The following is a 144,179-nucleotide window of genomic DNA, read 5'->3' on the forward strand; positions in this document are numbered from 1 at the left end:
CATGTCTAAAGGGCTGAGACGCCACAGAACAACAGTAGACAGTTTTAACGCTCCTGGTCCATTCATATGAAGGTGAAATAATTGTGTCTGTTGTTCAGCCTACAGACGTGGCTGCTCCTGGGCCGCCCCCCCAGGATGAGACGTCTACAGACGTGGCTACTCCTGGTCCGGCCCCCCAGTATGAGACGTCTACAGACGTGGCTACTCCTGGTCCGGCCCCCCAGGATGAGACGTCTACAGACGTGGCTACTCCTGGTCCGGCCCTCCAGTATGAGACGTCTACATACAGGTATGTAGGGCCTGTCACAATTATACTATATATTGATAATGGGACGATATCATATTGTGACAATAATATAAGAAGAAAAGCCAAAACATTTTTTTTTTATAAATTTGCCGATCTTCAAGCTCACCACACACCTTGAAGTGACTGTTGTGAGCTTACAGATCAGCTATGTTTGCTCTTTTTGAAAGTATAGAAGAAAAGGCAACACTTATGTCATACAGTATCATGATATGATATTACAATACCCCAAAACCTAGACGATAGTCTCATATAACAGTATTGATTTTATATGGAGATATTGTCCAGCCCTACAGCAACGGGCTGCAGGATAGATAGAAGGATTCATCTAAGATTGTTAGGACTTCAAAATATTAGGATAAGAAGGCCTTCTGTGAAGGCAGACACGTTTGTTTACTATTCTCTATTAAAGGTGCTGTAAATGATATTGAAGTGTTAAATAGCTCTATATTCCTATTGCAATCATTGCTATAGTGTTTGTTCAGTAACAGGCGTCTCCCGTCTCTCTTTAGAAAAACAGAAAATACATTTTCAGGTTGGGATACCAATTGTACCCAATGAGGAGAGAGAACTCATACAGGATACATAAGTGAAATTAATAAGTGATGAAACAAATAAATTGGAATTGTAAATCGAAGCTGATGAAATTGGTGACCCACCTGAAAATGGAGTGACAGGAGACCTCTGTTACTGAACAAACACTATAGTAATTACTATCAGAATATAGAGCTTTAATGTTTTTCCCCAAAACGTTTTGTTTTAAGAAAAGAATATCACTTAACCATCTTTAAAGGTAAAAGCCACTATTGTTGGAGTACCCACATAGACAGCTAAACTACCAGCCAGTGTTTTATTTAAAGTGTCTGTTTTCAATTAATTTCAGAGGGATTAAAATGATATGATGCAATAATTTTAGTACCCATTTTAACCATCCCAAGACTGTCAAAAACAAATATGTGCATTGTGTAACTATTCCTGAAATAGCCTAACTACAGTACTATACAGTATATCGTCTCTGTCGGGTGGAAACCTCATATGTGTTATGGGAACAATATAAAACATGAGATTTACACATAGGTGACAAAGGGTGTAGGATAGGCCTACTTTGGGAGCTGGTAACACAGTTTGAAGAAGTGAGATGGTATTTCACAAAGCAGTTAGAAAGTTGGCCAGATGATTGTGAAAAAGATTATCATGGTAATACTGTAAACTTGTGAAAACTTGAATTTTGGCCTTATGATTATGATATAGTAATGTTTGAAGATTATTGCTAATACACATTTCAGAAAATATTTTATAACACATTTATCTAGCTAACTTTATAATTCTGCGATGTTGAAACACATATTGCTTAAATGTTGTCATTTCAATCTATTGCAAAAAAATAATAATAATAATAATTGTACAGTTTGCAGTAGTTGTGTAATGTTGCAACATTTAATTTAGGCAGTAGAGTGCCCCAGATACGAAAACATTTGTTGTAATGTCCCTTTCCAGCTCAGCCCCTAATATAAGCGTCTTTGCCGCTCACCGCAGTTCTACAGAAACGCCACCGGTGGAGGACTCAGAAGATGAGGATGTGCGATATTACAAGGATCAGTTGGCGCACTACGCTCGGCGGATGTACATCCCTACCAAACCCCAGCAGTGAACAGTTGCTCCTGTTTAACAACACCAACTCTAGCGTTCTTATGGTGTGAGCATTCGGCGAAAATAGCCGATCTACAAGTTCACAATGCGCCACGCGTTGCGAGCTTGTAGATCTGCTATTTTCGGTGAAGATATTTTGGCACTTTGCACTTGTTTAACGATATTAATCGTTTTGTTGCACTGGAAAGTGCAATTTACATTATTTGTTACTACCTCAAAACTGTAAAGTACTGTATTAAGGTTGTGTCTATAATGCACAATAAGTGCATTCATAATGCATTATAACAATCTTTATAAATGTTTATAATTATGTGCTAGTATTATAAACAGTGCTAGTCATGATGCATTATATGTTAAGCTGAACAGCACATTATAACTAGTCAGTTATAAAGTTTCTTATTTTTAAGTTATGCATAATGCATAATTATAAACATTTATAATCAGTTTTATGAAGCCTTATAAGGGCATTATAATGCACTATAAATGTATTTGTATGCATATACAGTGTTACCGGCATATTGTTGTTGTGGTGTTGCGTTGTCTAGCGTTCTTATTCTGGTGTGAGCATTCAGCGAAAATAGCCAATCTATAAGCTCACAACGCGCCACGCGTTGCGAGCTTGTAGATCGGCTATTCTCGGTGAAGATATTTTGGTTTGCTTTTGTTTAACGATATTAATCGTTTGGTGCACTTGAAAGTGACATCTATATTTGGCTTTTATATTTTTTTAATAATAAAAGCAAAAGCTTTTCCCATTTATTTGTGTTTTGCATCTTTACAGCTTTCATCTATACCTGTTAAAATATGCTGGGCTTATGGACTTTACACACCAGGAGCGTGACGAATAAAAACAATGCCCGAAAAATAGGCCAAATGTATATCAATTTAGGGGTCCTTGGCACGAAAAAGGTTGAAAACCACTGTTCTAAATGGCAGTGGTTCACAAACTTTTTAGCTCAAGAGTCTTGGGTCCCGGCTCCCGGGGAGACATCAAATTTCTCTTTTGGGGTCTCGTCTTGAGTCAAGACCCAGGCTCCCGTGGAGACATCAAATTTCTCTTTTGGGTCTTGAATCCCAAGACTCAAGACCCAAAAGAGAAATTTGATGTCTCCCCGGGAGCCAGGGTCTTGACTCGAAACCCAAAAGAGAAATTTTATGTCTCCCCGCCAATATTGATTCAATGTTGGCATTTCAATCATTAAATTCAACCATAATACAATGGTGATTTAATGACACCTTTTCAACATTTAAATCAATAAAGTAAAGGATATGATTGCTATTAACTACCCTAATGAACATAATGTAAAGCAGGCTAAAATAATTATGTCAACAAGGCAGGTACATTAGCTGGTATTATTATTATTATTATTATTATTAAATATTGATGTTATTAAATAAACACGCTGATGTAAATACATTTGTTTACAAAAGGCAAAAGTCACGTGACTATCAAGCGTTTTGGTCTCATGTTGCCATGACACCTGCTGGCTGAAAAAAGTCAATGCAGGGCTTTATAAACGGCACTGACAACATAATTATTCATGGCATATTTTTATTGATGTAGTATAATGTGACATTTGCTCAATTAATGATTTAAAAATAATAATAGTATTCTGTATTTTTTGTGATATGGTGTAGTGTAGTAGGCTACAGTGGTTCTCAAAGGACCCCCAAATTAATGTATTTGGCCGTGGACCTCCATACTGTCAATGAGAGCCAGAGGTCATGGGTTCAAAGCCAGCCAGGACCTTCCCTCTGGAGTTTGTTTTGGAGAGTAACATCCAGAAGAACAGTTGAAGCAGATTGAACACTGTCTTGAAACTCAATGTGCTCGGTCGCTCTCTGAGTTATAACACTGTCTATGTGAGCCTGAGGTCGGGGATCAAATCCAGCTAAGAGGGTTCCCCCAGAAGCATATTTAGCAGATTGAAATCCAATCCTTCAAAGACTAACTGACTATTATTTTAATTGTGGTGAAAACAGGAACAATTGGGGTCGTTAAGGTGTCAACCAGTGTGTAACTTGCTTTTTTTCTTTTGTTTTACATTAACCACTTGAACCCTAACATTCCTATTCTGTGGGGAACATAAGCAGAAAATAGCAGATCTACAAGCTCACAATGCGGGTTTGGTCAAGAGGGGAAAACCAAGTACAGACAAAAGTCAAGTTTACTTATTATAGAGGGTTTATTCATTAATATGAATCCAACATATTAAAGGTAGGGTAAGTGATATTTTTTGGTTAAAACAAAAAGTATTTTGTTAAAAGGTTAAAATACTATATTCTGATAGTAATCATTGCTATAGAGTGTTTTTTTAGTAACAGATGTCTCCCTGTCTCTCCAGCTCTTTAATAAACAGAAAATACATTTTTCGGTAGGTGTCAAAATCTCAGCCAATCAGGAGAAAGTACCCATTTTTAAGCTTAATTTGTATAGTGTTCCAGTTCCAATTTTGCATGCTCATTTCTTAGTGTCATCACTTCCAATTTCACTTGTTTAATCTGTATCCTGATTGAGTTCTCTGTCCTGGTTGGATAAAATTGGAAATGAAACTGAAACTGAAACGAAAATGCATTTTCTGTTTAATAAAGAGGTGGAGAGACAAGGAGACTCCTAATACTGAACAAACACTCTATAGCAATGAGTACTATCAGAATATAGAGCTATTTAACAATTATTTTAGCCAACGCAAATCACTTACCCTACCTTTAATAGAAAAGTGAATGTGTAAACTAACAAACAAAAAACATACATTTTACACCACACTGATGATAGTGCTGTCAAACAAGTCTATGGAGCTATCTATACAAGTTTGATCTGTAACACAATTTATTCAATATGTAGTGGGGGTCCCTGCTTCATCTCTCCCAGCTAAGGGGTCCTTGGCCTGAAACACATTGAAGACCCCTGGGTTCGAGGGCGATAGACAGATTAAAGGACCACTTCAGCCATTTTCATATAATAGGTCCTCACTCATGCTCATAAAATGGCACTATAGTTCAGAAACCTGCCTACCACCAGTGACATAATCTGTGGGCAGTTTGGTCAATTCAAACAAGATTTCAAACTTAAAAAAATATATATATCTCTGCTATCGGGCAGAAACCAGCTAACTCCAAAATGTTCATTTTTCAGGAAATTAAAAAACAAAAGAAAAGGTGGAGTTAAGAGGTTTTGTCCAACATTGATAAAAATCTCCAAGCTCACAATGAGGTTGGAGGTCAAAAGGGTGTGGAGCCTGGAGCTAGCAAAACCAGCTAACTCCACCACCTTTTGGTGGAGTTGGCTGGTTTAGCAGACAGTTTGAGGATCCAATGGAGTTAGCTGGTTGTCAGAAGCGTTTTTTAATACTTTTCATTGGTTCAAATTTTTTTTAACCAACACACAGACGTAAAGGGTGTTCAATAGCACTCATTTATGAAAGAAAAAAAAAGCTGAACATTTAGTTAGCTGGTTTCTGCAGCGACGATACGCAATTAGCCTGGTTCCATTTTCCAGGAAGAGAAAGGCTGTAGTTTCTATTAACGTAGTGAGGAATCCCCATCTGTGATGTCACTGGAAGGCAGGTTTCTGACCTGTCCACAGCCCAACAATGAGACACAGAATGAGTAGACATAAATTATGCCATCTTATGAGCATTAGTAAGGACCCATTACTGTAAATGAAGATAAGGTTGAAAATGGTTGAAGTGATCATCCTTTAAGTAGAGGGGATTGGTTTCTCTGGTGGGGTTTTGGACCCTGTCTGTTGTGGTTGGCATTTGCTTTGGCCCATTGTGTTCTTGGGGGAAATTACATTTTTCAGAAACTTATTTCAAAATACATCGTATACACTATGCCGATAGAGGGTGCTGCTGTCACTAAATTGATTGCATTTCATTGTGACATGGCTTATAATTTTTATTAAAGAAATAGCCCTAATCCAAAAATAATTAGTAATAAAAATCATTTTAATATCATTAACATTATTGTGCCATTCCTCTCTATACCATTTAGCCGACCCTATCCCATTTAATATCATGCCTACAACATAATAAAGTCCTAGCTTTTGGCCCTTTACAAACTGAAATATCCTGTCAGTACCTTTCTTCTGAACTTGGCCTCATTTTGTTCCTTCCACTCGTCCTGCATTGAGCTCTGGTGGAGGATACTAGATGCATTTGAGGTTGAGCAACGTTTTCAGTAGGCTAGCTAGCCTGCCACTTAGTTCCCATTTTAAATGGTAAATTCCTCTGTTAATTTAACTCTGAGCGTACAAATAGTTTTGTACACTCAGGATTGGAGCCCTTTTCAAAATCTCAAAAGATACATCAAAACACATGCCACAGTAACATTTTATTAAAATGTAATAATTATGAGAAATCTAGATGGAACAAGGGACACAACCAACAGAATCAACATTCAAACCGTGACTGACAAGAGATTTTCATAAAGTGCCAAACACTCAAAATATACATGTATGTATCATACACATCACATAGAAAACTAGAATAGAATTTGAGAGACAAAACAAAACATTTGAAACCACATACAAAGAAAATCTATGACAATTAAATTCCACACTAAGATGATTATACCTAAATTATGTTCTGTTAAGAGGCATTGGATCAGTAGTAGTTAATCCGTGACTTGACCAACCGTTAGGAATCAAATTCACGAGTGCTTGTGTAGGCTGTGCAATATTAATCGTTTAAAAACATCAAAACGGACCCCTAACCAATACATTCTATTGCCACTCAGAAACCAGAATAATTTCTGATGAAGGCACATGAGGGGAGAACATTCTAAACAGTGCTTCATCCGACTCCTAAATATTACTTTATATGGAGACAAAATACAACAATGCCATCAATGGATTGCAGATTCTCAATGCGGAAAAGAAACTATAACACTTGTTCCAGTAGTGTTGCCCTCTGCCCAACATTTCAAGGCTTTGGATACAGTAACCTGCTTGTGAGCCCCAAAGCCTTATTCTCTCAGTTTGGATTTCCCCATGGATAAAAAGCTGTCTTTTCTAAGTATTTTCATAGCAGTTAAATCTAAGCATGCTCCCATAATCATTAAATCATGGCTGTTTCTTGACATAGTTCAGAACTAAAAATAACTTCTAATAAGATTTGAAGATCATTTTAAGTATATAAAAAAAGAAAAGCTATGTATAATCAATCAATCAGCTTTACTTCTGTAGCCTCAGGGTCCATTGAAAACATAAACACAATACATCAACAAACCAAAAAGAACACAACCAATAGAATCATAAGAGCATAGCAAATAATCTATTTGAGAAGTGTAAACATATAAGATGAATGAACCAGCCTGCTGGTTAGATTTTCACCAGTTACCTCCTTATCTCATTTGAAAATATGGGTCCTCACGTTTATTTTTCACACGAGTCTTCTTGTTGAGGGCATTGTTTTTTCTAACCTTGACTTTGGTGCTTGTTTTTTTGGGCACAAGAGTTTTAGTTTCAGCTGATTCCGGTTTTAGAGTCCCCTTTCCAGGATTAGGTGGATTGATGGTGGCCGCTTGTTTCTGCCCCACCCTCTGAGTTGTGGCTGTTGATTTCTGGTTGGACTTACCAGATGTGGCAGGCCCAGCGAGCAACCCGGGGACCCGCCCGGGAGCAGCGGTACTGCATGGAGAGACTTTGACTGCCCTGGCTGGGGCCTGTCCCTTGCCTTTGGATATGGCGGCCTTGCTCTTAGGGAGTGGGGAGGTGGATTTGGGCAGGGCTGTGAAGTTAGTCCTCTGCTGGTTTGGTGTGTCTCCACTAGGAGTTGGTGTAGCTCCTCTCGACATCGGTGTGGCTCCTCTGGGAGTTTTTGTGGCTCCTCTGGGAGTTGGTGTAGCTCCTCTAGATGTTGGCGTGGCTCCTCTGGGAGTTTTTGTGGCTCCTCTGGGAGTTGGTGTGGCTCCTCTAGATGTTGGTGTGGCTCCTCTGGGAGTTGGTGTGGCTCCTCTGGGAGTTGGTGTGGCTCCTCTGGGAGTTGGTGTAGCTCCTCTAGATGTTGGCGTGGCTCCTCTGGGAGTTTTTGTGGCTCCTCTGGGAGTTGGTGTGGCTCCTCTAGATGTTGGTGTGGCTCCTCTGGGAGTTGGTGTGGCTCCTCTGGGAGTTGGTGTGGCTCCTCTAGATGTTGATGTGGCTCCTCTGGGTGTTGGTGTGGCACCTCTAGATGTTGGTGTGGCACCTCTGGGAGCTGGTGTGGCTCCTCTGGGAGCTGGTGTGGTTCCTCTGGGAGTTGGTGTGGCTCCTCTGGACATTTGTGTGGCTCCTCTGGGAGTTGGTGTGGCTCCTCTGGGAGTTGGTGTGGCTCCTCTGGGAGCTGGTGTGGCTCCTCTGGGAGCTGGTGTGGTTCCTCTGGGAGCTGGTGTGGCTCCTCTGGACATTGGTGTAGCTCCTCTGGACATTGGTGTGGCTCCTCTGGGAGCTGGTGTGGTTCCTCTCGGAGCTGGTGTGGTTCCTCTCGGAGCTGGTGTGGCTCCTCTGGGAGGTTTGGCTGCCGTCCGCGTGGATAGACGTGTACGCCTGGCCGCTTCTAGACGGAGGCGCGAAGCCGGGGAACCAGGACGTCTGGCAGCTAGACGAGAGCGCTGGCTGGCACCCGTCAGCGGACGGCTGTCTTTTGGAGTGGGTACCCGTGCTGGGATGGTGGCAGGCAGAGGCACAGAGGTGGTGGTGGGACTGGAGGGTTTAGGACATTTACAGGATGGCTCAGGGCATACAGGGCTCCTGGGCTGCGAGGGAACACCTTGGGGCGAGGGCCTGAGTTTCAGTTTGGGGGTGGCCGAGGGCGTGGGCGTGGTCACCAAGAAAGGAGCTGGGGATGGAGTTAGGGCTCTACGCTGGATCTGCCCAGCCTGAGAGCTAGGGCTAGGGGACTGCTTTGAAGAGCAGCCAACAGGTGTGGAGGGTAGAGACGCAGAGGCTTTTGTGGAAAGGGGCAAAGGGAGCTGGGTGGGCTTCCTGGGTGAGGAGGGCATCATCTGGAGGTTCTTCTTTGGGGGAGCAGCTTTTCTGTGCAAAGTGGGTGTGCAGACTGGAGACGGGGTGTAGGATCGACACGTTTGCCCGGCTGCCGTCATAGGTGAGGGCATGCAGGCTGCGATGGACGAAGAGGAGGAAGAGGACGATGACGATGAAGATGAATCAGAGGAGATGAGGTTGTCGACAGCAGCGAGGGGGTCCATGTCAGGAGGCGGTGGTGGGGCTGCAGTGCTGTGGTGACCACCCACACCAGGAGGACCTTTCTGAAAAGCCAGGATCTTCTGTTCTAGCGTGGTGAACTGGAGCACACGCATGGGGTCATACTTGTGTAGGAAACCCTGCAGCGTGTCCCAGCCACCCCCTACACGCACCATCACATGCTTCCCATGTAGCATCTAGAGATGGACAGCAAAAGAGAGAATCTGTTAGAACAGGTAGAAATAGTTTTTCATTTTGACATCAAATGAATCCAAACATTTTGTGGCCCATTGCCCACAATTAGAGATAGTGGTAGACCATTTTCTTTTAAATGGAAAGCATTTTTTACTTAGCTCTTCAAAATCTAATGCGGGGAATTTTTATGTATATTTTTTACACTCCAGTAGATGTATTCCTTAGTCCAATAAGGCAAGGGAAGATGTAGGGGTGTGTAGCATTCCTTTTGGCCTACCTCTTTCTCCTGTTTTTATGATTAGGAGGAGTTATTAACTGTTGTCTTTTTTATATTGTTTTGAATCATAAAGGTGGTTTCTATATAGCTTATTTTATCATCAGCCCACCCTTAAAGGTAGGGTAAGTGATTTTCTTTGGTTAAAATAAGTGTTAAATAGCTCTATATTCTGATAGTACTCATTGCTATAGAGTGTTTGTTCAGTAAAATGAGTCTCCTTGTCTCTCCAGCTCATTATAAAACAGAAAATGCATTTTCGTTTCAGTTTCAGTTTCATTTCCAATTTTATCCAATCAGGATAGAGAACTCAATCAGGATATAGATTAAACAAGTGAAATTGGAAGTGATGACACTAAGAAATGAGCTGAAAAAATTGGAACTGGAACACTGGAAAAATGAAGCTTAAAAATGGGTACTTTCTCCTGATTGGCTGAGATTTTGACACCTACCGGAAAATGTATTTTCTGTTTATTAAAGAGCTGGAGAGACGGGGAGACTCCCGTTACTGAATAAACACTCTATAGCAATGATTACTATCAGAATATAGTGCTTTAACCTTTTAACAAAATACTTTTTGTTTTAACCCAAAAATATCACTTACCCTACCTTTAAGTCTCATACGTAAAATAAAACCTTTTTTGAGGCTGTATATTCTGGTTTCTGGTATTTTGGAGAGTTTGAGAGGGGAGTCCGACACTCATTTGCACCTCGATTCCCCATGTCTTGGGCCATAACAGTAACAACAGGCCCATCCCGCAACGTTTGGAAGCCAATTACAGCCAAACTGCATGGAATATATATACACTCCAGGGATCATGTGTACCATATTCGGTGAAGACTGTAAAAAAGAAAATGTAAAAAAGGGAAAAAAAAGAAACATGTTTCTGCAATGGTTAAGGTTTTTGAATTTGTAGCGCCCCCCTGTGGGTCAAAGTCAAATCACTTTTGGAAGCCAATTGTACATGTACATTGTACATTTATAATACATTTATGTAGTAATTGTTTGTGAGTGAAACTGTACTAGGGGTAGCAAATATTAGTCCACGACCTACAGTTCAAGACTTAGGCCTTTGAGTACTGGCAGTGTACACAAGATATTTTCCACTGATCGGTGTAACTTGGTGTAGTTTGCAAGATTAGCCGCGGAGACAGACAAACACACAGGGGCAAACGCAATCTGTGTGTCTCCATCCCAGCCATGTGGCCTGGATGGACCTACCTGCCAATAAAACACATTGTACACTAGACTTGAATGTGTATCTGCAAACTTGTGATTAAATCAAATCTATGCTGTATCTTATTGTGCTTCTGATAACACTAACATTTTACCTCAAGGAGTAATTGAATGAAAGTGTATGTAAAGTACATCACTCCATCGTCATACCTGCCTGAATACAGATAGCCACAGTGAATAACCTCAACAATGACGACCAAGAGCGCAAAATCCCTAAAGACTAAATAGACACGCCTGCTGCTGCTAAGTGGTGCCTTTTGGTGGAAGTGTCACATCTGTGCACCTCCAAGGGTTGGCCCAGGTGGACAGTGATGCAATTAATGATGTAATCTCTTGCTCAAGCACCAGCACAAATGTGGTCCGCTCCTATTGGCCAATGAGCTTACACGCGCTCAATCCAGTCAGTGCTCCGGGGAATTAAAAAAAGAACGGACACAGAAGGTCTCCAACACTCTCTGCCAGATCACATGCACAGTGTGCGTGTAGGTGTGTGTCATCGGTCTCTCTTTGGACATGGTAGATGCAAATGCAAGGGCTCCGGACTTCAGCTAACACGGTGAAGCGCACACACTTTTTAACTTCCATTGTGTGTGGGTTATGGACTGCAGATGCTGTAATCTAGACATACTTCTCACCAACCTTTGGCTCCTTTGGCAAAACGTGTAAATGTGGACTAAGAGAGTTGCCGTCCAAGAATGCATGCAGTTCTCACCCGAATGAACAGAGTCTTGTCCCCCAGTCTGTAGCGTCCTTCTGAAAGGTACTCGATGGACACTTTGTTGGAGCAGTTACAGGGAGGATCATCCATGCCCTGCTCCTGAAGGGGATGCAATAACAACAATATGAAAATAAGAAATATGGACATTGTTTATGCCATTAACATTTGCAGCAATAGAACAGCTGTCAGTCGAATTGAACTGGTGAACACAACCAGTAAAACTCATCTACAACAGATTCATACATGTTTTTATTTATATTGATTAGCATCTTTTATTGGCCCTGATAATGCATCTTAGACACCAGTCTTTTCCAAGAAGTGAAAATCCATTTGCTACTTCATTTAGAAAGACGAAAAGACAACATTCCCGGAAGAGTTGAGAGTCAGATGTTGCCGCTGGCATAGAAACTCAAAGAAACGGTTGTATGGACTAGACAGCAAGAGCATAAACAAGGTACAGACAACAATAATCAGCAAGCTAGTTCGTTTAATTCCCCTCATACATGTCCGGCACTTTATGTAGCTATGGCATGGCTGATTTTATACTGCTCAAAATAATTAATTATTATATTTGACATTTGCCATTATGGTAAAAAAAATGAAAATCGACATCAAGGCAATGAGAAAAACTATGGGTAGTCCAGGTCTGTACAGGCACAGAACAATGGGTATTCCTGATCTTTACAGGCACTGGAAAACCAGTGGCTCAACCGCTTTGCTCTGTAAAAGTAACTTGAGGTTGAGGCTTTTGAGCCATTTTTAAGCGCCCTTATGGCAGATGACGTCTGGTTTATGTAGCCTGTGGGTTTCATGTGCAACAGAAAAGTCACAGGACTCTAGTGGAGCATCATGTGGACACTCTTGGTGTGTCATATAGCCGTGGGGGAAAGCAAAGAGGCCGTCACAGCCGCTGCCTGACGCCATCTTGGCTCCAACTCAACTGGGTCGCACATGTTCTTCCTGTGTGATGAACATTATAATGAGAACTGCTGGAACAATTCCACATTTCAGCTCTCTGGTTAGCGGATTGTTATTAGATAAGAGCAGCTATTTAAAGCCCAGATAGACAAGATCACTCCACTGTTCCATAAATGATTCAATGTGGTACCTTTAGTCCTCATCAGATGAGCACCTGAGACACACAAACTTAAAAACAAAAAGCTTTTTCTCAAACAATATGTCTGGTAAGAGGGACATTTTTGGCTAAACAATAAACATCTTTGAGAAGGATGGATGAACAGGAAATACCCTCCCGTGAAAGTTGCATCGTAGTTGATAATCTATGTACAAATACAATTTTCCGAAAATCTCTTAGTTACACCAACATTGTTGTTGTGCAATAATTTTGTTCTTATTGGTCAAGATTATAAAGATCACAATGTTGATGTAGAGACAAGCCAAATGTAAACTGGCCACTGCCTTGCATCACCTCACAGGCAAATGGACATTTATATCTTTAAATACTTAACCTCTATGATTTTTACACAGATTATCAACTCTACATTGCAATGATGTCTTGTCTCTAGGGAACATACTGATGTGGCTCTCTAGCCTGTGGAAAACCAAACTGGTTCTTAGAAGGTCCGCAAATTGGACCAACTGTGAACCGGCACCAAAACCAGCCCAGCACCAAGAATGTGTCCAATAAACTTTAAATCTACCGCTTGACAGTGACACTGCCTTGGTGTCACTACCGTTCTTCGAGCACGTCGTTGCTTGCAGATGGGTAATTCAACTGAACGCCCTGTCACCACCTTTAATAGAGGAAAGCCTTCAGGATCACAACAAAAGTATCAGGATCACAACGATTGTTTTTAATACGCACCCCAGGTCGATAGAGGCCACCATGCTGGCAGCAGACGCTGAAGGTTTTGACGGCAGGAGGAGGCTCCTCGCTCATCAGCAAGGTCTCCTCCAGTTCAATCTCCTTCTCCAGCTTCACCAACACAGGAGGCTCCACTCCATACCTCAGGAAGGGGAAAACAATCAATTAATCGATTATTCGATCAAAAAAACCGATCGATCCAGCAGTTTGCAATTCGCTCAGGACACACAGATACTGTACACTCACACACACACCCACTAATAGTGGGCTAGCCTCTTGCAAAACCCCATAGTAAACATAAACCAATTAATCAATAGGGAAATGATCATTATTTGCAGTCCTAAGAAGTGTTTGAACCCAATCCTCACAAGGAGCAACTTACTTGGAAACGATTCGACCGATCTCCAACAGGCAAAGACACACCTGACGAGGATCCTTGTGCAGCACTGCAACAGATACACATTTGTAAATAACAGCACAAAATTAGCCAGATTATAGACTGTCAAGTAATGCAGGCAACAGCAGTGATCTTAAAAATCCTTGAGTTCCTCCTTTTATTGATCTGGTCTCCCTCAGGGAATCAAAATACACTGACTTTGGAATTACATTCATATTCTACAGCCATATTCTACAGCCGGAGACCGGAATCATTCAAGTCAAGATGAGACCAAACCAAGTTTTGCTCATCATTTAGCTCATCTCAAAATTGTACTTAAGTACAGTACTTGAGTAAATGTACTTAGTTACTTTACACCACTGTTTAAAGGTTGCATTGTATTGTGTTTGCTTAGATAACTGGGTATTTTGAGCATGTAATTTATTAAGAGGGGAACTTCGTAAGATCTTATTGTGAAAGCAGATTAAGGTTTCTGAGGATTTACTTTACTTCTGGGCAATTAGCAGGAGCAATAGGATGGCGAATGGAGTGCCACTGAAGTGCTACCTAATCCTTGTTAATTTATCCATTTGTAACTCAAGAGTGTACAAAAATGTAATCAAATAAGCTCTTACCAAGGCCTTCAGACTCAAACAGATATGTCTCCTCCACGCCTATTTGACGACACCAACCCAGGAAGTTGGCCGTGTTGTCACGGGCGAAGAATGAACCTGGCGAGGCCTGTCTCTTGCACGCCACCTTCTTCATGGGAAAAAGCTGTCAGAAGGAAAAAAATAAGAATTTGAAACAAGGATGTGCAATTATTATTCTGCCAATCGACTCTGGATCTCAAATTTCTTTCAGGACTGAATTTGACCAAAAGGTTGAATCTAGAGTTTTAGTCATCCCAGAGTTTGAACCCTCGGGTCTGATGAATGTTGGTGCTATTTCCGTCCGTGACACTCTGTTCCTGTATGGCTCACCTTGCTCAGCTGTGTGGGACAGCTCTCTGCAACCTTGCTCTGCAGGACTCCAATGAGCTGACAGAGCTTCACACCGTTGTCCAACTCCTCCATGAAGAACTCCACTCTCACCTCCTCTCCTGAGAACAAAAAATTAATATAAATAGGATATAACAAAATGTATGCAATCCATCTTCTATATTTGTATACAAACTGTGGGGAACTCAATAGAACACCAATAGGTCAAACTCAAGTTTGTTTCACAAAAGGGACAAAAATAAAACGTAACAATAACTGACAATTAATGTTCCACAAAGAGGGTATTACGAGTCAGACAACAGCATACACCCAAGGCCAGAACATTATCCGCCGGAAACGACCCTTCTACACCACCCGACACCTGTTCAACCTGTTCAAGTTCTTTTGAGCCAAAAGAAGTTTAGGGTCTCGGATATGTGCTTCAGGTCAAACACAGTCACCAGGCCTTGTTGAGTTCACAAAAACAATCTACATTCCCGAGGACTTGTTTCTAAAATAGTTCCATGTCTAACAAAAGAGCCCGTTTCCAGTCAGATTCGATTTCCTTGCTCCTGTCACTGCACCATTGTATTAAGAGGGACAATGCCCTTTAGTATAATAGGAGTGAGGTATATAATGGGAGATTTTTTCCCCTCTGTGGTCTGTCGAGGCCCAGTGGAAGTAGCTGTAGCAAATCCAATTTTATCGCAGACCGTGTCAATTGTGTATATGCCAATCGCTCTGCTAACCATGAAACTGCATGTATACGTATCATACAGTTGCAAAGAGTTCTATACTGTCATAGTCGACTCCCTGGCCTGTCCCAGTCTTCGCACACCTTGCAAAGAGGGACAAATACATACAGCGTGAAAACAACTACAACTGCTGACTGTTGGTGTCCTAATTTCATTGTCTTGTTGATGCCCTATTTTTCTGCTCCACTGACCAGTTTCCTCGCCTTCAGCAACAGCTTATTCTTTCAGGAAGCAAAGGCAAACTATTCCATTTGGAAAAAAATATATATAGGAGAAATGAGGCCTGGGCCGTAGCGTGACGGTCCATGCAGGCACCCTCGGCTGCAATGCCAGCCTGACAGCGTGTTGCGGGTTCGACTCCCGTTCCATGCGACCTTTGCTGCGTGTCACTCCCCCATCTCTCTCCCCCATTTCCTGTCAGCCTACTTTCCCTATCCCTCTCTAAATAAAAGGCATAAAAAGCCCCCTTTTAAAAAAAGAAAAGAAGAAGGAGAAGGAAAAATCGAAGAAGAAGAATTAAGAGGAATATAAAATGGAGGAGGAAGCAGATTAAATTAAGGAAGAAGTAGAAGAAACTAGTGAAGGAGGGCATAGACATATAAAGGTAGACGCCTCCTTCGGCTCTGAGGCATTGGTATCTCGGGCGCCATTTTCGCGTAGGCAAGCTTCCGCGTGTGTCACAGAAGGGGTCGTTCGGTAGGCCAATCAGAGGCAGGTGGGGGCGGGACAACTAGATTCTGACAAGTCTTAGAAAAGACGCACTGTGATTGGCCAGTATTCAACACGCTGTGAGCGCTGTGATTGGACAGTAGTCACTTTGAGTGTCCGTTTGCCTACGCGAAAATGGCGGCCGCGATACGAGTTGCTCCAACGAACTGCAGAGGCCAATGAGGTATCTAGGTTTCTATATCTATGGAGGAGGGGGAAGAAATGGACACAGAAAAAGAGGAAATGGTGGACAGAGAAGAAAGATGGAAGAAGAAATTGACAAATATCACACGGATGAGGAAGAATTAGAAATTGAGGAGGACAAAAAAGCAAAGCAATGGAAGAGGTCGACGACAAATAAGAATCAACTGTAAGCGGAGGTTTCCGGTGGTGCTCAGGCGGTCTTACCCAGCAAGCCGGTGAGCCAGATGGCCAGGTCCTCCTGCATGGGCACCAGGGTGGCCTCATGTCGTACGGCCAGCCACTGGTCATACTGGAAGACGTCAGCTAGGCCTGGGCCATGCCGCTGCACCAACGGGCTGCGAGGGCTTTTGAGGCTGAACGATGGTGCATCAAACTTCTCAGCGAAGCACACCTTTAAACAGAGGTCATGTAGGGACAGGGGGACATCAAAGGGAAGGGAGAAGGGGACAAATGAGCATGCGGTCAGGCAAGGCAAGTATTGGCAACTAATCTAATTTACAATTCCTTCAAGTGGTTAAGGGGGAGGGGAAAAGTACATCTGCTTCGAGTAAATACCCATTTTGTTGCTAGAACAGAATGGTTTGTTATCGTGCGTCTGTCAACGATGCACTGAAACCATCAAATCACACAACCAGTGCGGAATAACATGCATAGAATACCTTTTGGGAACATAACATAGTTAATGTTCTGAGGCCTGAATTTAGGCAAACATTTCCCAACTAAACACATTAAACAAGTCTTAACTACACCCTTGCATCACTTATGTGGGTTCCGCTGTTTACCATGCCTCAGTCTTGCGTTGTCACAAGACCAGAGGAATTCTGATGAACCCATCCAAGCAGAGCAGTCGACCCACAGAAGTCTGCATGCATACAGCTTTCACTTCCATGGGCCACTGGAGCTCGAAACACGCACAGCACACAGACACCGATACGCTGCAACAGCACTGACCCACAACCAGGCCAACTACCCATGAGAACTGGCTTACCCTATCCTAGACTACCCATCATGCAACTGAACATTCCTTTCATTTCTGCTTCGACTGTCAGTGTTCATTGGCAATTTCTCGTTCTATAGTTGATCATTGGCAATTTCTCGTTTTACAGTGGATTCTAGGACAAACGTAGAGAGAGAGACACAACCCACTCAAACAGCCAAACTCTTCTGCAAGACAATGTTTTTGGGACCGTGCGTGTCAGAGACAATTGCACATTGTCGTACGTACATGCCTTCTTGAATCGGTGTCTGGCACTGGTTCACAGGGCTTTGCTGAGGCTGGAGAGAGTGCCTGGAGCCAGCCTCTCATCCTGTACTCCTCCGTCCTCACTGATGTCCTATCACATCCATCTCGGCTGTCATAGCCCAGGACTTTCAACTCACACCCTTTCCCATCTCCAATGGTGAAACCCCAATTGTGATTACAAAGTTGTAATACTCTGTAGTAAGAAAAGCAAAATGAATGATATATTTGTCTATTCAATAGGCCTACTGAATTTGTTGACAAATGCAAATGTGCCATGTCCATGTGTAACTATAAGCTTGCCGTCTATAAGTAGTGTTATACAGATCTTATATGAATCTTTATTCTGTGATTATGGCATGCTTACTCCAAGTTTACACATAATAAAAGACAATGCTTGCCAACGAACTGCATTCACTAAACTGCAGCAGAGTCGCGGCAAGGGGCTTTTTACAGACATTACATAACTTCTCTTGATGAGAATCAGATTGTTGACATCTGTTTCTGAGTTGGTGTTGAGCGAGATCTTTTAATCCCCGCGCCCAACCGGATGTTGTTGCATTGTATGATAAAGAATCACAAGCAGCACATGGTGTCACTCTCTGAAGGGACTTATTAACGCTGCAAACAAGGCCAAGTGTTGTGTTGGTCTTGAATTAGACGCTTCCATTCTCTGCACAAAGAGGGCACATTCTATGGGGTCCACTGGTTGAACAGAGAAGCCGTTATAATATTCTTCCGCTCATGCTTAGAGTAGCATGGCAGACAGATTAGGCTACCTTCATTTGTGTGTGTGCGTGTCTGTGTGTGAGAGAGGGGTGTGAGAGAGGGAGTGCAAATTTTATTGCCTTGCTGTCCCCCCCCCCCCCCTCAAACTCCACCAACATCTCAGTCAGGGTGGTCTTAAAACAGATAGTGGGGACAGGGAACAAAGGACAGACATTGTCATCAATATCAGATGTCCAATAACACATCTTAGGCAAATCCAGAATGAAACACACAGCACACACCGAGTGTGTGGAGACAGAACCGAAACAGAGAAACAACATGTACAGACTACATGGCCTCTGATGATGTAAGAATAACATTTAGAGGCAACCCAGAGTAGATAGACTAAAGATTGCATTTGGAGTACTTCAAAGAGATTGACCCAACCAGCATGTGAGTCGATTCCCGATGTTCCCATCACCCCCCAACACACACACACACATTACATAACAGACTTCTAAAGGACAGAGTTGCCCACGGCAGTCTATGCAGCTCCATAACAGCATATCAACATATGTCTATCTGTCCTAACATCCAGTTAATTAGAAAATAAGGTAGCACAGCGTATTGTTTGGAAGTTACGTAAAATACATTGCACTGATTAGAATAGATTGCCATACCAGAGGGTATTATCCAACCTTGACACACACACACACACACACACACACACACACACACACACACACACACACACACACACACACACACACACGACCATGACTGTGAAATTAAAGCATATGTGCATTGCACTGCTGTTTAAAGTGACATTTCAAAGTAATTAGTGTCTTTCACCAGCTACCGGTATGTTCATGCTACTGTACGTGTCGTGATGAGATTAAAATGGTAAGACCGGACAGGCGACCGGATAGCAGCCGAATGGTTAGGACACATACCACATGGGTGCAGAATCAGTGTGTCCCCGGTTCGATTACCGGCCGGCCGGACTGTTTGTCGTGCGTCTTTCCCCTGCGCACTGCCTGTGTTTCCTGTTTCTCTCTTCACTGTACCTATCTATCGGCCCTATAAAAAAGGGCCAGACTGGCTAAACCCACTATTTTGGGATTTAGGACTGTGCAAGGGGCATTCCCATGCAAAAGTTGCTATTTTGGGACACCTGCCTTACTCGCAAAACACCTGCACTACACGTTAATTATGCATAGGTGTGGTTTGGGCGTTACAATAATAAAACCAATCACCATGCCAGATGCCATTGCCTTTAAGAGAAGACTGTGCAAGCCATTATCCCCAATGCAATCTTACGCTCTCCCTGTCTGCAGTGTTGCCAGGTCTGCTTATTATAAGCCACATTGGGCTTGTTTTTCTGTAAAGTTGCTTGTAAATAATGGTAGTTGCGGTTGTGAGCATGTAGATCGGCTATTTTCAAATAGCCAACATATATAAATATGCACATTGTTTAATGGCCGACATATATAGGTTTGAAGTGCTCATGTGGCCTATTATAGTCGCTTCTTTTGGGCTTGTTTTCATAGACCTGGTTGCTTATTCCTCTCGCAAATTCGGCCTCAAAATAGCGTTCAGGGACAGTGCCAGCTCCCTTATCCGTAATTCGCGGGTAGTGGGCAGCGGGTGCGGGTATAGCCTTGGCAAAAATAGGGCCCCATCTAAAATCAGTAGTTCGCAAACTTCGCACACTTACAAGATAAAAAAAATAAAATCTAAATAGCAGATGTACAAGCTCGCAGGGCGGCATGAAGTGTCTATCTGTATATCTGCTATTTTTGAATAGCTAAAGCAAAACTCTAAAATGACACAGATGCTTTCCCAGTTTTAATGGGAATGGGTTTTATGGCATAAAATGGCAAAGTATTTAAAAAAGAAAGCATTTCCAAACCCCTGGAAAAAACTGCCTACCCCAACATATCAAAGTGAAGAAATGTTTACATTGAAGCAAACTTCAGCTTGCCCCTCCCCCTGGTTTTTAAACCTTCCCATAGCACTTGCTCACCTCTGACCCTTTGGGAACACAGAGAAGGGGTCAGTGAGATTCCCAAGGTAGTTTTTGAGGGGCCACAGTGCACCATTTAGCTTCTATTCTTCTCTCACTTTTCTGTTTTTGCGCTTTCTGGTATTGTGGCCATGCTCCTTGGTTTTTAACAAGACATGGTAACAATTCCCACAAGTCATTTGAAGAATATGGAAGGACAGGTGTAGAAATGGTAAAATCCATAGTGACAAAGGTGTGGTGATGTCAAAGTATTATTTTGAGGAAAATACAGGTATTCCACTTCCACAATGATACTGATATATCTAAAACATTTACAGCTCTTGCATAATATAGCTGTAAATATTGCTTAAATTGCATAAAAAAGCAGAAATCATAATGCCATCCCACATGAATAATAGTAGTACTAGAAAAAAATTGCTATTGGTTGCATTGGCACCAATGGCACTAGACTAGGAAAAAAAAGAGAAAAAAAAAAAAAAAAAAACCACCCACAGCTGTTTACCAGTTGTTAGGCTGCAATGTTCAAAGAATGACAAGTTTGAAGAATCTGACTTTGCTCTACATGGAAATTATGAATTGAGCTTTATGCCTGCAATGGTAACTAATGAAACTAATGAAACAGCTGGATTGTGGAATTCATATGGATATCACTTAAATCCTCAGTTTGTCAGTCGCACTACGTGGCCTCCCCAATGCTAAGCAGTTTGTCCGTGAGGACCGTCACCCATTTCTGTGAACAAATGCCTGATACGTTCTCTGTTTGGAATATCCAACGTTCCTAGATGGTTGGATGCTGCCAGGATTTTCCAAGCCAGATGACAGAGAGATCAGTTTTACACAAGATGTTGCCACGTGACTACATTGTAACATGATACGTTTGTTGTGTTTCCCCTCGATTATGGACAGCTGAAATCGCTTTGCTGGGTGTGGAAGGGAAAGTGTTATGCATCCCCACCTCCGCCACCTCCTCCCCAAAAGAGAATAGAGAAAACACTCCTTACAGTGATGTTTGCTCCCTAGTAACAGAACAAAAACACAGAGATGGTGCTTTCTTCAGAACAGATGTGCTTATTGCAGATGCAGAGTGAGATATTGGATAGTTCAGTCAGTTATACTTTAGGGGATGGTCATTCTCCTACCTGAATGCCTGCCTGCACAGCCATGACTCCAATCACTGATGATTCACTTCTTCATTCTATAAACCAGAAAAGATGAGAACAGGCATGCAATCAGTTCATTGCGGTCATAATACACAGTTTATCAGAAACAGCATAACAAAAGGCATTCCAGAGGATTGTGGCAATTTACAGCAAGCTGGGGAAATATGCAGACTCTTATGACAACAAAATTGCCCATCGTATGGTATTTCTGCAAGATATTACTTGCGCAGTGGAAAGTGGCTGCTTGAGATATTTTTGCTGTACAAAACCAAGGTATGCTCCAAACCCAACCAGTAGATAGTACAGACACCAAGAAGGAAGGAAGCGCTTGAAATGTATTGTGAGAAAAGCCTGGGAATAACCCTGTGCTGACCTGTGTAAGTTGATAGAATAGTTTGAACTTCAGTCAGGAAATAATTATTTGTGGCAAGGACAAAGACAATCAATATAGAAATGGACGCATTTGGTCTTTCCAGCATTTTCAGCTTCCATCAAAGTCAGCCTTGCAAATACCAAAAGCCCATTTACAAATACTTTCAAGATAGTCGCATACCGAGGACTTTCAATGTCTAGGTCAGATTGCCAGGGTCTTCAGCGCCACAGCTGGCAGCACAGACACCTTCCATTGCTCTCTATAAATGGCATCGCTGATATTTTTCGGAATAGACAATGTCTTCATAAATAAAGCCTCAACTTTGTTGAGGCTTTATTAGGTAAATAGTGATAAACATTATGGCAGGCAGAAAACAAAGTTAGTCATACTCTTCTGCTAGTCCGATATGTAATCAAATTAGGTGACGTGGATTTAAATTCTGAAAGGAGGCTTGTTGTAACTACAACATTAACAGGGATTAAGACTACGGATAAGCAGCAGCATACATAGACAATCAGAATCCTGCTAATACCCACTGGGTGAAAGGTAATGAACACATTGTTTTCACTGGCTTGTACAGTGTTATTGGATGAGACTTTCTCACGAGGAAGTGATCGAGCTGACCTCTGAGAGCTCCATTCTCCCTCTCCAACACAGGATGTGGAGGATTACCCCAAATGCTGGTCTGTCCCCAAGGAGGTGTGCAAAGGGTGAAAGGCAGAGGAGATGGAGGGGGGGGGGATGCAATCACAAGCACATACATTCCTACTGATTGATCATTTGGCCAAAACAGCTGAGGCAACATCCCCCACAGAATCCACCAACACCCCCGGCCCCCCCAAGAACAAAACACACACATATGAAACACCCAAATGTCCCTTCCATCAATTATGATAAGAATCGAGATTAGGAAACTTCTGCGGCAATGTAACACAACTGTCATAATGCACCGAGCAAGCAAACAGAAAATATGTTGAGCGTCCCAATGCAGGTATCCTGCCATGGTCGCAAGTAGCATGCACAGCTGCTCAACAAAACGCACTGCCTGAGGGCGACAAAAATCCTGCAGCCAGTGAGCCCAAAAAAAAAAGGCAGCTTCAAGAGGACACGATGCGAGTCAGCGGCGCAATCCTTTGACATCAGCCAAGGACAGGACAGCAGATGATGACAGCAGTCTGAGAGCAGACTTACCTCAGGACACGAGCCCAGCGAAAAACGGGTCTGCTTCACCGAGCAAGGACACTGCGTAGAACTCTCGGCGTCAGTGTGAAAAGCACATCCTCCCCATCCCGCTACAGAGCACAAGCCACTAGCGCACAGAGACAACCCACGCACAGCCCTGACTCGGCAGCTGTGTCTGACTGGAGCGTGTGTGTGCGTCTCCAGAGTGAGGAGAGGAAGAGAGGGAGGGCCAGCAGTGAGAGAAATGACGGGAGGGGAGGGGAGGGAATGGATGGAGGTGGGGTGGGGGGGGGCAAGAGGAGAGAGCCATGACTAATGAAGTGGCTACGCTTGGCTTAGCTCTGCCCCCTCCCCAAACAATCCTGTCACGGCGGGACCCACTCACAAAGCTTCCATTGTTTTGTTAACCATGGCTCCACATCAACCCCCCCCCCCCCCCCCCCCCCACAAAGCCCCCCACCCCTCCTCCTGTGTCAATGAAGCAAAAACCCAACTGGCCCAGGGAATTCCCTGGGAAGAGCAGCATAACAGTCTCCGAAGGGATGAGATGGGATCGGGATGAGGGGGCAGTTAGGGGTCAAAGGGACTTCCTTTCCCAACTTCATCCACTGTAAGGGTTAGGTTAACCCAGACCCCCACACCGTTGTTCTTCCACAGTGATGACAAGGTTTGGGGTGGGACGCAGGAAGATTAGGCTGGCACGTCACATCATAATCAAGACTAGGACTTCTCCTAAACCAATTAGATCAATAGAAAACACATACGACAAACACAATATGGATTATCCAGTTCCACAATGCTGCAAACCTACAGATGGCTTTATGAATCAAGAGTAATGACATGATAAAAGCAAAGTCAATGTTCATCCAGACAAACATTTCAGCTCAAAGTTTGGCATCCAGGGCAATCCTGAAAGAATTTCCCCAAAGGTCAGCCTTGCCTCTTCAATGGCACCCCAACCACATCTGGAAAATCAAATGACATTTAGGGTTTCAGAAAACATGATACTGAATGGATTAAACGACTTCCTTTCAGCATGGAGGCGTTTGGGGTGGGTTGAATTCAGCAGCCAATAACAAAACTGTAGATGTTTGGCTCTACGATCCAGTTTCTCACATCTGGGGCCCTAGCAGCACAGGCCAAGAGCTTGACTCCCTGCCGGTTACAAAGGCGCGCACACATGCAACCAAATGTCAACCATGGAGGAGGGAGAAGCAACCGTAGTGTGTGTGTGTGTGTGTGTGTGTGTGTGTGTGTGTGTGTGTGTGTGTGTAATGCACATGCGTGAGTGTGCGGGAGGGAGGGGGGGTTCAAAGACAGTAATTGTTTTATACAGTACCACAGATTGATGGAAATGCGCAGTCCTTAGCAAAGGCCAGTGATTGACACTGTGACATGGGAACTACCACGCACATTCTCTGGCGGTCACTGGAAAACACTTGGACAATGCCCACTTCTTTGCTGTATGCCCTTCCATTTCTGCGGCCCTTTCCTTAGCCCCTTCCTACCATCTTGCAACATGGTCATTTTGAGGTCAAGGACAATAAACAGCCCAGTAGAGTGGGGCCAAGTCTTAAGATTATGCTCTTAAGACTTCATTTGGGCCAAACATGCAGTTGAGCCTCTTTGTGGATCAACCCATGTCGTTTTGTCAAACTCAGGAGTGCAATTATTAGCCAAGTTGTTACAACTCAAGAAGGACATTATTATTTTTGGCACGCCCCAGAAACCCAGGGTAGCATGAGTGTTGTTAACTACTTTCCAGGCATCCCCCAATTCTTGCACCCTTCTCCCTTTATTGACAGCGTCTCTTGATCTGCACCAGGCAAGATGCGAACAGCCTTTTTGCATGTAGTTGAAGCGCAAGGGGGCGGGGGGGCGGGTGGGTAGAGAGCCTGGCGACGCGAGCTATGTTAGTGCAGTGAGTGGCAGTTGGGGCAAACGCAGTCCCCACAACATCATTTACGATTCTGTGCCTATCGGTACATAACTCGGACGGCGCTTAGTCGACTAGCAGACCATCGGCCGGTCGTCGCGGGCACTCGCGCCTGGGGGCGCTCGGGCGTGACTCCTCGGCCTCAAGGTCTGCTGAGTCGGCGCGCCTCCGTCATGGTCCAAAATGCGAACAGGCTTTTTGCATGTAGTTTAAGCGCAAGGGGGCGGGGGCCGCGGGTGGTGGGTGGGGAGAGAGCCTGGCGACGCGAGCTATGTTAGTTAGTGCACTGAGTGGCAGTTGGGGCAAACGCAGTCCCCACAACATCATTTACGATTTTTCAAACAACCGCAGACTACTTTTTTCGCCGATAAAGTATAGTTTTGGACCATGACGGAGGCGCGCCGACTCAGCAGACCTTGAGGCCGAGGTGTCGCGCCCGAGCGCCTCCAGGCGCGAGTGCCCGCGACGACCGGCCGATGGTCTGCTAGTCGACTAAGCGCCGTTCAAGTTATGTACCGATAGGCACAGAATCGTAAATGATGTTGTGGGGACTGCGTTTTCCCCAACTGCCACTCAGTGCACTAACATAGCTCGCGTCGCCAGGCTCTCTCCCCACCCGCCACCCGCGGCCCCGCCCCCTTGCGCTTAAACTACATGCAAAAAGCCTGTTTGTGTCCAAAACTATACTTTATCGGCGAAAAAAAGTAGTCCGCGGTTGTTTGAAAAAGTTTTGTCCCAAGCGTGAGTCGACTCCCAGTGGTAATGGTTTTAGAGTCTAGTGATTAGCGAGGTGCGCCACTGAGGCCGGTGCTGAGATTGGGTATTCGGGCTGTATTAGAATGTGACGTCCTAACTCTTCTAATGTAGAGGAAAGAAGTCCCCGCCCGCACGCCCACCCGATAGGGGAAGCCTCGCCACGAAGGGGCGAGGCTTCCCAACTACATGCAAAAAGGCTGTTCGCAGGCAAGATGGGTCAGGGTGTATGCATCTGTATACTTTATTCATATTTGTTGAAGGTGTATTGTGATGTTGTTCTTCTGTACCTATTGTACTTCTTGTCCTCATCTGTAACTTGTACTGCTGTGTTGGCTCTGGCGCCTGAATGTCCCCCACGGGATCAATAAAGGTATCTACTATCTATCTATCTATCTATCTGAGGTTTGCACTCATCTGCTGACCTAAACTGCTCATAAAGAATAGGGTGTGGTTAAGAGCAGATGTAACCCATTCCTATATTCCTGACATAGTGGTGGATGTACGCAGAGACGAAACTAAACCCCGGAAAACAAAAGAACAAAAGAAAATACTCTATTTATTTTAGAACCCGATCTGCTTAGATTTGGACTGACTAACCTGTCTTTCTAGTACGTGGATATGTGTGAAGACATTTAAAAACAGACATGTTTTTTTTTTCTTCTTCTTTTTTTAAGGCTTCAATCATCTGGCTAGCAGGGGTGTTAAATACATAGCCTGCAAGGCAATTATGGTGTGTTAAGGCAATTCAAGAAAACTCAGCAGTAATTTTCATTGCTGCTTCTAAACACTGTCTGAGTTAAGCTGCATTAAATATAAAATCATACATTTAAATGGTGTCATAATTACATCAGGTTTACTCACTCCACGTAGCTTACATCTAAGCTTTGACCTGAAAACTATTACTGCCATTATATATAGGAGCCAAACAAAAATATTTTTTACTCTTATGTACCTGTACGCAAGACCTAACAATAGAGATCACTTTAAACCCTCATGACTCCTCACTCTACGGCAAAAAGATCCAACTTTCTGCCACGTAAAAGGCTCTGATTTTAAATGAGATGAGCTGCCTTTGTGAGATCAGGGGGGGGGGGGGTGCCTGTAGCCGGAGATAAACATAGAATATAGGGTATGGTGTGAGGGGAGGGACCGTCTGCCCAGACCCACGTGTGCTCCATGCAGGTCATCTCTCTGGTCCCAGCCACTAATCATTTAAGAGGATCAGAGCTATTCCAGACAGAGAACGTGTCCTACTACTACTCGGCACACCGTCATCACAACACAGGGCACGTGGCACATGTGCGGTGGTCCCGGGGGGCATAGAGGTACATCTGTGCACCCGTGCATAATGAAAAATAAATAAATAAAAACAGAGCAATTACATAATGCGTTAGACTTGAATATCTCTGCAAAGTCTAGAGAGGAGCTCTCAGTTTCTGCAATATGACATCATACCTATGTGACAGGAATTTTTTTTTTCTAGTTTCTTCTTCTAAAAAAACACACACACAAGCAATGGGCATGCAATATTGAACCTGTGTGTGTGTGTGTGTGTGTGTGCGTGTGTGCGTGCATGTGTGCGTGCGTGCGTGTGTGTGTGTGTCTAGTATCCCTGTGTAATATGGCTGTATGCCAGAACAGTGGGTCCTGGAGCATTGTTGGCACAACCGCTAACCTCTAGTCCAAAAAGGTTCCGCTCAACGCAGCTTTCCCCTGGAGAATACCAACTCCTCCTCCATTAAACTGCTCCTGCTGAGCCCTTTTGTGTCTGGACTTTAATTACCCCATCAGTGGAACGTTTCATTTGGTGCCTGGCCTCTCCCTTTCATTAGAGATTGGCCAGACTTTCTCGTCGTGTTGAGAGGAAATGTATTGACTAAAGAATAATGAAAAGTATTTCTGTAAACAGATCGGCTTGACGGCTCGAAGTGAAATCAACTTTCTTTTTTAAGGTTTAGGTGTGGGTAAATTATGACTTTGAAGCAAGTTACCCACATGAACCCTAATGTCTCTTTTCTGGGAATGTTAAAAAGAAAATAGCAGATCTACAGTATAAGCTCTTTGGTGATTTGGTGTAGAGGGAAAAGGGGGCCTAGTAGAGATCCCTGGGGGACCCTGGTCAATACCATGGTATATAGGGTTTAAGTGATTTAAGTGGTTAAACCCAGCATCCATCTCTTGCCGTCTGTCTTCAACCCCTCTGTGAGTCGTCGTCCCTTTGAGGTGAGATGGTGCTAGTAGAGTCGAGGGACTTACAGGCTTGATGGGTGTGTGAGCCACCTGCCAATCCCATTTTGATTTGTTATACTAATCCACACAGCCTACTACACGGCACTAGGCCAGCTCCGGGGTTTAGAAGCCCTTGCGTTGCGTGCTGCTGACTCAGGATCAGCTTCATCACCCCCCTTTCCCAACCCAAACAACTGCAACACTGACTCCAGACCAGTGTTCAAAAGGACAACTTCTGTTCTAATCACACTAGGCCAGTTGAAAACCACATGCCATGCATGAAGCACTTTCACTGTCATCATCTCCTTCAGTCATCATCGTGGAAAAGACTCAAAGACACAAATCTGCTACATAATATTTGCACTGAAAGTTTCCAGTAGTATGTCGTTGATGAGCACCTCAAAAAGGCAGCCAGTCTAAACAAATAATTCATGCCAATATAGGCAACAGGGAATTCTACCAAAATGCACGGGTTCAGTGGCGTACTGTAAATAGAATACACGTCAAATGTTCAAATAATGTTGAGATGTTTTTTGAAAGAATTCAGTTGGGTGGGGAAATAAAGTAGCGTCATATCTCCAGAACAGAGGTATGGCCGTCATTTAAAGCTGCAGCAGGCTTGGCAAGATTCCCACTCTTCAGAGGGACGCTGTTTCTGATGATCAAACACACACACACACACACACACACACACACACACACACACACACACACACACACACACCAGCCGATGGCAATGACAAATCAGCCCCTCAGGAAGTCAAGTGACAGCAACGTTTCCCAGACTAACGGTTTAAAATACTGCATTGGCATTACTATATGAATGGACCGTTATTTTTCAAAAGAGGCATTTGGCAAAGATGTTTCTGTAAAGTGTTGCTGCACTAGGGCAGCCTGGCTGTAAGTAAGTAGCCACGGTAACCAACGGTTCCCGAACCATGTGGCCCATAGGGCAGGAGCCTTTAGCCCGTCGCCAGTTTCTGTAGCGTAAGGCGGCTTGTGCTCATGTGATTTTACATTTGAATCTTCAATGCATGCTTCACAATCACTTAGAGCCTGTGGCTATGACAGTAGATGTCCAAGACAGATAACATATTGTATCTAACATTTCAATGTGTTTTTTTTTGCAGGGTGTAGGCTGCTCATTTCTACCAATCCAAGCTAAGTTGTTCTGCAACCGTTTCGGGTGGCTTCAAAATAAGAATTAAGTAAACAAGAAAAAGTGTGATCCTTTTAATTCTATTTTGAAGTAAACAAACATGTTGCCATGTAAACATGTCTTCATCAGGATCAGTTCAAAACCAGCCTTTACAGAAGGTCAATTAGGCCACCCTCTCCTGAGAGGTGAGGTCAAGGAGAGGGAAGAGGGGTCAATAGGTTTAGCCACATTACCTGGTCAGTATGTTAATCCTGGTAATAATGTGGGACAGACACGAAGACTAGGGAACCTTTCACCTTAATCAGCCTCACTAAGAGACTGTGAGAGAAGACAGGAGGTCTTTAATGGATAACAAGTAGCTTATTTCCTGCTGCAGGTTTGAACACAGGAACACATCCAAAAAGCGCCTCACTGAAGTGAAGAGGTAGACAGTTATTCACAAAGTCAGACAGAAATGAAAAAGTATAATATAGAAGACAACTTTACTTGTACCTTTTGTGCCCTCCTTTTTCGTGTCTATACCAAATCTCTTCTCCAAAAATAGCTGCTCTACAAGCTTACAATGCGTCGCATTGCAAATGCGTTGTGAATTTCTGCCATTGTGAATTGCTCACTTATTGGAAGGTTCGCGGGCATCCAAAATAGGGACGCTAGGGTTCATGTGGTTAAATAGTAAATAGTTAAAGAGTGCTTTTAAATGAATAACTTAAGGTAAACATGCTTGTCTAGAATGAAATGCGTGTGCACAGTGGAATTAGACATCTGTTGGGCCAGGCACAGCATTCCCTACATTAATTATGAATATTAAATGTAATATCCGACGACCTCTATGGACCGCTAAGGAGATCTATAAAGAATACAAAGTTACAAAAAAGCTGTGTGACTGTGCCAACACTTTTTACAATTCACTTTACAATGTGCATTACATTGACACAGTCACACACACACACCGACAGCAGAGGAAACCATGCAAGGCACCAATCTGCTCATTAGGAGGAGTCTTGCTCAAGGACACGTCAACACAGAGACAAGAGGAGCTGCAGAACCGTCTACCTCCTGAGCCACTGCCTGGTTAATAGAACACCCAAGTAACAGGTAAACTCAAAACTTGATAGATAGACAGATAATTAATACAGTACAATGACCACATTATCTTTCCATTAACACTAAAGGCTGTAAACAGGGCCAGTGCTCTCTCCAATCCAAGGCATAGGCCTAAATCCCTTCTGTCCTCCTGCTTATCCCTCGTTTCCCCTCCCACTTGGTCCCTTTCTGTAAGCTGTAGGCTACCCTAAATAAATGAGGGGTAATCCAAGATTTTCATTATGATTTCTATTGTATCCGCATGCAGTATCACAGTCCATATGGGCCCATGTGGAGCTTTGACCCAATAAGCACAGGCCTGTATCTTGTCAGTGGCGTCATGTGGGGTTTCTCTGCCGGAGATTCCTTCTGGGACTTTGGCAGCCCCCGAAATGCAGAGCTGGGTGCCAAAGATCACGCAGATGGAGATTATGAAGATGGAGGACTGGACTGCTTCTCATGCACGCGTACATTCATTCAGCCGTTGGCCACCATTCAAAAGGCTGGTAATGACGGCTTTGTATGAATCACTTGTCATTTTGTCAATGATCTGGTTAACTGATGACACCACCTAGGTAACACTTGCTATGCATGTCTATAATGCTTTATAAAAGGTACGTATAATGCATTATAATCTACTCATAACATTGTCTGAGTATAGTTATAACAACTTGTAATGCTTTACAACAATAATCATAACACATTATAAAGCATTTTATAATGACTTGAAGGTCAAGTATAAAAACTTTGTAATCGGCTTATACAGAACACTGTATAGTTACAGTTATATACACACTCTTAAGTACTCATAATGCAATCATAACGCCTTATAAAGCCTTTCATAATGACTTATAAAGGTCAAGTATCATAATACTTCACTACTGGTCACTCACAGACTTTTTCTCTTGGCCAGGATCATAGTTTTATTATGATTCTCATAGTTGTAATACATTATAGTGATTATGATGTATTATATAATTTATTATAATGCATTATATAATGCATTATAGTGTGATTATAAGTCACTTCAACCCATTAAAACCGGGAAAGCATCCGTGTCATTTTAGATTTTAGCGTTGGCTATTCCAAAATAGCAGATATACAAGCTCACATTGTACATCTGATATTTTAGATTTTTGGGGGGAAATTGTGAAAAAAAACTACTGATTTATAAGGCATTTGTAGAATCGGCCTCCGGTCTTAATGGGTTAAAGCAAGACTAGTATGTAACTTTCCTCTTCAACCCCGGATTTGAACCTGGTTTCCTGGACATTTTTACCATTGAGCCAATAGAGTCGGCCTGCTTGCTCAGGGGATACATTTGATATTGACCATCAGGTCAAAGTTTGTGTCAGATCCTGTGTCTAGGTGAGACATGACCTTTGACACAATCTAAATGTCTCAATAGAAGAGCAGGGAGACAAAATACAACCCCCCCAATTGTACAAGTTATATTGTATTAACATACTCTACCAAACAGATTGGACAAAATTAAGTTTTATTCATTCAAAAAGGTTACATAGTGAGGCTTTAACTGGCCATTGGGTGCTTTAAGTCAAATAAAACAAATAGCATTCAATGTATATAAGAACACCACAAAACATTTCTGTTTACCACTTCAGTAATGTATTTACTTTCCTTAAAGCACCCAATGACTACTTATAAATCACACTGTAGTGCATTATAACCGATTATAATACATTACAATATTATTATAATGTATTGCAACTATGGAAATTATAATACACTAACGATACTTGCAAAAACAAATGTCTATGAGTGTCCAGCAATTATGTAATATTATGATACTTGACCTTATAAGTCACAACAAAATTCTTTATAATGCGTTATGATTATTGTTAAACCTTTATGATGATTTATGAGCTATAATTATATAGTGTTATACGCAGATTATAATGCCTTGTAAGTATGTTTATAATGCATTATAGACATGGGATGCATAGCAAGTGTTATACTGTGTCATCTTATATCATATCTTATTTGGAATAAAACTGATATCCGAACTCCTACTTGTGGTGGAGACTGAAACCCAACGCTGTCAGTTATGAGGCTCATTATCAAGTGTAAAATCCTGGAGTGTTTCCATTGATAATCAATTGGGCCACTGGACTGAAATGTGTTCCTACTTTTACATAGTAATAATGACAATTATGAGCCACAGGGCGTGCCTGTGTCTCTGTAAAATTGGGTTGTGTTCTGCCAATTATGCCCATATCACTGGAGCATCTAATAACAGTGGAGCTCCACTTAACTGTTGACAAGAGCTCAAAGAAAGACTGTGTCCAATGTCTTGAGAAAAACAGGTCAACTCTGCCACCACCCTTAAGGAAAATTGGGACATGTAGTTGCACATTGTAATGCTGAACAAACACGTATGTCATTGTGCTATTTTCACGGTTACGGTTATCTTATGTCATCTTCTGCACCAACACCTGTACAGCTGGATGGTCCCTAAATATAAATAGGGATTATGACATGATCCAATCAACGAACCAAATCATCATCATCACCACATCAAACAATGAGAAGTCATCTTGTGCCAATAGCAAACTCAAACTTTTCTCAGACAGTTTATCTGATGCCATGCAAAAACATCCCCAGCCATAAATCTAGTGTTTGAAGTGTCCAGAGTTGGCTTAATGGTCATTCTTTCTCTGTTGTTGCCCACTCTGCAGGAAGCACCTGTTTAAAACTCCAGACATCTTTCTTCAGCAGGAAAAGAGGGATTTTTGCATTCAAAAGGGAATACATTTGTTCCACTTCTGCATTGTCTTGCACATTCTATTAACAGATTTGTGCGTGAGCTTAATCAACATAAAACCTGCAATTGAACGCTGTACTGCAGCAGTCGTTCAATAGTATGGATTTCCAGCTATGTGAATGTGAGCCTGAGCCAGTCAATGGGTGTTGATACCACTGTCCTAATACCTGTCAAACAAACACCACATGTATTGCACAGTGAGGATGTCCCTTTAAAGCCAGGCCTAGCACGAACATATAGGCTACCTGTCAATTGTGATTAGTGTGTTATGTAAGGCTCAAACATATTTAGACATTTAACAGCCCTACAGGGATCAGTGTTGCCATGTCGGTTTATTACAAGCAACTTTGGGCTTCTTTCTAATTGGTAGTTGTGTTTTTTTTGGGGCTTGTTTCTAAAGTGTAGTTGCTTAATATTTCAAATAAAAAACTGGTTTAAATTATTATTTAAACCAGTGGTTCTCAAATAAATATTTTCACGAAAGTGTTTTGTGCCAGGGAGCATTTGTATTGTTAGAATGTTTCAGAAATATTCCACATTTTATTGCAAGAGTTTTTGAAAATAGCAGATCTACAAGCCCACAACGCGTCGCATCACGACTCGTTGCAAGCTTGTAGATCGGCTATTTTCAAATAGCTAATGCATATAGGTTTAAAGTTCTCATGTGGCCTAAAATGCTTCTTTTGGACTTGTTTTCCTAGACCTGGTTGCTTATTTCTCACACAAAACATGGCAACACTGCCAGGGATGCATAGGGATTGGTTCTCAACCAGGAGTCCCCCACAGGGTCCTTCAGGGGGTTCCAGACGGTTCCCCAGCTAAATGATTGATAGTTTAGTTGTAAGAACCAAATGGACCCTTGGAGGCCTGTAACTTCTTTGTTTCCATTTGGTTCCATTTATACACTTACTTGATATGACTTTTAATTTCTGGAGTAGCCTATGGATCAAACTGGGGGTCCTCTTCGAAATAAAATAATAAAAAGGTTGAGAAAGAAGGCTACTGATCGAAATTAACCCCCCATATCAATAAAATAAATATTTTGGACAGGCATTGCAAATTATAATAAAATCACTCCCAGACCCATCCTATCCGTATCCCAATCCGTTCAAACTAACCAGTTGTTCAAACATAGTTTGCCATGGCAGCACGCCAGAAGCCACGCCACGCAAGACGCAAGCCTACTACTTTTGTTTTTTTCTGCGTCAAATTTCAAACCAACAACATGAGTGGCTACACCTCTAATGATACACAACTACCACCAAAGTTATTAAGACTTTCTCAATTCATACGCCGTCCGTATTAAAAATAGCTGCTTCCACGAGGCTTCATTCGTGGATTCGTTACAGAATCGGGACACACACACTCAGATGTAGCCATGGACCACACGACGGTCGTCTGTCACGACCGTCATGGATGAACTTCAACCTAGTGTTTGCACTTTCTCCCTTTTCGGCCCGTACATCTACATAAACGTTCAGATTTCAAATATAAACTGCTTACCCCATGGCCACGGATGTTGCAATTATGTACGGGTCTTCAGAAGTACCCGTATCTTCTATATTGTTCTATAAAAAGCATTTTAATCCGATTGGTGGCCATTTTCTCACAATGGATCAGAGTGCAATACACCTTCCAACCGATAGAGTCACATAGTTGAAAGCATATGGAGGAAATGTGGAGAATTGGCCACAAATCGGATTAAAATGCTTTGCATTAAACAATACGGAAGATACGGGTATTTCTGAGGGCCCGTACATAATGGCAACATCCGTGGCCATGGGGTTAGCACTTTACATTTCAAATCTGAACGTTTATGTAGGACGTACGGGCCAAAAAAGGAGAAAGTGCAAACACCATGTTGAAGTTCATCCATGTTTCAGGGCTAACACAGATACAAAGGTCATGATAACTTTTTCTGTTACGCAAAAGTTTGGAGAAAAGATTTTTAACTCACCACCATTGAGATAATAATGATTCCTGATGTGAAAGACTGTGGGCTATTTTTCTATGGACTCCTTTCCGTTGGCTGTCAAACATTACTCAGTCTTTCCTTAGATTCCAGGCGTCGATGCTTGCTCTGCGTGTGTGTGTGTGTGTGTGTCCGTCATCCAGTATATGGAATGCGATCATCATGTTGTGGATTTTGGGTTGCGCTGTTCGAAACAGCCAACCAGGACGCGCGTCGCCTGCAGTTCTCAATGAAACACCACGGGGGCGGGGACACAACTCCTGTCCCGCGGGAGCAGCACAGCAGGTGGGCGGATACAAAGACGAGTAGTACCTGAGTGGTGTCATTTGATCTGTTATCTTTTACTGTGACCACTACTACACCTGTTTGCTCATCTACAGCAGTGGTGGAAAAAGTACTGACGTTTTTTACTTTGTATAAATACTGCAGGTCTGCAGTGTAGAAATACTCTAAGTAAAAGTCTTAGTCCGGAATTCAAAATGTACTTGAGTAAAAGTCCAAAAGTATTGGTGTCAAAATGTCCTTAAAGTACCAAAAGTAGAAAGTACTCATTATGCAGAATGTCCCATTTCAAAATGTATACAAATCTTTTTTTAAATAGCAGATCTACAAGCTCACAAAAGCTTGTAGATCGTCTATTTTCAAATGGCCAAAATATATATAGGGCTGAAGTGGTTAATGTTTTGGTTTTGGTGATAATAATCTAAATCTACAAAGTAGTAATTCAACGTTTTTGTCGTTTTCATATAATTGTAGTGGAGTAAAAGTACAACATTATCCATTATAGTGGAGTAGAAGTAAAAGTACTGAAAATTGTAATAGTACAGTACTTGAGTACATGTATTTACTTTCCACCACTGCATCTTACTGACCATTACACTTGTTTGCTCATCTACAGGCAGCACGCAGTGGTTCTCAAACCTTCTAGACTATAGGCCACGGACCCCCATAGCTCTGAGAATGTATACAGATGGAACAAATTGGGTCCATTTGGTTCCATTCCTGTTTTCTCGGAGTTGCAGAACTGTAAGGGTCCATTTTGTTCCTAAATAACTTTTTTGAGAACCACTGTCCACTGATCTCCAGGATGCAACATTGTTTCCAATTGTTTTGTTCACTTCTTCGGCCTACTGGCTGTATTGAAGATGATGGCTGCATAAAGTTCAGACAGTTGACCTGACATAGCTGCTTATACAGCCACTGAGCCAAGATATTATATAACATATAGGCCTGTTTAAAATACCATGACAAAAATAAATGTAAACATCTTCTTTAATTTCTGGTTTAGAGCAGTAGCCTAGTCCAGAGTGAGCTTTCTCTTAAGTTTCAACCACACCCTTCCTATTGTGGAGTGAAACCACGTCAGCCTCCAGTCATTACTTTTTTGTTATAAATACTTCAGGAAACAGCCAACCTTACAGCTGCTAAGCAAGCCCTCCCTGCCAGATGACACAAAAAAGTCAACTGATATTGGATATCACACTGCTGTCCTGTGCTGTGAGACACATCTTTGATCACATAGTTACTGTGGCTAGTTATATTCAAATAATGTTTTCAATTACTTAAAGGACAACTTTGTTTTTTTACAACCAAGGTTTATATTTTAGGTTGTAATTAAAGTAAATAAAAGATGAGTGTTATTTTATTTTCATTTACTGCTTTCTATAGTTTTAGCAATTTTCGCGATATTTTTTACAGTGGGCGGGGGCATTCTGTCCGGTGGCTAAATATGCTTTTTTTACACAATAAAAAAGGTCCTGTGGTCTTTGATGGCCAGATGTGAGTTATTGGGGGCTAGAAGAGCTACTGTAAATAATAATAAAGAAAACGCCGGGTTATTGTGTAAAAAAATATATTTAGCCACCGGACAGAATGCCCCCGCCCACTGTAAAAAAGATCGCGAAAATTGCAAAAACTATAGAAAGCAGTAAATTAAAATATTTTAACACTCATCTTTTATTTACTTTAATTACAATCTAAAACATAAACCTTGGTTGTAAAAAAACAAAGTTGTCCTTTAACTGAAACTTAAAGGGATAGTTCACCCCCAAAATGACTTTTTTTCCTATCGATTAGTCACCCCATGTAGACTTGAATTCATGGGTATTTTTTGGCTTTTGTCGCGTTCCTAAGCCAATAATTTGATGACCGGCAGCGGTTCCGGTAGGAGACACAAAGTCTCCTTTGAGTCTCCTCCCGGGACCACTGCCGGACAGGTCCGATGGTCATCAAATTATTGGCTTGGGAATACAACAAAACAAAAGTATATAAAACAAATATCCATAAATTCAAGTCTCCATGGGGTGACTACGATTTTTTTGGGGTGAACTATCCCTTTAACAACACGAAGAATACCCCCAGAATCCCACCCACTCCCCAAGTGCTGTACAACTACACACAAAAGATATAATAAAATGAACTGCAACAAAATGGAGAGAAGACAATGATAACGTTTTAGACAAGAACATCACTTGTTAGGTAACATTGATTGATTGATTGATTGATTGATTGATTTAATACATTTATTAACATGCTTATTAACAGGTTGTACAGTCAAAGGGTATGCTAAAAGGATAACACAAAAAAACCCAGGGGCTTGTTTCCATTGTGGTCCTTTTCCCTTTCCCTTTCCCAAACAAGTGAGGTTGCAGGTCTGTAACAGCCTAACTTAGGTTAGATAGCTGCCTTTCCAAATTTAAAGACAGATTCTGCTATGTGATCTGGCCCACCAAACTACAGATCATAATAGAAAAATAGGTAGATAATATGTCTATTTTCTCACTTCACCCAAACAGGGCTTCATTGAGTCAAATTCAACTAGGGCAGAACAGAATACCTAGTATGATGGTACATATTACATATTAACATAAGAAAAATCATTAAATTAACTTTTGTGAATTTCATTATTATAATGGGAACAAGCTCTTGGGCATTTTTTGTGTGCATCGTTTTGACTGCTGTGTACATTTGTGCATGCATATGATCTGTGTCAATAAAACTGTAAATCAATCAAACAGGACAGTCCTGATTATTTAAATGACCCTCTAAATTATAACGAGACACCTTTTGAATCTTGAAACCTCTGTGTTTATGAGTTACCTATCCTCAGTATATGATTGTCTGACATCCCATCCCAATGTTCAGGGTTTCAGGACCCAAAACATCACAACATGTTATCTTTCAACAGTTATCTTTCACATCAATCTGGGAAACTGCATAATCTTGTTTCCAGGACTAAGAAGGCCTCTCATAAAATACCATGTAGGATTTTCACTCCAATCCTCCACATATATGTGAGATGACCTAATCGTCAGTCACACAAAGCCATTCTTTCAGGCCTAATGAAAATGGCTGTAGTCAAAAAGGAGGACTACTGTGAAGAACATCTTGTGTCTGTCTGCCCACCCCATGTTATGCATTTCCCCACCACTGCATAATCCACGTTAATAGGCCTACTGCACACAAACAGAGACCCTGTGAAGAGTGACACAAAGAGTTTGTCAAATACATCTGTCTCACCAGGTCAGCAATTCCGCCTCTGCTGATTGTAGCACAGAAATGAATGTTAATAGTTGGACACAGTGGAAGAAGGAATACATCAAAAGTTAAAAAGTGTTAGCTGACCCAGTCTATATAGCTAAGGAACAGTTTTTTATACATTAATCCGATGTTTACACTTGCAGGTTTACACTTACATATAGGCACAATTTTCATAACTTCAGGTTACAACAATAGTTTATGTTTAAAAGTGTTTCAAATGATCCCACACCTGGAAATCGTTCAACCTCATGTTTTGGTGACCCATCCTATATTGAAGTTGCTCCGATCCGCACCAAACTGGGCACAAACACTGTTCAGGGGTGTGCCATCAGAGTAGTCATACCAGGGGCCACGTTGGGGGCCCTTGGGGGCCACAGGCACACCGTTGCTCCAATCCTCACCAAACTTGGCACAAACACTGTTCAGGGATCTGCCATGAAAATATTCACACCCGAAATGTAAATTGCACTACAGCAGTGTTTAACACCTCAAATGGCCATAACTCGGTGACCATTGCTCTGATCAGCACAATATAGGCCTGAAAATCTAGTTTGTTTAAATGTGCGATCTGCATAGTCAGTAGGTTTGAACTAGTTCTAATATAGGCAGTAATGTTTTGAGCAAAAAATAAGAAAAGGCATTTTAACCATCCATATAGGAACAATGTGCAGCTCCAGGGGGCACAATTAGGGGTTAAGTGTCTTGCTCAAGGACACCTTTGACACAGAGGAGCAGGAGATAGAAACGTGGACCTTCTGGCTCCGAGAAGGTCGACCACACCGCTGCCCCTTAAAGCCACTGCTGCCCCTTGAAACTAATGCTGTCGCTTTAAACAGGGATGGGGGGCTTTTAAGATCATCCTAAACTCTATAATCTTTAAGTGCACCCGTATGCTTGCTTCTGAAGATTATGTGAGGAAAGGCTAAAACTGGAAGCATAAAGGTTATGGATGTAGGCTTGTGAATGGAAGGTCACCAGAAAAATCACCATGTGAACATTCAGGTAAATAAACATGGTTACACTTTCATTCAAAAAGTTAGCCTTATATTTACCCTAGAACTAGGTATTTTATCAATAAATAATAATAATAATGTATCTTATGTTGAGTTTCACAAACAGGATCTCTCTTATATTTCACAATCCAATCAATCGCCAGTGCTGGTCCCAAAGTAGCATAAAGTAGGAAGAATGAGTCCACAACTAGACTGACCCCAAACCTTGAAACATATCTGCCATCTACTGGTGCAAATAGGCATAATTGTTTGGCATATTTAATGTAAGGACATTACTCAATGAAAACTAAAAACAAATAATTACAAATTAACATTAATTTAATGTTCATTTGTAATTTAACATTATTAATTTACTTCTTATGAATTTACTTATGAACTATGAACTTATTTATGAACTATTTATAGAAGGCAGCTCTTGTCAAATTAGTATGTATCGACTATTTGACCTGTAAACTTGTGATGTGATTGGATGCATAATAATGACAAATCTATAGGGAACCTATCCACAAGTTTCCTAGGGCATTGTGGGCACCACTTCCTGTCGATTCAAATCGACAGGAAGTGATGCCCACAATGCCCTAGGAAACTTGTGGATAGGTTGGAAAGACTGGTGACGCGAGGTTAGTGGATAGGAGACAGATGTACTTTTAAGTATTTACTCAACTACAAATTAAGTATTAAGTTGGCAAGAACAGCCTCCTAGGCCCAGGGCCATAGGCTGCACATAGATACACTCACACACAAAAATATACCCAATGACAGTGGTGTAAAGTAACACTCAAGTACAATTTTGAGGTATTTTTTACTTTACTGGAGTATTTCCAATTTTCAGTACTTCAGAGAAAAATATTATACTTTTACTCCACTGCAATTATTTGAAAACTTTAGTTACTAGTTATACCATCTGAGCAGTGCCCCTGCTCTTGAACAGCTTGCTAAATGCATTGCCCAAAGGCACTTGGACAGTTAATGTTGAGGGAGAGAAGAAAACATGTTGTGCTGTGCACTAGATTTTCAAGCCTGGTTTGTTTATCTATTTTACTACTCCCCACCCCACTACCCATTCACCTGCCAACACGTACAACCACACATGTGTTGCCAAGTTTAGCAAAGATCTCGTTTAAGATATCACATCTGCTTGCACCTGCTCAGTGGTGGAAAGTAACTAAGTACATGTACTCAAGTACTGTACTTGATTTTGGGATACTTTTACTTTACTGGAGTATTTACAAATTTCTATACTTTAACTTCTACTCCACTACATCTCAGAGCCAAATATTGTACTTTTACTCCACTACAGTTATTTGAAAACTTTAGTTACTTTGTAGATTTTGATTATGATGATGCCACTACTTTTGTACCTTTACTCAAGTACATTTTGATTACCGACCATTTATTTGTACCAGAGTATTTCTACATTGCAGTATTGACACTTTTACTCAAGAACAAAAGGTGAGTACTTTTTCCACCACTGCACCTGCTTACTTTGCATGATGTAAATTGTATTCTTGCAGACTGTTGCAAAATCACCAGCTGTGGTCAACTCATCTAGACGTTAGGCCTGTTTGCCACAAGGGGGAGGTATTTTCCACAATATAAATCGACATCTCAACTTTGAAAAGGATACAGATGCCACCGACTTGGAAGCAATGGTGTAAAGTAACTAAGTACATTTACTCAAGTACTGTACTTAAGTACAATTTCGAGGTATTTTTTACTTCTACTCCACAACATCTCAGAGGCAGATATTATACTTTTTTACTCCACTACAATTATTTGAAAACTTAGTACATTAGAATTCCATTTTACTTGTAACAGAGTATTTCTACATTGCAGTATTGATACTTTTACTTAAGTAAAACATTTGAGTACTTTTTCCACCACTGCTTGGAAGACAAAAAATACGCAGGGAGGTGTAAAGGACGTTATATGCAATTAGCGTCCCGCTGAGATCTTTTGTCTTGGCGCCGACAGGCAGCTTGGCCACTGGCCCCGATTGCGCCATATGCTATGAAAGACCTGTCACATCAGATGAGCATCTAATGTGACATCATGACCGATTATATGCGATTACAGCTCACACAGGACGCATACCATTCATCATCTTGTAATTAGCACTAAATTGTAATATGGACGATGAATAGCCTACTCATGTAATTATACATACACGTAGCCTATATATATATATATATTATATATATGCTATACCTAATGTTCATGTTTCTGTCATTCACAATATTTCGTAGTATAATAAAGCATTGTCCGTTGTTACTCGTTTATGTAGGCCTAACATTTATAGATGGCTGTTTTGATTGATATGACTTAGATTAGGCTATTACATATTTAGGCTACACTGCAGGGTATAGGCTACACATTATGTAATGTGTGTCCTTGATTTAATATAGAATCATCATATCAGTTTAACACACATTAAAAGTGTCAAGTGTGTCACCTCCAGGGAAAACATTCTTAGTTTGCATTTGCTGACTCTGAGCACGTTGTAAAGATACAAGGTATGAAATGTAACAAATCGTATGAGATCAGATGTCTAGGTATTTTTATTTCATTGTGTAATGGAGGGAAGGAGAGGCTAGGTCAGTGTGCTTTTCTTCGTAGGTCAGTAGTACCGTCAGTTCCTTTAATCCTCGACATAAATTCATTCACCGCATTGTCGTAGCCTGTGTGTCACAGATTGTAGGCTTCTTTACAGCAGTGGTTCCCAATCTGTGGGTCGGGACCCCCAGGGGGTTCCCCACATGATGACAGTGAAGTGACAATTTAAGGACTTTTAAGACCTTTTTAATACCCAAGGTAGCATAAATAGCATTAATGCAATCAAACTATACTCTAAAATTGGTCAAACATTGGCCAAATCGTCAAATAATATAAGGAAGAGGCAAAAATTATGAAAATAGCCAATCTACAAGCTCACAACGCCTGAGCTTGTAGATCTGTCATTTGCATAACATTTATCTGTGGAACAGAGTCAAATATAAATAATGCCTCAACTCCTACAATTCCAAGTGCTTATAAAGGTGGGTGGTCCCCTGTTCAAATATGATTCGTTTGGGGGGTCGCGGCCTGAAAAGGTTGAGAACCACTGCTTTACAACATGAATTATAAATCAAATAGAAACTGGTCAATTGTCGTTGTGTGGTTTAACAAGTCGCCTCCCCTTCAAACGGATGGGTTCTCAAGAGTCAAAGGCTATGGCAAGTCGCCTAAAATGCCAAAAGATCAAACGTCTTTTAGTGTTAATGTGGTTGTAATGAATCGCGACTAACCTATGATATCATTAGCTATTAATGCAAGAATAATTAGTATCCATGGTGTGTGGTTACTCAAGAGGCAGGTGCATTTAACATGTTAACGGTTTAATAATATATTCCCTGCTCACTGCGGTTAGTTAAGCTTTATTTTAATTGTACTATTGTGATATCGACTTGCCAATCATGCTTTAGCTATTCCACCATATAGGCACACTTAAGTAGGCCTAATAAACAATAACATAGGCTACCGATTAGATAAAAGATGAAAGACGGCCTGCTAATCCTGTATAATTAGCGGCATTGCCGGCATATGGCTCTTCAACTATACATAAAATATGTCATGTTGATAAAAAAATGTTTGACTATTAACTAGGTCCATGTTAGTAGTAGTAGTTGTTGGTCATAAACTAAGCCATTTTTAAGTCACGGAAGTATTGGGCCAATTCACACGTCGTTACACACCTTTTCATGACAAAATCGACGCATTCGAAAATACATAATTTCGACGAAACTTTGTTCGATTTAAAATATGTAAATATGTCAAGAGCAAAAAAAGCGCCACACGACAAAATATCGTTAGCCGACTGCAACTAGCATTAGCCGGGGCAGCTAACTAACGAATAGGGCCTTAAAAGACAACGGGACAACCTGTTACAGGTACCAGCGTTGGCAAATACACCACAAATAATTAAACCGACTAATATTGGAAGCGTTATTGTCGAGTTTAGCTGATTAACTGGATACAAAACCGGCCCCGTTCGTGACTACTACGTTAGCTCTCCAGCTAGCATGCTAAGCTAACGAATTAGTGAGAGGTGTGCTCGAGCCTCTTCCTGACGAGTTAGCTTAGCATGCTAACGAGTGCTATGCTAAGCTAATGAGTTAGCGAGAGGCTAGAGCACAGGCTGTGCGCTCTAGCCTCTCGCTTACTCGTTAGCTTAGCATGGTAGCTGGACGGCGCAGCAGAATTGGGTTTAACGAGCGTGGTGGCGGAGTCCAAACGTCCGTCAGGCGAACTCAAGTGTGTCGCAGTTTCTTGGGGCGAGTTTTCCGCCCCACGGAGTTTGTCTGTCGGTCGGTTTTAAAAGTCTTAATCAAAAGACAAGTCTCTCCTTTTGTCGGTAACCCAGTGTCAATTCCTCAAAATGGGGTCTTGTTGCTGAACGTTACGTCTCCGCCATTTTGTGACAGGTTTCTTCATTGAGCAAAGGGGGTACGTGTAATGGTTGAATGTAACCCCCATCATCAACGAGATATCCGCCTGGCAGTTACACAGGGAAAGGGATCAGGAGGCATTTTTACCAACCGTCCTTCCCAGGAGTTTAAATAAACAAATAAAAGAAAAACCGTTTAAAAAAAAAGAAGTAGTCAGCTAGAGACACGAGCGTCTTAAATTGTGCTGGGTGTCATTACCCTGAGGGAATAACTCGTTTGTAACAACAAAGACAAGTGGCACTGGCTTACAAATGTAAAACTTGATACCGTAATTAAGCATTAATTAACCAATAAGCAGGTAGTAACAACAAACCCGAGAATCCAAATTAGTGTTATTATTATTATTAGTCTGTGACCACGCTGTGGATTTCCACATGTGTGTATGGAACAACCTGTCGGATAACATAACCAAACACTAATTACATTGGCAGAATTGGCTAAATTTAACTGGCAAACTAATCCCAGTCAAGGTCAGCACGGTATAAATAATATGCAATCTGGCTGTACCTGTAATGCTGTGCATTAAATAGACCTAATCTGCACACTTGTTTCATGAATCCATTTAAGAGTTACAAAAATGTATTCATTCAGAAATAATAATTTCTAAGGCCATGCATCATAAACCAGTGTTTTCCACATACATCTCCCAAAACATACTAGGTTGGTCACCTCTACCACAGGATTATAATAGAGTCGTGTCTCCAGTACAGCTGGAGACAAAAGCTAGTACATTATTTATGTGTTTATTTGGATTTTTGGGTGATCTATTTAAGACACGAGATCCCCTCCCCCCACGACCTATTCCATCATTGCCCTAACATTTTCGATGAACGTCGTTAAGTTGCAGATGAGCCCTAAAAAAGAAAACAGTGTCTATTGTTCCAATAAAGCGCTGTGGACGGCGCAGCGTCGCTGGGTGGACGTAGGGGGCGCTGTTGCACGCATGGCAGGTCGGACTCGCGGCCTTCAACATCTTTTTGTCTGAGAGAACTGGATCCCTCTGCCGCTCTACGGTGTGTGCGATATAACACACTGTCAAACCACTCCAAACGAATACAATCGCGACCAAAAGCATTAATTGAACATCTCCTACCATGGCATGTTTTAATTTGCCGGTGGAATCGCTCGTATTTGTGACTGTTCGCTAGAACTTAGTCCTTCCAAGGGTTGAATCGGCTTGCTTTTCTGTGTGCATCAGTCTTTATTAGCGAGCTGGCGCTCTTCTTGCTATCAGCTATTTCTTTAACTTTTTAAACACTCAGCTTCGCGAATGACTGAGCGCCGGCGGAGTATGGGATCCTTGGTGTCTTAGGAAGCGACTGAGTGGGGTTTTAACCGTTTTGCATGCAAAAACAATGGCAAATTCGACGGGAAAAAATCTACCAGATCAGCGAAGGAAAGGACAGGCTTTCCTGGACGAGCTGCGGCAATTTCACCAAAGCAGAGGGTGAGAACGGGGCGTTTTTATTCCCGTGAAATATAACTTTAATCCACCTTTGCACACAACTGGAAATGACATAAAGCTGTTATTTAGACATATGTGTATTTATTTCGTGTGTTATCTTTTCAGATCGCCGTTCAGGAAGATTCCTATCGTGGGTGGGAAAGAGCTGGATCTCAATGCTCTGTATATCAGAGTCGTTTCTTTAGGTGGATTTGCTAAGGTGAGTGGAACTAAAAGTGGGTTTTTCGCACACTCTACTCCCCGTGGAGTCTCCAGTGGACCCGCTCTGCAACTCTGTGTGACATCCCGGGGATGTGTGGGATGCATCATATTTATAAGAAACACGGGCTTTGGTGGTTGGCCTTGTGCTAGTTTTGCCCGTCTAATGCAATGTGGTTGCTTGTGTTGTGTACGGTTTGAATGTACAAGTCCGATCATCGCACCGCTTCGGAGTCTAGAGTGCAGTTGGAGCAACTCAAAATTAGCGGGCACGTATAACATCGATTATCAGCACACACTCAGGAAAACACGGCTCGCCGCGGGGGGCCACAGCGTTTTGTGTACATTTTGCCGATAGTTTTGGGGAAGCTTGCTTTTCGGCCATAGCCATCTTTTGGCTTCCATGGCTGATCACACAATGTAGGCCTCAACAGGCCCATGTTAGTGAATACAGTAAATGTACAAAATGACCCCAAGCCGAGACAGGTCGCTGCAACCCAAAGCATTTGGTTGATGGAGACAATAAGTTGCCTCGAGTTTGGTCCTATGTTGTTTGCACGCCGTGCACGCTAAAGCAAGCCAGAAAGTCAAGTTAGCTTGTTAGCCAGACTGCTAACTAGCAACAACAGTAACGATAGTAGCCAAAGAAAGCCACTGAGAACCAACCGATGGATCAATTGTAAACATCCTGGATGTTATCACAATTATTATACCTATTTTACCCGGTTTCTTCTGACGGATTAACGTTTTGTTGTTTTTCAGTTATTTTCAGCTGCTCTCTTATTGATCAGAAATTGTGATATTGCCTTATTGGGGAAGCTGAAGTATAGACCAGATGGTTGAAATGTAACCAACTGCCTCTTGCTATGCCGGGTATCCTGCTTTCCTAATCTATGAATTTCCTTTCCAGGTGTCTGACAAGAACCAATGGTCTGAACTTGGAGAAGACTTTAACTTTCCCAGGAGTTGTTCCAACGCTGCATTTGCTTTAAAACAGTACTACCTGAGGTAAGTGGCATGGCCATGCAGCACTCTTACTCTCAGGCACCATGTGGCAAATGTTTACAAGTGGTAAGATGCAGCCAGTAGGATGTGACCATTCAACAATCCACAGAGGAAGCAGCAGCAGCAGTTGCCTCTCTTTTTGACAGGCAAAGAACTGTCAATTATGTGAAAGCTCTTCATCATAAGGGTGATGATTATAGCCTCTGGTCGTTTTTGTAATTAGGAGCACAATAAAGAATGAGCTGTTCATGTCATGATGGCATTCTCTAGCAAAATGTATTTTAATTTTTTTATCTCATTCATTTTGGAACATAGTCTTCAAGAATGCTCTCTTGGGACATATTTTCTTTGTAACAGTGCCAACAATAGAATAATTGTGATCTATTCCTTTTTTAATATAGCATAGCCTAAAGTCTTTTAGGTTCGGTATCATGCCACTGATTGAAAAGATCTGGTTGCTGTAACAACAAGTCCAGCATGCAGCCTCCTTTTCAACATAATCAGCTGCTCTTGATGTGAGCCCGGTGTAGATGCAGCCCTCCTTAACAGCTGGCATTTGTGTTTAGTCTCTGGGTTGCCGCCTTCTCTCTTTTTACTCATGAAATGATTGTACCCAGAACCTGCCTGGAGGGGGATTGCATCTCTCAAGCAGGAAAACGCATATAGCCTATCCTGAAAAGTTTAGTCAGCCTCTGTGGGACATTGGTTTATATTCTAAGACAGAGTCTATGCATTGATATTACCTAAATGTTTTGAGGCATGAGTGGTTGAACTCATTCATGAAGGAAGTGGATAATATTGTCACTTGTCTTTTCACTATTTAAGTTGTGTGGTTTGATAAGGTGCGTAGGAGAGGTGGTACAAGACTAGACTGTGCACCCTTGTAGTTACTAGTTGCTGAGCTTATCGAGGTTTCCTGTACGCCTGCTGTGTTGATATGTAGATGAAAAGCATTTGTGAATGTTGTGGTTGTTCCATGTTCTCGTATATGAAGGTCGTAAAGCAATTTTTTCCGGAGCAAAAATTCCTGCTTGTATAGTGGCTTAGTTGGAAGTCCAGATCACTGAAATGACAGTTTAGTTTGCTCTGTTAGGTGTAAGTAAATAAGCCAGTAATTGTGTGGGAAATTTTCTGAGGTGTATGTGCAGCCTTGACCTTGTGGGGCCAAATGATCACTAAATATGTTTTGATTGGTCTTGCTTTTGATTCAAAGGGCTTCGTTTATTATAACCATACCTATTACCTGAGATACAAGCCACATAACAACGACCAACAATCTGATTAAATTAACTTCTAAAAACGTTGAAAGGGCCAACTCATTTATCTTTCTCAATGTAAATTATAAATAACCCTTTTTTTCCCCTAAATTGATGTCTGTCAAGAATTAACTTAGCGAAATGGGAGAGGGAACAAAAATGTGTGTGTAGATGCTGTCTTGCTCAGAATGGCTGAACAAAATAGATGAGCAAGACTGCTGGATGATGTGATTTAGATTAATCTAATCTATTTAGATTAAATATAAAATATTGGGTATTGCTTAAGATGAGAGAAAGCTGAGAACAGTTGAAATGCACGTACGAGTAGACATTCATACAGAATATCTCACTTGTGCCACAGTAGCCGTTGGAAATATTTGGTCAAGTGTTTCTCTGTTGCAACTCTGCATAGAATATTATAGGTGACAAGCAGCTACAAACTCTTACTCTACACTCAAATCTCTCCCATAGTAGAGATAGACTACCCTTGACTTACTGATGCTAGTGTTTTGCTGACCAAAAACGACTGCTACATTTTGACTATTCGCTCACCAATTAAGTTTGTGCCAGGCTTGTGCCATTTTCTGTTTAAGATTGTCTTGTGGTCATTTTTGTTAATTAGTTAAATCAATCAATTCTTTCTTCAAACGTAGGACACCAAAGCTGGTGACCTTCTGTTAGTTTCATCAGTTGGGAACGTAACAACTGAGAACCTTCTGTCAATTTATAGGTTTACCTGTGAAAATATTTTATCTTTTTTTGGGACTATTTTTGCTTGTCAAAGTTGGTGGCCTTCCTTTAGTTCTGTCAGCTGGGAACGTAACAACAACTGAGAACCTTCTGACAAGGATATGTTTACCCGTGAAATTGTATCTATCTATTTTGAGTCTTTGTACAGACTGTTCATCATCAAAGACATTGTCACTGATTGTCTGTAGAACTGCAGTGCATCATTAAACAGCATTTTAGTGGTGCCTGTTTTGCTCTGGTTTAGGTACTGTATCTAAACAATACAATACATTGTGGGGACTACTCTTCCAATACCAGCTGACAGCTGTATCGGTAAATCAGCCATTGTAATTCTCTGTGCATGCCCTTTCTGAAGAGTAGTGAAGAACCAACCAACAAGCCTCAGATAATGGGTTTTAGTCTCTGATCAGTGCATCTTTCAGAGTATAATAATATGATGGTCATGAGGCTCTAGCCAGTAGTCCCAAGTCAGCACTAATACTCTGAGAAAGTTAATAAATGAGGCCCAGTGTTTAGAAGTCTGGCGCTAAACTTCTAACCTATTTTTGAATGTCACTCAGTCAGAGAGTGAACAATCCTTCTAGTACATTGGTGCTAATATGGGGTTATCTGCACTTTGTGATGTGTCTTAACATTTTAGTTGATGAACTTCATGGTTCGCCACTTCATTATTCGATTGGTTGTTGTTGTTGGTTGGATTAAGTTCTACCCACATCCAGTATTCCTGTGGCAGATCTAATGTGGATCATGGTTTTTACTACATCTTAATTCACATCTCATTGGTTTGGTTCCAGTGGGTAGTGTCACATGATGTGACTGTGGGATTGTGCTGCACCATCCACTCTCATGGGCTGAGTGGTCTCACTCTCACAGTGAGTCTCTTGGCATCATCCAACTTCAAAAACGTACACGCTGTAACTGATTTATGACTGAATAAAAGGTACCATCATGAGACTGCTATTGCATCATAATACGTTTGAATGTGTTGATACAGTTTTGACAACCACGTTTTATGAAGGGCAGTCCGGTTAAACCCAAACCAAATGCTTTTCAACCTTAGTTTGCACTCCCACTCAATTCCCATCGGGTGTAAATTATGCCTAGGATATCACCTAGGAACCATTTCAGTTAACTCTCAAGACTTACTGATACTGAAATATTCAAAATGACCACTTCTTATGTCAACATCCTTGCACAGTGGTGTATAATTTCTAAGAGCGATTTGAATCGTCATTGACACTTTAGACATTATTCCTATTCTCATTGCTTGTATAATGTTTTGACAGGGCTCACTCGAAAAGGGATTTTACCCGTATGAATAAAGGTCAAATAAATGATTATATTAATATTATAATATTTACAATCTGAGTGAGTCCTATTTCCAACTTGCCTACTTGTCTGTGACATCTGGCCAAAGTGGCCTTTCATCTGTATTGCATTAGCCTTGCTCTTATCCTTGCACCATCTGTGCTGCTACTCGTATTCTGAGTCTGACAGTGACCCGTTGGGGATAAAACTACGCAGTAGTCTGTTAAATCCAATGGCCAAGATTTTTTATGCATGGTAGCAATTAAAAAAAGGCTACTAGATTGAGAGTGCAAGAGAATACTACTACTGGCCAACTCTTGGAGCTCTCAGAGTCACTGTATTTGGAGCCCGTTTGTAATTTTAGTTGCCTTTCACCAGTGTTGGCCACCACTGATAACCTAATCTTTTTCTTTCAGTCTTCTTTCTACCGAGTACACATATCAGTGTTCTCCTTTCAACTGGAACTTGAATTTGGTGTTGGGTGTTTTTTTTTTTTCCTTTTCGTTTACCACTTTGTTAGTTTGCTCATGTTCTAGAATAAGATGTAGGGTAGAGTTACTAGGGTATTCTCTGTTGTGTGCTGACATCTCTATGGTCATAGACTGACCAGATTGAGTCAGTCTTGTAAATTCATATTTTATATGCTCTCCCTCCACTATAGAGAACATTGTGTGCTTTGTTTTCTATGCCTTCTTTCCATTTAGACTGATAACTCTGCATGTTGTTTAATATATTGGCATGTTTTAACGTATCACTAGCAGTGTATTTCTTTGTGCTGCAGCCATTAATTTCCTTCTGGACAGTGGTAAAGGGCCAAAAGTCGGTCTGTGTTGCTTTTTTGTCGTATGATCTTTGTTAATGTCACTGACCAAGTATAATCTCTTTCCGTTAACCTTGTTTAGAGATGGTCTGCTCACAAAAATCTCAGCCAAGATTTCCCTAGAAATTAGCAAGCATATTCTTGTGTCTCTGTGTATGGCTGTGTCCATGTCCAGTAGGGGGCAACCAATTCCCACACACTAAGGGCATTTAGACAAGCAGACAGTTGAGTGTAATCAAATCCTGTGTATCTGCACTTGTTTGATCCTCTTGACCTCAAATAACGTCAGTTCACTGACAACAGTTGTTTGTTGCCACACATCTTCTCGTTATCGTATGGAAGCTCTCTATCAAGGGCATTAGGGCAAGTGCATTTTTTCCCCCACTTCCACCAGCTGAAAATACTAAATGGAAATATGCTTTAACATTGCCAATTGTAGTAGTGTACATCTTCCTTCAATGGTTGTCAAAGTGCAGCCATGAAAAGGTGAATTTCCTGGTGCATTCATGTTTGGTTGTCGCGTGTGAGATGGCAGGGGCAGCGTTCATCCTCCTCCCATCATTTATCAAAAGGGGAAGTGCAGACTCGAGCAGCTGCAGTCGACTCCCCCTGCCTCACATCATGCCCCCCCTCAACCCTTTCTGCTCGTGCCCAGACAGCGTTTGATGACGCTGCGTTGTGTAAGTGCACGGAGGGCCGGGGCCTCTCTCTCTCTCTCTCTCTACAAATGGAGGCTGAGGGTATTTATAGTCCAGTGTGTCATGCACAGCCAACGGACGGGGGATTACCTTGGCCACGGTGAACCAGCGCGGCCTCATTCAGAGACGGGCACTCTCCCAGTGACTCACGGCGGCACAGGGTGCTTTGCGCTGAGCTGCGGTTTGACATACTATCTCTGTTAAGGTATTTGCTGTTGCCATTTCTGACTGTGTTTTGTTGTCTGATTGTTTTCGCAAGCGTAACCTCTTTATCTACAACTCCATAGAGCTTCTAAGCAGGGTGTCTTTAGAGTAAACAGCTGCTGTGACATTAGATAGAGATGTCTCATTTTTTAAGTTTTCTGTCATACATGGTTTGCGCTGTGTAGCAGTAGTTAACAAGTAGGCTAAATAAACACTGCCTCTGTGGACCATGCCTGTTGTTGAGAGGTTTGGCCTTTTCAAGTCTTATATACGGTACTTAATACTGACTTGCCTGAGGTTAGACTGAAGATGGTAGACCAAAGGTGAACGTAATTCCATGGAAAGAGTTAATGGTCTTAATGTTTGCACACTGTGTCATAACTATTTGAGAAAATGATGCATTGTTTGTCTTGTTCTCAGGTGTTTGAGAAACGGTTAGGTCTGTTCAGCAGCCATTGTTGGGTGCATATTTACTGTGATGCTACTTGGGAAAAATCATTCGCTCAGAATCTTAGAAATACGTTGGAGGAACAGTCTCTCTGTCAAACTTTTTCATTAAGGCTGGTTGTGAAGACCAACGGATGCTCAATGTCTTGGACAGAATTAACACATTCACCACCAAAGCTTTTTCATCATAAAATCACCCACTGCCAGGGTTTTTAATCATTTTTTTTATAGAAACAATGTGAATTATTTGTCCGTTTATTTTTTAACATTGAAGTGAATGGATTTTTTAAATTAATTCGTTAGGGTTAGGGTTATAAATTTATACTAAAAAATTAGAGAAACTTTTTAGGAATTCAAAAACAGAATAAAAAAAAATTAAAAGGGGAGAATTCTCCCCTTTGGCGGTAAACACCATTGACTGAAAAGGGGAGAATTCTCCCCTTTGGCGGTGAGTGTGTTAAACTAAGAAAAACAGTTAAATTTTTTATGGCTTTTATCTTTCAACTTTTGTAATTGAACATGTATTACATTGTGCTTAAAGAGTGGGGATTCTGAAACTTGTGCCAAGGACCTCTGAATAAGAATGCATTTGGCCAGGGGCCACTATTGAACAAGTAAAATGTTGGCCATCTTGCAGTTGTATGCTAGCCTGCTGTGTAGTATGAATTACTTTTGGCACAATATTAGTCTGAGAGAGCCTGTGAGGATTATGTTCTTTCTTTAGACTATGCTAAATTAAATGGTGGCCAGCTACTACGTCTATTTTATTGTTTTGTCAGTCCTCTTTATTAGGGGTTAGAAAATACTTAAGAACTGCTGTCCACAACATATTATAGTCTGTTGTCTGAAATATGATGTGACACAAAGTATTCAACAGTATTCAATATGTTGTGGTCATGTAAGGTATTCTCAAAATGTTAACTGTACAGTGTGCTCCCATGTCAGACTTGTCAGAACAGATTAAAGGGGAAATTTTATATAAATACATTGATTGAATATACTTTATATTATTATATATTTTTATTGACTGTTTGTTCAGTATCAGTCTCTCCAGCTCTTTCTGAAACGGGAAATGCATTTTCAGGTGGGTTGCCAATTTCAGCCAATCAGGAGAGGGTACCCATTTATCAGCTTAAATTTGATAATGCTCCTGTTCCAATTACGCCTGCAAATTTTCAGAAGTCAATTTCACAATTTCAGCCGCGCCTCCGACCAAGTGGAGCTTACTATGTAACCCTGCTCGGGTTGTGTGTGTCTGTCTGTCTGTCTGTCTGTGTGTCTGTGTTCATGCTCTCATTGGCTCATGCCCCCATGTGACTCACATGCGTGCACTGCCTGTAAGCAGCCACCCGAGTGCGCCAGAGTGCAGGAATTTAGACAATGCTCTGATTACAATGCCACACACACACACACACACACACACACACAATGTCAATGTTCTCTCCCCATCACGGTGAAATAACACAGATTACAAGTCCGTAAATACACAATATTTTCGAGCTGCGTTCGCGCGTCTTACTTGTCTATATCCTGTGTGAGTTCTCCCTCCTGACTGGATAAAATTGGTAAACCGACCTGAAGATGAATTTTCTGTTTACTAAAGAGCTTAAGAGACCTGTGTTACTGAACAGTAGTGATGAGCGGGTCGACCCGTAACCCGCGGGACCCGCGGGTCAACCCGCGGCGCGGGTAGGTCGAGTCAGGATTTCAGAGAAAATTATGCGGGCTGAGGGTGAGCGGGTCAGCCGCTCTCCACAAAAAAAAAAAAAAAAAAAACTATTTTGACCAACATGCTTGTTTATTCAGCCCATGACAATGTTGTGCTACTGTAGACATATAAAGGGACTTTGGGTACTTAAAAGAGCGCTATATAATATATATATATATTCCCACCGCGGGTCGCGGGGCGGGTTGAGCCATAGATTTATATATGGGTTCGCGGGGCGGGTTGAGGCGGGTCGCGTTCCGTCGCGGGTTGGGGCGGGGCGGGTCATGAAAAAACCCGACCCGCACATCACTACTGAACAGTGTTTGTTCAGTAATGGCGGTCTCCCTGGGGGTTAGCAATGAGTCTCAGAATATAGAGCTATTATCACTTATTTTAACAATAAATTATCACTGCATCCTTTCCCACCAACAACCGGTAACCAATTGTGATTAATAAATCGTAAATGTAAAGAAAAGTAATCAGGACTCAGGAGTACCTTTTGACCTGTCAGAGTTCTAGTTTGCCCAATTTTATGAAAGAATAAGGACTGATTTTGTTGTTGCTCCATCTATCCACAGATACCTGGAGAAGTATGAAAAAGTCCACCACTTCGGCGAGGATGATGAGGACACGGTGCAGCCGGGGCATCCCAAACCCTCTCTTCCAATTGGTGCAATTCCCTGCTCTTACAACTACCAGCAACACACTGTATCAGGTGGGTGAATACTTGTGACTTGTATACTTTACTAGCTCAGTCTGACACACTCACAAGATGACTTTTCCAGGAACTCTTGATCACTTCGGTATCGGGCAGGTGAAGATGATCACTTTTCTCTCTATTCCAAACGTACTCCCTTTCGCTCTCTAACTCGCTGTCTTTCTATAACTCTCACTAAAGTCTAATGCATACTACACCACGACAGAAGAAATGTGTTCTGTTCGGCTGGTCTAAAACTACAATATGGGTGGGCGGGATAAGAACTACATTTCTGTGTTCGGGTACTCCGAGGTGTTGTGACTGCCCGAACTAGTTCGGCTTCTGTGATTGGTTGCATCGTTTCCGCATTCATTCAGCCCAGCTTCAAGTTCATTCAGTCAGCAGTGAAGTGAGTGAAAAGCAGCGATTAGTTTTGAAGAGACGCGAGGCAACTTCCAGGACATCTCTCTCTAGTGACCATTCATAAACACAGCCTATCGCTGAAAAGGGCATAACCTCCATACCTCCATCACAAATTCCCCACGGAATGTCGTGGGCGCGATATCCAGGTATTAATTTAACCATCGGTTCCAGCAGTGCTGCTGGCTGGTGTGTGTGTGTGTGTGTGTGTGTGTGTGTGTGTGTGTGTGTGTGTGTGTGTGTGTGTGTGTGTGTGTGTGTGTGTGTGTGTGTGTGTGTGTGTGTGTGTGTGTGTGTGTGTGTGTGTGTGTGTGTGTGTGTGTGTGTGTGTGTGTGTGTGTGTGTGTGTGTGTGTGTGTGTGTGTGCACACACTGCTTGAGCAAGTCTCCATACTCGCCACCAACAGCTTGGGCAGAGTGTGGCTTCCAGAACACAGAAGTATGAAATTCTATTTGGCTGTCAGACGTTTTTTTTCGGGTTGGGGAGCCCTCCCGTGCCAAACTGACTTCAGGTTTTCTGGTGTTGTATCGGCCACCTTAACTGGCCACTCTCCTGCGCTAGCTCTTCATGCTCACATCAAACTTTTAGATAGTTTTAGCACTGTAATTGCAGCAGGGCATCATTTGAGTGGAGCTTTTCTTGTATGTTAGTCTTGTTTGATTCTTGGGAACAAAGCTATCCCAAGGCCTACCGAATGCCTAGAAATATTCATTGATTGTGGTTTTGCCTTGTCTGCAGATGTCTAGTGATGCCCGTCACTATTATTTTATGGTGAAAAAACAGCATGAAAGTTGAACACAGTACTGTATATTATTGTGGTACCACATTCATGAGGATGCTGTTTGGCTGCTGCTTAGTTTAGTTTGTCCAAGTTGCCTGCCTCCCCACTTCTTTCACTGATAGTCAGAAAGGATGACACTTGTGAATTTGTTCCTTAGTTTGTTATTCGGTCTTGACTAAACTCACAATGTCAAACAGTTTTGTTTTTTAACAAGCATGTAGTTAAAATTCTGTTGTGAGGGGTGCATGATCTAAAAGTATGGTGAGGTTGGCCCCGACGGGTATCATTTCCTAAATGGAGTTCATGCTTAAATTAAGATGATTTTCTCCACACTATTATTCATACCAGCAGAGCCCAGCAGAGCCAGGGGCCTTGGGGATATGTTGTTGAAAATTGTAAGCAAATCATAGTCTTCTATCACTGATCTTCTCTGTGTATGGCTGCTTCTCCTATGCTGCTTTCATTAGGCTATACAATGACTTACATTAAAAGCAGGTTTTACACTGCTGTGGTAGAGCCTAGGCTATATTTAACTGGCAACAGAGTGCAGCATTGTGCTAGTAGTTATAATGATAGAATATTTATTGTACTTATTTAACCTTTCAGTTTGACAGAAAACATTCTTATTTATAGCAGATACCCTGGAGCAGGTGTTTCAGAGAGGAGGAAATCAAAACACTATCACACCAGGGAGTTGTCCAATAGAGCATGGTCCTCTGCTCTTGTTTGTAAAACAGCCTCCATTTTTTGTTCTTTGGGCGGGGGAGTAGTTACATGGTCATTATTACGAGTGACTAGCTCCTTCACTGATAGTTGAGAGGAGGAGACTTTGCTACATTTCCCCCTGTCTGGTTTTCTTACCAGTCAGATTAGATTTTTTCCAGTCACAAGATAATTTCTGCTGACAAATTGAATTTAGGAAATGACCTCCATCAAGTATAAATTAACATGGGATGGCTCTGATTTGATGAAGCAGCTTTATTTAGGTGGAATTGGTCTTCCACAGAACAGCTACAACAGTGTTTGTTGACTGCTTTTGACTTGCTCTAATTTACAAGTTATTGTTTTGACCCAGCATTGCAAAATCTTTGCGTTTGACTCTGCAACATGACCAGGGTGGTAAGTGACACAGTAGTAAAACGTTGGTATATTTTGCGGTAATTCAGCAGTTAAAATTGTGTGACGGTTCTCTAAAATGAGACAGACTAAAGCATTTGTAGCTCATGGTTTTTTAATAGAAAACGTGTTCTGATATTGTGCGTCTTATTTTTGATGGGATTATTGGTTGGATAAAGGTGAATTAATACTCAAATCTTTGTATTTTCTTCCTTGATCAACATTTGGCCATCTTAAATTGATATATATATTGATAATGTATATTAAATTGTAAATTTATGTACATTAATCAAGAATTCAGGCCATGGATTTTGTTGTGTGAACTGAAGTTCTAAATTTAAATGGATGGACAGACATTTAAATCATAATCTGGCAGTGGACTAGAATAAACTTGTGTTGTCTTAGCTGTGTCAAATTAAAGTTAATCAATCGGCAGTTGGCTTTGGAATCTCTTGAACTCTTCTTTGTCATTATCTCTTCCCAACAAGTTTTGGACTCTGGCCTGCAGCAACTTTTAATTTACTTAAATTTACAAAAAAAAAATACTTAGCCCTACTTGTGGATAAGAAAGCTGTGGTCTTTCTGCAAGTTTGAGGGGAGAACTCACTGGAGGAAAAAATATATATTTTTAGAAATTTCTTTTGCATTTTATGCTTTATTCAGTCATAGTGTAGAGAGACAGGAAGCCCAGGGGCAGAGAGAGGAGAGGCATGCGAGACAAGACACAAGTCGGATTAAAACTCGGGTCCTCTCGCTCTCAAGGAACCTCAGAAAGAGCCTGTTGCTGCTATAGAAGTTTGCTTGCTCAACTCTTCATCACCATTGATTGATTCATTGTTGATGGTCTGTACATAATTAATTCATACTTAATGTAGATAGACTTAACCACATGATGAAACCCAACGGCCCTTTTCTGGGGTGAACTTTCTGCTATTTTCACAGACAGCCGAAGAGATATGGTGTAGTGGGGGGGAAAAGGAGCAGACCAAGTATAGTGCCCTGGCGGACCCCGGTCAACTAAGATTATAGAGTTTAATAATCCACCCATATAGCCTACTCATTGTTGATAGACTGCACAGATTTTCATTGGCTTTGATGGACTGTACATATGTTCACTCACTCTATTTATCTTGGTTTGGTTCTTTACTCTTCCCTTTACCTTTCCTGTGTTCATTCTCACTGCTGCTTGTTATTCCATCTGGGGATCAGTAAAGGTTTATCTCGTCTTGTTGCTGATGTTGTTGAGGCTTGGGGGTGTAACTAACTAAAGTAGTGTAGTGTTGGCTAAGCATGTGCAGCTGCAGCAACAGGCTGTATATGTGGCACAGTAACATAGCAACCAAGAGGTGCTTTCTCTTCAGCTTGTCTAAGCTCCACACCTGATTTCTAATGTCCACGGTGAGTCCTTTATCTTTGTCTCTGTGTTGGAAGAATCTCCTATGGAATTACTACTGACTCACTTGGTTCATCCTTTGTCTGCGAGGATCTGCTCTCCAGTCATTGATGTGAATTTGAATGTGATGTTTGACTACAGATCCTCAATAGTATGTAAGATTTATTGATGTGTGAACAGGCCCAAATGGCAAAGTTTACAAATGCGTGTACAGAGTCGAGTGTCTGTTATTTGTAAGCATTCCTGCCAAGAACTGTGCTGCTAATTTGTTTGCCCACCAATGACATTACATTTCTCTAACTGTTCAACATATGGGAGGATACAGAGACATTTTTTTGTTGTTGCATAGTTAATGATCCGCGTTTCTGCAGTGCCTTCATCCAAAGTGCTGTAGAATATGTGTTCCATCTACAATTCTTCTTGAAAAACATCTAAACGTGTAAGCCCAGTGCCAGTTCTGAAACTGTGTCAACCCCCAATGTTGAAATGAATAAACTTTTAAAATATATTTAGACAGTTTCCTATACTTTCACCTGGGCTCATACAAATGAAGAGAAATTGTGTTCAAGTCCAGTCCTGCAGCCATTGTGCGTTTTGCAATAATTGTGTGCTAGTAAGCATAACTGGGTACATTACCCAGTTATGCTGGGTAATGTAGTGTTCTGAAAAAGATGCTGTTCTCAATTCAGCAAAACATTTGAATCAGTGCAGCCCTGCTACTTTGTATGATATCTGATACATATTTTGCTTACATCATCACACGTGTTCTTCATTTTCCTCTCCAGACTATCTCCGCCAAAGCTATGGATTGTCGACGGACTTTATTCCGCCGTGCGACTATAACAAACTGGTGCTGTCTCTCCTGTCGGGCCTGCCCAACGAGGTGGACTTTGCAGTCAACGTTTGCACTCTCCTCTCCAACGAGAGCAAGCACGTCATGCAGCTGGACAAGGACCCCAAACTGGTCACGCTGCTGCTGGCTCATGCCGGCGTCTTCGACGACTGTACGTCCTCAGCATCACTTTGATTCACTGTGCATCTCAGATTGGAATGCACAGCACAGCTCACTCCCACACACACACTTTGATTCCTTGTTCTTAATGACAAAATAATTTGTAACCTCATCTGAACTGTTTTGAGTAAATGGGGATTTAGCTAACTGATAGTTTTGGGGGTCTTCAGTTCCCAGCATAGAGGTGTGTGCACACAAGTGTCAAAGTGGGGGTTTTATATGTGGGTTGGAAGCGACTTGGGTGGGAGAATTCTTGTGCCTGTGTGGGGAAAAATATATACATTTTCCAATTCAAAAGTTGGAGACTCAAAGGGCTCTGTTCCTCTTACATCTCCAAAATGCAATTTCTTAAGTCAAGTTGAAGAGCAAGGAAAGTAAATGAGCCAACAAATGGCGCTTCAATGTGAACCTTCTAAAAATCTTCCCTTTGTTCTGCCTTTGCAGCGTTAGGTACCTTCTCCGGGGTGTTTGGGATGGACTGGAAGGAGAAAACCTCCAGAGACTTTGTTAGGGTAAAGTGACAATCTGTCTCCTTTCAAATGAATCTGTCTCCTTTCAAATGATAGTGACAGTCTGTCTCCTGTCAAATGATACACAAGTAGCTTGATTACTTCTTTGATTTGTTGAATAATTGAGAGGCACATTTCTTTGATAAAATATATATTTTACATATATTTTTTATTATCAATTAAATCGAGTAGTCCGATTAACTGTTGCAGCCATATTGGATTTCACAGACCATTTATGCAGTTATATTTAATGACCTGTACAAACAACTATTTGTGTATATTGAATTCATCTGTATGTATATATTCAATTGAATGTTATTTGTAGATATCACAGGTTTTCAAGCCTAGAAATAATTACTAATAATCAGACGCACACAGTAGTAATCCCTCATATGTTTATTAACCAGAGGCCCTTAAACATAGTATGGACGGCGTATGGAAGACAATCAGTGGGGTTAACTAAATAATGATTGTTTATATGATAAGCTTACATTTCATATCACACACAATACTTACTCCTGTATTCACCAGCAAAAGAAAAAAAAACTTTAAAATGTATTATTTGATTAAAATGTATTATTATTTAGAATGTTAAAATTGATGAGTTCAATTAACTGTTGCAGCCCTACATGTCTCGTTTTAAACATACAGACTGATCTTAAATGGGTATGGTGCTTTAAAAGAATAAATGCAGACAAAGTAGCATCAACAATAGAATGCACATTACATAAGTTTTGAGGAAAAGTAAAGGGCTCGGTTGATTCTGAATGCACCTCTAACAGCTGCTGTTTTACTTTAGTTTTGGAAGGCTGTTGTGGAAGATGCTGAAGTCAGGGAACTTATCTGGGACAAGAGCAGCCCAGCACATGGTAAGTAGGCCCCCCTCCTCTCACACACACACACACACACATGCACCAGCCGTTACACACACAGTATTCCCTCAAAATGCATCTCCATTTACTTGTGGGTTGTTGTATTATTGCAGTGGTTCTCAACCAGTGGTCCGGGTACCACCAGTGGTCCTTGAGGGGGTTCCAGGTGGTCCCCAGCTAAATGTTGGAGAGTTGGTAACCAAATGGACCGTCATACAGTAGATCTTTAACTCTTGAGAGTGTGAAGAACAGGAAAAACTGTTGCGCCCTTCTTTGTCCTTTGTTCACTGCAGGTGCGGTGGTCTCAGATGTTTTGGTCCTTCGTCAGTGCTATTTGGCATACAGCACCGACAAAGGTCCCAGGACCGAAACGGTTGCCTTTTTAAATTCACCCCTCACTATGAGCACAGAGCACTTTATGAGCATTTAGAAATAAATACATTCTATTCTCTTAAGTCTAAGGAGTTTTCCTTAATATTTATGCAGCGAGCGAGTCCTTTTCTGCCAGTTACTCTTTGAGAGTGTAAAAGAGTGTACGGTCTCAAGAGTTAAATTATTGTTAAACATCTGCATTACTTAATTGAAGAATTTTTATTTTTATCAACGATTGTTGTCTGTTGTCTGTCCTATGGTACCACATCAATACAGCATGGAATTGTAGACAAAATCGTATCCAACGATAACAAAATATTCTAAGTTTTGGGTCTGAGAGGCTAAATCTCATCAAATGGTGTTCCGTTGCTCAAATGCCGAATAAATAATGGGCCTTGATATGAAAAGGGTTGAGAACCACTGTATTATTGGGACAAAAAGAGCTTGAGCCTGCTTGACAATATGGGGCCCATTGCCTCCGTAGCATTGAATGGAGCATTGAAAATGATAGGCTGCTGCTCTCTTCCCTTTGGCAGACGGCACATCGTGCGGGGGGCCCTGGCAGACTCTCTTCCACCCGCCCCGGGATCCGGGCATCAACGACATGGAGGGCCAGCGTGTGCTGCAGGTGGCGGTCATCCTGCGAAACCTCTCCTTCGAGGAAGCCAACGTCAAGCTGCTGGCGGCCAACCGCACATGCCTGCGCTTCCTGTTGCTCTGTGCCCATTGTAACCTCATCTCCCTCCGACAGCTGGGCCTCGACACGCTGGGCAACGTGGCCGCAGAGGTGGGTCGTCCCGGGGAGCCAGGGCGGGAGGGGACTTTAGAGTCGTTGTGTCGTCTATAAATGGAATTTTAAATGATTGAGCTCTCAAAACGAAAGCATAGGATTGTCTCTTTGCATTGTTCTGCAAGTCTGCAAACGTATGGGACGGAGTTAAAACCCTAAATACTTAATTGCCTGGAGTCCTTTTGTTTTACCCTACACTAAATATCTTTGTCGAAAACTAACCGATCTACAAGCTCACAATGCATACTGTTGCGATGTGTTGTTCTGAGCTTCGGGATCTGCTATTTTCGTTGATTGTTCATCATAGAATATGTGGTTTATCGTTTCCACAGTTTTGTTTTGTAATGAGCAAAGCAAAACAAAAATAAAACTAATGGGGAATATTAAGACTATTAATCCCCAAAGGCAAATTTGATTAATTTGTTTTTTTTTGTCCCAATGCACATCACTACAGTCTTTGTGGGTGTAGAACTGGTATTGTTAATGTCTGTTGTGGAGAGTAATCATTGGCTGTTCAGTTATATAGTCAGTCATCTACTCAGTCATCATGGACATCAGTCGTACTAAAGTCGTTTAATCCAGTTGAGAAATGAAGGTCTGGCAAAAGTATGGAACTTTTAAAATGGAAACTGTGTAGGAACGCTGGGTTTTGGCTCTGAAGACGTGCGTATAGTCTTGTGAATTAGTCAGTGATCCTACATCAGCACTCCTATTTTTAGAAGCTTTTTGCATAAGGGCCCCGATAGAATCATATGAACCTTTTGATGTCATTAATTGGCTAGCCAGTATCTGGGCTCTTACATTATATTGTGGCATATTATTGCAAAGCCTGGGGGCTTGCTGTAAATCCATTCAAGGATTTTTGAATGGTCCCCAAATCAATATTCCTTCCATGACATGCTTTTTGTATAGCGGTCATGGTCTGGATCTATAATTTGTATCTATGAAGGCTTCTTTTTTTTTTATTGAACATGATATTCAAGCTAATACTGCATGGTATTACAATGTCATAGGTGTTTTATGGTTCCATTATGGTTCCATGTAGGTATAACAGAATAACCCCCCAAACCCCGTGACAAACAAACCTTGGGATGCTAGTAAGCCTGTTGAGCTTTGTTTGTTCCATTTGGAATTACATTTATCTTGGAAGGATGGGCGAATACTCTCATTTGGAAAAGAAAACTGAGCAAATCATCTGTTTTCCCCCACACAGCTCCAGCTGGATCCTGTTGATTTCAGAACAACCCATCTAATGTTTCACACTATCACCAAATGCTTGATGGCCAGGGACCGGTTCCTCAAAATGAGAGGTGAGTGGGCTGGCTCTCCATCCCATGCGTTTGAATTTAAAGTGAGGTAAAGTGGGCTGCTGCCACTTCTCTTCTTGACTTTTTAGCAGGAGTCAGATGTGGCCTAAGGGTTCTCTTGTCTCTGTGTAATCAATGTCATCTGTGGTTTGCTGCTTTTCATGATTATGTTGTGATTTACTCGGGAGAAACCGCCTCCCCAGTCGTTTACATCTCATGCCATTTCACCCAGAGCAATGAGAGCATACAACATTGCTCTTACTGTGCTATGAATCAGTAGGTTGTATGAAGTGTATAAAGCAGTGGTCCCCAAACTGTGTGCCGAGGCACACTGGTGTATTGTGAGGCAAATCCAGGTGTTGGGTTTTAAAATACTGTATATAACTATATAAAAGATGATGGAATCTTTTTTTAATACTTACTATATATCAGTACTTAAGTTTGTGCACACTCATTTTCCAATACAAAGACACATTTTATAACTTAAAGTTAGATACAATTTTACCACTTTCAAAAAATGCAAAAACATCAGATCTACAACCTCACAGCCTGTCACATCAGCTTGTAGATTGGTTATTGAAATTTAGACTTTGCCAGTTGGTGTGCCAAAAGTAGTTTGAAAACCACTGGTCAAACGTTTGGTTGTCTTACGTGATTCCTTCCAGCCATGGAGATCCTGGGCAACCTCAGCAAAGCGGAGGACAACGGCGTGTTGATCTGTGAGTACGTGGACCAGGAATCATACCGGGAAGTGGTGGCTCTCCTCACCCTGCCTGACCTCATGCTCCTCATGGCCTCGCTGGAGGTGCTGTACCTCCTCGCCCAGCTGGGAGAAAGTCCCTGCAGCAGGATCGCCGCTGTTGACCACAGCATAGGTACGACCAGGATTTACGTGTTGAACTCTCTTCTGTAAATTGGGATTGAGTTAAGAGGACAAATGTTAGTTTTTTCTGTAGTTTTTAAAAGTTCCCAAACAGTCAACAGTTGAGTCCATATCATTATGAATAATAGCCTGCGTTGACAATCATCAATGGTAAGACGACTGAAATGTTATGATAACGGCATGTATAATCTGTAACAAGCTACCAAAAACAATGCCTTTTTTTGATCATTTTCAAGCCCACACAAGTTTAATCAGGGTAAACGGGCATGCTGTAACATTAACACGTTTGTGTGTCAGTATAAATAATAATATTTGCGTCGGCTTGAGTCGGACGCATATTAATAATTAATGGTCGGGTTCTAGCCTGTCTCGGGCACTACGCTGTTGGTCTAGGGACGGGTTCGGACAGAAGAATTCGGCCCGATCCCAGCTCTAGTGCTTTTGTTTTTAATGCCTAAGAATCATTGAAATGGGCATTCTGCTTATTTCTACCTGAATTCTCATTTCTGTCACTGAGCTTTTGTGTTTATGTTTTGTAACCCCCCCCCCCCCCAACCAACCAATTGATGAGCAGACCTGTTGGTGCGGCTAGTATCTGTAGACCTGCACACGTTTGGGCCAGATGCTCTTACAGCTGTGAAGTTGATCGAGCACCAGGCCAGTGCCAGCCAGGCGGCAGAGGTGCGACCGCAGCTTGTAGAACAGGTACCAGCACCGGTACAGGGAGCACCGTCACCTGGTAAGTCTCATGGCTAAAGTTGAATAAAGTCACTTAATTATTTTTTTACTACTGTACTTCAGTTTAAGGTTATTTGTTTAGTTTTTTTTTTGTTGCAGTCAATGTTAATTGTTGTCTTAACCCATTTAGACCTGGATCACCTATACGTAAATATCTCTTTCAATCCGGGAACCCCTTTTGGTGTAATTGTTGCTGTATACAGTATATAGCAGCATATGTTTTTGTAATTTATTTGAATAAAAGTTTTTTTTTCAGAAAACTTTAGAAGGCGTTTTTAGAATCTGTCTCGGGTCTAAATGGGTTAATCACTGCTGTCTAATTTGATATACAGTTGCTTCACAGCTTTGATTGGTCATTTAATTTTTTTGCAAAAACTGACATTAAGGGCAGTATTGGGGTTATATGATGTCAGGTCCAGTGTTGATTTTTGATTTAGTTTTAGTCATAGTCTTTTGAATAAAATTTGATTTAGTTTTAGTTGTATCTTAGTCATCTGAAATGTTTTAGTTTTTGTCTAGTTTTAGTCGACTAAATATCATAAGATTTTAGTCAACTAAATCTACAGTTGATTTAGTCAACTAAAATGTATTTTGGCGGAGCCTTGATGGTGTCGTAATGGCTGATTTTACACTTGGTTGCATGCTGAAAATGGTTGATCCACAAGCTTACAACGTGACGTGTTGTGAGCTTGTAGATCTGCTATTTTCAGAGCGCAACACCTGACACCCGACAAACGATAAAATGACTCGTCTTAGTTCTACTAGATCTCTTCTCACTAACATTTAGTTTTTATTTGTAGAAGAAATTGTCAATATGTTTAGTTTTAGTCACCAGAGCTTAGTTTTTATTTCGTTTTTATTTAGTTTTCATCAGTGAAAAAAGGTAGTCGACAAACATTTTTCGTCATAGTTTTAGTCGACGAAATCAACACTGTCAGGCCCAAGCAAGCAGATCAAACCATTCTGGAAAAGTTTCTCTATAGTTCTTTTGTTTCATAATGAAACGTGCACCAATGTCATATGGACCTGTTACGGCCAACATATCATTTCACATTAAAGGAAGTGATCATTTCACGTTGAAGGAAGTGATATTACCTGTGTCCTTTTTATACATGGATCGTTGAGTTTACAGTACAATGTGTTGTCTGTGATGGAAAGGTAAAACCAACCTAGATGACAAATTTGAAAAACCAACAGTTTGAGCCAAGACAGCACTGCCTGCTAAAGTCTTGGATTGTGGAAACACAGGTGTCCACAAGCACTGTGCTATTCATATAATTGGGAGTATAGAATGGAAGGTCATGCTAAGTTGAGGGGTGAGTTTCAGCGCATGCCATCACCTATTGATTCAGCAGCAAGTGCACTGGTTTGCTGACATCTTGTGGATAACCCTGGGAATTCCACAAAAATGTTAACTGTATTGCACTATTATAACTGCCAATCATGTCAAATGTTTTGCCTCCAAAGAATTCTTTCCTCTTTAAATAAGTGATCAGGTTGACTACTTTGCATTACCTACCTTTTCCTAATTACATTTTGTGATTTTATGTCTGCAGTAGCAAGAGCCGCAGTCCAGTCCACTCCTCCACCACCTGGTATTGTGGAACTGGATGGTGATAAGTTTACACTGCAGTGGTAAGAGACATTCCTACCTTTTATCACTTCCCTCTAAGTCTTTCTCTTTTACTCTTAAATTTTCATACAGTTTCTTTCAATATCTCAATTCCTACCATTTGAATGTAGACCATCTCCTATAGACAACATCATCAGATTATTTGATGCCCCTTTTATGTCATCAGCAGTTTAAACAGATTTGGTTTTCACTAAATAACATCTGTTGAAATCAAAATGTGTTTCTTAAGAAGATGCCATGTTAAGAAACCTTTTGTAAATAGTATGATTTCCACTCTTTGTTTGTGCTTGTTCAACAGGCTGAACGCGCACTTTGAGGCCATCCCCGAGGGCTCTGTGTCACGGTCAGAGATGTACTCGGAGTACCTGGCCACTTGCAGTAAAATGGGCCGAAGCAACATCTTAAACTCCACTGGCTTCCTCAAATGCTTACGGTTAGTTCTGAGCACCCTGTATTGTGTGATGCACTTCACTTTTACATGAACCAACCCGAGCAACATGCCAGAGACATCGGATGCTACAAAAGATATTTCACTCGCAAAGCAGAGATTACTACCATTACGTCATTTCTTTTTTTTACTTTAAAACTCAAGATTAGATACAACTTTATTGCAGTGGAAAATGTTCTTTGTCGCTCATGACATTAGTGCTGTCAGAATGACATTTTGGAGTCAAATATATATATTTTTTTAATAATTGAATGTTGAAATTGCCTTCAAATGTTTTTATTTTGCATCTGTATTGTGCGTGGCCGCGTGCCTGCCTGTGCGTGTCTGGTCATGCAAGACCTATGAGAGACCACGTTGGTTCAGCGCAGCAGGCAAGACTCTTCCTTTCCCCCCCTAAACTTCACTTAAAAAATAAGTTTGAGAAACTTTCATAATCATGACAACAGGAAAGTTTTTATGTAACATCGTTTACTCTGTCGCTACAATGCGGACCTGTGCCTATCGGCGCTTGTGGTGGTGGATGGAGTGCCCGTTCTCATTAGGAAACGTACAGGCTGCGGAACGGTGGATGGATATCGCTATAATATTAGATTAGGATAAATGCATCTTTATGCGGGTCAGACCTGAGCATACTCTCACATCTGGCTTTTTTAACCTGCCAGTCTCAGTCTCCACTATAAATACAGTTTAGACTTTACAAATTCCACTTATTGTGAAGATTCATTTTATGATTTCTATTACAGTCGCAGGCTACAGGAAATGTGAAGGTTTTGTATTATCTCTGACCAAATTGAATCTAGGAACGGGTCGAATTATGGTTCAGGTCCGAAGAATTTCTGAACCAATCGGACCTCTGTACGAATTTCACGGGTCCATTACCTTCCATTACCACTTATCTTACTACTATAATTGGAGAGCCTGTGAGTGTGTTTGTGCATCCGAGAACCCACAGCAGACAAGTAGTCCAACTGCCTCCAAACGTAGCACAAATATCGTTCATGGGTCTGGCTTTGGGGTAGGCTACTTTCACCCTTTTAATTTGCATACAATTTGTAGAATTTGCATAAATAGTCAAATACACTCCTTGGTATAGAAGACGGTAGGTATTGAAAATAGGGTGTTAGGGGGTTATGGACATGGTGGGCTTTCACATAGGAACTGCTTAAAGAGGGGATGTGGGTGGGTGGGTGGTGTAGGAAGGGGCCAACATTGGAAGGGTGCTTTTTTTTTCTCGTGTATTTTGTCATTCTACAAAATGTAGAAAATGTTTCTTTAAAATTCTAATAGATGCGACTGAGTTTTTCTTTTTGTTAGCACTGCCTCATATACAGTAGTATGTATGTCACTCAGGCTTTTAGGCTCTGTCTCTTAGAAAAGAGAAAATGTAGCATGCTTGCATCATGGGAAGGGGCCTGGGTGCTGCACATTTATAATTGTCTTTGTTTTCTGGCCAAAACAAAAGTGTCACCAGTTTTCACCCCTGTTAGTTGTTTAGACACATTGCCATTGACACAGACTTTCTATGGTCATTGGAGAGGAAATCTCCCAAAAACAAGGTCACTGTTACCCCAAGTTCAATAAGTGTTTTCATTGCATTAAAAACTGAAGTAAAATCTTAAAATATCACTAGCATATCCTTTTGGCTGCTGAAGATGTTTTGTAACAGTGTTAAGCTAGGTTAAGAATGCATCATCTGTTCCTCTATGACTTTTAAGAACCAATTGAAGTCTAAAGGCCTTGACTGACTGGAAACGTCATTGACGAGTGTCCCTGATGCGCGTTAAGTTAGGCCACTTGTTCACATTTGAAGCGTCAATTCACACATTTTGTATTGAGCCTCTGTACTTGCTGCCTGTGCTGTCAGTCATTGCTCCATGTTGCTTTCTTCTGCACCAGCACAGCAGTCAGAAAGTAAACTACAGTAAACTCTACTGTAGCACTCTCAAACATGTCATTGCATATACAGTAAATGTATCACAGGCCGCACCACAATGATCAATAATTGGAACTGCATTGCACAAACTCAAATTAAATGAGTGACATACCAAAACACAGACGTAAGCACACAATTCAATTTCAATTCAATTCAAAGGGCACACACGTTACGCACGCATAAGCGCTGGGAGTCTGGACTGTGCTCCGTTGTCCCTTCACTTGCTTTTCCTTCCCTCTCTGGTCTGTGCCATTATGTGTTGACGCTCTAAAATAGAACGTAGCTCTGAAAGACGCATCAGCAGGCATCAACAGGTTTTGATGCGTCCACTTGACGCCTCAAGTGTGACTGCAGCCGTTGTAAACAATGAGTGCATTTAGTGACGCGTGTGTCTGACTTGTATTGTCTCAGGCCCTTAAGAGTCTAAACTACCAGCGACGGAAGAGGTAATTCGATTGACTGAAACCTTTTCCATGGTCTTGCACAAAATAGAATTGCAATTGGTTGAAATTGGTTCATTAAGTTGTTTCCTTTTTAAAACATTGACTTGACATACAAATCTATAGATGGAATAAGCTGATTAAAGGCACCTCTGGCTATAGAACGTGGCTCTGTCTATGATAACGGAGTGCATTTGACAATGATTGTTGGTATTTTTGGGCGGTGAAACCGCCCCTATATGTGAGGTTTGGATATTCACACCCCAAATCCTGCGCTGTGATTGGCCACCAGTGTACCCCCCTAACCCTGCACCGTGATTGGCCAATCAGTCTATTCAGGACTGTGATTGGCTAGGGAAACATGACACATGTGCATAGTCCTATTTATAGGGATACATTTATGTTTTTTTTTAAGTGAAGACACCGCCCACTTCACACTGGGTGTGATTTTTTTAAATCCTGTTTGTTTTTACAAAACTGTAAGTCCCACTGACAGTCAGGAAATTAGGAATTAATTACCACCGCCTTCTCTTTCCCACAGGACTATCTTCCCCAACCACACAATGCGACGGCAGGAGGAGCCTAAGGCCAACGGCCAGGTTCAGATCCTCCTGGTGGGCTTGAGGCGGAGGGCCATTCCCCTGCCCATACAGCTGTACTACCAGCAGAACCCTGCGTCACCTTCAACGCCACTGGCAGCCAAACTCGAGGGCCCTGGAGACCCTCAGGCCCCCCCTCCACCAGGTAGAGACATTCAACATGGTTCTTGATTTTTCAATGCCACCAGTTCCGTCACAACAGTGGACCGAGACTATTGGCAATTAGACTCCAAAGCTGTTTGTTTCTGTATTGCTCTAGTATATGATCAAGTTTTCCTAATAAAACAGAATTATTTCAGCGAATGATATGAAGAATTAATTAGAGATGTGGATATCTGGCAAGAATACTTGATTCTTGTAAATCAGTCCTATAATCGAGTATTAAACAAACTATTTACAAGGTTACTAGGGCTGGACTTAAATGTTTCTTTGATTTTCTCTGCCTAGGCTTACCTCCCGGGCTTCCTGGATCTCCACTTGTCCGAGCCCCAGTGCCGGCCCTGGCCCCCAGCCTTAACGTCGGTGGCACAACCCCACCGATGGCCTTCACTGCACAGGAGCCTCCCCTTGCAACCCACACGACTGTTCCACGCCTCTCTGTGCCCCAGCAGGTGCCCCTGAACCCCTTGACAGCAACCCAACAGGTCCGACCAGGACCGGCGATCCAGATCCCCACGTCGGCCCATGTGATCCAGAACCACAGTCCACAGATCGGCCCCCCTCCACCGTCTACTCAGCCTGCACAGCAACACTCTCCCCTGCTCCCCACCGGGACCCCCGTCACACTGTTTCAGCAGGTACCGCAGGGTCATATTTTGACAGCAAGGGTGCAGGGAGTGTGCCCCCCCATAGCCCAGAGGCCACCTCTGGCCCAAACCCCTCCCATGTCTGGCCATCAGGGTGGAGCGCCCCAGCAGGAGTCTCACTTTGTGTCGACACCTGTCTCCTCCATACAAAACTTCCAGGTGGGCAGTGGCCAGGTGTTCACGATTGCCGGCGTGCCCAATGCCCAAGGCTCTCGGGTCACCTTCCAAAACATCGCCCCAAAACCCGCAGCAGGCGGACCATTGTCCTTGACGGCCACTCCCAACCAGCAGCCCCAACAACCACAACAGCAGCAGCAGCAGAGTGTGGTCATCGTCGGCCCCAACCCACAGCAGAGCACGGCGTACTCCCCAGCCATACACCAGATTGTTCTTGCCAACCCTTCGGCTATGCCTGGTACCCAGACTATCCAGATAGCAGGGCAGCCTGGTGCTACTTCCAATCCCTGTCCTCCTACTCCTGCCGCCAACGCGCAGGTTCAGCCACCTCAAACAATCAGCCACATGCTATCCATGCAACGGCATCAGCAGCAGCAACAACCTCAGCAGCTCCAGATCATTTCCCAGCCGCCCCTGTCTCAGCCTACCTCCACAGAGTCCAGCTTGATCAAACAGCTACTGCTTCCAAAGCGAGGGCCCACGACACCGGGGGGCAAGTTGATCCTTCCTGCACCGCAGGTGCCCCCTCCCCACAGCAGCACGCGGGCCCCCAGTCCACAGGTGATCTACCAGGCTGGCTACAGCACCCAGGGACCCTCTCCTCAGCCCCAGCAGCTTAACGTCCAGCTGGTGCCCGGCCAGCTGCAGGCTACGGGAACTCCAGGCCTGCAGGCGGTCCAGCTTCTGCCAGGCCAGCTCATCTCCACCAGCAGCCCGGGGGCCGCTACCATCATCCAGGGTCCCATGCCTGGCGGCCAGGTCACCTTCACCGTGGTCCCCAACACAGGCTTCACCACCTCTGCCGCCGCTGCCGCTGTTAGCCAGGGCGCTGTGACCCCAGGCATGCCCGCCCCTCCCTTCCCTGCAGGGGCGGCGCCCCAACACGGCCCTCTGGTACCGCCACAGCCTGCTCCCCTCAGGGGGGACAGGATAATCTGTCAGAAGGAAGAGGAAGCCAAGGATGCCACTGGGTTGCACATCCACGAGAGGAAGATCGAGGTGATGGAGAACTCGTCTTTGGCTGAAGGAGGATCATCTAATGGCAAAACTAGTAATGGGGATGTGTCACCCGGGGCTAAGCTGCTGAACGGAAGGAAGTGCATGGAGACAAATCTACCTCCATACCACTCAGGGAACAACCAGGGGGCACTCAATGGCCCGGCGATCGAGGGCCACCCAGCGAACGGGAAGCAGGCTCTCTCCCCTGGCCTGAGCGGCCCACTGGAGGGCAACCCGGACCCCAAAAAGACTCTGGTCAACGGGGTGTGTGACTTTGAGCGGGGTGAAAGTGGCGGCAACTTTAGCAAGAACATTCCAAATCACATTGCTTCCAAACAGTACTTGGGAAACGGGGAGGTGGGCCCCGCTGAGAGGGTGCACAGTTCAGAACTCCCACCCCCTCAGCAGGACACTGCCAAAGCCCAGCAGGCAGAGCGGCTGGCCAATGGACCTCAGGGGGCAAGCACCAGGGCTCCCTCTGAGTTGTCCAATGGACCTTTGGGACTTGGCCACGCCGTGCCTGTACTAAGACAGCAACTGCTCCCCAACACCCCCCTGCCCGCCACTCTTACTATTACCTCCCAGAGCCCTGCCGGCGGCCCGGCAAACGGCTTGGCCCTCGAGGCACGGGGCCTCAAGAGGCCGGCCGAGGACGACGGCCGCGGCATGGCGGCGTCGGCCTCGGGGATCCCTAGTAAAGTGGGGGTGCGGATCATCACCATCAGTGACCCCAATAATGCCGGCAGCAGTGCCACCATGGTGGCAGTGCCAGCAGGAACTGACCCAAGCACAGTAGCCAAAGTAGCAATAGAGAACGCCACTCAACAGAGGAACTGCTCTCCCACACAGGCAGCTGGCTATACGGTGAGTCATGGTTTAGGTCTGTTTAGGCTACGTCTGTTTACAGTGATACTTCTGCTAGAGTTACTAAATGCAGTTACCAAGTGCCTTCAACAATGAACCATCTCGTAAACAGAAAGGTACACTCTCTCTGTCTCTGACTCAGACACGCATTAGGGTGAGCAGGTGGTTGTCATCAAATGTCTTTGGTTGTGGCTACTACTGGCTAGTAAATGTATCATCTAGCTACCGTGCAGTTGACAGCATTTACATTTTGACTTTAAAAAATGGCTGTTGGATGACAAAGTTGTTTGTGTAACACGAATGTCTTGACTGAAATCCTAATTATTTAATATGGTAGTCCCCAACCAAGAGGCTCAACTCTAGAATTTATTTTATTTTTTGTGTCAAATGATGTGTGGGAGGCTATTGGCTAACATTTAAAGCATTTGGGTTTAGTATATACAGGTTGTTTAAGGTGGGAGCTGGGCAGGTTTCTGAACAGTAGTAGAGATGCATCATTACTGCTTAATAGTACTACAATTGACTGAGATTGGGTTCTTAGTATTTGTCATTAGGCTTGGGTGGTATCAAGGTATTAATGTAAACCATTTAGTTTGTGGGGGCACCCCGGTAGCTCACCTGGTAGAGCACGTAGCACCATGGCAAGGCTGAGTCTTTGCCGCAGGTGGCCCTGGTGCAAATCTGACCTGAAATCATCCCCTCGCGGTCCTTACTGGCCTCCCTGTCTCTACTCACTATTGCTATCAAAATAAAACTTCTAATGACCCCAAATATGTCTTCAATAAATAAGAAGGTATGATTGTCAATTAGAGAAAAGAGATGTCCGAAAACACTGGTAGCCCCCAGTAGAAAATGTAATAAGTTTACACAACGTTTCGACCGCTGAGGGTCTTCATCAGGAACTTCATCAGGAACCCATTAAAACCGGGATGTCATTTTATACTTTGGCTATTCAAAAATGGCAGATATACAAGTTCATAGCGAGTCACTTTGTGCAAATCTTTGAATATATATATATTTATTTATTTTTAAATATATTTTTTTGCTCATTTTTGCTTCTGGGGGTCCTTGGAACAAAGGATTTTGAGATTCGGGGTCCGCGGCCAAATACATATAATTTGTCCTTGACCCCCAAAATTGCGTATTTTTCAGAAAACCATTTAGATGACAATTTTAGAATCGCCCTCAGGTCTTAATGGGTTAAACTGATATGGAGATGCTGTATTGGTGGTGTAGTGTTGTGCAGGTAGAAATAATTACAGTATTGTAGGCAAGAAAATGTCATACATCCTACAATGACTTCTGTCACCATCAGAACAGTCCAGTCTCACTCTAATAGTCAGGGGATATTAAAAAAATCTTGGAATAAATTCCTTACCAAAAAAAATCTTCACCAATGTGTTTGTAAAGGTGTCTAGTAACACATCTCACAAAGACTGAAATGCAGTTTCCCTAGGAGAATTTTTGACAGCTGCTGAAAGTTGGGGTACCCACCATTTAAAAATATCACCACCAAAAAAATATCAAATTTTAATTCTGTTTTAAGTAGCATGTGAGGGGTCAAACTAGGGTGTTTTTATGATTCTGAATCCATTGCAAGCATTTGTTTTGCACCAAAACCACTCCTTGGGCTAAAAACGGCCATAGCCATCCTTTTCCAGGTATACTTTTTGTGTAAAAAGCCCATTGAGATTGGGCTGTTTTTAGCCCAAGGAGTGGTTTTGGTGCAAAACAAATGCTTGCAATGGATTCAGAATCATAAAAACACCCTAGTTTGACCCCTCACATGCTACTTAAAACAGAATTAAAATTAGATTTTTTTTCCCTGCATGGAAATGCAGGGAAATGGTGGGTACCCCAACTTTCAGCAGCTGTCAAAAATTCTCCTAGGGAAACTGCATTTCAGTCTTTGTGAGATGTGTTACTAGACACCTCTACAAACACATTGGTGAAGATTTTTTTTGGTAAGGAATTTATTCCAAGATTGGAAAATGTTCTGCTAATATCCCCTGACTATAAGTCAAATGTAAAACATAATTCCATCTCAAGAGAAATATTGTCAATGTCAAATATCCATTCTCTCCTTTAGCTTCATAATAGTTTAATCTGTATTGCTGCGTTCCTACTTCTTTGCCTCCCACTGAAGATGTTATTTGCGTGTTAGACCATGTTGTAATATCTGTAGCATAGACGTCAAGTAAGTCGATGCCCGTCTCGCTTCACTTGCTCTGGTTAGTCTCACCTAGGCTTCTTTTCCACACTTCATTTCACTCTGCTGGCATTACAGATTATACTATGGCAAAAGCTGCCGTCTGTATTTCTTTTGTTGTGCAGCGGAAATGAAGAAGGATTGGCCTGAATGCTGCCTAGACTTTCATGTCACAGTAATCCAGCCTGGCACAAAGCAGAAACTCCAGCTTCAAACGAGTTTGAAGCGGTTTCTGTGTTGTAAAGTAGTGCAGGGTATTGAATGTACAGTATCTATGCCAACTTCAATCAAATATAATAATGATTGTACCTCTCCAAAGCTTCTTTTGGTTTAGCCTAATCGTGTTAATGGGTAACATGGCCTATTATCCCTTCGATGACCATGCTGTTTGTAATTGTACCTTTTGAAAAATGACCAATGATGTCTGGTTGTAGCTTTTAATAAATAAAAGCTTTGAATGTCACAAGTTTACATGCGGTAGGTCATCGGTTCAGGGCTTATGGAGGTTAAAGAAGGTGAGGCCAGTTAAGACCATGTGGCCTCACTGCTACTCACCTCCTATAGTGAAATGGCTGTGAGAACAATCTCTGTCAAAAGATAGGCTTGGGTTACTTCTCAGCCAACATTATTTTCCCAAATATGATGTTGAAGTTGACAATTTTCGTGAAATGTAGAAAGCAACATAGCTTAAGAATGTTACACAAATTTGCTTCAACTAGAATAACCAGAATTGTTGTAGACTACCATGGGCTGCTGATTGACTGATTTTCGTGTGTGTGTGTGTGTAGCCTACCATGTCATCCTCTCCAGCCCAATTAACGCCGCCTGCGCAGATGGGCAGCCCCTGCTCTATCCTCTCAACGCAGCACGTTACGACGGTACCCCCAGAACAGATCAGGAAAGCAGGGCAGAACTTCAAATGTCTGTGGCAATCCTGTAAACGGTGAGTGTCAACCACATTAACCACCACTACTGAAAGTTATGTTATGTATATTAACACATTGGGTGCCCGAATTTTTATAATAACAGATTAAGTTCGGTGCCAGAAATCTCACCATTGAGCTGTGCGCCTGTGTTTTAAGCTGTAGACTCCAAGACGAGAAATCCATGTGAAACAAAGCATGCGTTTATTTTGCACGATGGTCCTGGCTAACGCCTGGAACGATAACATCTCTCACGCGAGTAACAATGGCGGAGCGATCGTGCATACAAAATGAGTCGTTTTCCCCAGCGTAAAAAGTTTCAGAGTTATAGGGGTGTTTAGAGAAGGAGATAGAACGGAAGCGGATGGTGAGCCATGTTTTTTGGCACGGTGATCCATCTGTCCCTTCCTTCTTAGAATCACCATGGGTGATTCCAGAGCTGCTCTAGCCCCTCCCGTGTGGAAAAAAACAAAAAGACTGATAACTCGTAATTTTACGGTTTCGGCGCCAAAGCGCTACTCTTTGAAAACACGTAATATTAGGGTTTTGGCACCCGATGTGTTAATATGTAGAGTGAACAGGTTTACAGCCTCACAATTCTACCTTACACAGATGCAATCTTATTTCATTATTCTTATGGAGGTTAAAGAAGGTGAGGCCAGTTAAGACCATGTGGCCTCACTGCTACTCACCTCCTATAGTGAAATGGCTGCGAGAACAATCTCTGTCAAAAGATAGGCTTGGGTTACTTCTCAGCCAACATTATTTTCCCAAATGTGATGTTGAAGTTGACAATTTGACAACTCTCCAGCCCTGGGTAGGCAACCCAGGGCTGGAGAGTCCCACACTTTTCTCTTTCCGTTATGTAATATGCTATTTGTCCTGCTTTTTTTTCCTTATTCTGACTAAGTGGCTTGGCCGTAATGATATATGGTGTGGTTGAGTGTGTGCTGATCCACCGGTGTTTTTTCCTCTGTCCAGGTGGTTCGAGACGCCGTCGAAGGTGTTCTATCACGCAGCCACGACACACGGGGGCAAAGAAGCGTATGGAGGCACATGTCAATGGGAGGGATGTGAACCCTTTCCTAGGCAGAGACTGTCCTTTATTACACATCTACAGGTAAGTCCTTCTCCAAAACACTGGATCAGACCCTACTTGTAAAATATGGAAATACAAAAAGCTGAGATCTTATACCATGACTATATCAAAATATGTTAAAACTTGTAAAATATGCATTATGAGAAGAAACTTAAAATCTTGAGGGGTGGGATCATTTGGAGGTTAAAGAAGGTGAGGCCAGTTAAGACCATGTGGCCTCACTGCTACTCACCTCCTATAGTGAAATGGCTGTGAGAACAATCTCTGTCAAAAGAAAGGCTTGGGTTACTTCTCAGCCAACATTATTTTCAACACTATGTGATGGCAGATTATTTAATAATATTATTCCTTCAATTATATTAGGGAGGCAACTGTTAAAACTAGTAGTTATTCATCGCATGCCCTGAAGAAGGCCTTAAAGGCCGAAACATGTTGGCTGTTTTTATTGTTCTATGATGAATGGGAGGGTAGATAGAGAGAGAAATTGATGATTAGATATGAATAAAATCTCGTTTGATAACAATGTGTATTAGGCTAACTGAATTAATGATAAAGTTAATTTTATATTATTCTTAATTTAACATACTATATTTGAAATCATGTAAAATCAACTAAAGTCAATCACAATTAATATTCAATGAAAATAACTGGTGAGGAAAATGCAATAAAACCTCTAATCTGTGAGTGCTCAGGTGATTCATGCAACCCTTACCTCAATCAGCGAAGTGCAGTGCTGAACGTGAGAAATATTGAGACCAGTATGACTTGGTACAAATATTGGTATAATTTGCCAATGCATTATTTTGTGAAATGAACAGTTTATATCTCACTGATTTGGTTACACTGGTTATGCTGTGCTTGTACTATATTCAAATTGTATCACCCTACACCTTTTAAGTTAAATTCATTATGTCTGCGGACTTCATTGTTTTATCCGATGGCCTTCCTACTTGGTCTTTGTGCCCTAAAAAAACTGGCAACACCAAAGGCCAAGTGGCCTTTGACCCTAACATGATGAAATTCCAGGCCTGGTTGCAACCCTAAATTATATTTGTTTTAGAATATTTCGAGTGTCCTTATTAGCATCATGACCACATCAACATATGTTAAAGAATGTGTGAAATATTCATTATATTACTTCTGCTCCAATTTCAGGACAAGCACTGTTCTCGGGACGCACTGCTTGCTGGACTCAAACTAGAGGAGCAGGCGCAAAGCCCCAATCAGAATGCTTCCCAGTACGTATCCTATCATACACATTAAATCAGAATGCTTCCCAGTATGTATCCTATCATACACATTAAGGTTTTGTGACTACGCTCTCTGAATGGTGACTTTATAAGAAGTTCAGTACAGTGGCTTCATGTTTCATGTATGCGTCAGAGCTAGGGCGGTCACGATCTTGACATTTTAGTAGACAATTAATTGTCATACTGTTTGCTTTTTTAGGCTTTATAAACCAAAATTGCACAGGGCAGATATGACAAATAACTTGAATATAGAAAGCCTATTACCGGAGGTTAAGAAGGTGAGGCCAGTTAAGACCATGCAGCCCGACTGCTACTCGCCTCCTATAGCAAAATGGCTTGTTACTTCTCAGCCAACATTATGACAATTACTGGGACCAATTATTAAATGTATTATGGCCATATACAAGCCTTATAGGCTACATGATGAATGTATAACTGCGATGACAGTGGTGAAGTAAATGTATTTAATATACAACATAAGTTACCTGAGCCTTGAGATGTAGGGTAGACACAGATGAATGGGAACCATTCTAACGATAATGCAATATAATTGTGACTAGTGCAAATAATTGCGATCAGGCGATTATGTAATAGTTGTGACGGGCCTATTCATGCTTCAATGGTAAAATGATCTGCTGTTAATGAATCGACCACTAACCTCATTCTGCTGTGGTTTTGTTCTAAAGGACTCCACCAGTAGCAGGCAGCACTCCGGCACCACGAGCACAGAAAGCTATAGTCAATCATCCGAGCGCGGCTCTCATGGCCCTGCGCAGAGGCTCTCGAAATCTGGTGTTCAGGGACTTCACTGTAAGTACATTGAGTGTTACAGTTTGTCCTAAAACCTGGATGTGAAGTGAGCATTTTTGAGCCTTGAGTCCCCCCCCCCCCCCCCCCCCCCCCCGCCAGATTTTCAATGCTTCTTACCCGTAGGGTTTTCTATTCATGTGGAAAATTAAGTCTATGGTTAACAGAAGCCAAAGAATTTCACTTTGTCTTAAATCATTTTCTCAATCTCAATATCTCAATCATGAATTTTGAAGATGTTACTTTGTTTACTTATATTAATTTATTAAATCATAGTCAAGTGTTTTGATTTGTGGGGATTATCTTGTTGGGCAAAACATGTTAAGCCTTTGTTTGCTACAAAACTTGATAAGCCTTTGTTTGCTACAGAGCTTGTTGTCTTTATTTTTCCAAAACCCGATGCAAGAATACCTTTGGAAAAATGCAGTAAGAACCCAAGGCTGAAGTAACTTCTGGGTTGGCCTTCAAATCACATCATTAAGAGCTAGGACTCTTCCTTTCTCCCTGTCATATTGGGACCACTTCTTAGCCTTGACGCTGTCTGTCACCGTGATAATTCCTTTAAAGTGTCGGGGTGTTTTTTTATATCCTACTGAAGTCAACGTTGGTAACAAACTTGATCTCACGATTATTATTTTTTCTTCATAGGATGAGAAAGAGGGACCAATGACCAAACATATACGACTAACTGCTGCCTTAACGCTAAAGAACATCGCCAAGTACTCTGACTGTGGTCGCAAGTAAGTCTCAAGTCATCCTTTTGTATTCTATTATATTCATTGACTGTCGATTTACACACGTTTTTTGGTCATTGTTATATTTTACATGCCATTTGTTCTCTAGATAAGGAATCTGTTTTTGCACATACAGTATATCTGCCTCATGTGTTTTACATGTGGGATTAGAAAGAGTGGAAGAACCTCTTAACTTGAAGCTTGCATTAATTTCTCTTTCGTGTGCTTCTCAGGCTGGTGAAGAGGCATGAGACCCACCTCTCTGTGCTGGCGCTTAGTAACATGGAGGTGTCCACCACGCTCGCCAAATGCCTTTATGAACTAACGCGCTCGCTCCAGGCTTGAGGCCAACGGGACAAACCTCTCTGACCGCCCTCTCTCCTGAGAGGCGTGGGCCGGGCGATCCCACCTGCAAAACCCAAGTGGGTATGCAACGGACGGGGGGCAGCAGCCCACAGGACCCGGGACAATGCCTCTCTGCCACACCTCTCATTCCTCTCTCTCTTCCTCATGCCTCACCCTCCACTCGTGCTCAACCCCCCCACACCCCCACCTCTCAGCCATCAGCCCCACCCACACAACAAACTGCCGCGGGGTCTTCCACCAGCCGCCCACCAGGGGGAGTGCTTAAGACTGCTTCCCTGAGGGACTCCACCAACAAAACCCTGACTACGAGCACATTGATTTTTCTAGTCCCGTGACTGTTTGCAGAGACCTGATGTGAGTTGGAGCATGTGGCAGTAGTGTGTGTGGGGGGGAGGGGGGGGGTACACAGAGAGAGAGGGGAAGACGGCCAGGACGGGAGGACGAGAACACCGCTGGTGACTGGCGCAGACTTTTTTTTTTGTTTGTTAATTAATTTTATTATTTTTCTTTAGAACTTGGTAGCTTGGTTTTCTTACTTGAGTCAATATATTTTCACTTATTTATTATTGAAAATGAATACCATTACGATTAATGAAAATAATCTTGTAAATATTTGTGAATATATATAAAGAAGATCTTCTTTGATGCCGATGCAGCCACTGGAGAACTCACTCTGTGGAGTAATAGAAGCATTACTTTGGTAGGATTGAATACAGTAGTACGTTTTGTTTTCTTTTTGTTTTTGTTTGCTTTTTTATGATCCGTGGTCACTTGTATCTAATGTGATTCTATACTCAGCAGTGGATGAATGTACTTAAAACATGTAAATACTTCTGCAAAGGTACTGATGCTGTAAAGCTTAGGGAGGGGAAAAAACAGTTTTTGTGGAACTGTGACATTTTTTGTATTATAATACCTTGTAGAACTCATTTTGCTGGCTGAAAGAGTATGGAATAATATATCATGTCATTTTGTAGAAGAAAAAAATATTGAAGGTATTCTTTCCCTTCTTCTCCCTCACACCCCCCACACCAGTAACATGTATCCACTGTAAACGTTTGTCATTGTACGAGCACAGTGCGCGTACCAAATTTTTTTGTATTTGTAAATTGGTTTAAATACATGGAGTTTTATACAGGTTTTCTCCTGTGTTCTTTGCTTTACGTGCAGGTATGATATTTTCTTCACTACGTTTTTCTATCTTAATATAGTGTGGAGTTTTATTGTACTATTTTTTCATTCTTAATACCATGCCACATTCCGGCTCACATCCTCAGACTGTCCTCTCTCTACAGTGTGTGTTGTGTAACATTTATGACTGCCTGTCGTGTTAGCATCTGAGCGGGGCAACCCACCCATCCCCATTTCTGCAGTGTCAGTAGGATGTGCGATTATACATAGACCTAACAGTCTGTTAGAGATTGGCTTTATTTACTTTGGTGACTGTTTATAGTTTTTAAATAAAAGACTGAACATTTAGCCCTTCTGTTTTTAGGCTCTTTTCTTTTTCCTGTTCTGCGAGGACAAGGACCATTCATTACACAATAAAATCCTCAGTGTTGATTTAACTCTGAGACTGTACAAATGTAAGACCCTTAATGCCCATTACCCTTAATGTAATGAAATGGACCCTTACATTTGTACATTCTATGAGTTGCTTATCTGTGTGTCCTTGATTAATTCACTGTATTAAAGCAGACATGCGTGTTGTCAGACTGTACTGTAAAACCATTTAACTGGGTGTGGAAATGTGGCCAAATTTGTCATTTTGGTTACATTTGTACACTTGAGTTACAAATGGATACATTAACACTGAGGATTTTACTGTTTCACTTTTCTCTAATGCAACTGTTAATGTTTTACAATATTGATTGAATGGGATACTAATCTACTGTATTTTAAATATGACTTTTTAGCTATAATACATTTTTCCCCCTTTCATTTTTTTTCATTTTCTTTTTTGTGCAGTTGTACAAACTCCCAGAGCCCAATTTTCAGACTTGTTATTCATAAGATGAGATGAACCTTTATTGATCCCCACAGGGAAATACAGGCGGCATAGCATCAGAAGTGAGAATGGAACAGGAGAAATATAGGTAAGAATCAAAAACCAAACCAAGATATATGGTATAAAGATAAAATGTCTGTCACACCTCCAACAGTGAGAATCTCTAGATGCATATCGTTGCTGTCCGGCAGAAACCACAAACCAGCTAACTCCATTTTGAAGCTTTTGCATTTTTGTTCCATAAATCAGGGCCATTGAACACCCTTTACGTCTGTGTGTTGGTAAACAAAATATTGAACCAATGAAAAGCATTAAAAAGCGCTTCTGACAAAACCAGCTAAACTCCATTGGATCGTCAAACTTTCTGCTAAACCAGCTAACTCCACCAAAGGGGGGTGGAGTTAGCTGGTTTTGCTGACTCCAGGCTCCACCCCCGTTTGACCTCCAACCTCATTAGCTTGGAGGTCCATTCAGCTATTATCAATGATGAACAAAACCTAACTCTACTTTTTGTTTAGTTTTTTTTCATTTCCTGAAAAATGAACATTTTGGAGTTAGCTGGTTCTTGCTGGACAGCAGAGATATACAATCTAACAATTTTGTAGGTGTTTATAAGTGCAATCTCTCAACAGTTATTAACAGATATTTGTCCATCCAAGTTTGGGAATTTATATCCTAGTACTTCAAGTGTAAGTGCATCATCAGTCCATGCAGGAGTCAAAAGTCAAATAGTAGCAGACAGTGCAGGTCTTACATGGGGGTCATGCTTGGTTGTGGAGCTCGAGGAGGGACATGACTGAACGTGCTCCTCGCCTTGCTAGCTCATTATAGAAGAGATGGGAGGTTCCTCAGGGATAGCATCCAGCTTCCTTCCTCCTCATCCTCCCCTCCACAACCACCTTCAGATTGTCCACGTACAATTTAGGCATTTACCAGACACTCATCCAGAGTGACTGACGAGCCTTACAGGGCCAGTTCAACTACAACTACGGAGCTAGACTTCCTCACCAGCTTGTTTAGTTTGGAGTGTTGACTGTTTGGAGTCAGTTCTGTTTCTATACCCCAACAAGTATTTATCATCTTATACGGGGCAGTTTGTGGAAGGTTTTGTCCAAGTTTGAGGACTACACACCTATTATTAGCCATCTGCGGATGTGCAGAGGACTTCTGTATTTCATATGGTCATAGAGCCCTTTAAACCCCAGTTGTGCTTACCCCTTAAAAGGCATTTGTTTTAGCATATCTTGGAGGAAATTACTTTGACACGTGTCAAGAGCCAGTTTTCAATCAGATGTTGTGTAGCTAACTGACTGAGCCACCAAAATGTCCCTAGCCCCTTTTATATCCTTAATATTGACATTGACATTGCAGCAACAAGAAATAATGGCAAAAGAATTGCAATAATATGACCATAGTAATAATACTACCCTAAGTAATAAAAGCACCACTAAAATACAATCCAATCCACAATGTAAGGTGTAAATGTGGTGTGTTTGTGAATGGAGGGTTTCAAATCAACCTGGGTGGCTTGCGCAAAGCCATAGCATCACAATTGTGTATAGGCCTTATTAACAATGTACATTCATTGTAGATACATTGCCTGGTCCAATCAGCTGAACATGAGCTGCCACTAAACTAAAAGTGGGAAGTAATGTTAGATATTTACATGAGGGAAATGTCCAGTGGTGTAAAGTAACTAAGTACATTTACTCAAGCATTGTACTTAAGTACACTTTTGAGGCATTTTTTACTTTATTGGAATATTTCCAATTTTCAGTACTTTTACCTCTACTCCACTACATCTTGGAGGCAAATATACTTTTACTCTACTTACTATAATTATTTGAAAACTTTAGTTACTTTGTAGATTTAGATTATTATTACAAAACATACATTAACCCTATTTACATTTTGGCCATTTGAAAATAGCCAATCTACAACCTCACAATGCGTTGCAGTGCGAGGTATTGTGAGCATGTAGATCTGCTATTTTCAAAATATGTTTTATACATTTGAAAACTTGTGAAATGCGGACATTCTGCATAATGATTACTTTCAACGTTTGGTGCTTAACGTTCATTTTGATACCAATACTTTTGTACTTTTACTAAATTTTAAATTAAATTTTGAATACCGGACTTCTACTTGTAACAGAGTATTTCTACATTGCAGTATTGGTACTTTAACTTAAGTTAAAAAAATGTAGTACTTTTTCCACCACAGGAAATTGCTGCATTTTTTGACAATTTGAGGGACAAATCATCCTTAATTCAATAATAATCCCTTTAATACAGTAGTTATGAATCACAGCGACGCCTAGTGGCAGCAGGTTGCTTCGCATGTCTCACTCAGAGAGAGCAGAGACATTTCGAGACATGTGGCTGAGACTTTCTGAGAGTCTTTAGTTAAACACAACTGTAAATAGCAGATCTACAAGCTCACAATGCGTCGCATCGTGAGCTTGTAGATCGGCTATTTTCAAATGGCTGAAAATGCATGTATAATAATAATAATAATCCATTTAATACAGTGGTTCTCAACCTGTGGTCTGGTCGGGGGAGGGGGGTCCCCAGCGAAATGAGTTAACATAGCGTCACAATCATTTTAACCACGTAGCTTTGGCTATTCAAAAATAGCAGAGTGCCGCACTATGAGCTTGCAGATCTGCTATTTTTTTTTTAATCTTGAAAATATGCGCATATCTTTGAATATATATATTTTTAAAGCGAATATTTTTTAACTCAAATCTTTGCTTCTGGGGGTCCCCGGCACAAAACATTTTCCGATGGAGGTCCGCGGCCAAATGTATATCAATTTAGGGGTCCTTGGGCATGAAAAGGGTTGAAAACCACTGCTTTAATACAGTAGTTGGGCATCACACAGCGACACCGAGTGGCAGCAGGTTGCCTCGCATGTCTCTCTCTCAGACAGAGAGAGCAGAGACATTTCGAGACATGTGGCTGAGACTTTTTTGAGAAGAGCTACATTGAGTCTTTAGTCAAAAACATAACTGTTTAATAACACAACCATTTCCTAGCAATACATCGGGTCGTGGACAAAAAAACGGTTCATAGCGTGTTGGCCCACTAAGATTCTACTATCTAAGAAGGCAGCAACGCGTTTTGGTAAGTAACCACAGTTAAACGAAATGCTAACGGCGAACATGGTGGCTAGCTGGTGGGAAGCTAGCCGCTGGATGCTAGCGAGGCTAAGCAGCGGGATTTGTTGTTCAGAACAAGCTATCTGGGGCTAGCCCCGCTGTTAGCCACATATTGCTATATTGCTGTGGCCGACGCTAGCTGGACTACGACCTTCATTTCAACTGGTGTAGCCAATATTAGGTAGTGTTCTTCAGTCTATGTTTGCTAAAAGTAGCCAGTTAGCTACCTGGTTAACTAACCACGGGCAGTGTTTTAGCTAGTTGTACTAGCTAGTACGTTAGCTAATAGCTGCCAGTGTTGCCATGTCTGCATAATATAAGCATCTTTGGGCTTGTTTTTCTGTAAAGTTGCTTGTAAATATTGGTGGTAGCGGATTGCGTGTTTTTGGGGTTGTATTGATTGATTTGTGTTAAGTTTCAAAAATCATAATCACAATTCACTTTTTTTTGTATTCTTTATTGAGATGCGACTGGTTGTGAGCTTGTAGATTTGCTATTTTCAAATGCCCTCATGTTGGTTGCTTCTGTTGGGCTTTGTTTTCATAGACCTGGTTGCTTGTTTCTTTCGCAGAATCTGGCAACACTGTTAGCTGCACGGCTAAGCAACAAACACAACCATGGTGCCACCGCCGTCGTGTTGGCACTGGCACAGTAATGTGCCCGCTGGCCAGCGGGCACATTACTGTGCCAGTGCCAACACGACGACGGCGGTGGCACCACCACTAGTCCTTCTAACTGCTATGAGTGTGTTTTAAAGTAGTAGCAGGGCCACACAGTGATACTCGGTGTTTTAAAGTAGTAGCAGGGCCACACACAGTGATACTCAGTGATACCCTAGCGTCCCTGTTTCTGTGGTGAACATTATGGGGCAAGTAGCAGATCTACTGTCTCACAACCAGTGGTTGTAAAGTAACTGAGTACATTTACTTCAGTACAATTTTGTTGACCTTACTGGAGTATTTTTCAATTTTCAGTACTTTTACTTCTGCTCCACTACATCTCAAGAGGCAAATATTGTACTTTTTCTCCACCATTTTTAAAAAAAGCTTTAGTTACTAGTTACTTTGTTGACGTTTATTATTATTACAAAACGTACAATAACTTCAACACTTGATACATTTCGGCCATTTGAAAATGGCAGATCTACAAGCTCACAATGCGTCTGTAGATCTGCTATTTAAAATGATTTTTATGCATTTGAAAACTTGAGAAATGGGACATCCTGTATAATTAGTATTATTGATACCTTTACTTAAGAAAAAACAATAGAGTACTTTTTTTCCACCACTGTCTGTTTGACGTACATAAAGGGTTTTTAGTGGTTAATATAAAGTTATAACTGCCAACGCTGCTGGCTCGTGCTGTGCGTTCCACGTTTTTTATGTATTTTTTTTGTAGCTACAATAAAAGTGTCGACGAGGACAAAACAAAAATGACGTGTTTTTTTTCATCTGAAAAGAGTGTCGACGCGTCGTTTCTGTCTGATAGACATACGTTATCATTAAACATACGTTTAATCGTGATTTTGAATGTGTGTAAGTTGAAAATGCGTCATCGTTTTTGACGAAGCAGAAAGTGTCTCGCGACCAGTACATTCAGTGTTGCCATGTCCGCTTATTATAACCGACTTTGGGCTTCCTTTGCTGTCAAGTTGCTCGTAAATATTTGGTGCTTGTTTCTTATTTTGGTCTTGTTTCCTGAATGTTGTTTAAACCAGTGGTTCTCAAACATTTTCTTGTCAAGGACCCCCAAATTAATGTATTTGTCCACGGACCCCCCCCCATCTAAAAGTATTTTGTGACCCCTGTATCAGATAAGGGTTCAAACCTTTCAAAACAAATTCAAAAGGTTTCACATTTTTTAAACATTTTGTGAAAATTGCAGATCTACAAGCTCACAACGCGTCGCATTGCGAGTTTGTAGCTATTTAAAAATTTCTGACTCATGTGGCCTATCGCTTCTTTTGGGCTTGTTTTCATAGACCTAGTTGCTTATTTCTCTCAATATCTGGCAACACTGAGTACAGTTAGTACAGCGATGTGCGTTCAAGTTAGCTGGCTAGCAGCTAGCGCAGAATAACAGGAGGCCACTGTTTTTGGATATGACCTAGAGTAAAGTTGGGCTTAGGTTAGATTAGGACTGATATCAATACCTAAGGCCGGTGTGCCGACCCAGGATCGGTTTGACTTGCGGACATGCGGAAGAAATCAAAGGGGACCGGGGGGTCAGTGTGGGATCCTGGGTCAGAAATGTTGAATTGCAGGCCTAAGCCTATGAACTGTTTACTAACTGTCCAGCAGTGGTGGGAAAAGTACTCAACGTTTGTACTTAAGTACAATACTGCAATATAGAAATACTCTGTCACAAGTGAAGTCCAGAATTCAAAATGAGCTTGTAGATCAGCTATTTTCAAATGGTCGAAATGTATATAGGGCTGAAATGGTTAATGCATGTTTTGTAATAATAAAAATCTACAAAGTGGAGTAAAAGTATAATATTTGCCTCTGAGAAAGTACAGTAAATTGGAAATACTTCAGCAAAGTAAAAATACCTCAAAATTGTACTTAATTAAATACTGTACTTGAGTAAATGTACTTAGTCACTTTACACCACTGACTAACTGTCCAGTAACTATTGGTATTCAAAAACTGGGACAAAATATGTTGTACACAATGGAAAAAAAGGGGGGGGGGGTCGTATAAAACAGCATTAAGCACTTGTAAAGATCTTACTAATTCTAACCATTAATCGTATCCAATAATTGATTTGTTCAATCTTATTTAATTTCAGACAGCATGGTAAATGGCAACATTTTGAATATTAATAATCAGTGTTTTGGATAGCAGATTTTGTTACAGTCCCTCACCAGTTGATAAAAGCATAATTTGTAAGCACAAGCCCCTTTTCTATTTGTCCTTCTAGTCAAGTCAAGTCAAGTCACCTTTATTTATATAGCACATTTAAAAACAACAGAAGTTGACCCAAAGTGCTTTACAATCACAATAGTATAACCTAATAAAAATACAGCATAGTTAAAGAAACATAAAGCAATACCTAAACAAAAACACCAAAGATAGGAGAACATAAAAGAAATACAAAAAAAAAAAAAGAGGAAAAATACATTCAATGGCCATAAATTAAGAATGCCCTCAGACTGAGCTGAAGGCAATGGAGAAGAGGTGGGTTTTTAGGGTGGACTTCTAGTTTCAGTCTATTTAGTTTCACATTGGCCTGCTATAAACACTGCATGTAGGCCTAATCGCTAAGCTAAGTGGGGGGGGAAAAAAAGACGACTAAAAGCATCATGGTTGTTATGAATGCAGTATAGTGACTTAAACACAATTGCCCATGTTAACTATCTATCAGCAGGCTGTTAAAACTAATAATTTTGAGAAACTAAGCTGATGCCCCTCCGGTTATGCAATATCCAGTGTACACGTTGTCAAGAGTACTTAATAGTGCTGTGCATAGTACTATGACGTCATATTGATAACATCAGGGATCTCCATACATGGGCATAAAAGGGACACAGACCGATTCAGAGATCTCCACATATGGGCTTAAAGGGGACTCGGGGAGACAGACAGAAATATTTTTGGGACAACTACCAGTCAGACTAAATTCCCACTCTGCAAAACACACCCTCAGCGATACATACATGCCACATTTGAAGTCGATTGGTCGGACGGTCCTTGAGATATGCGGACTGACGCACACACACAGAGATTCTGCACATTTATAGATCGATGGTGGTTCACCCACAACCAACATACACCATTAGATAACATAGTTGTTGGATTGTGTACAAATCCATGCCCTCAACCATGGACCCAAACAAACACTAACCATCTTATGCATTACTGACTGACAAGGTCACTTGCCCACAGTTGCCATGTGCAGTTGTTCTGCAGTTTCAGAGCAGTTGCTGGAGCAGGGTTTGACTGGTGGACCGGATGTACTTTTTAACCCCCCCCAAGCCCCCATAGTTTAAAAAAAAATCATGTGGGGAACACAGAAGTGCTTTGGCTCGGGTGAGAGGCTGGCCAACTCACAATAACTTCTGGGTGGTGTAGGGTATGCAGTTACATTTCTACCTACACGGCACTTCATTAAAACAAATAGCAAATTTATATAGTGCCTTTATTCAGAGAACTTTACACATTGTAAAATGTGTGTTATATTCATCCATTCACACACAAATTCACTCACTGATGGTGGAGGAAAGGGATATAGGAATGCCTCCTGGCTGAGGGACGATTGCTCTGTAAGAAATAAAGACAAAAAAAGACACTCGCAACAAAAATGATACTTATCGGCCCTAGTAGTGTGTGAGATTTGCCACACACACACGGCTGAACGCATGATGAGATAATGGAATGAGGCTTAAAGTCCCCTTTCCCATAAATGTGTAAACATGTAGTTTCCCATAGTCTCCCCATAAAAAGGCCTTACAGGAGTGTTGGAGCATGAGTTCCGAACGTGTGGTCTGAGGACCACCCAACGGTCTACTGAGGTCCGTTTGCTAGTAGTCTGCAACATTGGTCTACACGGAAAGTAGTTGTATTTTATATATAATATTCACAACTATTATGTAGGCCCATATGTAGGACAAGATGCTCTCTCACTGCTATCTCACGTACGTAAGAAAACAATAGTCAGTCAACACCCCATTGCAACGAATTGTGGGTGACTGCTCAACCGCCCAGTATACTGCTACTTAGATTAGTGCAGATTCATACAACACTGTAGGAGCATCACATTTCTGTTCAAACTCTGCACCCATGCTTTGCATTCTTACATTTGTGTACATGCTTTCTTTTCTAGCAGCCATCTGGGCAGCAAGAGGCCAAAGATGACTGGATCTGGAAATGGTAAGTGTGAGATAAAGTGTCAGATCAAACTTTCAAAAAAGTGCAAAGCACTAAGTTCTGTCATACAATAAGTTATGACAGGTGATTGGTAATTTAAGCGTTTGCCCGGTCCCAGCTTAAACGCTATAAATGTATTCCATTGCTTTTTATGGAAGAGGGTATATGGTTATGGCTTCATCATTCAAAGTATTCCTTCTCAGAAAAAGTTACATTTAAAAGAACGTACAGGTTAACACTACTAGAAAGAATCTTGTATCCAGCCATACCTACAAAGTAACCATTTCACAGAAGTCAATGTGAAGTCGTTAGTTCATATCCTAGGGTCAATTACTTTATTTTATTTTTAAAGTACCCATCTCTTGGTTGTGTCTTCAGGTGGCCAGGATCTGTCTGAGGGGACAGACAGTGAGGAGGCAGAGAGATGTCCCATCTGCTTGGGTGTCCTAGCCAGGGGGGACCTGGCCATGCCCAATAGCTGCTGTCATGTTTTCTGTCTTGGATGTCTCCTCACATGGGCAGAAGTAAGAGTCTGTGGGCCCTATTTTGTGCAGCATCTTTTACCTTGACCTGACTAATCTTATTAGGCATTTTAAATTATTTTATATTTTAAAAACATTTTAAAATAGTGAACATAGCTGATCTACAGCGACGTGTTGTGAGCTATTTAGTTTTCGGCTATTTTCACTATTTTAAAAATAGTAATATTAAAAAATGCCTATTATGATAAGACACATAAGGCACAAGACACCATGCAAAATAGGGCCCTGAATCTTTCACATCAACAGAAGCATTGTGATCATGTTTTTCTATTTCTACATCATGTTGTGTGCTTGTACTTGATAGTAGCTTTTCTTTTTATTAATGTTTTTCAGTCACAGACAGTTCCATCTTGCCCAGTGGACAGAAGGCCCTTTGATAGCATTTACAAATGGGATCCAGCTCTTGGATGTGTTCAGGTCTGTACAACTGTTTCCATTCGGAAATTATTTACATGAATTCATGAATGACGTATGTCAAAAACTACTGGGGATTGCCATGGAATGTTCTGTTTGTTGTTTTGTTGTGATGAACCTTACTGATATAGTCATTTCCTTAAGCGCCACCCTTAAGGTTGAAATGTCCACTTGCACACAAGATATCTAAACATGTACTGGCTGGATTGCAGGTGGAAAGCTATAGCTAAACTATTGCAGAATAACCCATTTTAACTGTGTTACATCTTCTGACAGTTCTACTTAAATGTTGTCGGACATGAAATAATGACTCGTATAGTTTACCGGATGGTACATTAATCCAGCTAGTGATTCAGTAGTGTGAGCGTCAAAAATACAGCTTGTAGTGACGGCACGCTCGAGCATGGATGGCTGATTGAAAAGGCTAGAATAAAGATTCAAGGATTTGTCAGTGTTGTCACTGTCATGCGGAAGTATTTCTTAGGCTGCGCACCAGTGTATCAAAGACAATCAGTGCGCACTGCTTTGGTTGAATTGACATTACAAAACATTGGGCAGTAGCCACGCCTACTTATCAAGGACTATTTGGACTATTCAAGAAAAGTCTCAAGTATTATATAACTGTAGCCAACAGGCCTTAAAAAGTATTAGAAAGTCTGAAATACACATGGCATAACATGGTTTATTTTCAATAAGAAAGAAAATGTGATACATAGTAGGTTAGAGTTAGACCATTTTATTAGACAATTAAGATTTGTTACTGGCCTCATTCGCTGTGACTATTTTGGTACTATTTGGCGCCCGAGCTGTCCCCGGGACAGACAAATGGGTATTTAGATATATACGTGTGTATGCCTACCACAGGAAAAGGAGATCATCAATAGTTATAAATATAATTAACTCTTAAGGTGCATGAAGGACATCTGATTGAAGATGTATAGAAATAATGGGGAACAGAGAAATGGATTCAAAAGCTGAACAGTCAAGTAATGGGGATTCTGAGAAGACGGCCAAGAATAAATCACAAAAAGCAGTGAGAGACAAGGAAAGGAGTAGGTAATAGTCTTCTTCGATATAGATTTTTCCATAGTCACGATATTTCAGTAAAATATATAGTTTGACGATATTATCGTCCAAAATATATTAAGAGATGTGTATATTTTAAGGCCACTGAGTGGTGCAATTGAGTTGCTTTAACCAAGTCAATCCTAGTGTGTCTATTGTACGCAATGTTGGGCATACATACAGCAAAAATAGGTCAACATATGGCAAATAATGGTAATGTTTGGCGAAAATAGCTGATCTACAAGCTCACAAAGCTTCACATTGTGGTGTGAGCTTGTAGGTCGGCTATTTTTTGCTATTTGACGTTCCATGAGGTATGTAGGGTTTAAGTGGTTAACCATCATTCAGTCGAACACCTCAGTGATGGAAGGTTGAGATAAATTAACCCATTAACTGATTCACTGCCAATCACGTAGATCTACGCGAACCTATTTAAAGCCGCCACGTGCCAATCGTGTAGATCTACGTGAACTAATTTTTTTTTTTTTTTTTTTGACCCAAAGACCAAGGAGATATGATTTTTCGAAGATCTAGACTCCTATCCACTTCCTTGTTAACTTAAAACTTAAAAATTCTGTATCTCGGCTCCTGAGTACTTTTTTTTTTCAATGAAAAACTCTGGCACTGCCAAAAAAATATGAAAATACCTCTGGCAGTTAATGGGTTAAGACCTGAGGCCGGGTCTAAAAAAAATCTAAATCCTAACAATTCTTCGGAAAAAAATATAAAACAATTTCTTTCAAGATTTTTCAAAAATAGCAGATCTACAAGCTCGTAGCGCGGCACTCGGTGCCGCGCTATGAGCTTGTATATCTGCTATTTTTGAATAGCCAAAGAAATCTAAAGTGACACAGATGCGTTCCAGGTCTTAATGGATTAAGGGGCCAGTAGTACCTGGCAGCTGCATTCTTGAAAAGTTAGATCATTAATGTTTGCATAAGGTCTGTCATGTTTACTCCAGCTTTTCAGTACCGATTCGATGATATCGCGTTGCATTTGCAGCGTGCGTGCTGCGTTATTTTAACACATCGAGTGCCAGAGCGCTTCTTACCGTTTTACGCCGATCTGTTTAGAGCTGTAGAAGGCCACCACGAGGACCCCGGATGTAAACAAAAGGTGTCTGCACGATGGCCGAGGGTCCCGTCTGACGACTGGAACAATAATATTTCTAGCACGATCCGCCATTGCAGAGTGATCGCACGTCGAAAATGGCTTGTTTTGCCACTGTAAAAATATATATGGAGATATGGAGCTTTTCCATTTTACAGGGTCCGCGGATCATTCCAAAGTTGTGTTAGAGCGCCTGTCTATAATAACTAACTAATAAATAAATAATTCTCCTCCCGTAGATCTACGGTTATGGCACTTCAACGCATGTATATTGCGAAACCGTAGATCTTCGCTTTTGGCACTCAATGTGTTAACAATGAGTCGTTTGAATGTAAAATTGGTCTCACATGTCCACAAGTCTTACATTTAAAGTGCCGATACCTGCAGATACCCTGATTTTAATCTGCCGTAATTTGTCATCTTTTCAGATTCCTGTAAGGAAGAGAACGAACCAATCAGAAAGCAAGAAATGTTTTTGCAGAGACCCAGAGCCAAACCTCTGTCTGAAGTGAGTGTCAGTTACACAGCCCTACACTGTATTTCATTGGTTTCTTTGTTTAAAACACATAAACAATTCTCTTTTTGATTGTGGTGTTTTTTTTATATCATTTTCCACTTAGAAGCAAACAAGTAGCGAGATTGAGAAGACAAAAGCCAGAGAGGGCACCAGACACCAAAACAAAAGGGCTTGTGAGGAAATGTAAGTTAAATTGTCCATCTTTGTTGTTTATCTGCTCATGTACTATACGTATGTTAAACGGGGTGTAATATGTCTCTGTCCTATCCAGGCAGCGATGATGATCCCTCTTCAATAAACAGGAAAAAGGTTTGGCTTTTGCTTCTCTAATACAATGTATTGCATTGAAATTGAAGCACCGTATGAAGCTCATTGTGTTCATAGCGTTCCCAAACTACCTAGCCAGATAAAGGTTGTTTTTTTGTTTCCAGGTGAGAGGGACGCCATGCTGTGCTTGGTCACCATCCACATTTGGCTCATTATTGAGCACCTTGACACATGATACGTAAGTAGTTCCCAAAACTGAGTCATGAGATATTAGACTTTACTAAAATTATGCCACATTTGACCAATATTCTCCTTGCAATCCAGCTGCATATTATTTTGTTAAAGTGCCACATGGTGTTTCCAATCCAGTTTTGATCGTTTCATTTCAAACATAGACTATTCTAATTGTTTTGCTCCTCTCCCTGCAGAGTGGAGCCCCATTGGGTGCCAGAGGATATGGCTTACGAGACTGGGTATAGACAGTGCAAACGGCAGACACAAGACTGTCCATGGCTCACTCCTGCTGCACCTATTCCTGCCAATGGCATTTCAAGGTAATACTTCCCCTACTATCTATATGTCTTTATTTATTAAAGTGAACAAACTTTAAATACAGATGTTGGACTGGGATCAATTAGATTTTTCCTGGTTACCCATCCGGTCTAGAGAGAATCCGCGGATTTGGAAATGTGTCTGTGCGCGTGCATCAGGTGTGCATGAAATGACCACATACAGTATTGGAGTAGGTGGGCTCAAGGCCGGATAGCACTAGTTAAAATTCTTAATAGACACTAGGCTTTCCATAGGTATTGTGGGAAGCTTGGTGACATGAGGTTAACAGATGTGAACGCACTCAAGACGTCTTGCTATCTGATTGCTCAGGCCACTTTTGGATGTGTCCAAGTGTATTGTGAATGCAAATGTGTCAACAGGTGAAATAATACATATTTGAATGTAAAATCAGTTATTTCATTGTGTGGTGGTTCTTTTCATTAGGTAAAATGTAATGTTCCTGTGAGACCTTCACCTAGCGCTATGGTTGTCTTAATGTTTGTTTTAATAAGCAATAGTAACAGTATATCCTCAGTATAATACTCTAAATTGAATGAAGACTAATGTTGATCTAACATTTTCACAGGCACAGTTTCCATCCATCTTGGAACCACAGCCCCTTTCCATTGAGACCATTCTCGTCTCCCTTTTGCTCTACTACAGAATTTGGCTCGGGTCATTTTGGTAAGGGCTACTGTGCTAATGTTTTTCTTAAAGTACTTTTGCGACTCTTGTACTGGACTACATTTTGTAACAGTTTTGCTAAAGCATTGTTGGAATGGAAGATCAGACAGAATACAGTCATTCTTAAAATGTAAATGAGTAATTTTGTTTTGCAATTGTGTTTTTAAGGCTTGCACATAATTGTGTCAAGAGTTTGCAATATGGATGAATAACTTAATTGAGCACTGCTTGTTTTGTTTACACCTGGTTGGCATACACTAAGAACACCAGAAATTGTCTGGGATGGTCACTCTTGTACATATATCTTCCAGTTTTTCAGGGACGTGTTTGTGCAGTCACCTGTCCAAAAGGAGGAGAGAAGAGGGGCGGTCGGGCTTCAGGCTCAAAAGCCCCTACCAAAGACGCTCAGCCTGTGGCATCCAGACGCTCTGGACGCAACAGCAAAGGCCAGGAACCAGCTCCCGTGGAGGAGTCCACATCCCAACCGTCTCACTCCTCAGACTCTGATTCCTCTGCCGGTCAGCCTAGCAAACCGGGCAAACCAGTCTCCCAGGGTGCAGCCAAGAAGAAGGGTAAGCAAGTAACCAACCGGAAGGCCAGTGGAAAAAGGAAAGCCCCAGCAAAGAAAAAGGTCTCTCCACAAGTCCTTAGCAGCCCAACAGCAAGTGAGGAGGAAGAGGAGGAAGGAGGTAACAAGGAAGAGAAGGAGGAAGAGGAAGAAGATGAAGTATATAAGGAAAAAGAAATGAACATCTCTGAGTTGCAGCACTCTGACATCGAAGGGAGCCCCAAGACGGACCACAATTGTTCCAGTCCTGCCGATGAAGAAGCTAGTACACAACCTTTGAGTGATGAAGTGGAGCAGGAAGGAGACGAGACTCAAGAGCAATCTAATGAACGGAGCCCGACACCAGAGGAGAAAGAGAAGAATCAGTCTTCGATGTCAAGCTCCCCTGCAAATAGCTGTCAGATGTCTCCTGTGGGTGACGACAGTGAAATTGCAGAGGAACAGCCAGACAGCCCTGTTCCCTCTGAAGATAAAGGTTCTGATGATATAACTTCTCCATTGCCTTCCAACTCTCACAATGGACCTGCAGAGAGTCCCCAGTCTCTACCCTCTGGCCAAGAGGAAGAGGAAGAGGAAGATGCAATGGAGTTATGTGCTGACTCACCAGAAGGCAATGATGAAGTGTCTGCAGAAGAGGTGAAAACTGAACTGTCTGGTAGCTCACCACACCCTGATTCACCCTTCACAAGGGATTCCCAGCTGAAACTAGATAATGTAGAAGACGATGACTCTGACGATTCCAAGTCTAGAATGCCTGACTCCCAAGAGCAGTCATCAGATGAGCGAGCTGTGGAACGCAGCAAAGAAGACAATCTATCACAGGATGACACTAATGTCATCCCCATGGACTGCGGTTCCCCCACCAGTGAGCATGGCGACAATCTCCTTGTGGAACCACAGAGCGAGGATGCCAACCCAACTGGCACAGTTGCTCCTGCTCCTGCCAGCCAAGTCGCCAAGGAGGCAAGTGACAAGGGCAGGCGGGAAAGGGAGCGCAGCCAGGACCGGAAGAACGGTAAGCAGCGGCGCTCTCGTTTCCACTCGACCACTTCCACCTGGGACGCCAAACTGGGGGCGAAGGAAGAAACATCTAGACGGTCACGCTCAAGGTCCAGAGAGCGCACACAAGATCGGGATGGCAGCCCGCCCTCCAGGCGCTCCTCTCGCGGCCGCAGCCGAGACGGGGAGAGGGACAGGGAGAGGGACGGTGACAGGGATGGTGACAGGGAGAGGGATGGTGACAGGGACAGGGAGAAGGAGAAGGAGAGGGAGAAGGAGAAGGAGAGGGAGAAGGAGAGGGAGAAGGAGAGGGAGAAGGAGAAGGAGAGGGAGAAGGATGGTGACAGGGAGAAGGAGAGGGAGAAGGATGGTGACAGGGAGAGGGATGGTGACAGAGACTATTCCAGGAGAGAGCGTAGTCGCGAGAGGAGGCGTCGACGATCCCGGAGTCGCTCCAGATCCAAATCTCGGTCTAGGTCTAGATCTGGATCAAGATCCCGGACGAGGTCCCACAGGCGAGGGTCCAGCCCAAACCGCTCAGCCTCTGGAGATCGGTCTCCCCAGAGGAAGGACCGCAGGGGAGGGTGGAGGTCTGCGCAGAACAGTGGGCCAGGCAGCGACTCACGGAGGAATCCCTCTGATCATTTACCACCCCGGGGTGCTGGCCGCTTTGAAAACGGAGCATTCACAGACTCTTCAGCTGATCCCCCTGCATGGTCTAATAATCCTGATCCTGACTGGGTTACAGATCAGGCTAGGGATGATGAAGCCAAGAAACGTGACACTGTTGGTGGTTGGTGGGGCCGAGGAGGCTCAGAGCGAGGTCGCGGCGGGGGACCGGGGAGTTGCAACCGTTCCTTCCATAGCCAACAAGGCGAAACGGCAGGAGACAACCGCTGGCAACCCAGAAACAACTACTCAGGGACAGGCAACAATTCAGGAAATGACGCATACAGCCGCTTCAATGAAAACCGGGGCAGTGGACGTAGGAAAGACCCAGAGCAGGGGGATTCGGTGCTGGACCGCTCGGGTTGGTCGTCTGCATCCAGCTGGGCAGTGAGGAGGACTCTACCAGCAGACGTGCAGGACTATTACTCCAGGAGGGATAGGGGAGGGGGGGGAGGAGGAGGAGGAGGAGGAGGAGGAGGAGGAGGAGGAGGAGGAGGAGGAGCGGGAGCAGGAGCAGGAGGCTGGAACCGACAGGAAGAGGAGCAATCAGCTTCGGCAGGTAAGCTTCACCCTCAAGTTTACTTGGCACAAAGAAAAGAGCAGACAAAATTGGAACTGGAACACTATAAAATTGAAGCTGATGAATGAGTACTCTGTCCTGATCGGATGCAATTGGCAACCACCTGAAATTGTATTTTTCATTAAAGAGCTGGAGAGACGGGGAAACCCCAGTAACACACTGTTAACTGTCCAAATATAGAGCTGAACTTTTTTCCACATTTTTTTTGCTATAACCAAAAAACATAATTTACACAACCTTTTAAAATTGTGCCCATTCGTCTGATTTATGTCAGTTTCTTAACTGCTCTACACGACCGAAGCGTGCCTGTTAATGATCTAGGTATTCAATGATTGTTTTTAGGCCCTATGCTATAAGAGTCAACACAAAAGGTTGTTCCAGAATCCAAATGCATGACTATTTACTACTGCTGGACAGTTGGTGAGACAGTACGTTTCTAAATGCACAGCTCTTCATAGAAAAATACAGTCGTTGTCACCTATAGATACCAAATTGCATGTTATTGCATGGTTGAGAGAAGACAGCGACTGGTCACATACACACTATACCATTTCCAAAAGTGTCTTTTTTTTTTCAAGTGACACAGTTGGGAATATGACGTCAGATTAAGTACAGATTTAGTGATCAAATCACACAAAACATTATTTGCCAATCTCGCGTATCTATAGATAATGTATTGGAAGTATTAATAAAATCTAATAATTTTACTCAGTTTTGTCTTATATTTAAGAAGCCAAATCAGGCAAAATGATGTGTTTAAATTTTTTTCAGATCCTCCTAAAAACGAGCCTGTACCACAGGGGCTCCTGGGCAACGCTCCAGTCCCTGTGATGAATGTGATGCCCCCTCATCCGCCTCAGCTGAATGTACTGCATCATCCCTACCCTGTGCAGGGTGGCCGAGGAGCTCCGCCGGTCACTCTGCAGCCTGCTGCGCCGTATGCCATGCCGCCTCAGGTTCCCATGCACCACCACCCCTCTGTGCCTCTCCTGCAGGGCCCTCCAGGGGGCGCTCAAGGCCTGCCTCCCCCACCCCCACCACCTCCCCCAATGCAGCAAGGCAGCCAGATGACAACAGCCCACCCTGACAGTAACACAATACAAGTACGAACTTTAAACTAATTTATTCGAACTTTAAATACCTACTTAAATGCTCCAGGAAGGGTACTTTCTTCCAGACATTTTACTAATTTATTCGTTTCAAACATTGACTAAGGACTTAATTCTGATCTTAAAGTCCTGGCTAGAATGTAGAGAGATTTTGAACTGTCTTTGCAGAATCCTTAATCATGGGCTGAAACGATTATTCAATATTGTCCACAATTAAATGGCAGGTAAGTTTGCGTCATGTATGCATGCCATGTAAAATATGGTGATCAGTAACCTAACATTAAAATATGGTGAACCTAACGCAAACAACCAATATCAGCCAAACGTTTAAATGACCTGAAGTCGAAATTATTCACTGGTAACCAGTTTTGTATTTTGGAGCAACATGAGACTGACGGAGCAATCCAGAAACAGGTGATGTTTTCAATTAATGCTAAAGGACATAACACACCAGGAGCGATGCGAAAAACGATCTGAAAATGATTTCACATCAAACTTTATTTTGGTGATGCCTCCATTCATACAGGTTGATGAATTTATTTGCACTGAAAAATAATTACGTCGCTTACTTACTTACTAATGTAGTAGGTTGAATTTTAGGCTGATCTGGCAATTTACAATTAAACATGCTTTATACATTTCATATGATTACATTTACAATATATACAGTATATATGATATGCTTAAAATTGTCTTTAGGAACCACTTTGCAATTCTTTGTATTGGGGTTATTTATATTCCCCCCCAAAATGGTGCATCTACCTACACGTCGAAGGGGTCTATAGTAGGGATGGGCAGCCAAAAACTAGAAGAGAGGAATGCATCACACATTGATTCATAGTCCCAGCTCAAACATATTATTGTTTAATGAGCCAATGTTTCGACCCGAGTGCTTTCGTCAGGACATGATGAATGTATTTACACATCGTGTTACAGATGTCTACATTATGGAGACATCTGTTTAATTTTGTGTCTGAATAAACTGTGCTCAATCTACAACAATGTATGTGCTTGCGGTCACTGCCCCTAGACACTGACGTGTATGGTTATTAATGGAAATCAAAGCCATTTAGTCATTTAAGATGACAAAATATCAGTCATTCCTTGCAATTCTTATAAAGGAACAGGAGACGGGTGTATAAGGAACCTGTTTTCTAGCCTCCTGCCTGACAGTGAAAAACTCAGCTGTAACCTTGGTGTTAGTGGGTACTGTTTATCAAGAACACTGAGCCTCATGGTATAGATTTTCATCAGGTGAAATTCTTGGCTCAATCAATAAAAGGGTTATTTATACCTCGTGGTCTCACGATCAACATTCCATCACCATCTGGTAGTGGACAACTGTTCTACACCATATGTTTCACTTTTCATGCCCATCCCTAATCTATAGCAAAGTTTGAGAACATTTCTAAATAAACCAGGAGCATGCAAAATGAGCTAAAGAAGTTTGTAGTATTTGGCAATACAGTGTGCATGCTTGGGAACCTGAAAAGGATGCACCCTTGTACTGATGGGCCTACTGGACCATGGTGAGTAACATTAGCAAACTCTGCAGCATGTAGCAAACTAGGTTAGCCTAGTTAGCAAATCGTCACTGTCTGTCGGAAACCTTGCATGTACTCTTACTTTTCAGGAAATGGAAAAAAAGAAACCTGTGTTCCAATGGATCCAATGGAGTTATTTAGTTACAAGCTCTTATTAATTAGCCTGGTAAACCCTCCCTCCGGAAAATCAAATTTCCATTTGATTTCAGGAAGGAGTCTGGCCTGAAGGCTTGTATGGGCGTTTCTAGCGCATTACCAAAAAGCCGAGCCTATCAGCGTTGTCGCTCATCGTTCTGTGATTGACAGCAAAAGTTGGCCAATCAGGTGGCGAGCCATCTTTTCTGTGCGCTATTTTCTCCGCTGTTTTAAAACTTCAAAAAGCTCTCAAACTTCTATTTTGAGGCACGGAATTTACTTTAACTTCATATATGTGGTCAATTAATCATGACAGAGCCTATTTAAAAATAAAAATGTAGAGAACCGGCAGGGGCGGGCAGTGACACGCATGTATCCGAATAAGGCAACCTATTTTGGGCATGGCCGTCTCAAAAGTCCTGTTGCGTCACATTAGTCTGGAAGTGGTAAAACTGCACTGGCTGAAGTGGGACACTGCTGATTGGCTGAAGGGGTTGTCAGTCAACGGTATTACTCCCGCCCAACTCCAGCCCACAGCCAAAATTGCAGAATGGGCGATCATGCCAGACTCACTCCTGAAATAAATTACAAATGAGATTTCCGGAGGGAGGGTTTACCAGGCTACTTATTAATACTTGTCATTGGTTAAATACTTAACCACTTTTAAACTGGAATCTATATATTTGGGCATGACATTCTAAGCAGAGACTTTAAAATATTTCAAAAATAAATAGAAGACCTATTACTTTTGTGCGACACTGGGCATACGACAAAGTATAAAATAGGGCATTAATGTATGAGAAAACAAAGATTAAATATGGAGATACAAGGTTTCTGCCGGACAGCAACGAAATAGAACCACTGGGTTAGATTGAGCGCGAGTGGAAGTTAAGTTCCATTAATCATAATAATCCCATCGTTCGGTTTAACCTAGATGGCGAGTGGCCTGTCAAGTTATGGAAAACCTCCTTTGCTGCCTACCCCAACCAAAGCTGCTGGTGTCCCTACAAGCCACAGTCAGCCCTTGGCCAATCAGGCCCTGCCATCTTCTACTACCCAGCCCATGGCTCAAGCTGATAGCTCCAAAAAGGTATCTCAATGCCTCTGCTATCTTGTAAAGAGCTGTGGTTCTGCAACAAAAAAATAAAAATAGAATAATATAATACTGAATGTACTATTCTGAGAATACAGTACTTGTGAACTAAGCCAATGGTTCCCAAAGGGTGTGCCAACCCCCCTTTTGTGACAACCACGCATCATTATTACATACATACAACTATACAAAACATTATGAATTATTTTAATTGACTGTCTATCAGTGCTTTGTGTACTTCATATATTTTCTTTATATATTCCCCAAGGCAGAGACAAATTCTATATCCTAAACATATTTGAACCACTTTAAGCCTGTCTTTTAAATACATTTATTTATTTTACTTCACCTTTCTTTTACATATTCAAAACAAAATAGTGAAAATAGCAGTTCTGATGTGACTCATTGTGAGCTTGTAGATCTGCTATGAATACAGGTGTGCCGTGACATTTTGACTTGCCCATTGCTGTGCCTTGGGCACAAAAGTTTGAAAACCAATGGGAGTTTTATTCCATGTAATACTGATCTACGACCACAGCACGCCATTGCGTTTTCTTATAAGAATTTGAATTCTACCTGCACAAACAAGGCAATTTCCATTCAAGTCTCGCGGTTTGAATAGAAAAATCACAAAATTCTACGCACTCTTCACAAGATTTAAAATCACCCTTTTCTTGACAGTCATCAAATCCAATCATCAAATCATTTTATTTTGTTAAGTTCATCAATCTCATCCTTTGGCAGCTCTGCATTTGTCCTTTTTAGGTGCATTTAGTCTTGGAGACATGTATTGCTCTATCTACACCTTCATAGTTAAGCCAACTTAGAGGTAGAATTTCACTTTAAGACCCTGTAAAGCAGTAATATGTATTCTCGGCTTGGCACAGCATAATGTGTTATAAACCACATTAGCCAAAGTATATATGTAGACAAGTGGTGAGGGCACACCACAAGGTGCAATGCTCTGATCAACAAGTCTCGATTCCCGGCTGGCTGGACCATTTTCTGAATGTCATCCCCCTACTCTATTTCCTGTCTCGCTCCATTGTCACTGTCAATAAAGGCTAAAAAAAGACCCCTCCCCACAAAAAGAAAAGAAAAACTAATAACTGTACATTTTGCAATAACATATTTCCCCACTTGTGTCTCTGTAGAAACAACAGATTCAAGAAAGAGCTGTAAATGAAGTGAAGAACGCCATAAAACCCTACTACCAAAAGAAGGAAATCACCAAGGACGAGTACAAGGAGATTTGTCGCAAAGCAGTGGAGAAAGTGAGTTGCATTTCATCAGTATTGAAAGTTTGTACTGCTCTGCAAGCGGTCCACACCACACTTTTATAGGCGACAATTGGTCTACATGAGAATACATATCTATCAGTTTGGTGATATCACACGATTATACAGCTTCAAGAATGTAATCAGTTCAATAGTTTACCTGCGCTTTGATTCCTTGAAAAGAGAACAAATACATCAGTGGATATTTGCTTTCTTGTGTGATATTTTCTACTGTTGTTTTGGTCAGAAATATAACCACAAGTTGGGCAGGGATATAACCACCTGCATTCTTTTTTGGAATAAAGCAAATAACTATTAGTTAGATTTTTTTTACCTGCCCCATCAAACGGCTTTCAAATGTTATGGGGATATTATGGTTTTGCTCAGTTCTCTTCTCTTTTTCGCTGTTTGGAAACCAGTCCATTCCTGTAATTCACTAACTTTGTGCTTCTGATGAATCGTTAGGTGTGTCATAGTAAGAGTGGCGAGGTGAACTCCAGCAAGGTGGCCATCCTGGTGAAGGCCTACGTGGACAAATACAAACACGGCCGCAAGAAATGAAGCCCTGCACACCAGTTGGCATGACGAGAGTTCTCAAAACACCCCACTGGCTGCTCAAGTGCAATTTCCTCGAGCTGGATTTTTGGCCTCCAAACCGACTGAGGACCGGAGCGCCACCTCTGTTTTTGATATCTGTACCTTTCATTAAATGAAGATTTTTTTTTCTATAGATTTTCATATTTTGTTAGAAAAGATTATCCAATCGTAAAATTGTAATGCAAGAGCCCTTTATTTTGCATAGATCGTATGGCTTGGGAAGTAATGTAATGAGCCCAGGAAAGCTTTAGCAGGGTCGTGATTTAAGAGCAATTTCTCAGGCGAGATGCTTAGTGAACCACAATAGCTAATATAATGGGAAACATTGTCCTTTGGTGCCAGCTGGTACGACGAATTTCTCCTATTTTAAACCACGGTCTCCTGATTAAATAGCTTATTATGAATTTAATGTTGTCATTGTTTCACTTCAAAAAAAAAATATGGTTATTGAAATGAGAGCTTAATTTGGAGAAGAAAAAAAAGTGCATTGCCTTTATTATGATCAGCCAGTAAGGGCTGGAGTCTTGTGAGTGTGATTGTATCAGGGACCTGATTGGTGACTAGTCAGGAAATGTGATGGCCAATCAGCAGTGAGTGTGTAATGTAAGGTACGGGTCCAGGGCAGTCAGGTGAGCGTTAGCCTTACCCGTACATGTAATAAATGTTGCAGCGTGAACATGAACTGTGCGAAATACCCAGAGAGTAGTGAAATAAATTAGCTGCTTCCTGTGTGTGTCTCTGTGTTTGTAGCTGGATTTCATATGGAACAATTGTACATTTCAAAAATATTTCTATAGTTGCCGGTAACTGTAATCACGCAATTATTGATAAATACATAATGAAACCCCAAAGTTAATTTCAGGCTTCATTTTTAACTTGGCCCCTGTCCTTGCAAAGATTAGTTTTTTTTGTGTGTTGACTCCCTCTGCAGACAGAGAGAGGTAATTGCAGTGATGTCGGACTCCAAACAAATGTCACTGTAAGTGTCCCATCTGGTGCTCTGGCCGCTAAGCTTCAAATCACTTTTATTGACATTGGTAACCAGTAGGTGTTCTACCTGACACCAGAGTTGAGAGTTCTCAATGGAAGAATAAGTAGACCACCTCCAACTACAGCAGATGTAGCCTACATTCAAATAAGCTGCAAGAGGTCTGATCTGATTGCATTGAGGTTTCGAGTTCGACACAACAGAGTGCAGGTTGTCTAATTAGTGGATACGCATCACGATACATGGTTGACAAGATTATATGATCTTCGTTTATTATATACACCAACAACATTTTGGTATACATTCAATCATTTTTCAGAAACAAAACTCCAAACATCTGTATTGTGTGTCCGTCTGTCATATATGGAGGTCTCTGTATATCTATGCCCATGTATGGAGATCCCTGATGGCACCAATATGATGTCATACTACCAACGTCACAGGGTGCCTGCCAGTACTACGATATTGGGTACAACAGGTAACAGTGTTCCCAACGGACATCGTCCTAGTAATGTATAAATATTAATTATTGTATGTGATCATTGTAAATACCATTTATGTTACTGTGTGTGATTCTGTCGACTAAAATCTATTCTATACCGTTCATTTATACCCTTAAATGTATATCTGTTTAATATGTTTAATAAGATGTATGTCATTTCTCGAATTAATAGGTTGGCAAGCTAGTTAAGGAGGGTTTAACTTTACCCTCCACTAAATCCAAAACGGACCAATCATACAAATTGCCTTTCATTAGATGCATTTTGCGTTTTCCCCAGTAGGGGGCAGGCTTGTCAAAAGAAAGGACAAATAACCATCTTGAGCCATCAGTCCAGAGGAAGGCATTTAAGATCACACTGCATGGGGTACTGTATGTTACTGTAATGTTAAAATTGTATTTTTGAGTATTTGGAATATGTTTTATATAAACCAGACAAGAGTAAACACTTGCAAATTATTCTTTTTACAGTAAGAGCAAGAGTTTGTAAAAAATTCTGGACCCTTGTCCTGCTTGGGTGAATGTTATTGAAGTGTTAATATTACAGAATGTTGTATTTGGAATATGTTTTATATCAACAAGATCAGTGTAAACTGTTGCAAATTCACATTTCTACAGTAAGAGCTTTTGGCAGCCATTGCACTCGTAATAGTTAATTAATTGCAGTTGTTTTACAACTGATTACCCCTAATGCGTTCTCTTTGGGTATAATTAGATACATACTGAATGCATACTTTGTAGTACTTGGTTTCATTTGGATGTTTTTTTCGGGTTGTTAAATTCAAAACCTCAACTGAGTTCCCTCTGTGTTACATTTCTTCCCAAAGGACAGAAGCACCTGAGACTCAGTTGCGGTTGGGATTTGACCTGGTTCCCTTTCAAGGTACACTAGCACACTGGCACAATGCTGTGCTAAAATGTTGACACCATGACCCAAAAACCACCACCACAAGGGGTAAGATGTCAGAGATTATCTTTGACTTTAATTGGACAATAATTACAGGATATACATAGTGTTTCATTGAAACAAGAGTGTAACACTGGTGGGCAACGCCCTCTTTGCTCCTGAGGTCACGAGATGGCCGGTCACCCTCGAAGATGTGCGTTAGGTAACGTGGTGTTGTTGGTATAGTTGGTACAGGATATTACTTTCAGGGGCAGAAAAAGAAACAAGGCGTGTGTGTCTACACGGACTAACCACCGCTGGGTTGGTAGGTTCCACAATGAACATGGGCTTTCACAATATCAGCAAAGTGGGGCAACTTAGTCAATGGTATCAGAGACAAAAGCTTGAGGCTAAAATCAATGAACAGAATACACCATCTTCTTTTTGTTTACAGTTCCAATGCGTTAAATTGCAAAAACAAAACAAAAGTCACAAAAAAAGCGTATGTACACTTTAAACTCAATAGATATATACATATATATACATACAATATATAAATATAGTAAAATAGATTAAATTACATTGATTTCATGGTTTTCCATAAATAGTTGGACAATAACAGCTTGAATGATGTATTTAAGTTAGCGTTGGAAGCACTGTGAACCGCCACAAGTGACAGGCTCAGGGCATGACAAGGTGTCAAGCAGACAAAGTCCTTGTCCTCGTCAAGCTCTCAAGTTTTACTGGTGGTACATTTATAAAGCACAAATCTGCCCATCCATAGGAAAAACAAAACACTGAAAATGTGACACTGTCCAAAGCTTTGCGATGGAAGTCGTTTCATGTAACAATCGACAATGTATTTGGTTGTGTGCGGCCTTGCTGCCGGGGAGTAGCCTAGCCTACATTGTTTCGCAAGTTCAACAGATACATTATAACCACTGCATGTGGTCAAATTCCAAGTATTCTCCCATAAAGAAAACATTTTTACATATCCCCTACTGTATGTAAGGAAGTTGGACCTAGGGACGTAAAGACCCTCAGTCTCTAAAGCTTCATTTATAATCCATCGCACAACAGTGTCGCCATAACTTCAAGATCACCAGGTCTTTTTTGGCAAGAGTCATACTACGGAGAATAAATTAGGCTTAAGCAGTAGTGTTGTTGGCTGCACACACCTTCCAACAAGGTCTTCAGTAGATAAAGAGTAAATACAGTTTGAAGAGACTCCATTCTCATGAGTTATTCTGCAGCTCCCAGTGTTGGGTTTGAGAAGGCAGGTTTTTGTTGAATGACACTATGCAATTTTACATAAAGCTGAAACTATTTTAAGCAAGGTCACAAAGCCTTGGTACAAATACTGATAGGCATTCTAGTGGGCCTAATCCATGAAAATGACCATTTCTCTTATTTTTTTCACAAGTGTGCTGAACAGTAAGTGCTTTTCAATATACAAAGATATTTTACAAATACGTTTTTTGGCAAAACAACCAAAAGAATAACAGAATGTTGGAAGGAACTTAATTGCCCTTGAGTAGAATCTACTTTCAAGTCTATTGCCTCTAGTCAGTCTCTGTCAGGAGGTTCACATTTCTCGTACGGTCAGAATCTGTTGTCGCTGAGTTTTTTTTTGATGACAGCCAGCAGTCACAGTTGACACAAACACACACACCGTACCTTAATATAAGCTGCATTTAAATCGCTATGTCCAAGTCGTCCTTGTCTGAGGCACCTTCAATTGTTGTTTTTTGTTTGTTTGCTTTTAAACTTGTACCATAACTACAAAAAGCAACGTTGAGAGAAAAAAAAAACGTAACCGAAGTACAATAACAAAACAAAGAGTTAACCGTAAAAAGGAACAAATAAAATAAGCAAAACACCATCTTTGTGGTCTAAACAGCATACTGTACAAAGTTAGAATACATTCTCTCAGAATGGCATGGTCTATTGCTCAGGGTTGAAGCTGAGCATTGAGTGAGGGTTTGTTTTTTACTTGTTGTTCAATATTTATCCTTCTTTCCATGACGTCCTCTTCCTCTTTGTGGGGTGCAGTCTTTATAAGTCTTGGTTTTAGCAACTTAGCTATGCACTGCTGTTGCGGCTGCTCTCCCCCAGGCAGGCAACGGCGGTGGCACTGGTTTCTTTTAGTGTGCGTCTGCAGGGCTGCCGGAGCCTCCCGAGGAGGCGTTGTGTATCCAGTCCAGAATAATGAGGGTCATGCTGCCAATCATAACGAAGAAGCCGCAGATCAGGAAGATGGTGGCCTAGAGGGGAACAAAATAATAATAAGAATGAGAATAAGAATGACCAGCATCTTTAAGTGTTAACTGACACCATCGACATAACGTACGGTAGCCTGTTGAATAAGTCACCAAATGTCTGTTTTATTTATTAGTTTATGGTTTTATATACCGTATATATATTTTTTATTACAAATAGTCTTAAAATCAGAATACTGCAAATTCAGTTGCTTAAACATATGCGCCTACTGCCCGGTTTATATTTTGAAGTACGCCCGCAATGCTCGCCGCAAAGTACGGATTTTTGCCAAGTGGTGCGGTTGAACAACGACAAGTCTAACTTATAGAACCTTTCATTCTTCTTACCCCAATTTTCTGCACCGACTTCATGGGTTCCTTCTTGACCAGTTTGATGTAGAAAGCAGAGGGCAAGATAAAGATGAGCATGGCTGCAGCCGAGGCACCTAGATATGGAAATGACAGTTGTTTTAACGATGTTATTAGCATACTACAGCATGCAACATAATGCATTCTCCCTTCAATTTCCCTCTCACACACAAATTCCAGGACATTCACATGGCTCAGCTACACTTACACACAGGTACAGACAGACATATTGAGCTTTGTATATACTATCTTGTGTGTGTATATAAGGTGAATTTTCTTGAGAAGTTTTCTTGTTTGCATTGTATTGCAGTCATATGGATTCATCATTCATTAGTAGCCTTCTAGGCGATCTGTCAAATAACCTGGCCCAGTAGGTATTTGAAAGTAAGTCTGTACTGTTTTCTCATGCTCGAAACGTCACAATGGTGGTAATCTATTAAATAACTATGGGAGTATGATCCAGGCTGCAGACTCAGTTAATCTATTCTGGTATGTTCTTCCGTCCAGCACCTGGGATTTTATCTTAAAGATGTGTGTGCTTTTCTTTACACACACGCACGCGCACGTGCACGCACGCACGCACACACGCACACACACACACACACACACACACAGATACAAGTAAGACGCGCGAACGCGGGAAGCGAACGCAAAAAAATTTAAAAATAAATGCATTTTTTTTTCTCACCGATGAACCCAAATATGTCCCTGATGGTGGGGACGAAAATGACCAAACAGTTGGTTCCCGCCAGAAGGATAATAGTGATGGCGGTGTGACGGATCCAGCTGAACTCTTTAGAGGCACACAAGAGCGCATTGACAGAGGTACGAATCTGGAGAGGGAGAGAGAAATGGGTCAGGAGTCAAATCAACCTTGTATGCTTATCATTGTGCTACGGAATATATCGAAATATATCATATAATAATTAGACAAGTATGAACTAGAGCTGAACATGAAGTCCTAGACCACAAATTACCGATGTTTTGAACAATATTTTGTCAAAAGTGCTAAATCAATCATTTGTAAAACTTAGATTTGATTAAAGTATAAAAAAAAAGAAACAGACATTTCTAAAGCCAATCTACAAGCTCGCAAACGCATTGTGAGCTTGTAGATCTGCTGTTTTTGAATTGTCTTTAAAATGATTAAATCAAATAATGTCCGATATATTGTTCTGGCTCTAGTGTGAACGTGACATTATTTGTGACACGTCTCTTGGCCACTTACAGGGAACAGCACCACAGGGACAGTGAGTGTAACGGCGGTCAACACAGCCAGGCGCACGATCAGCAGGATCACGTCGGCCTTGGCCTTACCCCCATACTTGGAGTAAGTATGCAGCAGCTCGGGCTCAACGCGCACTACACAGGACAAGAAGAGAGACAGAGATAGACGTCACAAGCTGCCCTCTTAATTATAAAAACAAACCCTATGATTCTACAAGACATTGTTGTTGGTTTGGAATGCATGAATGAAACGGCCCTCATCAGAGCTACAGTAGATTAAACATGGATGAGTGTGTAGCATCGGGGAAAACGGCGTCACTCTATAGTGTCTATTCTGTCTAAACTCAATCAGCTAATCTGTCTAGATTATTTCCATCTGCCACTCTTGAATACTACATGCAACTACTATTTGACCCTGGCTGCAAAAGGTGGCGTTTTGCATCAGCTATCTTGGGTGTGTGTGTGTGTGTGTGTGAGTTTCTCACGAACACCAGGTTTTTTTGCCCACTTTGTCGACTGAGAACGTTTTTTTTCCTCACTATCTGACCTTGCATAACCTGTTTTCTGTTCCAGGAACACGTCTGCACACATACCACGATGTTCCTGCCACAACAAACACCCACTAAACACCCAGCTCACAGGCACACTGGCAGATGTTTTTTTTTCTCACAAGCCTTACATAACAGACCCCAAAATCCTGAAACATACGTCATACAGTCCCCAAAACATTTGAAAATACTACTGATATCCTCTATTTAATTTGGAACCCATCGTACTCCTGCAAACTTTGCTGTGCGTAATTGGGTCATTTCAAGGACAGTCGATGGCCCAATATGACCCGTGTGGGACTGGGAGTCAATGTACACTACACTACGTTTTTGATGACATCCTTCCTCAATTGTTGGCATTCGTCCAACACTCTAAACTAAAGCTACTTCAATAATGTATAGATACTGATAGTGGTTCACTGGTTCAATATTGTATATTCACTGGTTCTCAAAGTGGGGTCCTTGAGGGGGTTCCAGGTTTAAACACAGTTTAAACACTTAAAGCCCTATTACAGTTTTTGGCACACTGTGAGCTTATAGATCGTCTTTTTTCAAATAATGTTGTCAAACGTTGACAAATCTTCTCTTATAGGGGTCCCTGCCACAAAATAATTATTTGAGATGTTTGAGCAACACTGGTCAAGGATGCTTAATCATAAAGATATACTATGCATATTTTTTTTGACATCATTCAAAGTAATAATGTAATGTTGCATCAATCATCTACTGCTCCTGATAGTTAGGATGGGTTAAAATTCAGGGAACAAAATTTCATGTATGTGCAAAATGGACAGTGACAATTTCTCTTCTATTCCTTTTGATTTGAGCTGCAATTTTGTTCCAGTGCTTTGGAAGACTCACCGTTGAAGGTCAGGTATCCAAAGAGGGCTGCCAGCAGGTACATGATAAACATGGCCAGGAAGGACACGTTGGCTACACCCTGCATCTTTCTGCGGGAGCGACTGTAGAGGTGAGAAGGAAGGGAGGTTTAGACTCAACACATGTTGTTAATCTTTCCTGTTGTCTACCTACAAGGTTGCCTGTGACGTCCAACTATTGTTTAAAAAGCAAACACACACACCCAAACTTCTCAATGTCTGGGTGTGGGTGAGGGTGTGGGTCCATGTGCGTGTGTGTATGTGTGTGTGTGTGTGTGTGTGTGTGTGTGTGTGTGTGTATGTGTGTGTGTGTGTGTGTGTGTGTGTGTGTGGAGATTTTGAAAACATGACCAATGACAAAAAACTCCCATATCTGCTGGGCGAAGTACAACAATGTGCAAACACAGCAGCAAGATTCGTGAGTTGCTGTGATAGGAAAAGGATATCAAACGGAACACAACCACCCTAAAGACTAATCATTGGGTATATTCCGGCACTATAACTACACCCAGTGATCTTGGTACATAGAAATTGATCTATTGAAGATTCTGACTTTCAAATGTACATATTTTTTGTTTTGATTGTATTGCTGTATTGTTGTATTATGCTTTCTGCTTTGGCAATGTAAACGTATGTTTTCTCATGCCAATAAAGCCCTTTGAATTGTGTGTGTGTGTGTGTGTGTGTGTGTGTGTGTGTGTATACGCTAGACAGGAAAAAGACACTCACTCTTTAAGTTCCTCGTACATGGGCAGGATGGCAGGGTGGCAGACAAAGGCAAATGTCAGAATGGGCACCGCGTACACAGTCTGAAACAAAGCAACAACCACGGTATAAAATATCAGCCACAAAGTTGAAGGACTCATGTAACGTAATCAGTATTACAAAGAACAATGGATACATTTTCAAAGGCCTCAGAAAATGATATCACTGTATTACACATTGTAACACGTCTGTCACAGCAACATTTCTAACACAGGCTTGCACCTTGGGGGAACTTTGTTACCTGAGAGTTGTAGACAAAGTATTTGGGCGTGCAGGCGTCCTCGCTGTAGTCCACGGCCACGGTGGTGTTGAGTACGGACACGGTGGTATTTACTAGTGTTGCGTTGACGATCGCGTCGATGTCCTCAAAAGGGCAAGGGAGGTGGAATTTCTTGTAAATTACCTACACACGAAGGACAGGACATCGTTGCGTTAAATATAGCCACTGTTTTGTATTTTATCTAAGGAAAAACATTTCTACATATATCATCAGCAACCATGGCCCACATTCCCAAAAGTCACTCAAACTGTTATTTAATTCTTAAGCTTGATTTGTGTGTGGTTCATCACGTTGTGAGTTTGTAGTTTGGCTATTTTCACCAAACCCTCACTTTCATGAATCTACCAAACCCTCACTTTCATGAATCTACATATATGTGGCATTGTGGGCAAGGGCACAGTTCATTCCCTTCAGACAGAACAACGGCACAGACAAACAAGTGAGCTAATATGTCACTTCCTGTATCTCATGGGTCTTCATGTTAACAAAGAGGAAGGAAAACACAATGCTGTGTGTGTGTGTGTGTGTGTGTGTGTGTGTGTGTGTGTGTGTGTGTGTGTGTGTGTGTGTGTGTGTGTGTGTGTGTGTGTGTGTGTGTGTGTGTGTGTGTGTGTGTGTGTGTGTGTGTGTGTGTGTGTGTGTGTGTGTGTGTGTGTGCGTGCGTGTGCGCGCGCGTGTGTGTGTGTGTGTGTGTGTGTGTGTGTGTGTGGATGGGCTTTACTCACCACGATCACAAAGAATACCATGCAGAGGAGGGAGAACCCACTTGTGTAACCGAGGTATCCTGAAGGAGAGACAGACCATTTAAGCACTTACAGTCGTTAAAACAGCAGCACGCTGTGAGGGCAGCGCTGCATTTTCAAGGGAATTCTTCTATTGTTTTACTACCACCAAAGTGTTTTATTTTTATCGCTTACCACACACCGTGCGTTATTACCATTTACAGGTTTAGCACACACACACACACACACACACACACACACACACACACACACACACACACACACACACACACACACACACACACAAGTGTTGCGTCAGCTGCCTCGCCCCCAACACAAGTATTTACACAGGCATCCGCTTTGTGTAACTCCTGCAAGCACGTGGAAACACCACACACACACACACACACACACACACACACACACACACACACACACACACACACACACACACACACACACACACACACACACACACACACACACACACACACACAGAGCCATTGCTTACCTAGGTTCTTCAGTAGTGAGAGGGGCAGAATAATGATCACCGTCACCAACAGCACCAAATAGTCCCCATTAGTGTACCATTCTCTGTAACATAGACAGATAAAACAACATGTTAACCAGGTCAACCTACCATCCCTATTCATAATAGGCAAACATTCTGCGAAATTTGGTGAACATGGGCGGAAATAGCAGATCTAGCGGAGCTTGTAGCTTGTAGCACAAACCAATCGAAACGTGTCAGCTCTTGTTTACAAATGTCACTACATAATTTCCCCCAAGATTCCTCCCCTTTGTGTCCTTTCTATTATTTTATTTGTAATTAAATTCTGGCAGTTAGCTGGAAAGAACGTATCCATGAAAAAAAGATCTGCAGTGCATGCAACAACAAAAAAGCACTTAGGGGGGCGGTACTGTATGTAAGCTGGCAAAACTACATCAATGTTTCATGCCGGGAGTGAGGTCTTAGTGAGCTCATCCTGAGATCTGTCTCGATGCGGTACTTCCAGATGCTCGTTCTAAAAGGACCCTTTGAGCGAGCCGCTCAGAGTGCTGTCCCTCATAACCCCCCCCATCTCCTCCCTCCCTAGCCGACCGGAGGGACAAAGACACTGCTTCACCTTCCCCATGCTCGGCACTTGAAAACAACCGGCAGCCATTTTGCCGGGCACTTTTTTACTTCACCTCATCATGCACTCGACATTGACCAATAACTAAAAAACTAAACAGTAGGGGTCTTGTTCCTGGCTGAAGCTTAGTACTCGTGAACGCTGATGACAAATGCTGCTATTGATGAGGAATGGAGACAAACACACACACACACACACACGCGTGTAGTCACTTACCCGTTGGCTCCTGTGAAGTTTATGATGACGATAGGGAGCTCATATTTGACAATGTAGAGGTAGCTTGACATGGCTGCAAAACGAGAAACAATGGCCACGGTTAGTTCGTTTAATTCATGAGACCATGTGGCATGGCATCTCTATTTTGGGCATGTCATTAAAGGCAAATCAAAAATGTTCAAACTCTACAAGCTCACAACGCATTACAATGAAAATAGTTATGGTTAATGGTTAAATCTATAGAACATATTAAAGGGGAAAAACACTGTTCTGAGGCGGTGGAACACGGCAATAGTAAGGGCTAATATATTTGGCAATATAAGGCAAGTTGCTCCAAGGGAAATTCTTGACACAACCATGTGGTATGACTCAGGCATTTATGGGAAGCCACGTTCCCCAAACACACACTGTTTTCCAGCTTTGACATCACTGGCTGGGATCTCTGGCATTCCCCTCCCCCCCGACCCATTTTAGACAGACATAAATTCTCATGTGTGCCGGGAATATCCCTTCGCATAAACATAGGGACCTTAAATATAAATAAGCAACTCTGTTATCATACCAAAAATAGAGAAGCACATTGTGGAGGATAACAAGAAACGGGGGTCAATGAAATGTTGATTGTTCTCACCTCCAATATTCTGCATGGTGATGGAGATGGAGGCGGCTAGTTTCCCTGCCATGCCGAAGGCTTTGTAACCCAGCTGCTCGTAGACCAGTGACTCTGTGAGTGCCCAAGAGACAGAAAGAAAACGTAAAAATGCATTCATCCTTAATTCAACTCTTGAGAGTGCACACATGGAAACACAGAGGATTCTTACTGTGTATGTTTGAATAATCAAGTATAAACACAACAATGTACTACTGATTGTAATAGATTATTAAGACACATTTGACACACACACACACACACACACACACACACACACACACACACACACACACACACACACACACACACACACACACACACACACACACACACACTGAAAGACTGCTCACCTCCTTCACTAGCTGTCTTTAGCAGCAAGTGCACTGAATATAGAGAGAAGATGGCCACAGCAACCAGGAGAATCCTGTAAGGAAATAATAATAACACTAGGATTTAGGGTGACATTCGACAAATGAGGAAGGAAGGAATTACCACATGAACCCACAATACTTTGCATAAGGAAGTTTGTGCTGATCAATATAGAAGCAGTACAGCAACCCTTATTTAACAGCAGCGTCAACACTTCCACTCAAGGGCTATCCTATACCGTTCTATCCATCAATACACCGGAGACCTATTACCCAATGACTTACAAGGCCAATTCAATAACAAATGTATTGTCCCAACCACTGTAAACAAACACAATGAAAACAGACCACACCCAAGGTCAGCTAGTCCTTCGGTTTCAATTTTCTGTATATATACTTGTTGGTGTATTACCTTTCACATCAAAGTACAGGACATATGTGAAGCACATAATGCTACTATATATGAGATTTTATTAAATAATGTGTGCTAAAAACTGCAATGTATTATAATTTGTTCTTATGTAACACACAGACGGCCAGTGTAGATGACCTTCACAGTCTTTCATCAGCGACACATCACCGTCAGCTGATCAGCAATAAATAAACCCTGTGCTTCACAGTTATGACACAAACTGCATCGGTAAACGTTAACAGGACAAAGGACACCCCCACCCCCACCCCCCCCCTCCTCTCCATTTTCCTGGGAATGAGCACAACCAGTTCTGTCTGTCCATACATCATAAGTACTGAATGAAAACTAATCTCCCAGAAATGTGAACCTCGGGCAAAATAACACAGACGCACTGCACCTCCAAGGAATTTGCAGTAGCATGCGCGCCGGCAGGCACAATGCAAGGGGTCCAACACGGGGCCACTGGAAAATCACGGCACGTGAAAGTCGAGGGAAAGCTTTGTTGGCCATGCCCACCTAGCCGCGATCTAACCCGCCCCCGACTTGCGATATAATCATTTTGTATCTTATCGCCTCAGGTGCAGTGACCGAGCAAATACACTCAGGGCGACCTTAAAAGAAAAGTCAATTTGTTCTGTGTGAAGCAGATTGTTAGCGGACATAATATCTGCCTGAGCTACTGTGTTTGTTTAACTTTTCTTTGAGAACTTACGTATGGAATACCAGCTGAGGTACAGAAGCCCCTAATCTCCTGCCCCACATTTGAAATGTTCCCAAAGTCAATGGTCTCACCGTGGAACTTTTCCATGACCCGGCAGGCCCCTCCCAAACCTTGGTGAGAGGGAGCCCTAATTAGAGCCGATGACTGACAAATGGCCCGCCGTTGGCCCCATTCATGATATCATGTGCGAGGCATGACTGTACGCCTCGGGGGAGTTTATCTAACTCTGGCCCAAATGCAGTGGGATTACGGCCTCTAAGCGGCTTCCCCCTCTCGGTGGTGCTTTGTGCATGGCTTGGCGTATGGGTGAACCCCCTGGCCACATGTCTATCAAACAAGCCCACACCCAACCACACACTGCTCACATTACCTCTCCTGTTGTTTGTAAACACTATATCGAGTGTAGTCAAGTCAAGAACTAAAAAAAAAAAAACGAAAATGTTTCTGGGCACTAACTGGTGCCCACCCCATGCAGGTAATCAGGTAAGGTCTTAAGAGGGAGTAAGCTGATTGCGGGTCAGTGCGTAGAGTAAGGTAGTAAGACCTCAGTGACACTACTATGCACTTCACTATAGTGTAAAAATGCATGTGGTGTCCAACAGGGGGCGCTCTGTAGAAAAAACCCTGCAACCGCATCATTTACACCAGGGGGTGGATTTGATCATCTCACTGGCAATAAAAACCCATTTCAGTTAGTATCTCTACTTTAGCGCAATTATGGATTCAAGTTTCTACTATCTGGCCACGTCAGTGTCCTGTTTGTCGAGGCAATTCCTCTTGCTTGTCGATAGTGTGTAATACTTGAAATCATTCACTAAAACTAATGTCTCTTAATTTTTGTTTAACAATGTGTTTATTATTTAAAGAAGTACTCACACAAAGAGTGCAATGCCAGTGTTGGCCATGGCATAGGACAGACCCAGAATGCCACTGCCCATGATTGCATTGCCAAGGTTGAAGACTGACATCCCAAAGGATGCAGTACCCTGGTGCTGTAGAAGAAAATGACATTAACAATCAGTAAAGTATTATGGTTTTATAAATGTTGTTTACAAATGTAAAAACATTAGCGAGAATGACAGTGCACTTACATATTCAGTCTCATACTTCTTCTTGCCAAGGTTGTGCTCCGGAAGGAAGTTCTGATTCTCAGCATCGATATCAGGGTATTGGCTATAACACACACACGCACACACACACACACACACACACACACACACACACACACACACACACACACACACACACACACACACACACACACACACACACACACACACACACACACACACACGGACAGCATAAACACAACAGATTTAGCATTTTTCTCAGTGAGGTGTGTCACATAATGTGGGATTGTTTGATTTTATATTTTTGGGCACAGGAACCAGGCTCACCTGCTCAGTGGGACCTTTTTAGGGCAGTCTTGGTAACTGTACTCATTGCTATTTGAGCTGCAGCTGCTGTCTTCATCCGGAGTGATATTGAACCGACTCATCTCTGTCTTGATAGTAGGCTGTTTCATGCTGTATACAACACATGAAAAAAGGGAAGTAAATAATAATGCAGTCAGTTCATCTGGGGGTGCATTGTGCCATCGTTTTAGACCAGTGGTTCTCAAAGTGGATTTCAGGGACTCTCTGCGTTCCTTTCGGGGGCTCTAAATTGACCCTTACAAGTATGTAACTCTGACAGTATAGGCTACAAAGTAGTATACTTTGTAAATAATAACAATAATAACACAAAGTGGACTCTCTGTGCTCCTTTAGGGGGGGTCTAAATTGACCCTTACAAGTATGTAACTCAGTATACAAATGGAACCAAATGGACCCCTCTGTCAGAGTTAAGGGGAGACCTTGAAATGTAAAAGTTTGAGAACCATTGTTTTAAACTGTATTTCTAGCCCTGCGTCATGCTCCCATATGCAGACACAGCCCTTTATATCCAGCAGCTGAGTCCTTTAGAATAATCAATATTGTACAGAGCAGAGCCGCAGCCCACCTCATAAATCTGACACCACGTGACCGCGTTTTGGAAGGAGGGGGGGGGGTGGGCTCATCGGCGGAGAGGCAGTGGAAAAATACCAGACCGGCATCCGCGTCTAGCGCGCATCACACAGCGTGCATGACACAAAAAAAAAACCGCATTGGATCCCATTGACTTTGCGCTAAAATAATCTGAGACGATTTTAAAGTCTTGCAAATAATAATAATAATAATGATAATAATAATACATCACACTTATTTAGCGATTTTCTTAGTACCCAAAGTTGCTTTACAAAACAAATCAAAATAAACCAACATCATTAGGAGAGAAATACTGTAGTTAAAAGGCAAAACATTTAGCAAAAAGAAAAACATTAAGCTAAGACTTCCATTTCAGTGTCTATAAGTGTAGGCCAATTTGTTTATTTTTTTTTAAACATAGGCCTAATATTGACGCCCTCACAGGGCGTGAACTATCTCAAAATGTCAATAAATGCGTGTTTATTAGTTTTTGTTTTCTTTTTGTTTTCTTTTCCTCTAGGCCTACTGGCTGTCATCAAAGGGATATTCACCTAAGATTGGTTTAATGACATTATTTCCACGGCTGGTTCCGATGGAAACAATGGCACGTGTTCCTCTATTATTATGGGCATGGCTCTGGGTTTTCCGCAGAGCGGCTGGTCTCAGATCTCAGCGTGTATGGTTCTAGCATCCATAATAATAATACTTAATATTTACACCTACATCGATATTTACACACAAGATGATATACATACATGATTATATTGGTTATGAAGCTACTCTTTTCTTTTCTTTTCTTTTTTTGCCAGATGGAAGCCCTGAGGAATATAGGCACACTGCAGCATCAGTGTCATGTAGACCAATTATTTATTTATTTAGTTGAACAAGCATCTGATCAAAGGGGCTCTAAAAGCCTCTAATATCAATTAAATGTGATTAGTGAAGAACATGATATTAGGCTACCTCTTTTAAAGAAAACACAGGCTACACCATCCATGTCTATTCAAAAAGTGCCAAAGATAGCCTGCCCAATTTGCATAGAACATGTTTCTGCCGGGGCCTGCCTGGTATGATGTGAAATGACATAGTGAGGTTATGTAAGGTAATATTTTAACCAGGCGTCAAGCAAAATGAAATGATGCATTTAGACCGTGAATTATTTATAAGACATGCTGCCAGGAAAAATAGAAGATGTTTCCTAATATTATATCCGGTCTCATTGTTGACAGTGTGATGAATCTGATGAGATGCCGGTATAAACACTTACCTTTGATGAAATGGGAGGGTCTGTAGGTATAAAGTCCTTGTGATCAAAACGCCAGATGGTCGATGTTGATGGCAGACAAAACTCTCACAAAAATGATTCCAAAAAGCTTTTGACTCTAGAGGATCGTATATATTTACAAAATAACAACGACCCCAAAAAAAATCTATTTATTTCAATAGATCAACCGCTTCTTCAAAGTAGGTTATATTTATAACACAAAGCAATAGACTTGTTGTTAATTGTTACACAACAAACGCACAGGAATGATGGGTCTTCGTTAAAACCGTTAAAATTCCCCCATACAGAGATGCTGTGATGCCGCGCGCTGATGAACCCTTCCTGTTACTCTGAGACAGGAAGGGCTGGACGCAACTCTTTATACCCCGTCACCCCGTGACGCGCTGCTTCGTTGCATCAGCCCCGGCCAGGCAGGGGGTGTGTCCTGCTAGTGACGTGAGTTTGTATACAAACATACCACGCACACACACACATACACACACACGCGCGCGCGCACACACATACGCCCTCTCGACTTGAAGTGACCTATGTTAGCTAGCTATGAGTCCTAAAGTCTTCCACATTTAATACATCTAAATCAGTGGTTCTTAAACCTATTATTTCCCCCATAACTCTCAGAGTTACCGACAAGGATCCATTTAGATCCCCGCAGCGGCAAGGAACCCTGATGGTACCTGGACCCCACTTTGAGAACCAACGATCAGTGTTAAATTTACTTTCCACTTTTAATAGCCTATAGACCTTACAGATGCTCAAAATTTCACATAGCTACAGCCTATGGGAATGTCCAAATACTGTATATGGGCATACACTGACTAGGTTATACTGATGACATCAGGGATCTCCATATATGGACATAAAATATAGGCATATATGGAGATCCGGTTGTCCGGAAATGCCAATGCGACAGATATGCCCATATATGGGTATGCCCATATATGGTCATATTCTGATGACATCAGGGCTCTCCATATATGGGCATAAAAGGGACACAGGCAGACAGATACAGAGATCTCCATATATGGCCTTAAAAAGGACACAGTCAGACCAGGCGCGCCGATTTATGTGCACGGCCGTGGGGGCTCAACTCGAACCGCAATAGCCCCGCCCCCCCAGCCGCGACCGAAAAAAAGTATGTTTCTCTGTCTGGGCTATTGAGGTGTCAACGACGCGTTAACACCTATCTGCGCCCCGCTATAGTAATGGTAATGGTAATTGACTGTAAGTTTGAGCCTGACATCTGAGATTCATGAGGGGGCTGACCAATTGAGCCTGGGGGCCCCGGTCTAGTCTGCCTGTCTGTGTGGGCATCTGTAGTTCACGTAACTTGAGAACTGTCCAACCGATCAATTTAAAACTTTGCACGCGAATGTTCAAGGTCCCCTGGGAATTCCGTGCCCGGCGCCGCATCGCTCAGATTGGCGGTATCCCAGAACCGCCGTTACAACCGATATTCCCATATATGGGATGCCCATATTTGGCAATAAACTGACGACATCAGTGATCTCCATATATGGGTATAAAATATAGGCATATAGGGTGATCCGGTTGTCCAGAACCGCCGATCCGACCCATATGCCCATATGTGGGCATGCTTATATATGGGCATATACTGACGACATCAGTTATCTCCATCTATGGGCATAAAAGCAACACAGGCAGACAGACGGGTACAACGGGTATTGCATTACCGGGTGGGGAATGCATTCTCGATCTGCATTGTTCCCGAGTAGGCTGGCGCCCTGGTCTAGTCCTACTATAAGTGCATGAAATCTCTGTCAGTCTGCCTGTCTGTGTGTGCATCTGTAGTTCACACAACTTGAGAATTGTCCCACCGATTGACTTCAAACTCGTAGTCGGTGTACGCACATTGTCGAGGATCCGAGCGAGTGCCAACCCTGGCGTCGAGTTGGTTGAACCGCCAAGCCGACTAATATACCCATATGGATGGACATAATGGAGATCCGGTTGTCCACTCATGGTATCTTGTGGCTCATGGGTCAACTCAACCGAGCAAGATCTTAAGGTGAGGAAGGCACTTGTATGGAGGGCCCTAAACGGCATGACCAGTGTATGGAACTCCAACCTCCCCGTCAAATCAAACTCAGCCTCTTCTATGCAACGGTAGAATCTGTTCTCTATGGCAGTGAATGCTGGACCCTGAATCCAACCCTGCAGAAGTCTCTAGACGGATGCTACACCAGAATGTTGCGTGCAGTACTTAACATCAGCAAGAGTGTACCTGTAACCAACAAGATCCTGTACGAGGGAATACCAAGGGTGAGTGAGAAAATAGCAGCCAGGAGAATGACACAAGCAGGACACTGCCAAAGGCATCAAGAGCTGCAGGCCAGCAAATTGGTGCTGTGGGAACCAACACACAGGCATCGGTCACGAGGACGTCCCACACTAACATATGTGGATTTACTCAAGAATGATGCAGGAGCACAAGTACCAGCGAACTGACTGGAAGCAACGATGGAGGGCTCGTCTGAGGACGACCTAGAGTTTGAACGGACTATGTGATGTAACCTAGCTATTTGAAAAGAGCCTTTCTACAAGCTCACAATGCGTGGCGATGAACTTGTAGATCTGCTCATTTCCCCAAAAAAATGTAATATCTTTAATTTATTATTTTTAATATTGTTAACTTGACATGAAAAAGTGTGAAAACCATTGCTGTAGACTTAACTCTCAGTGTCACGACCCCAGCCTAATTAGGTTACTGTCCAGTATTTGAACTAAACCGGTACATGAGCAACAAGCACACTTTGATGATGAGGCGGAGAGAAAGGGACGAGATTGGATGTCATTACAGATCAGCGTGTGTGACAGAGCCTTCAAAGCAGACCTCCCTGTTCAAGGAGATTACACCCGTGCACGTCGTCATGTGACAGACGTGCACGGTTCATTGAGCGTGTCATCCCGAATTCCCGATCCTCTTCTTGTGCAACGATCATCTCAGTTTCCCTGCTCATTTGGAATGAGACCTAAAGGTTCCAGTTAATTTCTCTCTTCCAATACAGTAAAAACAAAACAGACCAATGTAGCCTGCAGGAGGATATCAGAATCAATTCTACTGTCACGTCATATGAAGTGGTTGAAATATTTTTTTTGTGCAAGTGCAATATACCTTTATGAGGTGTGAAATAAGTGAAACAAGTATTTTTTTCTAAAAACAGTATGTACAGTACAGTATGTGGCTTTGCCTGGAGACTAGGTTGGGCTGCAAACCCTGTACTATGGCTGCAGGCTATATTGCCAATTTGCCATCTTACGTTTTTATTATGAAGATATATAGTGTCATCGTCATTTTGAGGATTTTCCTAACCTCAGCGAATAAGAATAAACTATTTCACATCCTTGAACACAGATATTGATTCATTCTCCATAACACAGCTAAATCTGGAGTGCTATTTTAACTCTCTCTCTCTCTCTCTCTCTCTCTCTCTCTCTCTCTCTCTCTCACACACTCACACAACACAACACAACACAACACAACACAACACAACACAACACAACACAACACAACACAACACAACACAACACAACACAACACAACACAACACACACACACACACACACACACACACACACACACACACACACACACACACACACACACACACACACACACACACACACACACACACACACACACACACACACTCACAGCTCATTCTTTCTCTCAGTGTACTTTCAGACGCACATATACACTGAGGCAGCGTGCATTCCTATGCCCTCAGTCACACATGAGTAAGTTTGTGTATTGGTCTGTGTGCAAGCCATTGTTTTGGGCTTTACCTTGACCCCACAGATCTAAGGCGGATCAAGAGCAGGGGATGGATTTGGCCCTCACACTGGGGCCCCCTCACCCCCAGGGCCCTACGCAGCCCTGCGCTACTTTACTGCATCATTCGCCCCGACGCTTCCAGACACTAACTCTTGGGGCACTCAACAGTAAAAATGCACTTAAACCCTGGTGAGAGAGGGCAGGTGAACTTGGACGACTTGTACCTTTTCAACAGTTCCAGTCGATGAACCACTTTAACCCCGGTGTCCCTATTTTGGCCACATCTATAGGTGCAAATGACCAAAAAACATCTTAATTTACTTGGACGTATGCCGGTGTCATCCAGCAAAAATCTAGATCTACAAGCTTTACGAGCATTGAGATGCGTTGTGAGTATATTTTTGCCAGGCAACACTGCCATAGATTGAAGTATAAGTGGTTAATGGGAGTGACTTGGGAAGGTTATAGCAAAGCTGGCCACTGAGCATAATGGACAATTAACACATTTTGATAGGATAAAAAAATATTGGCAGATGAGACCTGAATGACATCACAGAAAAAACATCTCTCCCTGGTGGATTTTCTGTGTGTTCTATGGTATGTTGCAGAAAGAGGAAGCAATGGCTGATTGTACTTGCATACACCTGTGGGCCAGGCTCATAGAACCCATGAAGTCTCTGTGATTAGTTTCTCACTTTATTCTGGGCATTGGCTGCTTCTCTTATTGATTGTGGCCATTGCTTTAGTTCTACACTGTGGGTTTCTGTTGTATTTTGCCTTTTGACTCACTACACACACAGCACCTTTATTTCCACCTTCCACCTTACATACATACCATACAGACGGACTACACTCATATACTTTTGTGCAGTAAACAAAATCATTTAACTGTATTGCCTGAGCCTATTTTTATTATTGCGTTGAACAATGTCATGGCATACCGTTGTCATGTTGCAGAACCGCCTGATTATGCCCGCAACCCACTGAGTCGTGAGTGTTGAACTGTTAATAAATGAGGGGGATCTACAGTGTCTGACAACTAAACTAAAAACACTTAGGAGGAAGGGCTCCTAAAAGGCCACATAGTACTAATACAAAGAAGAGGTTGGGAAGCCATTTGAATGCAAAATGTTATTTATTTGCTACACAGCAACATCCTCAGTTTCTCAGTTTTTTCTCGATGGCTAAGTTATATTGAATGAAACTGCGGCCACATAGTCATAATGACCATGACCTAAATGAGCACATTCTACACATTCATGATTACCTTCCCACTAAATGCAATGTTTAGCACATTTTTGCAAACCAGTAGATGCAGTTAAATGCAAAGAACAAAACACATCAATGAAATGAATCATGACAAACAAAACTGAAGCATTTGGTGTCGGCAGATAGAAATTTCTCCAATAAATGTTTGTCTGCATGTTTGCAAAGCCTCTTTGCACATTCGTTCTATCAACATTCACACCTTACACACCTTACACACATACCTAAAGAGGTCACCTCTGAATGGATCCTTGCAAGAATGGAGCAAGTAAGCGATGGGCCATAGAGGAAGAGGGGCCCGGATGCAGGCAAAATAGGGAAAGAAAATATGGGAAAGACAAAGAGCCAATGTTTCAGAATAAATCTGTGCCACATTGATCATCAATCAATGAGAGAGTCTGGGCTGTGGGTCCAGCCCAATCTCAGGAGATCAACTGTGGCACCAATAGTACGAATATTCAGAAATGAGAATCGGTGACTGTGATATACCTTACTGTATTTCAGTGATACTGTATACAATATATATATATTTTTTTACATTAATATCCTTTATGTAATCATCAGAACATATATATATATCGTATATAGTTATTGTACAGTATAAAATCTTTATTTAACTGCTCTTGGACAAAATGGAGCCATAAGCCAGTGCAACTCAACTCATTATTTTCATGCATGTGGGTGAAGTAGGCTTCAACTTGTCAGAAGTAAGTAGACGTGGAAGGAAGGAACATCATTGTCAACAAGCCACTGTAAACGTGCCAGGTCAAAGATCAACGGCCATGTGTGCTGCAATCTTCAGTGTGGGTGTTCTTATGCCTGATGCCTGACTTAGTTGTGTGCGGATGTTGCACACCGAAAATAGCCAATCTACAAGCTCACAACACATCAGGTATGAATTATAAGCCTCACCCACATTCCCACAATTTGTAAAGAACACATTACAATTAAGTAAAGCCTTTTGTTTACGTTTTTGCTCTTCAGTGAAATTCTTTCTGCTTGTTACTGTAGATCAGGGGTCTTCAACCTTTTCAGGCCAAGGACCCCCTGACTGAGAGAGAGCTGAAGCAGGGACCCCCACTATATATTACATAACATTGGGTTGCAGATTAAAGCTTTTCATAGATGTTGGATTCATGTTAATGTGTATTTTCAGACATTTAACGACTCAAACCGTCAATACTTAGTAAACTTTCACTCTGTACTTGGTCTGCTCTTTTTACCCCTCTTTGCCGAAAATAGCCGATGTACAAGCTCACAACGCCTCGCACTGCGAGGCGTTGTGAGCTTGTAGATCGGCCATTTTCGGCTAAAGCTGTCCTTAGAATAGGGATGCTATTGTTCAAGTGGTTAGTGTAAAAAACAATCCTATCCTATCACACAAAGATTTGGCGGACCCCCTGTAGCAACTCTGAGGACCCCCTAGGGGTCCCGGCCCCCCTGTTGAAGACCCCTGCTGTAGATCCTTTCAGGCACCGGTTCTCAAAGTGTGGTCCGGGGTCCTCCAGGCTCCTTGAGGGGATTCTAGGGGATTTCCCAGCCAAATGAGGAACAGTTTAAACACTTAAGCTCTATTTTATTTTGCGGCCATTCAGAATTTGCCAATCTACTAGTGCAAACTCACAACGCCTCACGGTGCAACGGGTTGTGAGCTTGTAGGCCGGCAATTTAATTTAATTGTTTTTAGTTTTTTACACATTTTGGCCCTGGCACAAAATCTGTTCAAATGGGGGTCTGTGACCAAATACATAGTACCTGTGCTGTGGTAGCTACAACGTTTACTTGCGTATTATCAGAAAGTGCACATATTATACACAAAATAGGTTAGCCATGTTAAGGTATACTAGTAGAAGCAGTTAGTGTTTATTGGGCTATTGTGATGATGAATATAAACGAACTTTCTGTGAGATTACAAGTTATGCTGTTTTGGTAGACATTTATTTTGTGACGTTTATGTCTTAAGGCATTTTGCAAATGACATTTTTCAGTTTTGCAACTGTTTTGCAAAAGTGACTTCTGTTTGGACATTTGTGCTCAAGCAATCGAGAAAAACCTGTAACTATATGTGTAAAGTGTTTGCAGTGAACATTTTTATTTCACTGCTTTTTACGCACTTTTCTTTACTTTTTTTTGCATACCAATAACCCGCCACTTAATTTCTCTGAGCAACTGATATTGTAGCTCCACATACTAGTTGTGTGGTGCATTTAAGGTTTTATCTCTGCACCGGTTCTCTGCTAGTCTAGTCGTCTCAAACCACAAAAGGTGAAAATGTTGAACTGGCACTTCCTGCTGACTCATAAAAACAGGAAATTATACACGATCCGCTCAAAAACAGGAAATACTGAGTTCAGTGAAAATAAATAAATGTAATTAATATTTTTGTTAGTCTATATTGGAAGATAATTCTGTACTTGTACTTCTGCTACTGATCTTCTAGATAAATGGAACCACTTCCACATCCTAGTGCAGCTCAGAGCCTCTGCCTGAAGACCAAAAGCCTAATATCTCTCCTGGCCAAGGGGTAATTTTCCTATAGGCTAGTGGATATTTGGCTTTAGTGTCCCTTCCTGCACGGGAGCCCCGGGTTTGAATCCCGGGAATTACACTATCATCCCTATTCTGGGCAGCATTAGCAACATTAGGAGAACATAGCAGACCTACCAGCTGTCGTGTTGTGAGCTTGTAGATCTTGTTATTTTTGGTGAAAAACATGGGTGTAGAGGGGAAAGATTGTGGACCAATTACAGTTTAAGTGGTTCATTTGTACAATATGCCAACTGCAAAAACATGGAGTATGTCATTGCACTGAGCCTCGTTTGATTTGTCACCTGCAGCCATTAGTACCCAAGCCAACCCTCTTGTGTAGCCAAAAGATGATCCCCCCCTACTGCCAACCCCCTTGTGTGGCCAAAAGATGATTGCCCCCCCTGGCTACAGGCCACATGTTTAGTAACTTGATTGTCCACTGGGACACAACACAAATACTTCTCCACCCATCCCGTCCATTCATGCCACTCTCCCACCGTGCCCCCCTCCTGTGACCAAGCCAGATCACTAACACTACTGCTCTCTCCCAACACTGTTCTTATTAACTTTTCATTTTCCTAGGGTTTAGACAGGGGATTTTCTTGCTCCGCAACCTCGATCACCCCACCCCCCTGCGAGTGTTCCTGGAACATTTTTACCTCCAAGGGGATCTATGTTACAATATAGACGGAAGACTTTTTTTTCCCCCTGAGAAGAAAAAACTAAAAGATCTCACGATTCTCATCATGATTTGTGCGCATGGGGATCTCATCTTAAACAAGCTCAGTGCTTAATGAGTCTTCCAGTTTGGTAGACCTTGTATTGTGAATTTGTCCTTGTTCTGTTGTTCTCATGTCTTACTAAATAAAGTACATCAATCAATCAATAAATCAAAAACGATTGGTGTACTCTAATAGCAAAATAATGTTTTTGTTTTCTTCTTCTTCTTTCTTTCTTTGTTGGCTTCAGGTGTTAACTGCAGGAGAATTGCTAGGGTCAAGCAGTTTGAGGGGTAAAAGAGTCCATACAACCAAGCGAGAAGGCATGAGATAGTGAACAGTAGGAATAGTGATAATTGACCCTAATGAGTCCACACCTTGACTTGAATTCTATCCTGGGTCAGGGTTTGTCTTGACTCAGAGAGTCGAAATGATGTGTTGTAGAAATACTGACCCTTTGCTCCAACTGGATGCTACGGTACTGTAGATGGGGAGTGAAAGGAAATGAGTGATTGGTATCCAAATATTGACAGGGGCGGCCATAGCTGAGTGGTTAGTGAGCCCGCCTAGGGAGCCAGAGGCCCTGATTGCCCCAGGTACGATTCCAGGCCACGCCAGCATATGTGTCGATGAAATGAAATTTGTCCCTGAGCAAGACTCTTAACCCCTAGTTGCTCACAGGCCCTCATTGGAAACAAGCCCGCAAGGACTTTCATGAACGTCCTGTTAAAAGGAATTATCCTTATACATTCTTTGACTCATCATTTGCCCCCCATCGAGGTGGTCAAAGTCAAATGCAGATGTCCTGCACTGCTCCTGAATGGCACAGTCCTGAGAAATGGAAAATATCACCACAATTCACAAATATGTATAGTTGGTGTCTTGAAATTAATTAAAAAATATTATTGAATTATAGTGTTGAAGTACCCAGAATCAGGATTATGAAAACTAATACATCACTGGATTTCTCCTAGGTAGTGCTTGATTTAGAGAATATTAAGTGAGTAGACTATGATTCCCAAGCTATGTGGCCCATAGGTCAGGAGCCTATCTCCTGTTTCTGTAGCATGAGGCAGCTTGAGGTACGAGTACAACCCCCTGGGCGGTATGTCACAGGGACTTGCCCCCAATCCAACCCTTGATGCTTGCTGAGTGCCAAACAGGGAGGTATTGGGTACCATTTTTATAGTCTTTGGTATGACTAGATCAGGGATTGAACCGCAGACAAGCACACATTTTGCCCACTGATTTACCCCTGTAAACCTGTGATGTGACAATTCAAACAGATTTTGATACTGATTCAATATTGATAGGAATACTGGTTAATAAGATGGGTAAGGAGATTATAAATAAATAAAATTGATTTAAAAAAAATACATATATATGTATTATTCTACTGGTCACTGGTTTGCTCTATGGGCTCTGTCTATCACCGGATTCCCATCCGATTTTAATTCCTTCGGCAACTTCCCTGGTTTTCTGCCCATGTTCATTCCCCTCTTTCACTTCAGCAATTCTCATATTGTATCTCTTTGAATGTCCCTCCTCCTCGTCTAACCTGTCCCTCTTGGCCGGAAAGAGTTGATACCAACGTTTCACTTTCCAATTCCGCGACAGTATCCAAGATGTCCAGGCCCTGTATCTTTACATTTTGAGTTTGAATTTGGGCACTCAGTTTAGCCATAGCAGTCACTTATCTCTCTTCTCAGCATATGAGCCATACCAGCAAATTTCTCGTCAATAATATTACAAATTTCAGACTTAACAAGAAAGGAAAGCACTGAACATAGCTTGGACTTTACTTTAGCGATGCTATAGCGGTCAAAACATCCCACACTCTGGAGTTTCTCCTCAGGATCTGTCACCCTGTCCAACCCGAGGCTCCTAGGGAACAGAATGACTGTAGCTTGGACTTTAGCTATGCCCTTAGAGATGCTGTAGCGGTCAAAACTTTCCAGTTGTCCGTACTCTGGACGGAGTTTCTCCTCTAGAACTATCGACACCCAAGGCTTTCGGGCTTTCTCCCGTGCTTTAATTTCTTATTGTCAGCATTTTTGGTCTAATAATTCTTTACTCATATGAAGTCAGCATTTCATACACAAGTTCCACCAAGAGTAGCTGGTTTTGTAATAAATGTTTTATATAAAAACTTCACAAGCTACTGTGAAGTGCATCCTGCTCAACACTCGACAGCGCCCCCTGTTCTTATCACTTTTAATGTGTTTGCAGGAATCTGTCTGCATGTGTGTGTGTGTGTGTGTGTGTGTGTGTGTGTGTGTGTGTGTGTGTGTGTGTGTGTGTGTGTGTGTGTGTGTGTGTGTGTGTGTGTGTGTGCATGTGTGCATGTGTGCGTGCGTGTGTGTGTGTGTGTGTGTGTGTGTGTGTGTGTGTTCACCATACGCCACGGGTGCGTGAATGTGACCGCCATTCCACAGTGGAGACACAAAAGACAGCTAGTGGTCATCAGACTGAAAAACAAACAAGTCACCAAAGAGGAAGTGGTTTACGTTTGTACACACACACACACACACACACACACACACACACACACACACACACACACACACACACACACACACACACACACACACACACACACACACACACACACACACACACACACACACACACAGCCATAGTTGATCCTGATCGGACATGAGGCCTGTCAGAGAGCAGGAGACGCTACGTAAACATTCCTTACCTAAACAAGAACTCCTAAAATAATGGGAAAATCCATGGTGTGCATCCAATCTCTTCTCTGCAACACCCTCAATGAACCAGCTGGGCAATTTTGGACAAGTGTTAACATTTATGTTTATGATGTAAACATAAATGTAATCTACAACATTTGATACATTTAGTAAATTGTCAGTTGAAATTATTGCTGTGAATTGATGGCAATTTATTTTTTACAAATTCACTGAAAAGTTTTTACTGAAAAACTTTGAAGACAAAGAATTCCATTTGTTATTATAAGTGAACTTGTGTGTCCGTGCTGGTGTTGATTTTTACAATGGCAGATTGATCTCATTTGGAAAAGAGACATTTTACTTGTATCTCAAGGTTAGAAGTACTTCAAATTAGGTTTCAGCCTATAATCAGACAAACATTACCCACCTAGTAGGTGAGTGTCAATAAAGCAGTAAGCTAGCTTATTCAGAGAATAGCCATCAAATATGGCACTCAGTCAATCCAGCGCAGTCAAAATCTCACTTTAATTTTCTACATGAGTTATTAACTTCAGCTTCCCAGTGTACAGATCTGCCGGAGCATCTCTTGATATGAAAGCATTACCTTAGTAATCCTCTTACTGGTGGGAAAGTGGTTTAGTGGGAGTGCATTCTTTATGACAGGAGCACAAATGGGGGGGTGCACATTATCCTTAGGGGCCCGGGAGGGGAAGCTGCATTTGTCTCGCTCTCCCAAAACTTTCCACCATGCAGGATAGACCACCAGCATCCCTGTGAACTCGCTGACTCCCCTCTCTCTCTACACGGGGGGTATATTATGGCACTTTGGGATGGTCAGGCAGACTGACAAATGGAAAAGACAGAGCAAGAAAAGAGCTTGTCTGTTTACTCACAAATGTTTTTTTGTTGTTGTTTGTCATGTAATTAGTAATAGTCAACTTTAGCATAATTGCGTCACATCACGCCACATTGGCTTTTATATCATCTTATATAATAAATGGCTGCTGAATGTCTGTTATGGACTGGTGTGAGTGTTGTGACACAGCTCTTAGACATGAAACAAGCGTAAAACCATTTAGGCTGGCTGTAAAAGAAAAAGGGTGAGAGGGAGGTAATTCAGTTCACAGTGCAAAGTTAGGGCACTGGTTTGGCACAGGAATGAGTGGAGCCACAGTGACTGAGAGGATTAGGGGGAGACACACACATGCAAATGTAACATACACACACACACACACACACACACACACACACACACACACACACACACACACACACACACACACACACACACACACACACACACACACACACACACACACACACACACACACACACACACACACACACACACACAAAGGAGCGTCATCAAATGTACATGTGGTGCCTCTGTAGAAAGCTCTTAGGACTTTTGGATCCATGCCAGCTTTCTTCAGTTTTCTGAGAAAGTAGAGGCGTTGTTGTGATTTCTTCACCACTCGCTCTGTCTGCACTGCCCAGGTGAGATCTTCAGTTGACCCCCAGGAATTTGAACTCTCTGACCCTCTCCACTGCAGCGCCCCTGATCTGGATGGGAGAGTGATCTCTGGGAGGCCTCGTGTATAGTCGAAGATTATCTCTTTTGTTTTATCAACGTTGAGAGCCATGTTGTTCTCCTGGCACCATTGTGCCAGGTTCTCCACTTCTCTCCTGTACGCTGTTTCATCATCGTTCGTGATCAAGCCTATCACTGTGGTGTGGAACATGAAGCCACGCAGTCGTAGGTGTACAGGGAGTAGAGACTTTATCAAGTTTACAACTTTATCATAAACATAATGTAGGAGCCAAATGTGCACTAGAGTGGGTTATTTGTATGTGATTGATGAAGGCACCGCATTGGCACCTTGGTGGTGGGAGTGTCACTGTGGGTGGCCTCAGTGTCTATAAGGTAGTGGCTCTCACCTGCTCACTCTAAGGCTGATTTGACCATGGAGGTGGGGTGAGCTGGGAGAGCTATATTTTTGTTGACCGCATTTTGTATTATTGTTAATTGCTCACTGTTTAACTTATCTTGTGCACATATTTATTACAGATTTATTTATTGTAAATTGTAATAATTGGTGACACTGCACAGTAAACATTTTAAACTTGAGCATTTGTTTGGAACTGAGTACTTTAATGCGCGTCATACAGTTTTTAAATCTCCCAGGCTTAGCCTGCCGGCTGATCAGTCATTGGGACTGTTATCAGCCGCAATACATAATATAACATAATATGGGTCCACTGCAACAGACACAAGGAAGATACAACAGACTACAATACAGGGACACATTAACACAGTGGCTAAAAACATAATTGACACTCATTCCAATGTTTTCAAAGACACAAGGAACATGTTGTGTCACTCCATGTAGGATCACTCAGTCAAACCATTATTATTCAAGGAATGTAAACCTTGAATAAACTTGCCAACACGTATATCTGTACGTGAAATTCCTCAGCAAAGGTGACATCATTTACCAGTCACAAATATATTGCTTGCAATTGAGCTTAAGCAAGACTGAATAATTAAATGTCACCTGAAGCTTTTTAATTTTTGCTTTAATATAAAACCACTATAGGGTGGAGTACAGTAGGCTGTTTTAACATAATCTGTACACATATGAAAATGTGTATGCAAGCATATTTGCTTGTGCATACAATGTGCAACACGGCAGCACATCATCACATAACTCATTCCTGATGATGTGACAGAAATATATTACTTTGGTCACCACCTTAGCGCATATCTGCTATGAAGACTGAAGGAAAATGTTGCTTAATGTAAACCGCCTTGGTTTTAGCCAGCCTCATCCTTCTCTGTCAGACCTTTTCTGTGACCCACGGCAGGCCTCCGTAGAGGTCCACTTTTCTGATGTGGTGGCAAGTGCCATTCGTAGCATTCTTGAGTAGACGCCATCCAGGGCCTTTTCCTGCTGTACTGTGAGCATCAATGTCTCAGCCCTGTACAGCAGTATTGATACTACTACTGCTACAGTAGCCAAGAACAGCCTCCTCTTGAGGTCTTCTCCCATGTCTGCTGAGGGGCTGCAGTGGCTCAGGGATAGAGTGGCCGTTAGAGTGGCCGGATGGGAACCACAAGGGTCCCAGTTAGATCCCGGGCTCCCCTAGAGTTAGTGTCGAAGTGTCCTTGAGCAAGACGCTGAACCCCTAATTGCTCCCGATGAGCAGGTTGGTGCCTTGCATGGTTTCCTCCGCCATTGGTGTATGTGTGTGTGAATGGGTGAATGTAATGCACAATCTATGTAAAGCGCTTTGGATGAAAGTGCTATATAAATTTACCATTTATGTCAGATTTCCACACTCTCCTCATTCCATAAAAAATATTCCAAGCAAGGGACTTTCAGATCTTGACTTCTTGACTACCTTGATAAACTCAAGCTCCGTCCCGCTGGCAGTGGCAATGGTTATGTCCTCCGTGTTAAATGCCATTACTTTAGTTTTCTTGGCATCATTGAGCTTGACGCCAATCTTCCCACACTCCATTTTTACTGCCAGTAGTAGTTCCCTTCCTCCTTTCTCTACTGTTTCCGAGACTAAGGAAATGTCATCTGCATAGTCAAGGTCAGTGATCGATAAGGGATTTACTCGCTGAGCTTTCCTCGGGACCAGCGTGAACCCTGCAGTGTCTCCTCCCTGCCACTGATTGCGAGTCTTACGGTGCGTTTTAACAGCGGGCGATCAGCGGGCGATCAGGATAGTATTTTCCGGAAGTGCATTATATGTCTATGAGAGCCGGCGACTACTGGCGATAGGGCGAAGTGGGCGGGGGGGCGATGAAAGATGGATTTTCTTTATCTTTTGGACGATGTCGCCCGGGATCGCCCGAGAGTCGCCCGCTGTTAAAACGTACTGTCAGGGCATGGTCCATCGCCACAATACACAGGAAGGGGGCCAGGGTATCACCCTGTAGAACGCCCGCAAGTATCTCTAACTCTTTAGTCACGCCATCGTGGGTCAGAACCTTGAGTCCAACTATAGCTTGCCGCTGTCATCTGCTTCTGAGTGCTTTTGAACATATATTATATATTATTGTTGGAGTGAAATTACATATTTCATTCTGAAATAAATGCTCCACCATCTGAAAGATTGACACATTACTCTTGCAAAAAATTATGTTTGAAAACATGAAAATGTTATTATTATGTTTTGTAAAGGATGATACACTTCTCTACTTCTATTTCATAGACTTTCATCAGACGATCTGATCCCATAAACTTTACTTATATTATGCAATAATACTGTAACGGATCAGGAGAACTATTGTTGGACATGACTTGCTACAGTACAGTATATGTGGTTTGTTGTGTAAGTGTGTTACTCAGACTGCAGACATTTAGCACTGAAGTGTGATACATGTATACTGTATGACTGATTCCTTTCTAGTGTGTATGCTAACCGCCTCTCTTATAACTCTCATTAATTATGTAAAAATCAAAAGTCACTTTGCTTTAAATAAGCAATCATAATCTATATTTTGTAAATCTTTATTAAGCTGTATCTTGTGATTAAGATATGACATTGCCATTTTTTTACGTTGGAATAGGAAAACCCTCAAGAAAAAGAATTAGTTTATGTAATACCTACATGAAATCAGGTGAAATGTGTACTGTATGTTGCCATGGCATTTAGGGTATGTTCATCATCACTTGATTGGTGGTATCAGACAGGTGTGAAGATGGGGACGGTGGTGTATTGAGTTCAGTATCAGGGAGAAGTTCAAGTGTTGTTTGTTGCTATGTCAAATACACATGTATTGTTAAGTAAAGTATTATTTAGTTGTAGTTGTGGCAACATTGTGTACAATTTGTGTTTCCTGAAAATGTTGCGGTATCCTATCCATAACTTGGATAGCTTAGGTAATGTTAGGTTCTCGTGCGTGTGCGTGTGCCTGTGCGTGTGTGTGTGTGTGATTGAACATTTTATTAGGCAAAAAGAATGTAAAACATCACAATTACATTACTAATACTTTTGTCTAAAAGGTCCGTCCAAAAAAGTCCTTGCGGACTTGTTTCCGTTGGGGTCCTTGGTATTCATTTCATAGACACATATAGTAGCAATGTGTGCGTGCGTTTTTTGTCCCTTAGAATCTAAGGGACAAAAACAAAAACACACACGGCAACACAGAAACAACATCTAAGGCTTAGATGTTGTTTCTGTGTTGCCGTGGCCCGTTAATAAGGCCCAGATGTAACAATATAGGTAAAACCTTGGTTTAGACTTTGCTGTTAGCTAGTTTTACCTGCAGGTAGCCAATAAGTCCAGTCTCTGAGGCACCTCTGCATTGGTCCTTAAGATGGATAAAAGCATCTTAGAAGGAGCTCATTCCAAAACACAGTTTGAAAAAAATCAAAAAAAATCCCTGATGTTCGTTGCTCAATGTTTGACACAGATAGAGACAGAAGAATTTAAACATAATGTGAGGCGCTCGGGTGGTGCAGTGGGTAGAGTATCTGTTTACCGCAGCGGAGGTTGTGGGTTCGAATCCAATCCAATTGTGTTCGCGAGCATCTTCACGAACACAATTGGCCTGTTTTGGGGGAGGGAAGCCGGGGGAGGGTGTCACAACATGTGTTCCTACATGCTGGGGAAGCACCTGTCAGCAGGGAACAAAAAAACAAACATGTCAATCCTCTTGAAGGCCATGATTTATTTTGAGATGCTATCATCTTGTTACAGGTGGGGTAACTTGTAACTGAATGAATAGACATATAAAGTGAGTCATTTATTATTTTGAAGTTTTCAGCAATTAGTTTCGCCCCCAGCAAACATTTTGTCAGTATTTTCAAGTGTCTGTCTCTTTCCAGAATGTTTGAACTTGAGGTCATGCGCACAGTGCAACAGGACTATCAAATATACATTCTTTAAACATCCTCACTCGGGTGAAGAAGAAAAATCTCATTACGGGTATCATTACGTGCAGTACTAAGGCAATAATCTATTGTCCTTGCAAAAAATATTATGTGGGCAAAACTACCCGTGCCCTTATAACCCGTATAGCCGGTATCGCAGCTCCATCCGTTGTAACAATACTGCATACCCTGTTACTGCTCATTTTAACAAGGCTGGTCATTATGTTTCTGCTCTCCGTTATATAGTAATCAAACACGTGTCTGCCAACAGATGAGGGGGATCTGGATGGTGCACTCCTGAAGACAGAGGCCTTTTGGATCTCCACTCTCAATACCCTTTGCCCCTAATGGCCTTAACAGACCTTTTTTGTGACAGGTTTTAGCAGAAGGAGCGAGTGCATTCTCCGGCAGCGGCAACAGCCGCGGAACTTCCGCGGAACTGCCGGTGGAGGAGCGGCAGCTCCCGGCAGTGACTGCCGGCGGTGGAGCGGCAGCTGCCGGCGGAGCAGCGGAACTGCCGCGGAAACAGCCGGTGGAGGAGCGGCAGTCGCGGAACTGCCGGTGGAGGAGCGGCAGTCAACTTCTTTTTTCCGCCGATAAAGTAAAGTATAGTTTTGGACCATGACGGAGGCGCGCCGAATCAGCAGACCTTGAGGCCAAGGAGTCACGCCCGAGCGCCTCCAGGCACGAGTGCCCGCGACGACCGGTCTGCTATTCGTCTAAGCGCCGTCCGAGTTATGTACCGATAGGCACAGAATCGTAAATAATATTGGTGGGGACTGCGTTACACAAACGCAGCCGGCCGGCAGCTCCGCGGAGCTGCCGCGACAGCAGCCGCTGCCGCGACAGCAGCCGCTGCCGGAAAATGCACTCGCTGTCCCTCGGTTTTAGAGCAGGGGTCTTCAAAGTTTTTCAGGCCAAGGCAGTGGAGGCTGGTGGATTTTTCCCCAGGTAGTGCTACACCAAAAATCAAGCCAACAATAACATGTACTATGTTATCACACTAGTTTATTTTGATAGGCCCTGCCCTAGTCATTCATTTGTGAAAAACAGACATGATGGCATGGGCACATTTCTTTATTAAGTACTACAAGGAGTCAAGGTCAAGGACCCCTTAGCTGAGAGAGAGATGAAGCAGGGACCCCCACTACCTTGTTTTGGAGATTTATTTTGTTTATTTCAGACATTTTACGACTCACCCTCAATACTTAGTAAGATTAACCTTTGGCTCTGTACTTGGTTTGCTCCTTTTCCCCTCTACACCAAACCTCTTCGCCGAAAAATAGTCCAAGTGGTTAATGTAAAAAGAAATTATCCTATCCACACAAAGATTTGGCAGCCCCCTGTAGTAATTCTGAGGACCCCCTAGGGGTCCCGGACCCCCTGTTGAAGACCCCTGGTTTAGAGCTTCACGTCTGTAGATGGTAAATCAGACCTATTTCCCTCTACTCTGTCCCTTATTATTTTGATTTTTTTGTTCTTTTGAAAAAAAACATTTTTAATTAATTTATTATATGCCTATATAGCCTTCTTACTGTGATTATGCCATAAAACCCTATAGTTGCATATGTATATCATGAGGTCACATTACAGTTGGCCTTCCCTTTTCCAGGTGTATGTCCATTGATGGGTACTTCTTGAGTGGTGTATTTTTACACACTGTTAGGATATGTCTCTCTCGTTAGGCTATTCAGATTTTCATCAAGTGTATTCTACATTTTAAAGATTGTTGATGTTTTTTGTAAATGTTCTTTGTATAATATGGTTGCAAAAATGTTATAATTGGTTGATGACCTTGATTTGAGGACACACCTCTCCAATTCACCTGTCCCACCCTTTATATGTGAGGCTCACCTTGACTAGTATAGTGTTATTCCCTGAAGAAGACCTCTGTTAAAAAAAAAAAAATCGAAACGTTGGTTCCTAAATAAATCTATGCATCGTGGCTACGAGCTGTGCGTCCTCTCTTTTAATTTTTTTAACTTGAGGTCATGCCAACCTTATTTACGTTTATCTTGGGTCATGCTCATGATTGACGTGGATTACCTTAATTGCAGTCAATAGCAGCGGTTCTCAACCTGAGGGCCGGGGACCGGTGGTGGGCTGTGAAGATATTGCAAGTGGTTCCCCAAATAAATGGCAAAACTCTTAATGATAATATATAACATTAACATAAAAAAAATATGGAAAACATGTGTCATTGTAGTTTTTCCTTAAATCCTTGAAAATGAGTTATTATTGTGATACAGATAAATGGGAACTTGAAGTATACTATGTTAGTTTCATTGATACAAGCCGGAACTTAATCGATTGATTGATTATTCATTAAAGTAAACATGCTCTGAAAATCCATATAGCCCACCCATCCGATCAACTGTGGGCTGTGAACGCTTTAAAGATGGATAGTATCTAGACTATTGCGTTATCAAAGGTGCAAGGAGTCTGTCTCCAGCGCCTTTAAAAATGGGTGTGTGTCAATTCCACCAAATCAAGATATCAGGCATTCTTGAGTCTCTGGAGGAGTGAGAAAGTAGAGCTACAGTACCAGTTTGCAAGAGTCTGTGTATCCAGTTGTGTAAGAGGATGGAGGATGTAACAAGTCTGGGAATATGGCAGGGACACATGAAGACAAGGAACTGGCTGTCTTCTCTGCTCTTCCACACCTGTCTAGTGTGCATCTATACGTCTTTAGGCTGTATATTTTTTCAGCTGTTTGAGCGTGGTAGTTCTTTAATGTTCGCTTTTATTTGCTGTGGTCTTCATTGTGAAGCATTTTGGACATTATTGCATTTTTGCCCCATTGCCCCCACATTAAATAAAAACAGGAAATGAAAGCTTGGGGCAAACAACTTTTACAATCAGGCAACAAAATGACTGCCTTAAACTAATGAAGGGTTTCAAAGGTTCAAGTGTATTAAGTGCATCCAGTTTCAAAATCATCTGAAATGTATTTGATGATGTGTAGAGCCACTGTAACTTCTTAAAGCAGACTTCCGCACGTCAGAATGTTCACCAAGCACAAGTTATGAAGCAATAGAGTGATGATGATACACAGTAGCCTATATGAAATCAGTTTATGGAGGATGACTTGGTAGGGGTTTGTTTGACACAACATAAAACATTCTATTCTTCCTTAAACCTACATTTATGTCCCATTCCACACTTTGAGCAGAGCTGTTTTTTTTTGTCATTTACTATTGTTAGGCAGCCATTTTGTTCATACTGTATGGGACCAGACCACAGAGCACAGCCATGTCACATGGTAGCAGTACAGACAGTGGTAGCATAAGTGTTCTTTTACATAATCTGTATATATAATAATAAACCACTGAGCGGTGGCACCAAGATAGTCTCCCTGTGATTGACACTTAGGGAACATAGGGAAACAGTGATGTGCTGAGTAGGGGTGGGAGGGGGTCAATTCAGTTTAAGGTCACAATTATTTTCGTGATCTGTATCAATACTGTGACGCCAATAATTGTGATTATTTTGACATTGACATTCTGGCCATATCTACCTGAACTCATTATATTTATTATATATATTGATAATCTGAATTGAAAAAGTGCGAAAGAACTCACTTAAATTTATGTTGATCAAGTCAAACAGATTAAAATGCTTAATTTGTTCTAATTGTATGTACAGTATAAGTCAAATGAAATTCATTTGATTGATTTAAGTTCTTAAATCAAATCACTGTTGATGCCTAATGCCTTTCGGACTGGTTGTGAAACCACGCCCGTCCTCCAATACGCGTGGAATTACCTGCCGCTTCTTTACTCCTGCCAGTGAGGAGCCTCACCAGGAAGCGCATGCAGAGGAACACCCTATTCCTCACGGTTCAACACCCCTACTGACAGGCGCCCTGACCTCACTATCTTGTTTTCCCCGTCCATTTCCCCTACCTGCAGCTCATTCACCTCAGCATATACGTACATTAATGCCAGTCCATCTCCACTTCTTCCATGCCGGATTGTCTTTTGCATTACACTAAACCTTCCAGCACTTAATAACTGATTCTTGAACCTGCCCGTCTGAACTCCTGCTGTACCCTGATCCTCTGCCTGATCCCAGCCGGTTAAGTTTGGCTTCGTTGATTGATCTCCTGGACCCTGAATCTCTGTTTCATCCCGCCGGTTTGGTTTGCTTTTGCTAATGGATGTCCTGGTTCTGACCCATGCATTAAACCTTGTGAACTTTGATTTATTGCCTGATCGCTTCTGTTTCGTGTTTGTGGGTCCTTGCCTGTTCTGAGTCAGTGACCGTTACATAGAGTACTAATCCATCTTAGTAGAATTAACATTCTGCGGGTTGGAATGGCAGCATGCATGGGAATGCTGAAGTGTAAGATGTCTAAACATTTCTGCATCCAAGAGCTTATCTTGGATATGTAATGATCGATGCCAGTTTTGTGAGGAACTTGCTTCTAAACCACAGTTAGAAAAGGCAACTTGTGTGTGGGGCTCTATTGTTTGATTTACCGGTAGTTGGTTTCTAAGAACTTACATGCATTTAATACTTAACGGCTAATGGGTTTAGGCATTCCTCTGCATACAAAATGGTATTTGAAGAGCAAATGTAAGTGAGGAAAAGACTAGCCTAGACGCACACCTACTTACTGTCCTGGGCAAAATCATAACTTTATGGGCAGAAGGGAGAGAGGTCTGCTATCAAATAAAACCTTGGCCAAAAGAAGCACTGATGTTTTGCTCATTACAGTCAATAATGGAGTAGTGGTGAACTGATAAGGGTCTGTGTAAAGGTTTGCCTGCAGTAATGTTTTCCGGTGCGTGTTTCAGACCACGGCTGGTAAAAATTGTCACCACATTTGGAGCGCTCCCTCTGTGCACTCTGATTGGCTGGTGTAATACAACTATCCTGGGAAGGTTGTCTCCTTCGCCTTCCTTTGTTGCACGAAGCAAAGGTGAAAAAGATTCTGGCTCACGAGGCTAGGACAAAGACAAAATTGAATATTTATAGATATCATCTATTTTGAGATATAGTGACCAGTTGGCATTTAAACTTGCTGAGTCAATCGTTGGGCATAATCATAATTGAATTTTTCAGTTTACTTGGTCAGATATTGTCCATTGTTCACTGCTATTAATAGTTAACTGTTTGAGTCATGTCAGACACATTATTCTGGAACAGGTTCATTACAGTAAGTCATGCTGAGTCATGCTAGGTGGAGATAGTTCACAGGATGTGCTATGCAGGAAAGAACATGAAAAACGAGGAGGCAAGTTGGGCAACGCAAAACAAATAGCATTTGCACCTGAACAAACATACATTTAGGCATTGTGCATCTCAATAAGTATGATTTGACATACATTTAACATGGAGATGCACCTTTGTGGCGCCAGCATAATGTACCATCAGAGGACTTGTAGCCCTGTGGGCTTAAACCTTATGAATTCCATACAGTATCAGCGCTGTCTGGGTCTCATACATTTGTTCTGTTGGTATACAGTACCTTATGTCCTCTTGGCTATGACTGGCCATTTCAAGCAAATAAGGAACTAAGCCTTTTTAAATGACAAGCATTCTAGCAGATTTAATCTAAATTCTCTCAATGCTGAACTTTTGACACAGCCAACAGGTACAGTGCAGAACAAAACCAGTGTCAGATTTCTGCCTTTTGCCAAAGAGGACAGTGCAATGGGAGATAATCGTAAAGGATACTTGTTTCACAACGGCATCGTACAACAAAAATGACATCGAAGTAGAAATTGAGCAAAATAAATTATGTTAAAGTCATTTCCTATACTAATTGTGTGATTCACAACATTCCTGTCACTCCGGATAATCTGAGTGGTACTTTTGCCATCAACGTCACCGACCCGGTTTCCAAAAACTTATTGTATACACATCAGTGGTACTTTTGGAAAGGCGTAGTTTAACACATTCACCGCCAAAGTTTATTCATAATAAAATCACCCACTGCCAGGGTTTTTAATAATTTTTTTATAGAAACATTTTGAATTATTTGTTTATTTTTTAACATTGAAGTGAATGGATTTTTTAAAATTTATTTTTTTATATCTCCTAATTCGTTAGGGTTAGGGTTATAAATTTATACTAAAAAATTAGAGAAACATTTTAAGAATTCAAAAACAGAATAAAATAAAAAAATTAAAAGGGGAGAATTCTCCCCTTTGGCGGTAAACACCATTGACTGAAAAGGGGAGAATTCTCCCCTTTGGCGGTGAGTCTGTGAGTATTTTAGACTTAAACAAGTAATTTTTTAACATGCTTCATTGTCCCTAACACCATACATGACAAGAATGATGTGACATTAGCCTGCTGGCTTCCAACTAAAGGACAGTAACTAAGTAACGACGTCATGCTTTTCCTCTCTGTATGGTATTATTTGAGTGTGATAGATTATACATCACTGTATGTGTTGGTCCGTTGGTGACGTGCTGAGGCACATTGGCATTTCCTGTGAACAATGGCAACAAAAGGTCTCCAAGGAGCCACCAGCAGTGTGAACTTTGAGCTGGACTATCAGTCCAAACAGGGGGCTGTTGGGGGTATTTTGAAGCATGAGATGCCTTATCATTGTTTGGAATGCACTGTGGAATGTAAACCTGCTTTCAAAACACAGTGACTCACAACTCTTTTGACATCTTTGGAATTCTAATCTTATCAACAGGAAGCAATCAGGATTATCTTAACAACCAATTGTTACAGTAGATAACTTTTACTGATGTACAGGCAAGAGGAGGATTGGTATGTCATCATTTTATAACATGTAGAATTTTCCACGTTCTTTCCAAATGAACAAAATAGCCAATACTCCAATAGATTAAAAAGAGTAGTGTAACCTACAGAGTGAGCACCCTTACCAGATCTGTCCGCAGTCTTCATTTTGCATGTATGTTAAGGCTAAAACAGACTTATGGATGGCCTCCTGTAGTATGCCAAATATGAGAACCAACTCAATCCATGCTCAGAAGTTGATGGTTTTACTTTTCTGAATCATACTATACAAAACAATAGGTACTGTAGTAGTGAGTAAATAAATAAGTGAGTAATATAAGTGAGTAATAATAATATTTTTTTAAATGACGTGTGTGGACCTAGTCAGGTCCAGAACAGTGGATGCACCCTAGCCTTGACAGTATGGATTGCCTGTGTTTCATATGGACATTTGAATTGGTATGGACAGGACCAGTGTTTGCAAAAAGTTCACCATGTTGCTACGCGTGCATGTGTGAGTGCATGTGTG

General features: G+C 42.0%; 4 protein-coding genes across 9 annotated transcripts; 2 read left to right on the forward strand and 2 right to left on the reverse strand.

Annotated features, from left to right (window-relative positions):
- Positions 1-6,270: 6,270 nt before the first annotated feature.
- Positions 6,271-35,140, reverse strand: gas2l3 (growth arrest-specific 2 like 3). Of its 4 annotated transcripts, XM_080421298.1 has the most exons (10): positions 23,108-23,258; positions 21,523-21,578; positions 16,614-16,800; positions 14,746-14,864; positions 14,398-14,539; positions 13,769-13,832; positions 13,387-13,528; positions 11,556-11,660; positions 8,143-9,334; positions 6,271-8,079 (listed from the first exon to the last, which is right to left on the reverse strand). In XM_080421298.1, exons 2-10 carry the CDS (start codon positions 21,544-21,546, stop codon positions 7,301-7,303), a joined length of 2,754 nt encoding a protein of 917 aa, XP_080277424.1. In that variant the 5' UTR covers positions 21,547-21,578; positions 23,108-23,258; the 3' UTR covers positions 6,271-7,300. The 4 variants fall into 4 exon arrangements, with proteins under 4 accessions (XP_080277424.1, XP_080277422.1, XP_080277423.1 ...); XM_080421296.1 differs by lacking the exon at positions 23,108-23,258 and adding an exon at positions 35,001-35,140 and having other exon boundaries at positions 6,271-9,334; XM_080421297.1 differs by having other exon boundaries at positions 6,271-9,334; positions 11,556-11,654.
- A 9,794-nt stretch (positions 35,141-44,934) lies between these two features.
- On the forward strand, positions 44,935-81,776 carry arid2 (AT-rich interactive domain 2). Its single transcript, XM_080421641.1, has 21 exons — positions 44,935-45,499; positions 45,623-45,716; positions 46,626-46,723; positions 54,490-54,626; positions 59,105-59,323; positions 59,776-59,843; positions 60,640-60,709; positions 61,621-61,871; positions 63,088-63,184; positions 63,847-64,056; positions 64,639-64,803; positions 66,359-66,437; positions 66,734-66,868; positions 69,798-70,000; positions 70,303-72,701; positions 75,699-75,853; positions 76,815-76,953; positions 78,088-78,170; positions 78,869-78,992; positions 79,638-79,729; positions 79,957-81,776. The coding sequence occupies exons 1-21, from the start codon at positions 45,408-45,410 to the stop codon at positions 80,066-80,068; spliced, it is 5,022 nt and encodes a 1,673-aa protein (XP_080277767.1). The 5' UTR covers positions 44,935-45,407; the 3' UTR covers positions 80,069-81,776.
- Positions 81,777-85,042: 3,266 nt separating this feature from the next.
- Positions 85,043-104,256, forward strand: scaf11 (SR-related CTD-associated factor 11). 3 transcript variants are annotated; one of them, XM_080421843.1, is made up of 14 exons: positions 85,043-85,222; positions 90,082-90,128; positions 90,504-90,649; positions 91,001-91,084; positions 93,685-93,764; positions 93,877-93,960; positions 94,049-94,082; positions 94,205-94,278; positions 94,469-94,594; positions 95,179-95,276; positions 95,588-98,071; positions 98,864-99,195; positions 103,128-103,247; positions 103,716-104,256. In XM_080421843.1, exons 2-14 carry the CDS (start codon positions 90,110-90,112, stop codon positions 103,809-103,811), a joined length of 3,777 nt encoding a protein of 1,258 aa, XP_080277969.1. In that variant the 5' UTR covers positions 85,043-85,222; positions 90,082-90,109; the 3' UTR covers positions 103,812-104,256. The 3 variants fall into 3 exon arrangements, with proteins under 3 accessions (XP_080277969.1, XP_080277968.1, XP_080277970.1); XM_080421842.1 differs by having other exon boundaries at positions 93,877-93,956; positions 94,045-94,082; XM_080421844.1 differs by having other exon boundaries at positions 90,085-90,128; positions 93,877-93,956; positions 94,045-94,082.
- A 2,034-nt stretch (positions 104,257-106,290) lies between these two features.
- On the reverse strand, positions 106,291-120,378 carry slc38a2 (solute carrier family 38 member 2). The gene is made up of 16 exons (XM_080420741.1): positions 120,046-120,378; positions 118,170-118,298; positions 117,864-117,945; positions 117,649-117,764; positions 115,622-115,695; positions 115,251-115,343; positions 114,620-114,692; positions 113,779-113,861; positions 113,271-113,329; positions 112,507-112,668; positions 112,230-112,309; positions 111,484-111,584; positions 110,076-110,209; positions 109,536-109,680; positions 108,827-108,924; positions 106,291-108,484 (listed from the first exon to the last, which is right to left on the reverse strand). The coding sequence occupies exons 2-16, from the start codon at positions 118,295-118,297 to the stop codon at positions 108,365-108,367; spliced, it is 1,548 nt and encodes a 515-aa protein (XP_080276867.1). The 5' UTR covers position 118,298; positions 120,046-120,378; the 3' UTR covers positions 106,291-108,364.
- Positions 120,379-144,179: the final 23,801 nt, after the last annotated feature.

Source organism: Gymnoscopelus braueri, assembly GCF_963280865.1.
Source record: "Gymnoscopelus braueri genome assembly, chromosome: 23".
NCBI lineage: Eukaryota > Metazoa > Chordata > Actinopteri > Myctophiformes > Myctophidae > Gymnoscopelus > Gymnoscopelus braueri.

Excerpts from the sequence above, each read along its gene's own strand:
- gas2l3 (XM_080421296.1), bottom strand. The coding sequence starts at position 21,546 with ATGGCTGTGCAGGCAGGCATTCAG. Across the intron at positions 13,833-14,397 it reads GTTTGAGTCTGAAGGCCTTG|TGCTGCACAAGGATCCTCGT; the intron begins GTAAGAGCTTAT and ends TATCTGTTGCAG. Across the intron at positions 9,335-11,555 it reads ACAAGACTCTGTTCATTCGG|ATGCTACATGGGAAGCATGT; the intron begins GTGAGAACTGCA and ends GTCCATCTCTAG.
- arid2 (XM_080421641.1), top strand. The coding sequence starts at position 45,408 with ATGGCAAATTCGACGGGAAAAAATCTACCAGATCAGCGAAGGAAAGGA. Across the intron at positions 45,500-45,622 it reads CAATTTCACCAAAGCAGAGG|ATCGCCGTTCAGGAAGATTC; the intron begins GTGAGAACGGGG and ends TTATCTTTTCAG. Across the intron at positions 63,185-63,846 it reads CCGGTTCCTCAAAATGAGAG|CCATGGAGATCCTGGGCAAC; the intron begins GTGAGTGGGCTG and ends GATTCCTTCCAG.
- scaf11 (XM_080421843.1), top strand. Across the intron at positions 94,083-94,204 it reads CTTCAATAAACAGGAAAAAG|GTGAGAGGGACGCCATGCTG; the intron begins GTTTGGCTTTTG and ends TTTTGTTTCCAG. Across the intron at positions 98,072-98,863 it reads GGAGCAATCAGCTTCGGCAG|ATCCTCCTAAAAACGAGCCT; the intron begins GTAAGCTTCACC and ends AATTTTTTTCAG.
- slc38a2 (XM_080420741.1), bottom strand. The coding sequence starts at position 118,297 with ATGAAACAGCCTACTATCAAGACAGAGATGAGTCGGTTCAATATCACT. Across the intron at positions 115,344-115,621 it reads AAAGACAGCTAGTGAAGGAG|AGTCACTGGTCTACGAGCAG; the intron begins GTGAGCAGTCTT and ends GGGCACTCACAG. Across the intron at positions 113,862-114,619 it reads AACTTCACAGGAGCCAACGG|AGAATGGTACACTAATGGGG; the intron begins GTAAGTGACTAC and ends TCTATGTTACAG.